Source organism: Crinia signifera, chromosome 4, assembly GCF_055691185.1.
Source record: "Crinia signifera chromosome 4, ASM5569118v1, whole genome shotgun sequence".
Lineage (NCBI taxonomy): Eukaryota > Metazoa > Chordata > Amphibia > Anura > Myobatrachidae > Crinia > Crinia signifera.
In genome coordinates, this window is record NC_139220.1 from 237,051,361 (window position 1) to 237,186,680 (window position 135,320).

General features: G+C 43.3%; 3 protein-coding genes and 1 long non-coding RNA gene across 4 annotated transcripts; all 4 read left to right on the forward strand.

Annotated features, from left to right (window-relative positions):
* Positions 1-20,120: 20,120 nt before the first annotated feature.
* Positions 20,121-54,913, forward strand: LOC146072553 (uncharacterized). The gene is made up of 3 exons (XR_014473181.1): positions 20,121-20,150; positions 31,785-31,895; positions 53,599-54,913. It is a non-coding gene; the product is annotated as an uncharacterized LOC146072553 (long non-coding RNA).
* On the forward strand, positions 45,561-46,550 carry LOC146072551 (olfactory receptor 2C3-like). The gene has a single exon (XM_083179770.1). The coding sequence runs from the start codon at positions 45,561-45,563 to the stop codon at positions 46,494-46,496; it is 936 nt and encodes a 311-aa protein (XP_083035896.1). The 3' UTR covers positions 46,497-46,550.
* Positions 54,914-68,114: 13,201 nt separating the features above from the next.
* On the forward strand, positions 68,115-69,041 carry LOC146073041 (olfactory receptor 2C3-like). The gene has a single exon (XM_083180217.1). The coding sequence runs from the start codon at positions 68,115-68,117 to the stop codon at positions 69,039-69,041; it is 927 nt and encodes a 308-aa protein (XP_083036343.1).
* A 27,079-nt stretch (positions 69,042-96,120) lies between these two features.
* Positions 96,121-97,062, forward strand: LOC146073042 (olfactory receptor 2B8-like). Its single transcript, XM_083180218.1, has one exon. The coding sequence runs from the start codon at positions 96,121-96,123 to the stop codon at positions 97,060-97,062; it is 942 nt and encodes a 313-aa protein (XP_083036344.1).
* The last annotated feature ends 38,258 nt before the right edge of the window (positions 97,063-135,320 follow it).

A 135,320-nucleotide genomic window follows, 5' to 3' on the forward strand; every position in this document is an offset into this window, starting at 1 on the left:
GAGGGGGTGAGAGGGTGGAGAGAGGGGGGTGAGAGGGTGGAGAGAGAGGGGGGAAAGGGTGGCGTTATGGACAGAGAGTAGGGGTAGTGTGAGAGCGGGGTAGAGGGCTGAGAGAGAGGAGTAAGTGTGAGAGAGAGGGGGAGTGAGTGTGAGAGAGGGTGGTGGGAGGAGAGATTAGAGAGAGTAAAGAGGGATGAAAGAGAAAGGATGAGAGGGGGAGAGAGAGAGAGAGAGGGCTGAGAAAGAGGGGGTGGGTGTGAGAGAGGGAGAAGAGAGAGAGGCGAGAGAAAGGGGGAGAGAGTGTGAGAGCAGGAAGCAAGAGAGGGGTGAGAAAATTTGTAAGAGAGGGAGAGTGAGTGAGAGGGGGAGAAGAGATAATTGGGTGAGAGGGAGAGAAGAGAGGAATGAGAGAGAGGGGGACTGAGTGTGATAAAGAGGGAGAGGAGACAGAGAGAGTGAGATGTTGAGGGGAAAATTAGTGTAAAGGCCCATACACGTTGGGCGACTTTGAGCTGAAAGTCGCTCAAAACAGCCTGATTGAGCGGCTTTCCCCTTAAATCTGCCCAGGGTGTATGGCCCGGCGATGAGCGGTGATCATCGCTGGGAAAGCCGCTCATCTGCTGGTAATACCAGCAGATGAGCGGCGTTGAGGAAGGCTTTGCATAGCACTGCACTATGCAAAGCCGTCCTCCCCCCTCCATCGGCGCCGGGCAGGGGGAACGCTGCTCAGTGTGTATGCACTGAACGGCTTTCCCCGCAGCAGTAATTGACATCATCGCTGTCCATACACGCTGGGCATAGTTGCCCAGTGTGTATGGACCTTAAGAAAGAGAGAGAAGGTGGGTGTGAATGTGAGAAAGAGGGAGAGAACAAGAGGGGGGTTAGATAGAGAAAGAGAGGGGGTAGAGTGGGTGTGAGGAAAAACTATATGAGGGAGAGAGTCAGTGTTAGAAAGTGGGAAAGAAGAGAGAGAGCATTGGTACAAGTGTGCAGGGAGCAGCATACAGATCCACATTACCTTCTCTGTGTGTGTCCTGGCTTCCTCCAAGAGATGACATGCGGGTCGGCTGGATCCTGTGAGTGGTGATATGCGGGTCGGCTGTTTAATAAAATAAAATAAAAATGAACAACACAGACATTTTCTCAAGCGCTCGCAAATCTAAATCAGTCTCTGATTTGTGGCGCCCCTGTACGGAAAAAGGGTGGGCAAACCCCCCGCGTCACAGGCAAATTACCATGGGAACTCGCAGCATTTTCATGAGACCACTCATGAAATGCTGGGCGTTCCCATGGGCGCAACCTGTGCCTACTGCCTCATGCCCCCCACCCGCACAGCTCTGTGCAAACGTGCCGGTGACTGTGTAAGTCGCCGTATCAGTTCGCACAGATGGCATGCACATGTGGATAAGGGAATATACGTGATTTCGCAACAGGGAGTATGAATTAGAATGACCTCCATACTGTCATACACATGCATACCTACAATTATACATATACAGTCACACACCTATACACATGCATATATACCGTCACACATACTGTATATACACATGCTGTCATACACATGCATACCTACACTTATACATATACAGTCACACACCTATACACATGCATATATACAGTCACACATACTGTATATACACATGCTGTCATACACATGCATACCTACAATTATACATATACAGTCACACACCTATACACATGCATATATACAGTCACACATACTGTATATACACATGCTGTCATACACATGCATACCTACAATTATACATATACAGTCACACACCTATACACATGCATATATACAGTCACACATACTGTATATACACATGCTGTCATACACATGCATACCTACAATTATACATATACAGTCACACACCTATACACATGCATATATACAGTCACACATACTGTATATACACATGCTGTCATACACATGCATACCTACAATTATACATATACAGTCACACACCTATACACATGCATATATACAGTCACACATACTGTATATACACATGCTGTCATACACATGCATACCTACAATTATACATATACAGTCACACACCTATACACATGCATATATACAGTCACACATACTGTATATACACATGCTGTCATACACATGCATACCTACAATTATACATATACAGTCACACACCTATACACATGCATATATACAGTCACACATACTGTATATACACATGCTGTCATACACATGCATACCTACAATTATACATATACAGTCACACACCTATACACATGCATATATACAGTCACACATACTGTATATACACATACTGTCATACACATGCATACCTACAATTATACATATACAGTCACACACCTATACACATGCATATATACAGTCACACATACTGTATATACACATACTGTCATACACATGCATACCTACAATTATACATATACAGTCACACACCTATACACATGCATATATACAGTCACACATACTGTATATACACATACTGTCATACACATGCATACCTACAATTATACATATACAGTCACACACCTATACACATGCATATATACAGTCACACATACTGTATATACACATACTGTCATACACATGCATACCTACAATTATACATATACAGTCACACACCTATACACATGCATATATACAGTCACACATACTGTATATACACATACTGTCATACACATGCATACCTACAATTATACATATACAGTCACACACCTATACACATGCATATATACAGTCACACATACTGTATATACACATACTGTCATACACATGCATACCTACAATTATACATATACAGTCACACACCTATACACATGCATATATACAGTCACACATACTGTATATACACATACTGTCATACACATGCATACCTACAATTATACATATACAGTCACACACCTATACACATGCATATATACAGTCACACATACTGTATATACACATACTGTCATACACATGCATACCTACAATTATACATATACAGTCACACACCTATACACATGCATATATACAGTCACACATACTGTATATACACATACTGTCATACACATGCATACCTACAATTATACATATACAGTCACACACCTATACACATGCATATATACAGTCACACATACTGTATATACACATACTGTCATACACATGCATACCTACAATTATACATATACAGTCACACACCTATACACATGCATATATACAGTCACACATACTGTATATACACATACTGTCATACACATGCATACCTACAATTATACATATACAGTCACACACCTATACACATGCATATATACAGTCACACATACTGTATATACACATACTGTCATACACATGCATACCTACAATTATACATATACAGTCACACACCTATACACCAGGGTTGCCGACTTTGACATTCTCCTCTCCGGGAGAAGCCCGGAGAGGAGAGTTTCAGCAGCCGCTCAGGGGGCGGGGCTTACGAGTGACATCACTAAGCCCCGCCCCATACTGGTAAAAGCAGCTAATTCAGGGATCTCCATGGAGGGGGCGGGGCTAAAATGACGCGATTATGCCGTTTTAGCTCCGCCCCCTCCTCTGAGACCCGAGGATTGCGGCATTTTAATGCCGCGATCCGGGGGTCAGCGGGGGTCCCCCCTGAATCCGGGAGGGTTGCCCACCCTTCCGGGGGCCGGGAGGGGGTACCCGATTTTCGGGAGACTCCCGGAAATTCCGGGAGGGTCGGCAACCCTGCTATACACATGCATATATACAGTCACACATACTGTATATACACATACTGTCATACACATGCATACCTACAATTATACATATACAGTCACACACCTATACACATGCATATATACAGTCACACATACTGTATATACACATACTGTCATACACATGCATACCTACAATTATACATATACAGTCACACACCTATACACATGCATATATACAGTCACACATACTGTATATACACATGCTGTCATACACATGCATACCTACAATTATACATATACAGTCACACACCTATACACATGCATATATACAGTCACACATACTGTATATACACATGCTGTCATACACATGCATACCTACAATTATACATATACAGTCACACACCTATACACATGCATATATACAGTCACACATACTGTATATACACATGCTGTCATACACATGCATACCTACAATCAGTGCTATTTTTCAGCAGGAACCAGCAGGAACTCAGTTCCTGAACCTCTAATTGAATATGACATCATCAGGAACTGAAAATGTACTTTTCATAAGATAAGTTTTATTTTAAAGTCACCTGCGAGTGCCTTTGTTTCTAAATACATTATATACATCTATCTCTCCCTCCCTCTCTCTATTATATATGTTTTTTTTATTTAATTGATCCATCCCCAGACCTGGAGTTCCTGAACCTATTTTTCCAGAAAAATAGTACTGCCTACAATTATACATATACAGTCACACACATACAGTCACACATACTGTATATACACATACTGTATATACACATGCATACCTACAATTATACATATACAGTCACACACCTACACACATGCATATATACAGTCACACATACTGTATATACACATGCATACCTACAATTATACATATACAGTCACACACATACACACATGCATATATAGTTATACAGTCACACATACTGTATATACACATACTGTCATACACATGCATACCTACAATTATACATATACAGTCACACACCTATACACATGCATATATACAGTCACACATACTGTATATACACATACTGTCATACACATGCACAGGGCCGCCAAGAGAAATCCTGGGCCCTGGTACAACAACTTCCTGGGGCCCCCATGGACAGAGCTCCCCGCACACTCTGTGGACCTTGTTACCTGCTTCCAAGTTGGATATAGGGAAAAAAATTAACACTGTAATGCCTATTACACATGTCACACCCAACCATTACATATTATGCCACATGCCATAATGCTCATTACATGTTATGCCACACACAGTAGTGGCCAGTACACATTATGCCATACACCGAAATACCTATTACATATTTTGCCACATGCCATAATGCCCATTACATATTATTCCACACACCATATCGCTCATTGTATATTATACCACACACTGTAATGTCTATTACATATAATACCACACATATTATGCCACATACTGTAAGTTCCACTTACCTAAATGTTCATTGCTATGGGCTTCATGCTTGATGCCAGGGGTTAAAATGCTCTACCAGGGGTTACCATGCTTGGTGCCTTCGGTTTACATGCTCTGCCCGGAGTTACTTCCTCTGTCAGGGGTTAACATTCTCTGCCAGGGGTTAACATGCTCTTTGCCATGGGATTTACCTGCTCTGCCAGGGGTTACGGGCTCTGCCAGGGGTTAACATGCTCGTTGTCATGGATTTACATGCTCTGCCAGGGGTTACATGCTCTGCCAGGGTTTGAAACGCTCTGCTAGGGGTTAACATTCTCTGCCAGGGGTTAACATGCTCTTTGCCATGGGATTAACTTGCTCTGCCAGGGGTTAACATGCTCGTTGCCATGGGTTTACATGCTCTGCCAAAGGTTTCATGCTTTGCCAGGCGTTAACACGCTCGTTGTCATGGAGTTACAGTACATGCTCTGCCAGGGGTTACATGCTGACTTCCAGAGTTGGAGCTAAGCCCCAGCAGCATGCAGGGAGGCAGCAGACACGAAGCAACCAGCCACCCACCTTCCACCTTGGAACACAGTGACCTGGACATGTTGGGGGACCAGGTCTGGGATTGCTGGGCTGGAGACATGGCAGTGGCACCTGCTGCTGCTGGTGGCAGCTGCAATGGGAATGTGGGGACCGGGGCAGGCCGGATTCTGCAGAGTGGGTGGTACTCCCGTGGGAGGTGGCCTCTCTCTCTGACCCAGCTCCTCCCGGCACCCAGGGACTACCTACCCTAAGTATCCTCCTGTCGCTGAGCCACTGTAAACTCCCAAGTCACATGGCGGGCTCTCAGCAGGCCCTGTAGTCAGAGAACGGAAGGACTTCTCTGATGCTTCTGCCCCCACACCGGCCCACGTCTGCCCACATCCGCACTCCCAATGCTGCTGGGAAAAATCTGACTCCGGCGCACTCAGACCTGGCGCACTCTCCACCAAATTGTTAAAAAAACTGTGTGTTCAGACCGGGGCCCCCTGAAAGGCCCGGGCCCGGGTAAACTGTACCTGCCCCCCCCCCCCCCTCTCGGCACCCCTGCACATGCATACCTACAATTATACATATACAGTCACACACCTATACACATGCATATATACAGTCACACATACTGTATATACACATACTGTCGTACACATGCATACCTACACTTATACATATACAGTCACACACCTATACACATGCATATATACAGTCACACACCTATACACATGCATATATACAGTCACACACCTATACACATGCATATATACAGTCACACATACTGTATATACACATACTGTCATACACATGCATACCTACAATTTTGTATACAGTCACACACCTATACACATGCATATATACAGTCACACATACTGTATATACACATACTGTCGTACACATGCATACCTACACTTATACATATACAGTCACACACCTATACACATGCATATATACAGTCACACACCTATACACATGCATATATACAGTCACACACCTATACACATGCATATATACAGTCACACATACTGTATATACACATACTGTCATACACATGCATACCTACAATTATGTATACAGTCACACACCTACTGTATTTAGTCACACCCATGCACACATTCATAGAGTTTAATAATTACACACACATAAATAAATACAGTATATAAGTTACACACATAGATAAATACATGCAGTGCAGTATATGTCACACACACACACACACACACACACACAAATACATGCAGTATATAATAGCTGTACACAAACACACACTTACCATGCTGCTAGCATACCTCCCAACTTTTGAAGTTGGGAGGTCGGGACGTTCGCGCGGCGAAAAGGGGGCGTGACCTCGAGAAAAGGGGGCGTGGCCTCACGGGGTGACGCGAACTCCGGCCACGCCCCTGTTTTCGACGCTCGTCTGCGCTGAATAGATGCTGTGCGCATGCGCACAGCGTCTATTCTCGGCAAGCTGGGGGGGCTCCCAACTGTCCCCCCCACCGCGGGACAATGGCGGCCCCGGGCGGGACGCGGGAACGTCCCCGAATATCGGGACGTTCCCGCGGATATCGTGACAGTTGGGAGGTATGTGCTAGAGGGCCTGGCACTAGTCTGTACAGTGCAGTGCACTAGTGCCGTGTAGCCCCGCCCCCTTTTCGGACTGCTTCTCTGAGCAACTAGGTCCCTCTCTGGCTGCAGAAACTGAAAGTAAACTAAATGTCCCAGCAGCCCTGAGCTTCCTGCAGCAAGGGCTGCTAGGAACTGTAGTTTATTTTCATGTTACTGATGCCGGCTCCTCTGTGCACTCCTAGCTCCCTTGCCTCCGGGAGTTACACTGCGCCCACTCATCCAATAGCTGGCTCTCACTGTATACAGGAGGCTGCAGGCAAGTGACAAGTGAGGCAGGCGGGGGTGGGGATATGTTAATGTCAGTCTCAGTGAGACTCTGACATGATGCCGCTCTCATGGCCGCTGGTGCCTCCCGGCAGCTTTAGCAAAGCAGGGAGAGAGACAGCGCCTTTTCAGCATGGCGCCTCCCTGCTTTGCAGGAGCTGCTGAGCGGGCAGCGCCGGCCCTGACCACACATAAAGCATTCCAGGGCTTATGGCTCGATTTCTTAAGCCCTTTTAATAGTGCAGTGCAAATCTCTTGATTTGATAAACCCGGCTGCTCCGTTTATATCTGACGTTCTACACTCGAGATCCCTGGAGACACCAGTGGTCTTACAACAGCATATACCGCTGGATATTTCTGAGAGTCATACACGGACTGTGAGTCGGCTGCTATTGCCTGTGTGTTACTCGCTAAGTCCCTCAGTCCATATCTACATATCCCCTGCTTCCTTCACTAAGCTGTATCAGCTCCGGAATCCGACAGACAGCGGGCCGGCTTGTGCCGCCGATAGGACCCGCACTGTCTGTCTGACCGTGTGTATGCTATATCTGCCTCTGCCAGTTAGTTATACATTTTATATGCACAATACACATTACATTGGATGACTGCTCTGAATATCTGATAATATCACACTACATTCATATTTGTATATGAGCAGCGGTCATTGAACCCACCAATAACCGTTTCACCCTAAGCTTCATCTGGGCATCAACCTGACTACCCTCAGGAGGGGTTTTAAATCCCCCGCCCTGTCTATTCATTGGCTGTTCCTATTTGTGACGCATTAGCTCAGATCATCCTTTGCTGTATTACCATAATGTCATTTTTGTTTTGTTTATTTTCCTTCTTCTCTGTACTATATGTTTTTTTTTTATGTATTGCAGCATGATGGTTATGTTTTCTCCAATGTTTATATTATCCTATCTTGATAAATATACTTGTGTTTTTAGAATATTAATTGCTGGCCCTATCCTCTTTGCCTTATTTTGTACTCTTTTCTGTTTTGAATAGTGTAAGTATGTTTGTGATTGTATATTAATATAATTATCCTCTGATATTCCTAATTTCAATAATACCTTTATTAAATATTTTTTGAATTTTTGAAAGAGTAGTACGTTTATTCTTATCTCAATTAACGGTTTATATTCAATTTATTTCCTATATCTATATGTGCACCATGTCTTGATACATGTACATTGTCTACTATGTGAGAATATATGCAATATACACATCTCTTCCTATATCTGTGTTATTTTGTGCCTTAGATATTTGTATTAAATTTATATCCAATTAATACATCTTATTGTGACTTTTCATCTCTCATGTGTAATTATTTGTGATCTACAAGTGAAAAGTTGTCAGTTAATCAGTGTTAAGATATGCCTTTAGTGATATATGTGAAAAATAATTAAAATTAAATTAAATTAAAATAAAATTGATCAAACGTGTATTGGTACATTGTAAACATTACTATAGCAGTCCATCATGGACAGAGACAACCTAAACCGTGATACCTACAGTACTCCAGTGATGTAAATAAGATAGAGCTAATATATTTAGCTTCTTCAGTGTTCTAGAAAGTTGTGAAATGTGTTATGTGGATGATTCTATTATATTTACATGAAAAAACATATTTATTGAGCAAATGACAGAATTTTTATAAAAGATTATTTACCAAGAATTTATTTTCTATTTCCTCTGGTATCTCTAAATTCTGTTTTGGAGGACCATGAGAATTTTTTTTCCTCTACTTTTTATTTAATGCACCAGATATTTTCAAGATGTTATATTATTAATTTTATAAAATATATTTATTGAGGTATATTAAGTTCTTATGATGTTATAAATTGTGTATTAAAGTAACTGTGTAGGACATATTTTGATGTTCCTTATAGAGAAACATGTAGGTTTATACGTAGATATAAAATAAATATTTTCCGCTTTGAATGTGGAACACTTTTTAGATCTTTGATCTTCTAATAATTCTTTCCTGTCTTTTGTTCTCGACAACACCCGTGCTTGGTTAACCAATGTTGGGGGAAAACCTCTATCAATAAATGCTGTTTCCATCAAGGCTGCCTGGGTATCGAATGTGGACTGTTCCGAACAGTTCCTCCTGAGCCTGAGGAACTGTCCTTTTGGCACATTTTTTACCAAGGGCCGATGATGGGAACTTGAAAAGTGTAAATGGTTATTTATACTAATTTCTTTAATGAAATTGTGTGTTGTTCCATTTAATTAATAATTTTATATTTTTTATAGACATCATATATTAAGCAATCATTCACTTATTAATATATTCAAATTTTTCTCCCATGAACATAAAGTGTGGAACTTTTTAACTAATTGTTGAACTGTGATCTGGAAAGCAGTGTCCATTGGCCGTTTGTATAACATAATTATTAGAAGTAAAAATAGAAATACAACATCACAATTAAATACTATTAATATTAAAATTAGTTCTCTGACATTATTGTTAAGTTACTTAAAGCTATTAGCAAGCGGCCGATGTCTGCTGTAACCATGACTAATTTGTTTTCATTCATTGTATTAGGAACTGACTGCGGTTGCAGGAAGCTATGCGTTCCGGGACCTAACAGCCACTGCGTTCCAAAAACCGGAAGTTCATCATTTGACACTCCGGATCCCGAAAGTATAGCGGAAATAAGCGATTTTGTAAGTAAAATCTTCTCTTTCCTCTACTCGTTTTCAACATTGTTTGAAAGTGTTTACATTAGGTTTGTCTTCTGTTCATAACAATACGTTTATTACCTATATTTGTATTGAATACATTTTAATTATTGGGATTGCCTGACCGGCTGTAGAAAGTTTCTAATTAAGTAAGGGTATATAAACCCCAAACAAGCAAGCAGCATCACCTTGAAAAAACAACTTCCACTGCACACCATTGCAAAGGACACCCTCTTATTGGGAAGCTCCACAAGGTCCTTGCAACTCCTCCAGCTGCATCATTTACAGCACCAACATAACCACAGAATAGTGAGGACAACGGACCCAAGCCTGGAAAGAATCCCTATTATACAAGTGGTGAGACTTTATGCCTACAAAGCCTAAAGCGGTGCCATGTTTTGTGATTGGTACTGTAGACCTTTCCACCATAGCTCCATCCTCTACCATTGGGAGGGGGGGGTGAGGCCCAGGACACAGATGAATGCATCCATACTTGGACACTAAGGGGGATATTCAATCACCGGCGAGCGTCTCCCATCGGGGAGATGCCCGCCAGGCCCTATTCAATAATGTCTTCCCCGACAGCATTAAGCAGGGTATCTCGGCAGAACGAGGCCGATATCACAAGATGTCGGGCTCGTTCTGCCGAGAATGGCCGGAAAGTGACGAGCTGCCAGCTGCAGCTCGCCTCTTCCCGGCCGCAACTCGCGGCCACGCCCCCTTCTCGCTCCCCGGCAGGCGGGACATTGAATCCCGCCTGCATGTTCTTGGTCTAGCTGACCGAGAACGGGACTGGTGGACGGCGTTCGAGCAAGCTTAACCGCCATGACATCCAGATTGAATACCCCCTAAGGGGGGAATATGGGAATATTCAATACAGGCAAGGTGAAAAATCAAGAGGGGTGTGGGTAAGCGCTTGTCTATACACTGGATGAAATCCTCCATCAAAATTTAAATACAAGACTATAGATATATCTATATATATATATATATATATATATATATAGATATAGATATAGATAGATATATATATATATATATCTTCCCACAATAGTGCTATCCGACGCCCTATATAGTAAAATGGGAATTTCTGTCTCTCTTTACTTTATAGTTGATACACAAAAGATTTCTTAAACATGAAATATTTATTAAAACAATATTTAAAACAATTTTTCCATTTCAGATTCTTGTCAGATTATGGATGAAACATAAACCCAACGCGTTTCGTCTCATTGTGAGACTTCATCAGGGGTACAACATGTTTTAAACAAATCTATAAAAGTAAGAATAAAATATAATAATAAGTAATTACAAATGGAGACACTTTAAACATAGATGTGTAAAATACATGAGAGACATATGTACAATTCACACTATAAATTAGATTGAAGAAGGATAAGGAACAAACAAGTAATGTAGTTGAGAAAACTATAAGGGGGATCAAAATTTAAATACAAGACTCTATATATATATATATATATATATATATATATATATATATATATATATATATATAGAGAGCGTGGTGGGTGCGGCGGCACTCAAATAAACTGACACAAAACGACCTGGATAACCCAACGTTTCAAGACCTGGTGGTCTCTTTATCAAGGAGTGAAGACAGTGCATATACAAAAACAATTTACCTTTATGCAGGTCTGAGCCGTCCACGCGCCTCCCCGGCGTCCCTCCGGCGCAGCATCATGACGTCACCGCCCCCTCAGGCGCCGTTGAAGCCGTGCTGCACCGGAGGGACGCCGGGGAGGCGCGTGGACGGCTCAGACCTGCATAAAGGTAAATTGTTTTTGTATATGCACTGTCTTCACTCCTTGATAAAGAGACCACCAGGTCTTGAAACGTTGGGTTATCCAGGTCGTTTTGTGTCAGTTTATTTGAGTGCCGCCGCACCCACCACGCTCTCTATCGATACCCCCAGGGGATCTCCAGCGGGGGGCACCAGCCATACACGCATAGACCCAGGAGGAGTGCCGCAGCCATCCAATTGTTGTATATACCACGGGGACCATCCATCCCTGCTGTTCCTGTCGGCACCCCACATTGTCATCACGCAGCAAGAAGTTGCTGCATACATTTGTTTTGCTATCAAGTCTGAGGAGTCCATTTCTGCACATCACTATTTAGTGACACCTGCACATATTGGTGTAATACACCTGCACGGCACCACGCATGGAGTCCCACAGCACGGATGCTCCTTCATTTTCTGCTACTATAGCAGCTACAGCACAGTCACGTGTGGAGCTCACTCATGGAGCCATCTTCAGCTTCTCTGATACAGATTACGACAATTTGTTATTCAAAGCGGATGCGGGGGCTAGCCAGATTGCACCTGAGAATATTCAGTTATATCATGATTTGCTGAATTTGAAGAGAAAGGAGACAGATTTGTTTTATCATGGCCTAACCCTATCCGACTACATCCGGGAAAGAAAAATCCCCCGGGGGTTTCGAATTAAAAATGTTCCCACCCTGGGCAGGTATAATATACCCTTTTGCAAAACTTGGACTTCAATTTTAAACAAGTGCTCATTCGACCTTATGTTACTTGTGATCGAAGAAGTGTCCAGAGAACTTTTGGTTACAAAAGGGAAAATTGAGGTATTCGAAACTTCCCATACAGCAACCCTTACCAGTGATGCCCAGACCAATTGGATGGAGAAATTAACTGGTCAGATGGAGAAATACAAAAAAGAACTTATGGCGTATAAAAAAAACAAGAAAGATAGAGTCAACACTGACTATGATAAGCATCTTGTTTACCCCTGGCTCACAGGTGGGGACACTCCAGGACGACCTTACAGAAAGAAACGATTTAATCGATTTCAGCACACTATACGTGAAACTGATTCTTCACAAGAAGGAGGGTCATCCGCAAGCGATTATGACAATTCAAAAAACTTGCAAGGCCGCATCCCGGCTGGGGTGCGTACAAGGAATCAAATCGCACGCGGAAGCGATGCTATACCAGGCGGGGAGGCCAAAATAAAAGGCTCCAAAAAATCAGCCAAATCGCAGTCCAAGAAGAAATAATTAGTCCAATCTTCAATCTGTCATCACGGGATCTCACCTCTCAGGAGATCCAGGTACTAAGGAAAGGGTTAAACTTCATTCCAACTAATAAAGCGGATCCCTTCCAAGTGAAGATTGAACAATATAAGTTGAACCGCCAACTTAAATTAAAAGAATATTTTCAGGACAAGCCAGATGTGGTAGCACCACCTGTAATGCTTCCCTCAGCCATTCGCAAGAAATCTAAGTTCGACCCCCTGTCGTCCAATGCGTCTATAAAGACCTTCAATCGCATGATTGAACATGATACTACGTCCATCTTGACATCTGTACAACCGTCCAGCTCTAACTTCTCCGGATCCGATTGGAGAGCATTAAAGTCACTCAGCTCTGATGTGTCGATTACCATCCGTCCGGCGGATAAGGGAGGAGGACTGGTAATACAAAATTCCACGGACTACCTACGCGAAATTTCGCGACAATTGTCAGACACCAGTGTGTACCTTCCTCTACAGAGGGATCCCTCTCTGGAATATAAACGGGAACTCGACAACATTCTCTCTGCAGCATTAAAGGACTCTCTCATTGATACAGCAACCCAGGAAGCACTCATGACTCCCTATCCCATCACCCCATTGCTTTATACCATTCCAAAATTGCATAAAAATGCAACCGACCCTCCGGGCAGACCCATCATCTCTGCCCGGGGGTCGTTATACCAACCTGTGTCGATTTACTTGGACAGTTTCTTACAGCCCTGTGTTCAGGGTATGCCAACCTACCTGAAGGACACTAATTCACTTTTACTTAAGTTGCAGGCGTTGGGTAATGTGCCGCTGGATTGTCTGTTGTGCACGGTCGACGTCGCGAGTCTCTACACATGCATTCCGCATGAGGGGGGGCTCGCGGCGGTCCGTACCTTGATAACAGACAATCCCCTGTATAAGGGTCCAGAGGTGCCATTGTTTATACAGCTTCTCAGTCTCACGCTTAAACGTAATTTCTTCATGTCCAATAATCGGTACTTTCTCCAACAATGCGGCTGTGCGATGGGGTCCTCAGTGGCCCCGTCGCTAGCCAACAGCTACATGTTCATGGTGGAGCAGGAGCTGTTTATCAACGCGCCCGGTATCAGCAGTCATCTGGTGTTATACACCAGATATATAGATGACCTGCTGATACTGTGGTCGGGACCTCAATCCCTGTTGGAAAATGTACTTGACACGCACAATCAATCAACATCACCTGTAAAATTGACCTACAGTATTAGCAAGGAATGTATCCATTTTTTGGATGTAAACATCAAAATATCAGAAGGGGTGATCTCCACGTCACTTTTTTGCAAGCCGACCGACCGTAATAACTTATTACTGTACTCCAGTCATCATCCAGTCCCACTAAAGGCAGGTCTCCCGTACTCGCAAATGTTGCGGGTACGCAGGATTGTGAGTGACCCTGAGGAATTGGAATCCTCATTATCTCAGATGATTAAAAAATTCATGGAACGGGGTTACCCCTTATCTGAGCTTATAAAATCTAAACAAAGGGTTCTGTCACTCACCAGAGAACAGTCATTGACTCCTCCTAAAAAAGCCAAAGAGGAGAAGGTCATTTGGGTGAATGCGTTCCACCCTAAAAGTGGAGCCATCAACAAGATGGCCAAATCCCACTGGCCAATCATTAATACTGATGCCACACTCCGGTCCTTGCAGCATAAAAAACTTATGTGCGCCTATACTAGAGGCAAAAATCTTAAAGATTACCTAGTAAAAAATGACATTGTGGATAGTGCGAGCCCTCTGAGCACCCCCACATTTTTGGGTACACCCAAAATGGGGTGCTTCAAGTGCAGTGGTTGCATTACATGTAATTACATGGTTACCGGGGATACCTTTAACCATCCTTACTCCGGCAAACCTTACAAAATTAAACAAAGAGTCACATGTTCTTCTTGCTACATAGTATATCTGATCTGTTGCCCTTGCAGCAGATACTATGTAGGCAAAACCATACGTGCCTTCAAAGAGAGAGCAGCTGCTCACAGATCAGCAATTAAACATGCTCTGATCTCAGGGTCCAGTGACCAACCTGTGTCACGGCACTTTGCACAGGCCAAGCATCCCTTATCATCACTGCGTTACAGAATTATCGAACAAATCCCCATACCCAAAAGAGGGGGAGATAGGGGTCTTATGCTCTGTAGAGCAGAAAGTCGCTGGATATACCGACTTGACACGTTGGCCCCTAGGGGTCTTAACGAGCATGCCGGTCTATCCTATTTTTTGTAACAATTAAACATTTTACTTCTGATGTTACATTTTTAAAAAAAGTGAACCATCATAAAATGTTGCAATGTATCATACAGGATTCCTGAAGGGTCTCTTATGATTGTAGCACCCCTGACGTAGTGCAGCTAAAATATTATGTACTATACGTGAGACCAATGAGCTGTCATAGGTACAGCATTATTAGAATCTCTGCTGTGTTCATGCGTTTTTTGCACTATCATCACTATCACCATTTTATGTATTTTATATGTTTGACTATGTTAGTCATCTTACATGGCACTATGTGCCTCTTCATCACCATTTTTAATGTATTTTAATGTGTTTTCATTATGTGTTTTCACTTCAGGGTATGGGCAGTTCTGGACGCACTCCACGGCTTCAACGGCGCCTGAGGGGGCGGTGACGTCATGATGCTGCGCCGGAGGGACGCCGGGGAGGCGCGTGGACGGCTCAGACCTGCATAAAGGTAAATTGTTTTTGTATATGCACTGTCTTCACTCCTTGATAAAGAGACCACCAGGTCTTGAAACGTTGGGTTATCCAGGTCGTTTTGTGTCAGTTTATTTGAGTGCCGCCGCACCCACCACGCTCTCTATCGATACCCCCAGGGGATCTCCAGCGGGGGGCACCAGCCATACACGCATAGACCCAGGAGGAGTGCCGCAGCCATCCAATTGTTGTATATATATATATATATATATATATATATGTAGCGTGGTGGTCCGGCACAGCCAACTCGAAACAGCGTACTTGGTGGGTGCCCGCAGTCAGCTTTCTCCAAGCAAATATACACGTCCAAACAACTAAAGCACTCCAGCCTCTTTGAAAAAAATGCCAAAACTTTTATTATAGCATAGCAACGTTTCAATACAATATCTGTATTTTCCTCAGGCATATACCTTTCTCAGGGATTTTAGTTTATAATGTACATACATATATATATAATGTACATACATATAGCTTATGTTCAAAAACAATCCAAAGGATCTCAAGCCAGAGCAGCAGTCAAAATGTGGATAGTCAACCATACAATCAAAACGTTAAAAGAGAAAAGAAAAAAGACTGCGCTTGGATTGAGATTCCTCTCTTGGGACAGAACAGACCTATTTGAATTTCCTAGGCCAACCAGTAGGAGTCACTGTTTCTCAATTAATGATTCTATTAATTAAGCATTCCAAACAGTTAATACACAATAGACATGATAAAATAAATAATAAATGTAATCCTAACTAATAAAAAATGAATAAAGCGTTCCCTGCTTGTGGCAGGTGGCTAACGTTAGCATCCATCCCATCTTTGGCGAATAGCTGTGGAAATAAAAGTCAGTTTTCACTGACATTTATTTCCGAAGGGGAGAGAAATTGAATGATTTCTCTACCCTATGGCTGCATGCGAGTGGATGTATTCTCGGACTTATCCCCTCACATGTTATCAAGGGGATGCGGGTGGTGCTGGCAGGGGGGGGGAGGGTTAGAATTAGAGATGAGAGCCGGGGCCGAAGATTTGGATTTGGATTCGTCGCCGGGATTGGGATTTGGATTTGGCTTTGTTGAGCGGCAGTGAAAAGATTTCGATTTGGATTTTTTTCAAAAGTAGTCAAAAACCACCCAAATCACGTAATGTTTGCATTTTTTTTGTCCCTAGAGTAATATTAACCTCAATAACATTAATTGCCAGCCCTTTCCAGACAATTATGACCACCTTACAGCTCACAATGTTGTTTTCATTCAATTTAGGCCAAAGTCTGCAGCAAGATGGCTGGTTATTAATATTTTATACTAGGCATCAGAGCCTCGGCACAAACAGATGGTAGTTTGCTACATATGTGCCTCACAGCAGTGGGATTAATGAATAGTGATGCAAGATGGAATTGTCACTGGGCCCACCCACCCACCCTTAGCTTGTAAAAAAAGGACATGCACATTGCACACTTGAACTGTGGACTGCTTTTCACCCCAACTAGATGTTTTTGGAAAATGCTGTTTTTTATGGGCAGATTCTTGTGAAATTGAAGGAGGAGACGTCACTTCAGCTGCCAACTTGCTCACCAGGAGCTCTTTTCATGTCATAAGATCTGTGTCCGTTGGAAAGAAAAACACAGCAAAGGACTTGAACCTCGGAACAAGCACGGTTGTCAAAACGTAGTGTTCTGACCTCAACATATTGGCTACCCATGTATCATGTCGAAGACAAAAAAAGGGCTTGTTCTACAAGTCCAGCATATTTTGCAAATGGGCCTTGTTTGATCTAATCCTTCAATTTCACAAGTTGATTCTCCAAAAGCCTAATTAAGGGAACCACCTGGCTCAAACTAGCAGTCTCGGCACTCACTTCACAGGTGGCTACTTCAAAGGGTTTCAGCACCTTGCACAGCACAGAAATTAGTTTCCAATGTGCTGGGCTAAGGTACATCCCCTCTCCTCTCCTAGTCATGGCTTGTTGTATAGCTGTGAATGGCTTTCTGCTGTTCTTCCATCTACTGAAGCATATGCAGGATGGAGTTGGAACCACCTTGTTGGAACCTCCTGCTTCAGCTGATGGAAGGGCAGATTAAATTCCTCTTGCAGCTGCTGCTATCTCCGGCACGCTGTTGCGGAATGCCGGAAATGCCGGAAATGCCCACAAACTTTTTGTGCAACCCACTCAGCGGTATGCCTCTTAGTAAAGCTGGTGATACATAGAGTAGCCTGCCTAGAATGAATGAGCTGGTGATGCTAGCTACTGCTGCTGGAGGGTATTCAACAACCCAGTGGGCTGTCACAATCATGTAATCATTAGACCAATGACCGTCTACTGCCACTTGTCCACGTATCCGTGGTTAAGTGGACACTGGTTCCAATCCCACTTTTCAGGTCATGGATTACTTTAGACTTAATGTCATGGTAAAGCTCAGGAATGGCTTTCCTGATGAAATGGAACCGAGATGGAATCTGGTACCTGGGATACGCAGCCTCTATTAATTGTGCGAAACCCAGAGAATTGATGGCAGATATTGGACGCAAATCCAATACTATCATGGCAGTCATGGCTTCAGTGATCTGCTGTGCCACTGGGTGAGAACTGACATACTTGTTTTTCCTCACCAAGCACTGATGAACAGTCAGTTGTTTTTTCAAAGTAGTATAATGGGGTTTCTGGGGACACTTCTGGGATGAAGAACTACCCCCAGCAGCAGCAGTAACAGAAGACCTTGCGATCAAGGATTCTTCTGCAGAATCCTGGAAAGGGAAGGATTCTTCTAGCACAATAGTAGTATCAGAAGAACCATCCCTGGTCATTATTGAGGATACCGAGGTTGAGGGTGTTGATACTTCCCATGAGCTCACTGCAGATGACATAATAGGGTAAATGTTCTGAGATGCTTAATGTCCTTACCTAGACACATAAGATGTGCATTTGTTGGTCCTATGACCAGGCATGACAATGGCAGTCTTATCATGCCGAACAAATGGTTCCACTTGTGCCTCACTTACACACACAACATCCTCATCTTCTATAATATCCAATTCCTCAGTAGTGCCATCATCTGCTACACAAGTCAAACCCTCATCCTCTTGCTGTAACTCGACGGGAGTGGAAGAGGGAGAGGAAGGCGGCTTCTCTGAGAGATTGGGCTCACACGTAGGATTCAAGGACTCTCTTGGACTCCCCTCGTGCTTTGTGACATTTCTGTTCCTAGACGCATAGTTTGTTTTGCAGACTTAGTGGTTTGGCCCGTTTTCTCACTTAGGAAAGCAAAATGACAAGGTATTTCATTGTCAGACACATGAGATGCCTCACTGACAGCTGCAGATTCCCAAGTCTGACTCAGAAATAGAGGGCAAGCCTGGAGTCTTTCCTTGCCACTGCGTAATGTGAATTTTCTTTTTATTCCTGTTGGAGGTTTTTTTTTGTTCAAAACTTTTTGGGGGTAACTCTCCTTGCCCGAATTGAGGCTGAGCATTAGCAACGACATTAGTACTAGTACATATTAAGTCGTCATCACCATGAATGATGGCAGCAACTGGTGTGGGAGTATTTGGTCCAAACTGTTTGTTCTCCATTTTTATATTAAATTTAAATAAGAGCAAAATATTTATTTTCTTGTTTTTGAGAACAGCTTGTATGACGCTGCATGAAGGCCAAACAATTACACACACACCTTCTGACAGTATAATATGGGTGCAGTACACACAATGAATGAATCATTTGTTTTTTTGTTTGCTATGTACGGTGCTGCGGACACTTTGTTCCGCCTTATAAATAAACGTACTACTACTAAAGAAGAAAAATTGATTTGGATTTTTTAACTATAATTAATAAAATTTGGTTGTAATGCACAGCTTGTATAATGCTGTGTGAAGGCCGAACAATCACACATGCACCTTCTGATGGTATATTATGGGTGCAGAACACACAAACAATGAATAAAGAAGAGAAAAGTTGATTTGGATTTTTTTATTTTAATTATTTTTAATGTGCAGCTTGTACAACGCTGCGTGGATGCAGAACAATCACACACAGAACTTGTGTATACTATTGGGGTGCAGTATACACCAAAAAAATAAGGAGCAGCAAATTTGGCCCTGACGAGACTGAGTAAGGTAACAAATAACTCTTTTGTTTCTGTATTATTTTTCTTTTATGTTAACTTTTTGTTGCATTGTTTTATTCTTTTTAAATTTAATGGGGCTTTTTAGTGGGATAGATGATGATTATTGTGGTGCAAATTCAATTAGTTATATGGTGACTCATTTCTGCTTTAACCACCTTGTTGCTTACGTGATTGTAATTGAATCAACCTGTGGCTAATTGAATCTGCACCTTATTTTCAAACATGTACTGTGGTGTGTCCTTAATGGCATATACTACTTGTTATTTGGCATGGGTTATATTCAGGATTTCTTTTTTTTTGTTTCTGATGGTGGCAGTCATTTACAGTCCAGATGTATTATTTAATAAACATTGTTGTTCATGCATGTTATTGTTACTTTAAAATGTATATTTTATAAGTTAAATTTGAATTTAAAAATGTTATTTGTTTACTGCTTTTTTATGTTAGGGTGACTTGTTTTCATTGTGCTTTTTTTGTGTCTTATTTCTGTGCTCCATGAATCATTATTAGAAAATCTAAATTATTTTTAAAGTTGACGAGTTTTTTTAAAACTTTTTAATATTATTAAACATTATTTGAAATAATAGAAAAGGATTTCAACTTTGTTTTTAAAATTCAGACAGCAAAATTTCCATCATAAAAATAGTTATGATGTATTATTATTATTATTATTATTATTATTATAATTTTATTTATATGGCGCCACAAGTGTTTCGCAGCGCCGTACAAAGGAACAATACAGGGAGACAAAGCTTGGCATAACATTGAATAAATAACAAGAATACAGTACAAATAAAGAGCGCACAGTTCAATAAACATTACAGCTTGGATATAAGTAGTGAGGACTCGATCAACATACAACTAGAGGCTAGAAGCCAATGATGGAGATGAGTATGCGGACAAAGATGGTCACTGAGTGTTGGAGTATAGAAGAGCTGTGAGTGACATGTGAAGAGAAGAGGGCTTTGACAACAGGAGGGAAGAGGGCCCTACTCGGAGGAGCTTACAATCTAGTAGGAGGGGGAGACTGACAGATTACAAGAGGTGCAAGCAAGTGGGTGGTGGTTAGATAGCAGGATGTAAACAGGCAAGGGGTCGGAGAACCATCTGGTTTATGCAGTGGAAGGGTATGCTTTGATGAATAGGTGAGTTTTCAGTGCCCGTTTGAAGCTTTGCAAGGTCGGGGAGAGTCTAATGGAGCGAGGGAGTGCGTTCCACTGAAGGGGTGCAGCACGGGCAAAGTCCTGTACTCTAGCATGGGAAGCAGTGATCCGGGTGGAGGAGAGACGACAGTCGTCAGCCGACCGTAGAGGGCGGGAGGGTGTATGAATGGAGATGAGGTTAGAGATATATGGAGCAATGGAATTAGAGATGTCCCTGTATGTGAGTGTGAGGTGTTTGAAGAGGATTCTGTAGGGGAATGGAAGCCAGTGCAGATTTTGTTGAAGGGGAGTGGCAGAATTAGAGCGGCGGGAGAGGAAGATAAGCCTGGCTGCAGCATTGAGGACAGATTGGAGAGGAGCCAGTTGGGATTGAGCGAGGCCGGTGAGGAGAACATTGCAGTAGTCGAGCCGTGAGATGACCAGTGAGTGGATGATCAGCTTAGTTGCACTCTGTGAGAGAAAGGGCCTGATGCGAGCAATGTTGCGTAACTGGAACCGGCAAGAATGGGCCAGGGCTTGGATGTGGGGTGCAAAGGAGAGGGAGGAGTCAAGAGTGACACCCAGGCAGCGGAGTTGGGGAACAGGGGAGATGATGGTGTTGTTAACAGTGATAGAGATATTAGTAGGGGGCATAGCTCTGGGTGGGGGAAAGATAATGAGTTCGGTTTTGTCCATATTCAGCTTCAGAAATCGCTCAGACATCCAGGTGGAGATGGCAGAGAGGCAGTTGGAAACCTGAGAGAAAACAGTGGGGGATAGATCAGGAGAGGAGAGGTAGATTTGGGTGTCATCCGCATAGAGGTGATATTGGAGACCAAAGGAGTTAATGAGTGCACCCAGAGAGGAGGTGTACAGAGAGAACAGAAGGGGGCCAAGGACGGAACCCTGAGGGACCCCGACAGGAAGGATAGAAGGTGGTGAGGTAGAGCCAGAGGCAGAGACTGAGAAGGAACGGTTGGAGAGGTAAGAGGAAAACCAGTTGAAGACTGTGCCAGAGAGGCCAATGTTTTGGAGTGTGTGGAGGAGGAGAGGGTGATCCACAGTGTCAAAGGCAGCAGATAGGTCCAAAAGGATAAGCAGGGAGAAGTGACCCTTGGATTTGGCTGACAGCAGGTCATTGGTGACTTTCACTAGGGCAGTCTCAGTGGAATGAAGTGGGCGAAAGCCAGATTGAAGGGGATCAATATTAATATTAATTTAATTGTGTTTAATACTGTTGATACTGTTCAAATATGTGCAAATCGGTACACTCATGTGCAAACTGCCTCTGTCACTTACAAACTTGTTAGTGACAGAGTTGGCAATCTTCACTGTTTTATGTTATACTTTCAGGCACAATGGGGGAAATTTACTAAGCTAAATAAGGCAAAAAAAATCGTATTTGTATAGTAAAATACGATTTTTTAAGTGTATTCATATTTTTGGTATTTACTATGCCAAAAATGCAGCAATTCGTATTCGTATTTATGGCACATTCATATTTGTATTTACAAATACAAATGTATGCTCCGTCAGCAGGGCCGGATTAAAGGGGGGGAAGGGGTCTGTTCCCCTGGGCCTCCCTCTAGCTAGGGGCCCCCTGTGGTTGGCATGTATTTAATTTTTTTTTTTTAGATAAAGGTTTTGTGCATGGGAGTGGGGTAGTGCTGCAGCTTCACCTACCTGCCAATGGGACAATGATTAATAGTGCTGAGCATCGGGTGCCAAGACACACTGACTGCCAAGGCACACTGAGTGTGCAGTGCATTACTGGAAGTTGGCTAATTCCCATGACACTTTGCACAAGAGGGCAGAGGCTGAGAGGTTTGTGCTGAGCTCTGATTTGTGGAGCTCTTTACATGCTTCTCAGGCCCATGGAGAACAGCAGCAGCAGCCTAGTCATGGAAGAGTTTTTAATCAGAGGCAGCAATGAGCCTGTGAGGTCTCCTACAAGGTGCAGAGGGACAAACACAGGCTTTTCATGTGGTATGTATGTATGAATATATATATATATCCCCTGCAGTTACCCATTGACCAAGTCTATGGACCGGTCCCAAGAATACCGGGGATAAAAAAAACTGTGCATCCCCCATATTTTGAAACCAGCACCGGGCTAGCTCACGGTGTCATGTCACAGCCGGGGGACACTTTTTACATAAGGTCCCCTGGCCGTATCATGCTCTCTGTGGCTGGTCAGCCTTGGATGGGGTACCTGGGGGAGGGGTCCCCCCAGGCTTCATTTGTCCAGGGATGAAGCCCGGGGCTGTCACCGGCATCCGTGGGCTGTGGACGCCAGCCTGATAGGGTTAAATCAGCCATACAAAACATGCTTTATACAGGTGAACCACAAATCCCAGCATGTGGGGCATTAATGGGCTCCCTTGGACTTGTAGTCCACCTGTAAAAAGAATGTTAAAAAAACACACATTCATTTTACACCAATATACTTACAACGCCAGGCTCCAGCGCTGACTCCGTCTTCTCCACTGCAGGCTCACGCCGCACCGACAGCAGGGTGAGCCGGCTTCCTTCGCCACTGGAGGTTTTCCAAGAGACATCTCCAGTCCATTGTCCAGGCCACCTACTAGAGAGGATCCATTCTACACAGCAACCAGGAGTTCTAAATCTCCCCAGCCTATTGGGGCACACCACCATTCACCCCGACCTTTGGGAGCACATTCTGTCCCAATCCATTGGACAGACCATTGTCTCACTGCCATCCATCCAACAGTGGGAAGCACCCCTTGGAAACACCTCCAGTGGCCACGGAATACAAACTATCCCTTTCCAGATCATGCACTAGAGAGGAGCCATCTTACATCTGACGGGTGCTCCACCATCGGGGCTCACCATTGTCTCCCCGACATTTGCTCATCCTAAACGGCAGGAGGACTACATATAATCAACGTCCCAAACCATTGTTCATGGAGAGTTAACTATACCAAAACAACAAACTGTGTGTTAATCAAAAATTGTTCTTTCCAAGATATAAGAACAGGCCCAGCAGGCAGAGTGTTTTAACAATTTGTTTCTTTTTATGTGCATTTTTCATGTATTCCCTTTTAATTTTTTTTTTTAAAAGAATACTGTATATACAGCTTATTTAATAAGAAAATATTAAGACCATTTGTAAAGATCATCCAATCTTCCAAACCTATTTTTAATTAATCGATTCTAGCACTGCCACAGAACTCATGTTCTAACCCTTTTCTTTGTACAATACCAATATAGTATATTGTCAGACTCCCCTAGGATATATTAAATAAATTATTTGTTTATTTAGTAAATTAGGTCTAATTAAGATGTTTTTCCATCATTATTTATGTTTTTTATACAGAGACTTAAGTGAATAGAAAACAGCACATGTAGCAGGTACTGTAGATTCCTTTGGGACCTTAGAAAGATGACAAATAGGTGGGTTATAATGATATTCTGTCCATCAGCACCTTGTGGAGGGGAGCAGGTGCAGACATCACGCTGCTAAACTCTGCAGTGTAATGGTAATGTACTGTACATTCTAGATTCATTTCATGTAGCAGACACAGGTACAGTATACTGTATATAATAGAGTTCAAATTTGCAGCAGGAGCAGCAGGCGGGAACCAGAGGTTTGCTTTGTAAAGGATTGCTTCTCTGAAAAAAAAATGTTTGGGATCACTTGCCATCCCACATCTACCACAAACTCAGACCCTACACATAGGCTCTATAGTATTGTTTTGATTTGAACATAGCTGATATAACCATAGTATCTATCAGCATCTTGCAGGTATTAAGCATTAGAAAGTCATATACTGTAGATCAAAAAGTATATCACAATCCTTAGATTATTTGCAACCATTTTTATTGCATTTAATTGTATTACTCATAATCTGCACTGATACGCATTTGCCAACTCACCCTGATATAGATAGATAGATAGATAGATAGATATCACATACTCAGTTCTACCACCAGTTCCTTCACTCTTATTTACATCATTTGACGTTCACTCTATTAGGGTTTTTTCCCCTTTCTCTCTGCGTGTTGCTGCTATCTATCGCCCACCTGGGCTTCCCAAAACTCAATTTCTAGAAGATCTCTCTGCCTGACTCCCACATTTCTTATCCTCTGACATCTTCACTGTCATCCTGGGTGACTTTAATATTCACAGTCCACCACCTTTGCATGCTTCCAAACTCCCCTCTCTAACCTCTCTCAGCCTCTCCCAGTGGTCCGACGGCTCTACTCACGAGGAAGGCCACTGCCTTGACCTTGTTTTCACCAGGCTGTGCTCAGTCTCTGGTTTTACTAACACATTTCCTTCCCTCTCTCTGATCACAATCTCATTACCCTCTCGCTCTCCTCCATTACCCCAAGCTCACTGACACTGAAATCATGCATGTCTACCCTAACCCACAGAAATACTAATGCTATAAATTTTTCACAACTTTCCACCTCCCTGCAACAACAGCTCTCACTAATTTATACATTTATCTATCCTGACTCTGCTGTTTCCCACCTCTACCAGACTCTTGAAACAGCCCTTGATGAAGTGGCTCCAGCTACCCATTACACCCCACGTAGGCTTAGATGCCAACCGTGGCACTCCAAAACAACAAGCCAACTATGAAATCAGTCACGTAAAGTAGAACGCCATTGGCGTAAATCTCGTAGTAGGACTGATTTCCTCACATATAAGACTAGTTACCACTCCTACTGCAATGCTTTGGACACTGCCAAACAAACATACCAATCTCTCATCCCTTCTCATGCTACCAACCCTGAGCGACTTTTTAACACATTTAAGTCGCTTCTGTACCCTCCCCCTCCTCCCCCACCAGTTACCATCAGTGCACAAGAACTTGCCTAAGGACAAGATTGATAACATCCGAGATGAAATATTATGCTCCACAACCTCTAACCCTCTTTCTTCCCCACCTGAACCCTCCGGCACTTTCTCTTCATTTGAGCTCACAAATGAAAAGGAAGTATCCACACCCTTCTTATCCTTCTACTCTACTACCTCGCCTCTTGATCCTATACCTGCACAAGTCATTAAAAATCTATCTCCTGTGCTTATTCCAACCTTAACTAAAATCTGCAATCTCTCTTGCTACTGGTACTTTTCCTTCTCTGCTCAAACATGCAGTGATTACTCCCATTCTGAAAAAACACAATTCTGACCCTAACTCTCTCTCTAACTATCGTCCTATCTCTCGGCTCCCATGCCTCTCCAAGCTACTGGAGAGACTTGTCTACTCTCGCCTCACAAACTTTCTTAACTCGCACACCCTATTAGACCCGCTTCAGTCAGGCTTTCGCTCTCAACACTCCACTGAGACAGCACTGACTAAAGTGGTGAATGATCTGGTAACTGCTAAGTCTAAAGGCCATTACTCACTACTTATTCTTCTAGATCTTTCTGCTGCGTTTGACACTGTGGATCACACTCTTCTCTTACGAACACTACACTCCCTAGGTCTTAATAATACAGCCCTTTCCTGGTTCACATCTTACCTATCTGAACACTATTTCAGTGTTCGCTTGTCTGACTCTATTTCCTCTTCACTACCTCTGTCCGTCGGAGTTCCGCAAGGCTCAGTCTTAGGTCCTCTGCTTTTCTCAATCTATACTTCCTCTCTTGGCAAACTAATCAGCTCTTTCGGATTTCAGTATCACTTATATGCGGATGATCAAATCTATCTATCAACCCCAGAGGTGTCACCAGTGGTTTTGGGCCGAGTCTCTGAATGTCTCTCTGCCATCTCATCTTGGATGTCTTCTCGCGAATTCAAACTCAATGTTTCCAAAACAGAATTACTTATATTCCCGCCAACTAAAAACAGTTACCATCATGACATATCCATCGTTGTTGACAACTCAACAATCTACCCTACCCCACAAGCTCGTTGCTTAGGGGTCATCCTCGACTCTGAACTGTCCTTTCTTCCCCACATTCAATTTGTCTCTAAATCATGTTACATGTATCTAAAAAACATATCCAAAATATGACCCTATCTCACACAAGACACTAATAAATCTCTTATCCATGCACTCATTATATCCCACATTGATTATTGAAATAGTCTCCTAACTGGTCTTCCCAAGAACAGACTCTCACCACTGCAATCCATTTTAAATGCTGCTGCTAGGATGATCTTCCTTGCAAGACGCTCATCGTCTGCCGATCCGCTCTGCCAGTCCCTTCATTGGTTGCCTGTATCTTACCGTATTCAATATAAAACACTTCTACTTGCATATAAAGCTATTAATCATACTGCACCAGCATATATCTCTTTAATTATCACAAAATATCTCCAATCTCGACCACTCCGCTCTGCACAAGATCTGTGTCTCTCTTCTGCACGGATCACTAGCTCCCATTCACTTTTACAGGACTTTCATCGGGCTGCTCCCATCCTATGGAATGCCCTTCCACGCACAATAAGACTCTCCACCAGTCTCCAAACTTTCAAGTGTTCCCTGAAAACTCACCTCTTCAGGCAAGACTATGATATTTAAGTTCTACACGCATAACCCTCTGAGGCACTTATGTATTATATAGCTTCCCTTCTGGACTTGTAACTTGGTGGGACTGCTATGCTATTACTGGTGCCTGTCCTTGTGTTTCCCTCCTATGTCTCTATAGATTGTAAGCTTGCAGCAGGGCCCTCTAACCTCCAAGTCTGTCTGTTGTTACCCAGTTTGTTTTATCACTGTCTACCATTGTAAAGCACAGCGGAATCTGCTGCGCTATATAAGAAACTGTAAATAAATAAAAAATAATAGATAGATAGATAGATAGATAGATAGATAGATTAGATTATCAGTGCCATGTCTCTGTATTGGTTACAAGGCACAATGATCCCTCTCATTACATTAGATCTTAAATAAGCTTTCTCGTGGACACTTATATGGAACTATTTTATACACAATACATGAGCTATCACTAAAAAGTGGTATCCAGATGATTAGCCGACAGTATCTACAGTAGGTTGACAGTCAATAGGTTGAGAAAATATGGTCGACATAGTTAAGAGGTTGACATGGTAAATGGGCGACACATGGAAATGTCGGCAAGAGTGTTTTTAAATGTTTTTTTGTTTTTGTACTTTACCAGTTTCCATCGATGCAGTTTCCGATTGGGACCTTGGAAAAATGGCAAGCAAAGCATGCCAAGCGGGGGATGTGGTACATTAAATTTGGGTCCATGTGCTGAAATCTACAGATTGAAACAGAAAAAAAAAAGAAAAAACTCTTCTGTTCCATATGTCGAACATTTCCACATTGAACTTATATATATATATCAACCTTGTGCCTGTTGACCTTAAGGTGTGGTCTAATAACTGTCGACAATGGGATCCACACCCATATAAAGTATCATTGCCTTTTAATCAATAGGAAGAACTTTCTAACTGGTTTGGGGCTTATTGACATTTGGATTTGACACAGTGCATGTAGGTGTTGCTTTCACAAACTCCATGAAATAATAGGTGTGTATGTACTAACAATGGGGACAAGAGTGTCCTTTTATAGTTAATCTGTTCCTCATTCTGAAGTGCAAGTATGCTTTTGTGTGGCTTTTTTCACAGGTCCAGGTTGACTTTGCCATATCCCAAATTCCAAAATTCCACATTTTTTAAGCGTGACTGAGATACAGTAGTGACAGTTTTGCTTTCTGGTTCAGTGCACACAAACTCTGTTTCATGCACAAAATTATTCAAAAATATTGTATGAAATGACTTGCAGGCTTTGTGTATAATGTGATTACACAACATCCCTGTATGTTTCCTTATGGTACCGAAATGTTCCAAACTACGTAAAAACCCTATATGCAAAATACTTCTGGTCCTACGCACTTTAGATATGGGAGAATCAACTTGTAGAAACGGATATAAGTCATTAGGACCCATATTAGTTCGACATGCATTGGGTCAACCACTGAAGGTCAACATGGCTTAGGTCGACACAGGAAATAAGTTGACATGGCTAAGGTCTCCAGGATTGGAAGATCGACACTCACCCTTCTTTCTGACACATGCCTCGCTGCATTTGGCACACTATGCTATTCTACTGTACCCAGGGCTATTTTTCAGCAGGCTCCAGCAGGAACTGAGGCCCTTATTCTAGTTCACTCTTTCTGACAAAATATTTCTTAGATGGACAAAACCATGTGCACTGCAGGTGAGGCAGGTGTAAAACCCCACCCAAATATAATTATCTCTGCACAAGTAACACCTGCCTCACCTGCAGTGCACATGGTTTTGTCCATCTAAGAAATATTTTGTCAGAAAGAGTGAACTAGAATAAGGGCCTCAGTTCCTGCTGGAGCCTGCAGAAAAATAGCCCTGACTGTACCTCCACACCCTAGTGGATGGTAGGGCATGAAATACCGCCTGTCGGCACATGTCGGCTAAAAGAAAAAAGTGAAAAACTCCTGTCGACCTTTTGACTGTTGACCTAGCTATTATCGACCTAAAGCTTGTGTTGACCTTCCAACCCTGTCTACCTTAGCCAGGTTGACCTGTTTCATGTGTGGAACTAGCCATGTCGACCCAATGCATGTCAGCCTAACATGGGTCATCCTTATGACCGTATACCATATAAACAGCTTGTAATATATGGCTAAAACACTCAGCTTAAAAATAATATAACATTTCTTTCTGTAATACTCTATATATTTTACTATTTTCTTTCACTTTTAGAAAAATCTTAACAGTTTATCAATTCCAACGTTTTACTTAGATTGTACATATACAGTTTTATGCAAATTGACCACTTTAACAAATATAATAAGTCAATGGGCCATTGGATTCTAAAAGTTGAACTTTATAATGTGATCAATAAATGACATCATACAAAGGTAATATTTTACTTTTTAATTTATTGTTATAATTTATATATGTAAATATTATAAAATTTCCTGCTGACTACATTTTAATGTATAATGTCTTACTTCCCTATGTTGGGCCTATTACAGAGGTCATACCTGCAATTGAGTTTCTTTCTTATAATTCTGCCTAACTATATGAAAACTGAATATGAGTAAATTGCGGTGCATATAGCCACAGTATGGCCCTCATTCTGGTTCACTTGCAAAGGCAAATTCCTTCTCAAATGGTAAAACCATGTGCACTGCAGGGGGGCAGATGTAACATGTGCAGAGATAATTAGATATGGGTGAGTTATTTTGTTTCTGTGCAGGGTAAATACTGGCTGCATTATTTTTGCACTGCAATATACATCTCATTTAGAAGTAAAACTCCGCCCAAATCTAATTCTCTCTGCAAATGTTACATCTGCATGTCTGTATGACATCAGCCGCCCACCCCCGACACACCTCCTCCTGCCCACAATTCCATGGGGTCACCCAACTCCGCTGCCCCATGCCCCTGGCCCACAACGGGCCGTGCAAACAAATTGGCGACTATGACAGTCGCCAAAGTCCGTTCGCCCATGCACATAAATCATTATGCGCAGATAAAAAAAACATTGGTCGCCCGTGCGGACCGAATTAACCAAAATTACCCCATAGTACATATATATGAAACATTGCGGCACAACAATGTCAGACAGGGTGGCAGATTAATAAACTACACAACCCATAGAAAGATTTTTCTCCAAAAGAAGTATCCCCGGCACAGTACTGGGAAATAGAGGTGGAGTATTTAGTACCAACAGGTAAAGCATGGATCTATTGAAATTGATTTATTCAAATTATTAATTATTTTAGAAATATAAATATATATATAAATAGAAATATAAATAAATTTGACTGAGAAGTGAAAATACTATAAAACATTAATGTTAATTCCCAAGGATACCTGATAAGGATTATATGGAAGCCAGGAAAATGAATAGTTGTGCTTTAGAGATGCAAACTCATATTTAACCTTAAACACTAATACCTTTTAGGAGGCTGACCTGCAGGCCAACACCCCATACCCCTGTCCCTAGTTTGATAACACACCCCTGTAGTATATTTATGAGGTGCACCAATGAGTCTGAGTATGAGGGATATCACCTTGGTTATTTCCTAAATCTAGTCCACAAGCTTTAAGCTTATACATGGTCTACAATAATTTTTGTTGATTATTTCTTATTTCATATTACTGAATAATTATATATATGTGTGTGTGTGTGTGTGTGTGTGTGTGTGTGTGTGTGTGTGTGTGTGTTTGTGTGTGTGTGTGTGTGGTGTCCATTTGTGTGTCTCTGAAACACTGCCATCTGTTGGCAGCGAGTGAAACAACATCTTTTTCTCTCACACACATGCACAAACACAGAGGCAATCATAAGGTAGCAGACTAGCTTTCGAAGCATTTACTTATTCAGAGACATTTACTATTTATTCGGCTTACTAGTACTAAATATGCTCCATAATTATGTTAAGGTTTTTTAGAGTGGCACCACAGTATTATTGGTTATTTAATTATTACGTGTTGCACATTAGTAATGAATTAGAGCAATAACCAATAAAAATGTTTGTCTATGCAAAACAGACCATCACCAAAGGCCCAAAAAGATACAGTCTATGATGAAAAGCGGTGCTGCACAGTGGAATTCTCCTTGGCCATCCCACCCTCGCTAATGTTTTATATTCACAATAACAGGTACAGTATAACAAACCGAGCACCTCAGCGATAGGGATTGACAGATTTCGGACTGAAGTGTCCCTGACACTGTAAACATGACATTTTGCCTCATTTTGGGAACAGAGTGTTGTAGAAAGACCTGATCCAGGGCTCATGAACACTTGGATCCCCTTAGTTCAATGGTATTCGGATTCCGAAAAATCAAAACCCGCAAAAGTCTAAAGGCTCCCATACATAGTTACATAATTACATAGTAGGTAAGGCTGAAAAAAGACTTGCGTCCATCTAGTTCAACCTGGTATAGATATCCATTGCTGATTTGGTAGGTTCTGATATTTTACAGACAAGTTATATTTCTTATTTGTACCCATGGATGTTTTTCTCCAGTAAATGTTTGTCCAACTTTGCCTTGAACGCATTTAATGAGCCAGCCGTTACCACCTCTCTGGGAAGAGAGTTCCAGAGTTTGACTGTTCTGACCGTAAAGTTATTCTTTCTACTAGCTGAATTAAATCTTTTTTCTTCTAATCTATACTCATGCCCTCGTGTCCTAGATTCCTTTCTAGTACAAAAGAGGGTGTGTGACAGTTCCTTATATTGGCCTTTGATATACTTGTACATGTTGAGCATGTCCCCCCTTAAACTTCTCTTTTCTAATGTAAATAGTCCCAAATTGCTTAACCCCTTCCTGACAGAGCCAGTTTTTGCGTTCCTGACAGAGCCCTTTTTTTCAAATCTGACATGTATCACTTAAGTGGGGATAACTTTTTTTTGCTTTTACTTATCCCAGTGATTTTGAGATTGTTTTTTCGTGACACATTGTACTTCAAATTAGTGGTAAATTTGGGTCGATACAGTCTGTGTTTTTTTGTGAAAAATACCAAAATGTCGTAAAAAAATGGAAAATTTAGCAATTTGCAAAATGTTAAATTTTCTGCTTGTGAGACAAATAATCATACCACTCAAAATAGTTAATAACTAACATAGACCATATGTCTACTTTATGTTTCCATCATTATTTCAACTTCCTTTTAATTTTTTTGGACACTAGGAGGCTTACAATATGAATAGCAAATTCTCAAATTTTCAAGAAAATTTCAAACACTGATTTTTTTAGGGACCAGTTCAGTTCTGATGTGACTTTGTGGGACTTGTATGTGAGACACCCCCATAAATGATACCATTTCAAAAACTGCACCCCTCACAGTATTCAAAACAGCATTTTGGAAGTTTGTTAACCCTTTAGGTGTTTCACAGGAATTAAAACAAAGTGTAGGTGAAATTTCAAAATTTCATTTTTTTTGCAGATTTGCAATTTTAATAAATTTTTCTAAGGAACACAGTACATTTTACTAGAGAAATGTGACTAAAAATTGATTCCCCCAATTCTTTTGTTTTCATAAATATCCTATATGTGGCCCTAGTGTGCACATTGACCAAACCACAGGCTTCATAATAGAAGGAGCACCTACTTGATTTTGGAGCCTCCTTTTTATGAGATTATTTTTTAGGCACCATGTAGGTTTCTAGGCACCATAAGATGCTAAAATTTAGGAACCCCCCCACAAGTGACCCCATTTTGCAAACTACACCCCTCAGGGAATTCATCTAGGGGTATAGTGTACATTTCAAACCCCCAGGGGTTTCACCAATTTTGATACAACTGGGCAGTGAAAATGAAAAATTACATTTTTTTACACAAAAATGCAGTTCTGGCTCAAAATTTTTCATTTTCAGAAGGTATGAAGGAGAAAAAGCACCCCAAAATCTGTGCCCCAATTTCTCCCGAGTACGGCAATGCCTCACATGTGACCAAAAAATACCATTTGGGTGCATGGCAGGACTCAGAAGGGAAGGAGTGATTTTTGGTGGTGGAATGTTGGTGGGTGCTATGTCGCATTAGCAAGACCCCCAAAGCACCAATACAGTGGAACCCCCCCACAAGTGACCTCATTTTGCAAACTACACCCCTCAGGGAATTCATCTAGGGGTATAGTGTACATTTCAAACCCCCAGGGGTTTCACCAATTTTGATACAACTGGGCAGTGAAAATGAAAAATTACATTTTTTTACACAAAAATGCAGTTCTGGCTCAAAATTTTTCATTTTCAGAAGGTATGAAGGAGAAAAAGCACCCCAAAATCTGTGCCCCAATTTCTCCCGAGTACGGCAATGCCTCACATGTGACCAAAAAATACCATTTGGGTGCATGGCAGGACTCAGAAGGGAAGGAGTGATTTTTGGATTTTGCAGCTCAGATTCTGGTGGAATTTTGGTGGGTGCTATGTCGCATTAGCAAGACCCCCCAAGCACCATTACAGTGGAACCCCCCCACAAGTGACCCCATTTTGCAAACTACACCCCTCAGGGAATTCATCTAGGGGTATAGTGTACATTTCAAACCCCCAGGGGTTTCACCAATTTTGATACAACTGGGCTGTGCAAATGCAAAATTACATTTTTTACACAAAAATGCAGTTCTGGCTCAAAATTTTTCATTTTCACAAGGAATGAAGGAGACAAAGCACCCCAAAATCTGTGCCCCAATTTCTCCCGAGTACGGCAATGCCTCACATGTGACCAAAAAATACCATTTGGGTGCATGGCAGGACTCAGAAAGGAAGGAGTGATTTTTGGATTTTGCAGCTCAGATTCTGGTGGAATGTTGGTGGGTGCTATGTTGCATTAGCAAGACCCCCCAAGCACCAATACAGTGGAACCCCCCCACAAGTGACCCCATTTTGCAAACTACACCCCTCAGGGAATTCATCTAGGGGTATAGTGTACATTTCAAACCCCCAGGGGTTTCACCAATTTTGATACAACTGGGCAGTGAAAATGAAAAATTACATTTTTTTACACAAAAATGCAGTTCTGGCTCAAAATTTTTCATTTTCATAAGGTATGAAGGAGAAAAAGCACCCCAAAATCTGTGCCCCAATTTCTCCCGAGTACGGCAATGCCTCACATGTGACCAAAAAATACCATTTGGGTGCATGGCAGGACTCAGAAAGGAAGGAGTGATTTTTGGATTTTGCAGCTCAGATTCTGGTGGAATGTTGGTGGGTGCTATGTTGCATTAGCAAGACCCCCCAAGCACCAATACAGTGGAACCCCCCCTCAAGTGACCCCATTTTGCAAACTACACCCCTCAGGGAATTCATCTAGGGGTATAGTGTACATTTCAAACCCCCAGGGGTTTCACCAATTTTGATACAACTGGGCAGTGAAAATGAAAAATTACATTTTTTTACACAAAAATGCAGTTCTGGCTCAAAATTTTTCATTTTCATAAGGTATGAAGGAGAAAAAGCACCCCAAAATCTGTGCCCCAATTTCTCCCGAGTATGGCAATGCCTCATATGTGACCAAAAAATACCAGTTGGGTGCATGGCAGGACTCAGAAGGGAAGGAGTGATTTTTGGTGGTGGAATGTTGGTGGGTGCTATGTCGCATTAGCAAGACCCCCAAAGCACCAATACAGTGGAACCCCCCCACAAGTGACCCCATTTTGCAAACTACACCCCTCAGGGAATTCATCTAGGGGTATAGTGTACATTTCAAACCCCCAGGGGTTTCACCAATTTTGATACAACTGGGCAGTGAAAATGAAAAATTACATTTTTTTACACAAAAATGCAGTTCTGGCTCAAAATTTTTCATTTTCAGAAGGTATGAAGGAGAAAAAGCACCCCAAAATCTGTGCCCCAATTTCTCCCGAGTACGGCAATGCCTCATGTGTGACCAAAAAGTGGCAGGACTCAGAAGGGAAGGAGTGATATTTGGATTTTGCAGCACAAATTCTGGTGGAATGTTGGTGGGTGCTATGTCGCATTAGCAAGACCCCCCAAGCACCAATACAGTGGAACCCCCCCACAAGTGACCCCATTTTGCAAACTACACCCCTCAGGGAATTCATCTAGGGGTATAGTGTACATTTCAAACCCCCAGGGGTTTCACCAATTGTGGTACAACTGGGCAGTGAAAATGAAAAATTACATTTTTTTACACAAAAATGCAGTTCTGGCTCAAAATTTTTCATTTTCAGAAGGTATGAAGGAGAAAAAGCACCCCAAAATCTGTGCCCCAATTTCTCCCGAGTATGGCAATGCCTCATATGTGACCAAAAAATACCAGTTGGGTGCATGGCAGGACTCAGAAGGGAAGGAGTGATTTTTGGATTTTGCAGCTCAGATTCTGGTGGAATGTTGGTGGGTGCTATGTGGCATTAGAAAGACCCCCGAAGCACGGTGAAATGATGAACCTAATAATCCATAGATGTGTGGTATATTTTAAAACACTCCTTTATACATAGGCCGGGTTTGTCGGGGCAAGTTTCACAGTGGAAAATAGTTTCCTTTCTTATTCCCTTTTTATAGCAAACTTTGCACCTTTTTTGTGTCCTGCCCTTTCTTGCAGTGGAGGGGATTTCGTTCGGAAAATGCTGCCCTGGTACAATACGGGGGCCAGTACTAGAAGTACTGGGGCCCTCTGCCTGCTGGTTCCCAAATACTAGGCCCTTTATGACTTCCTCTTGAAAGTGCATAAATGTCCCCCTCTGGCCGGTAGAACGGAATAGCACGTAAGCGTTATACAGTGCCATCTGGATGATATACACGGCCAGCTTCTTGTACCAGATTTTTGTTTTCCGCAGGGCACTGTACGGCTTCAGTACCTGATCTGAAAGATCCACTCCGCCCATGTACCTATTGTAATCCAGGATACAATTAGGTTTTGAGGTGTGGGTACTGGTACCTCGTACAGGGACGGAGGTGGTACTGTCTCCGTGAATTGTTGTCAGTATAAGGACATCCCTCTTGTCCTTATATTTGACCAACAACATATTTTCGGTGCATATTCCCCTGCTTTCACCCCTTCTCATTACTTGGGCAATGTGCGTTTTTGGGAGGCCTCTTTGGTTCTTGCGCACAGTACCGCAAGCTGCTGTACCTCTTGAACCAAGGGCCTTAAACAGGGGGATGCTGGTGTAAAAGTTATCCACATAGAGGTGATAACCTTTATCCAGGAAGGGGTGCACTAAATCCCAGACAATTTTTCCACTAACACCTACGAGGGAGGGGGGGCATTCTGGCGGTTCAATTCTTGAATCCTTCCCTTCATATACCCTAAATCTGTGAGTGTACCCTGAGGTGCTTTCACACAGCTTATACATTTTTATGCCATACCTTGCCCTCTTACTGGGAAGGTACTGGCGGAATTTAACCCTTCCTTTAAAATGTATAAGGGACTCGTCTATGCAAATGAATTTATCTGGGATGTACATCTCTTCAAATTTGGCACTGAAATGATCAATGACCGGCCTGACTTTGAATAGCCGGTCAAAGGTGGGATCATCTCTGGGTGGGCACTGTGCATTATCGTTGTAATGCAAAAATTTAAGGATCGTCTCAAATCGAGCCCGGGGCATGGCCATACGGTAAAATGGGGTGCTGTACAGAACATCTGTACTCCAATATTGCCTAATTTCTGGCTTTTTTACTATGCCCATATGAAACACCAGACCCCAAAACATCATCATCTCTACTGCATCTACAGGGGTCCACCTAGCAAATGATGACGTGGGGTTTTGAGCAATAAACTGCTGGGCATATAAATTAGTTTGGTCCACCATTAAATTTATAAAATCATCAGAGAAAAATAATTTGAAAAAGTCAATTTCTCTGAGACCTGTGGAATCAAATTGGATTCCTGGCATGGCCAAAAACTCAGGAACCTGGGGCTCAAAATTGTCTGGTGGTGGGGTCCATACGAGATCAATTATTGGGGGGGGGGTCTCAGCTGCTCTACGGGGGCGTCTTTGAGGGGGTCCCTCATCACCAGAGGAGGAAGAGGAGCTTAAGGCGAATCCTTCAAATTCCCCGCTTGCATCACTGGCTGTGTCAGAGTCAGAAGCAAGCATGGCATATGCCTCCTCCGCTGAATACATTCTTCTGGATGACTGGGATGACATTTGGGATGACATTTGGGATGACATTTGGGATGACATTTGGGATGACATTTTTATTTTTGTGTTTCTGGTAGTGAAATGTTTCAACACGTGTATAGTGTAGGGGGGGTACAAACTTTATTTCAATGTAGTATGTAGTGTGTAGTGTGTATGTAGTGCAGAAAAAAAAAAAAAAGGTCCTGCGCCAAAAATTGAGCACAGATGTTGGTCAGTAACGTCCGTCACTGAACAGCGCTCAAAGGCAACAGGAATTTGATCAAAAAAATTTGATCAAAAAAAATTAAAAAAAGACCCCACAGCACCCTCAAAAAAAAAAAAGGTGATCAGTGATGCGACACTGATTACCAGTGAGGGGCAGCAGGTGCACAACCTTTGGTGCAACTGACAGTGCAACTGGCAGGTATATATAAAAAAAAAAACCTGCACCCCCAAAAAGTTGCTGATCAGCACAGATATACTGATCAGCACAAAAGGGGGGGGTAGCAGACACAAAATATAGCACTCTCTATCACTCTCTGTCACTATCTCTCTCTATCTATCTCTCTCTATCTATCTCTCTCTATCTATCTCTCTCTATCTATCTCTCTCTATCTATCTCTCTCTATCTATCTCTCACTATCTATCACTCTATGACACTGCAGCAGCAGCACTGACAGTTATATATATAAAAAAAAAACCTGCAGCCCCAAAAAGGGGGGGTAGCAGACACAAAATATAGCACTCTCTATCACTATCTCTCTATCTCTCACTATCTCTCACTATCTATCACTCCATGACACTGCAGCAGCAGCACTGACAGTTATATATATAAAAAAAAACCTGCAGCCCCAAAAAGGGGGGGTAGCAGACACAAAATATAGCACTCTCTATCACTATCTCTCTATCTCTCTATCTCTCACTATCTATCACTATCTATCACTCTATGACACTGCAGCAGCAGCACTGACAGTTATATATATAAAAAAAAACCTGCAGCCCCAAAAAGGGGGGGTAGCAGACACAAAATATAGCACTCTCTATCACTATCTCTCACTATCTATCACTATCTATCACTCTATGACACTGCAGCAGCAGCACTGACAGTTATATATATATAAAAAAAAACACCCTGCACCCCCAAAAAGGGGGGGTAGCAGACACAAAATATAGCACTCTCTGTCACTATCTCTCTATCTCTCTCTATCTCTCTCTATCTCTCTCTATCTCTCTCTCTATCTCTCTCTATCTCTCTATCACACTGCAGCAGCAGCAGGAAGTCACAAGAAGTCAGATCCAGGAAGCATCCAGCACGCTACAAGCAGTGATCAGGTGATCAGGTAAGGTATTTGCAAGGATCAGGTAAGTATTTGCAAGGATCAGGTCAGTATCACGGCAGATAGGCACGGTGACCGCTCTGCACGCAATTCCAGACCGGAATGGCGTCTGCAGCGCAGTCACCGTTAGTTTAAATGTCGCGCCTTGGCTGTGATTGGTCCGTGGGTCCCACGGACCAATCACAGCCTTGGGGGCAGGTGGGGTGAGGTGTCGTCGTCACCGATGACCCCCTCATGTCCCCTGACGCCCGGCGGTGATTGACACCTGTGTTACCGAGCGTCTGATTCGCTGGTAACACAGGAAACCGCTGTGAATGGCTGTTCACACTGAACAGCCAATCACAGCGATCGCCGACGGGGGGGCGGCATCGCAGCCCCCCCTGGGCACGCAGGGACATGTCTGCTGTCAGGGACAGCAGACATCGTCCCTCTGTCACTGCGTCTCTAGACGCAGTGACAGTTTGAAGCCATGACGTATATATACATCATGTGTCGGGAAGTACTTCCCGGCCATGACGTATATATACTGTACGTCAAATGTCGGGAAGGGGTTAATCTCTCCCCATAGCTTAAATTCTCCATTCCCCTAATAAGCTTTGTTGCTCGCCTTTGGACTTTTTCTAATTCTATGATGTCCTTTTTATAGTGTGGGGCCCAGAACTGAACTCCGTACTCGAGGTGAGGTCTCACCAATGCTTTATACAGTGGCATAATTACCCTTGAGTCCCTAGTTTCCATTCCCCTCTTAATACATGCCAGAATTTTGTTGGCCTTTTTTGTAGCTACATTACAATGGGCACTACATCCCAGTTTGCTGTCTATTTGGACTCCTAGATCCTATTCAAGTATGGAATTACCCAGTTCCTCTCCGCTAAGGTTGTAACTTGCACACTGGTTGTGTCTCCCAAGGTGCATAACCTTACATTTATCTACATTGAACCTCATCTTCCATTTTTTTGCCCACTCATCTAGAATTGCAAGATCATTTTGAAGCATGGTGACATCTTCTGATGATTTGATGACTTTGCTAAGTTTTGTATCGTCCGCAAAGATGGATACATTGCTGAGTAACCCTATCCCAATATTGTTAATAAAAATGTTAAACAAAATGGGCCCCAAAACCGAACCCTGGGGCACTCCACTTAGTACCGGTATCATATCTGATACGGCACCATTCACAACCACTCTTTGTCCTCTATTACATAGCCAATTCCCTACCCATCTGCAGATATTTTCACCCAATCCTAGGTTCTCCATTTTATTAATCAATCTCTTGTGTGGGACAGTATCAAATGCTTTAGCGAAATCTAGGAAAATCACATCTACAGCATTTCCATTATCGAGGTTTTTGCTAACCTCTTCATAGAACCCTAGTAGATTAGTTTGGCATGAACGATTTTTTACGAACCCATGTTGGTTAGTACTGAGTAGACGTGATGGTCTAAATATTCCTAGATACCATCCCTTAAAAATCCTTCAAATAGTTTACCCACAATTGATGTTAAACTAACGGGTCTTTAATTAGCGGGATCTTCCTTTTTTCCTTTTTTGAATATTGGCACTACCTCTGCTATTCTCCAATCTTTTGGTACTATACCTGACGACAGTGACTTGCTAAAGATATAATGTAGGGGGGTAGCTAGTTCATCCCTTAATTCCATTAATACCCTCGGATGAATCCCATCTGGCCCTGGTGATTTATTTGTTTTGAGTTTGCTTAGCCTCAGTATTATTTCCTTCGGCGTGAAATCCACAATGAGATCTGGCTTATTTGTCCCGTTTGTGGTAAATGTTCGTTCCACAGTCTGCTCTCCCTTAGTAAATACTGATGAGAAGAACTCATTTAACAGTTTTGCTTTTCCCTTGTCCTCAGTAACACTTTTTCCACTAGTATCAGTTAGTGGGCCTATGTTTTCCTTAATTAAACATTTACTATTTATGTATTTAAAAAACTTCTTTGGGTTGGTTTTGCTTTCAGTGGCTATGCACTCTTCATATAATATTTTAGCTGCTTTGATTACCCCTTTACAAGTTTTGTTTGATTCTTTGTATTTTGCGAACGCCTCCTCATTCAAGTTATTTTTATAGAATTTAAAGGCTCTGGTTTTATTGTTGATAGCTGACCTTACTTCTTTGTCCAACCATGGTGGCTTTTTTTTGTTGAATTTACCTTTAGTTACTTTAGGAATGTATTCAATAGTTAGTGAATCAAGCACCTTTTTTAGAGTATCCCACATTTCCTCTGCATTTTTTCCCTCCATAACCGTTTCCCACCCAATTCCTGTTAGGGCTTCCCTGAATAATTCAAAGTTCACTTTTCTGAAGTTTAGTATTTTTGCAGATCCTTTTTGATGTAATTTACTGAAGTTGATTTCCAGTGAAACCATATTGTGATCACTGTTCCCTAATTGTTCAATTACTTTTGTGTTTGAAACTAAGTCTGTGTTATTTGTTAATACTAAGTCCAAGAGTGCCTCATCACGAGTTGGAGTTTCTACCGTTTGCGTAATAAACTGGTCTTTAAGTAAGCTTAAGAACCCATTGCTTCTTGCTGATTTACCTGTTTCGTTTTCCCAATCAATGCCGGGTAAATTAAAATCCCCCATAATTAATACCTGACCCTGATTTGATGCTTGTTTGATTTGGTTTAAAAGAAGAGACTCTTCCCTTTCATTTATATTTGGTGGTCTATAGCATACCCCTATTATAAAAAAAAATTTTGTTTTTTATTATTGTCGGTTATCTCTGCCCACACTGTCTCCGAGTTGTCTTCTTCCAGGTCTGTGCTCATATTTTTCTCACATGATGTTAAGTTATTATTTACATATAGGCACACCCCCCCCGTCCCTTCTATTTTCCCTTTCTTTCCTGTAGAGTGTATATCCCTCCATGTTTAATGCCCAGTCATGCGACTCTTTACACCATGTTTCTGTACTACCAATGATGTCATAGTCCCTACTGATCACCGTTTCTAGCTCCCCGATTTTACTCACTAAGCTTCTTGCATTAGCCAGTAAGCATTTTTATTTATGTTTATTTTTAGATATGGCTCTAATATTGTAATTAGTTTCACCCCAGGACCCATTTGAATTCTTTACTAGCTTCCTCTTTCCCCTCTCCCCTTCAATAGACTCTCTACATGCCTTCCCACCATGCACACTGCCTGCCCTCTTTATAGTTCTGGGAATTCTTCCTCTGTCCTTCCCTCCTTCCCGTATACTAAGATCATCTGTACCTAAGAACTGTAATGGGGTAACGTGACTGTTACAACATAACATTTTATTACATGACATTCCTGATGCACCCTGAGAGTTACCCCCGATTATACCCTTGTTATGTCCCAGGACTTTGTCTATGTCTCCGTCCCCCCCCCATCTCCTTCCCCCATATGATTCCTGATCCCAGTCCGGCTTCTCTCCCTGATGGTCCCATAATGTCTTGCTGCCCCCACCCCCCTGTCGCCTAGTTTAAAAGGCGATCATGTCCGATTTTGGCCGATTGCGACCAATTAGCCCGTTAAATCGGACCAAATCGCCTCTTCCTGACATGCCGTCGGGTCCGATGCGCGGTCCCGTGCGCATCGGACCCCACCAGGTGGTAGGACTGGCAGGCCGTCTGACCATCCGTTCCTCCAGGCGGCGAGGCGGGCGGGAAGCAGGGATGCATGCGATCCATCACAACAAATCGCATGTGTCCCTGCCGCCGGGAAGGTCCCGGCAGATCGCACTCTGTCGGGTGTCCGTACACTGCTGCGAGACTTCGCAGGTAGTATGGGCACCTTTAGTTCTGACTTTTTACAACAGTGCAGAAATTAACATTAGACTCAACAACCAATCTAACTGATTTTAGAATATATATATTTTTTTATATACTCTTGCATTTATCTATCTCCTACAGTAAATCTCACTGTCTGTATAAAAAAAAAAACACACACACACTCTCTCCTGTACTCACAGGAGCTCTCCTGTTGGTTAGTTGTGGAACAAATATGGTAAAGCTCCAGAGTCAAATGTTTTAAACTCTGTAGAAATTCTTTCAATCAACAGTTTTTCCACTGCTAAAATTGGTTTCTAATTTGTATGTATGAGATTTGCAGTAACAGTATAACATTTATAGGAGTTAATCCAATTAGGAGAGAGTTCGGTCCTGCAAGCCATTCTCATTGGTGAACTCACAAAGAGAAATGCACTTGCAATCCAGTTCCAAATTCGCATGGCTTTTCAGAGGAAATTATCATTCAAATAACACCTCAAAACATGCTTGGTTAAGTTATGCTTATTTAATTAAGTATTTCTTTCAATGAAAAATACTTTTGGTCAACGTGTTTAGATTTTAAAGTTGCTTTAAATTACTGCAAAGTAACCTTTTTCTCTACTTTAATTGCATTTTTTAAAATTCCTTTGTAATTAAACTAAATATGTTTGTTTTATATATGTTTTTACTTTTAAAAAGAAAATGCACAAATTAGAAATTTGACGCATTATTAAGAGTGTCCATACTTTCCAATTACACACTAACAGCCTTCTACAGTGCATCCAGAAAGTATTCATACTGTAGTGCTTCACTTTTTCCACATTTAGTTATGTTACAGCCTTAGTTCAAAATGGAATAAATAATTTTTTTCCCAAAAATGACAACGTGAAAAAAAAAATTTGGGGAGATTTTTTGCAAGTGTTTTCTTTTTAAAAATCTCCAAAAATCTTTGGTTGTAATTGCTGCCAAAGGTGCATCAATTACAGCCTCAAGTATTTTTCAATATGATGCCTTAAGTCTGGCACACCTATCATTGGGCAGTTTCACCCATTGCTCTCTACAGCACCTCTCGTGCTCCATCAGGTTGGATGGGAAGCGTCGGTGCACAGCCATTTTCAGATCTCTTCAGAGATGTTCAATCTGATTCAAGCCTGGGCTTTGGCTGGGCCACTCAGAGACATTCACAGTCATGAAGCCACTCCTTTGATATCTTGGCTGTGTGCTTAGGGTCGTAGTCCTGCTGAAAGATGAACCTTCACCCCAGACTGAAGTAAAGTGTCCTCTGGAAATGGTTTTCATCCAGGATGTCTATGTACATTTCTGCATTAATCTTTTGCTGTATCCTGACTAGTCTCCCAGATCCTTCTGCTGAAAAACATCCTTACAGCAAGATGCTGCCACCACCATGCTTCACTATAGGGATGGTATTGGCCCTGTTCCTGGTTTCCTCAAAACATGACGCCTTGCATTCACACCAAAGAGTTTAATCTTTGTCTCATCAGACCAGAGAATTTTTTTTCTCATGGTATGAGAGTCTTTCAGGTGCATTATGGCAAACTCCTGGTGGGCTGCCATGTGCTTTTAACTAAGGAGTGACTTCCTTCTGGGCATTCTACCATACAGGCCTGATTGGTGGATTGCTGCAGAGATGGTTGTCCTTCCGGAAGGTTCTCCTCTCTCCACAGAGGAATGCTGTAGATCTGACAGAGTGACCATCAGGTTCTTGGTCACCTTCCTGTTTATGACCCTTCTCCCCTGATCGCTCAGTTTAGATGGCCAGCCAGCTCTAGGGAAAGGTATTTCAAAACTTCTTCCATTTACAAATGATGTAGGCCACTGTGCTCACTGGGACCTTCAAAGCAGCAGATATTATTCTGTACTCTTCCCCAGATTTGTGCCTCAAGATAATCTTGTTTTGGATTTCTACAGGCAATTCCTTTGATTTCATGCTTGCTTTATGCTCTTGCATGCACTGTCAAGTGTGGGACCTAATATAGACAGGTGTGTGTCGTTACAAATCATGTCCAATCAACTGAATTTACCACAGGTGGACTCCAATTAAGCTGTAGGAACATCTCAAGGATGATCAGCGGAATCAGGATGCACCTGAGCTCAATTGTGAACTTCATGCAAAGACTGTTAATCCTTACAGTATGTATATGTGATTTCTTAGTTTTTTATTTTTAATAAATTTGCAAGAATCTCCCAAAAACTTTGCACGTTGTCATTATAGGGTAAATGTGTGAATTTATTCCATTTTGGAATAAGGCTGTAACAAAATGTGGAAAAAGTGAAGAGCTATAAATACTTTCAGGTGCACAATATATAATTCTGCTTGCAAAGTCCCTTTTTGGGGGTCCGGGTAGGTCTTCTCACTTTCCATGGACTTCTCCAAGGTTACACCCTCACCGTGAGTCTGCGAATTTGCATTTCTAACTGGATCTCACATTTCTTGAGTATGCGCTTTCAAGAGTCTGCAAATATCATGAAGCAAACTTACATTCACGGACTTGTACCTAACTAGATTCCAATGAGCTCTAGAGAGATGAAATTGTGAATGTAAAAGCTATCCTCTTTGCAGCTGTGCATGTCACAGTCATTTACTTACACCAATGTACTTTGCTTGCAGATTCATGCTATTGGCAGAAATGGTCACTGGGAACCACACCTCAGTGAAGGAGTTTATTCTGCTGGGGCTGACCAGCCAGGAGAACCTGCAGGTTCCTCTATTTGTTATTCTGCTAACATTCTACATTACATCACTGATTGGTAACATCCTCATAATATGGATAAGCCTTGTAAGCATTCAGCTACACACACCTATGTATTTCTTCTTGAGAAACCTATCCTTCGTAGATATCTGGTACACATCCAGCATCGTTCCCAACATGCTCAAAAACTACTTATCATTGAACAAGAGCATTTCATTTAATGCGTGTGCCACCCAGATGTTTATACATCTCTCACTGGGAGGGACTGAGTGCTATCTCCTGTTATCAATGGCCTATGACCGGTATGCGGCTATATGCAGACCCTTGCACTATACCACCATTATGCATCCCGTCTTGTGCATTAAGTTGGCAACTGGGTCTTGGTTTGGAGGCATAATAAACTCAGCAATCCATACATGTTATGCATTACATTTGCCTTACTGTGGTCCTAATATAATGAATCACTTTTTCTGTGAGGTGCCTTCTGTATTGGAGCTGGCCTGTGCTGATGCCTCTGCCAATAAGATTGTTATCTTGGTATGTGCCATCTTTGTTGTCATGGGACCATTTGTACTCATCATCGTCACTTATGGCTACATCATCTCCAGCATTATAAAGATCAGTACATCGGAGGGACAGAGAAAGGCCTTCTCCACTTGTGCCTCACACATCATTGTGGTGTCACTGTTTTATGGCACCATTCTATTTATGTACATGAGGCCAGGGTCAGTCCATGTATACAACCAAGACAAGATAGCTACTTTGTTCTATAGTGTTATAACCCCAATGCTGAATCCTCTGATCTACACTTTGAGAAACAAGGATGTGAAAGGATCATTGACTGATATTATAAGAACAAAGATTCTATTGTAAAGACTATAACATGGACCAAAGTCATATCATGGTTTACATAGTCTTCCATCACACGTCTCCTGCTATAATGTATAATGTAATGTAACAGTGATCTAAAAGTCTCTACACAAATAAGAATATAACTATATGGGACTTCCGTTTCTGGCATGGAGGGATGAGTAGCATTACAGTAGGACAACATTAAGAGGACAACATTAAGAAACCCACGCTTCCTTTATTCATCATAATAATTACAGTGGCGAGAAAATGTATCCTAATTCATGAAACCAAAGCTCCGCAACTATTAATGGTCAAACAAAAACTTCTACAAATACTGTATTTCGAAAGGAAATATGCAAGGTTGAACTTAGTCATTGGAGCTCAAAAATGTTATCAAAATCCTCCACTAAAACGCATATTCTCTCAGTATTTGAAAATGTGCAATTACTGGGTTCTTCTTGACTACATGGATGTAGTAGGATGGATTACCAATGGCAGATATGTAGAGATTTGAATATATATTAAATTTACACCCACGTTTAGATAAAAATAAAATTACTATGAGTTACATCTTATATGGAAAAGGAAATATTATCCCACCACTGATGCCCCCCCCCCCCCCAACCCGTCTTCTCCCCCCTCTGTCTATCGTTTAATTAATATTAGTTGTGTTTTTAGCATAAAAGCCTTGACATTGCATTATGTGCAAATTATTATATTATTCTACAGTCACGTCACGATTATAGTAAGCGACTAACTAGATGTGACATAATGCTTTATATTTGATGCTACACTGAAATGCTCTACAATTTGTTCAGGTTGCAGATTGTGACTTATGTATATTTCACAAATAAACTTTTCAATAAAAAGTATTTAAAAAAAAAAGAATATAACTATATGAACAGCACGTAGAGTACACACAGTGATGCCAGGCATTATATGATCCTAAGAACTAATGATAGCATTTAGGCCCTTATTCTGATCGGATCGGTACGGCCCGCGTGCGGCCGTACCGCCGATGTTTTTACTCTGCACATGCGCAGAGGTCAATCTGCGCATGTGCAGCCCCCTTCGCCGCAGACGGATTTCGTCCGCCGCAAAGGGGGCGTATAGGGGCGTGAGAGGCATCATGCCCTCATTTCCCTATGTGTACGCCCCGCGTTTCATGGGCGTTCCCATGCAAACGCGGGGCGTACGCATGGTAATGAGGCCATGACGCAACTCATGGGGGCGGAAAGCTGACGTCGCCGGATGTCAGCTTTCAGCCCCCATACAAGCTACCACACGGACGATTGTCCGTGTGGTCTCAGCTTGCGGGAGCTGCCGCGGCGTGCGGACCTGCCTTCGATGGTCGACGACCATCGAATGCAGGGGGCAGCTCCCACCATGGTGGAGGCGTAGCCTCCACCATTTTTATGCGGATCGCCAGCCGTCCGTGTACGGACGGCCGTGGCGATCCGTAGGGTGGGCGGGGATTCGTCTGGTGCGGTCGCAGCCGCATATGCGGCTCGACCGCACCAACCAGAATAAGGGCCTTAGTTCCTCTCATAACCCTGCTGTTTTCATCTCAAAAATATCTTCAGGATCAGACCTTTTCTCACCCAGAATGCTACATTATTCAGTCTCTGGTCATCTTCAGACTAGACTAGTGCAATCTCTTCTTTTCTCTCCACTCCAATCTACCTGGCTCATCTTCCTCATCAAACATACTACAGGTTGAGTATCCAGTATCCGGATATCCGTTATCTGAATTATTACGAAAAACGTGTTGAAGGACTTTTTAATAAAATACGTTTGGACAAATGCTTCCTTTGCTTTACTAGATTCAGAGATGTAATCAATCTTCAAAGATGTATATCTATATTGGCGCCATACCACTATTGTTGTGTGTGTCTATATATATATATATATTGCACTTGCTCGCTGGACCTCAGAGAGCACACACACTCAGGATAACATTTGGAAATATCTCCTAATTCCGCCTGTTTTTGCTGAGTTCATTTACTAAGAAGTTGGTTGGAAATCAACAAAGTGCCTATTTGGGACTATAAATATTTCTAAGTACTGGAACAGCCATACAATATATTGATTCCTCAATATATAGGTGCAGCAGCACCCAAAGACGGTTTTCGTCCTATTATTATAAACTAAGGTATACAATATTATTAGAGGATTAAGTCTAGTCGCTTCCTTGACCAGTAGAAACAACCATTTCTCAGAGCCTAATTGGGCGTTAAATGTTTAGAAGAGAAAAAAAACCTGATGAAGTCTCCAAGTGAGACGAAACGCGTTGGGTTCTGTTTTTAAAGCTCTGTGAAAATAAAAAGAAAATTATTCCACAAGAAACAAGAAGCTACAAGTGTTCTCTGTTCTTAAATTCATTTATTGGTTTTATTCATTTATTATTGTTTATGACATCACACAGTATAGGGCGCTGAAGACACTATTGTTGGTGTTTATGTGTAATGTTAGTTCCTACTAGTGGGGAACTAAGTGTCTACAGCGACCATTTATTTTATTAGCGCATACTGGAGATTCTGTTTTGCATATATATATATATATATATATATATATATATATATATATATATATATATATATATATAAATCATATCCCCTCTTAGTCGCCTCTATCTAATGTAAACATATCTAACTTTGCTAATTTTTCCTCATAACCCTTTATTAATTCGGTTGCTCTGTTCTGAACCTTTTCTAGTTCTCTGATGTCATTTTTATTGAGTGGTTCCCAGAACTGTACAGTGTATATAGTGGCATTATTATACTGACTTCCCTTGCCTCTAGGCCCCTTTTTATGCACACTAATAACATTTTGGCCTTTGCCACTGTTCCTTGACATTGAGCACTACAGTTAAGTCCATTTAAATAATAGGTTGCTCCCCCGTTTCTGGTCCCAAAATGCATAAACTTACATTTATCAATATTAAACCTCATTTTCCATTTTGCTCTCCAACCCTCCAGTTAATTAAGTCGCTCTGTAGAGAGGCCACATCCTGGTCTGATCTAATCACCTTACACGGTTTAGTATAATCCACAACAATGGCCAATTTCCTAGGCCATTATTAAACATATTAAGAAGGAGTTGCCCCAGCATCGAATCATGTGGTACACCACTTAAAACTTTAGACCATTTAAAAAAATATTCCATTAACTGCAACTCTGTTGCCTATTCTCCAGCCATTTTTTAACCCAAAATCATATTTTGCTTCCTATACACAGCTCCCATATTTTGCAGATCAACCTCATGTGAGGCGCTGTAAAATGTAAATAGACCACATCCACTGCATTTCCCTGGTCTAAGTTCCCATTCACTTCATCATAAAAGCTAATTAAATTAGTTTGACATGACCTTCCCTCACAAATCCGTGCTGGTTCCTAATGATAATCTTATTTAACTCAAAGTAATCTAGAATGCTATCCCTACTAATACCCTCCAATTAAAGTCAGATCTATTCCAACATGCATTTGTCGGAATAGATCCAACAATACCTATTCAATTGTGCAGCCAAATCCGGCTATCAGATTTGAGCCAAATGTCAGATTTGGCTGTTGCTGCTCACCCGGTCCTGGCAATGGGACTTGGTGGGAAGCAGCAGTGGGAGGATGGTGTCTGATGAGCAGCAGCACCCCTGCTGCTTCTGCTGATGCTGCTCACCCAGGGCCTTATTCTGGTTGGTGCGGTCCATTCCGAATTCTTTCGGACGGCGATTTGTAGCTACCTGCGCATGCATAAGCAACGCAATGCGCATGTGCAACGCAGTGTCTTTGCACTCGTTCTCACCAATACCATCTACAAATGTGCACCGAACTCCCTCAGGAAATATGGGCGCAATATGGGCGTCATGTGGGCGTACACAAGGGCGCATTTTCAAAGTGGGCAAAACTGGGCGTAAATCTGGGCGTACACGTAGGAGTGCATGAACAGTGGTAGGCGTGCATTCGGACCGGACACCCAGTGCAAGCGAACCAACACGGCAGAAATCTTTGGTGTCCATATGCAAGTTTCAGTTCTCGGAAGGCAATGGTTCATGCGCTAGGCATTCGGATCGCCCAGTTAGTACGCCCGCACCTTAAACACTCGCAGCTGACCACAATACAATCCACTCCTCTAGTCATTAGTGATTAATTACACTCTTTTCACAGGTTCAATTGGAAGCATTGCTGTGTAAATCACAATTTGACATTTTAGAATGATTGCATTTGCCTTGCAATTAAAAAATATTATGCATACATAAAACCCAGGTAAAGGGGTAACAATGAAGTATTTCAACTTAACATGATGATTTAGGAAGTAATTGATTTAATGACAAATAAATATATATGTTATGAGGTACCCTAATTGGATAAATGTGTCATGTTGCTGAAGCATGACTTCCGAATAGATTACTGAGGTTTGCGCAAATACACCAACTCGGTGCGTACGGTCAGATTCCCGTCCGTTTGGATGCAGTAAGACCGTGCAGATTCTTTGAGTTCCCACCGCACACGCACGTTTGGATGCAGTCTGAAGACACTCCCTCTTCTTAGAGAGTCCGTCCGAACGAATGCGGATGAGCTGTGGGTGTGTATTCTTAGAATGTCCGCCGTGCGTGGCGTTCGGTCATTTCCGAAAGAACGCGCATCCCAAAGAACTAACCAGAATAAGGCCCCCAGTGCCATCCTCCTGGTGGTTCTTTTGCTACTGCTCATCCGGTCCCGGCACCACCACTGCTGCTGCTCACCTGGCTCTGTCAGTACACAGATTGGCAGCTATTCTGACCTGTCACAAAACAATAAAAAAAATTGAATTGGTCAAATCATGGATTCGACTTAAAAAAGTCAGAGACCTATTACTGAATGAGCAGAGCTCCATCTGTATGTATGTTTTATTACCTTTAAATAAAGAATTCTAATGTATTTGATAACATTACTTTATCCATAAATCATACTTGTCTATTACAGTGACTTACATTGTTTAATTCTCATTGTGTTGTTTTTATTTGAGTGTGATGGAAAATTAATGAGGTGCAGATTCAAAAAGCCATCGGTCAATTTATGTAGTCTTTTTCCCTAAATTAGATTTGATTAAAGACCCCCAATCAAATTGCCCAGGAAAATAACCAAGCCCCACTGGTCCTGCTGCACTTACCTGGCCCCTGATGACATGATTAGCTTTGAATCACATCATTGTTGCCATGTCCCCCACCCTTAACAATGACAGTAATCAAGACATGGCCACAATGGTGCAAACCTAGTGTCCACGCCCCGACACACCATCCTTTATGGAGGATGCCTGCACCGACCTGGCTGCTCACTCTGGAAAGAGGGCAACCAGAATGTCAGTACATATTTACTACTTGCTATTTACCAAATTATTATATTCTGGGTTAATAATTGTTATTGTTTTTCTGATGATGGCAGTCTTTTACATTTCAAATGTATTAGTTAATAAACATTGTTTTATGTTCTTTTTGCTATAAAATAGATATTTTGGAAACTTATATGTTAGTTGGGCGCCCACTAAAGTAAGTATGCTCATACCCCCCACTATCCATGTCAGCATGGAGTTGATTTTATAAAGTGTGGCGAGCGCAGCGAGCCACCGAACCCGAAGAGGGGACGCGTAAAACTAAGCAAATAGCTAAGTAGGCGCCCAACTAACATATAAGTACCATATTTTGTGTTTGTATTTACTGTTTAATTCATGGTAGTACTTTTTTCACTTTTAAATACTAATAAAATAAGGTACTTCTGTAATAGCACGGAGCCCGGCTACGCTACATTTTCAGCGTAGGCTAAGCTACACTGGCCCCGCGAAAACTACGCTGATTCTGACAGGGCCGCTATGCTAACTACGCAATGGGTGCCGTGCTATTACACAAGTACCTAAAATAATATTATTAAAAACAATAGAAAAGTATGTTAACATTTTTTAGTATACAAACATCAAACTTTACTGTTTAAAACAAACTGCTATAATGTATCAATTTAAATATGATTGAAACTTTTCAAGTATGTGTAAAGCAGCACAATCACATGTAAACTGTCATGACTCACGTACAAACTTGTCTGCTTAATTTTAGGCCACCTTTAAGGCTGTGTACACACAGGGGCGATTTTGTCTAATATCGTGGGCAATATGGTCGCTGAGCGACCATATTGCCCGTGATGGGAGTGTGCACCAGCGATATATATCGCTGGGTGCGCGCTCCCGTTTTCTCCCCCGTAGTGATCGCTGGTCGCAGGATCATACTCCTGCGACCAGCTGATTTCCACTGCCGGGCTCCCCTGCCATTTCTTTTGCATCAGCGACCATCTCTGGTCGCTGATGCAAACGGGACACTGAGCGATATATCGCTCATCGCGAGCGATATATCCCGCCGTGTGTACGGGGCTTTAGGTATTATTTTATGCTGTACATCCAAAAACCATAGCATAGCTCCCAACATTCTACCTGCTGCAGGTGGGACCCCTGTGTAGCGAAGCTGTGCCGGTACCAAAAAGGCAGCGTGGCCTTGTCAAAATGGGGTGTGGCTTCACAGGAATGATGCTCAGCGTGTCATCATTATAGGGGCATGGCCATTGCTCTGAGAGCTGTGGCCATGCCCCCTGTCACCCTGCCTCTGTGAATAGATACATGTGTAGACTTTTGTATTTGCTTTTGTAATTGTAGCACTTTCTCACCAGTGTGTAATGTAGGTTTCTGTCATACCTGCATCTGCTTCCTTTTCAAATACTTCAGACTAGTATCTCTTACCCCGGGGATTCTGGGAGTTAAAAAAAAAAAAAACTGAAAAAAAGGCTTCAAAATCAGGGTTAATCCAACTGACATCAGCATTGTTGGAGTATTCCGTGTCAAAGTATCTTTTAGCAAAGTTCACTCCAAGGAGTAGGCAGTAAATAAGACGATACCTGAGGGTGGTACATAAGCAGCCCAAATACCAGGTGGGAGTGGTGTAACAGAAAAGGCAGACAGTAAAAAAGAGGATAGAGGTTGTTATTCGTGTTTTTTATGTATACAAAATTTTCAATACATCTGATTGATTGATATGGGCAACATCCCATCTTCAAAAGAACTCCCATCTTAGTAAATGTACTCCTAATTAATTTTTCACTCTCTTGAACAGTGCAGGACATTAGTTCTGATGATACTGGTCGCAGGATGGCAAAAGTTAACCAAGTGTGGAGATGCAAGCCTCTTGGACTTTACGTTCTTCACGCACTTACCAAAATCAGAAGGAAGTTAAACTCTGTCTCTACAACACACGGATTGCAGCCATAATTGTGCAATGAAAGTGACAAGTGATGTTTGTGTGTAGCATGCAGTGAGGTGAATATACTGGTATTGTCACATATTTGCTCTCCTTTTGTGTTTTATGTGCCTAGGCCAGGGCTTCTCAATTACAATCCTCAGGTAATCCTAACATATTTTCTGGATTTCTGTTTGTGAAAGCAGGTATGATAATTATTTCTGACCCGATACATGGATTAAAATATCCATGTATGCTTACAGTTATCCTGAAAACATGACCTGTTAGCATATTTTAATATTTGAGTTGAAAAATCCCCATTATATTTATTTAAATCATGTTGAAGAGTACGGATTACCTCAGTATCCTCATACTCCCTAATATGGCTGGTCATTGCGGCTGGCCACTACGGCTGGCGATGCTTGACAGAGTTTGGAATAGCAGTAGGTGTGACTTGCTCTGGAGCCACCATTGGACCTCACTATTATGTCGTGCTAGAATGTCATTATTTGCTTATTCAAATACATTGTAAACATATAGAAAAGCATACATGCACAGACTAAAATGTTCTGTAAAATGTAAATACTTTTCCTCACCCTGTGAACCTAGGGCCAAGTTCCACCATCAAAATATGTCCAATTGTGTGCCGAAATGTACAGTAGAATAGTTAAAAAGTTTGGTTCAATCTTGTTAATCTCTACTTTTCTATATCTGATAAAATTGTATCTTAATTACAGACAAAGTTGTTGAAGACTAATCTAAAAAGTAAAACTGTTCTATCTGCACTTTGGGACAAAATCCCTTAAGAAAGATAAATGTGTTTGTCGCTGAGAAAAAAATGTCACTGGGGACCATGAAAGTCGTACAAATTGTAGCTTTATACACAGAAGATGTTCTTTGCGTGCTCACCTGTATATGTAATCAGCCTCCAATACAGCCACCGGAACATATATATAAACATGAAAGAGAGAGATTATTAGAGCTTGGAAAATCTAGGAAGAAAAAAAGGAATGGAATTCTAAATAAATCTGTTTTCTACATTATGTATCAACTGTATTGTACATGATAGCATTATCCCAGGTAATTCACACATTTTATTGTATATTTTAATGCATCTAACTGTTGATTTAGGGTATACTGTGTGTGCGTTTCAAATTGCAGTGCATAATAAAACCAGTCCTTTATCTACGAACTCAAGTTGATAGAAAATGCATAGTAATTCACTAGCACCAACATGACTTATTTACATTTTACTGTTATTATTATCTCTGTGACACAATGCAAAATTATGTACTTTAGTATTCTAACATCAATTCAGAAATATCATTCTAGATTACTAATGATATATGGGAGCACTACAGTAAGTCAGACTCAGTATGTAATACATTCCCAGCCTACTGAGCCTAGATTACTAATGACATATGGGAGTACTACAGTAAATCAGGCTCAGTATGTAATACATTCCCAGCCTACTGAGCCTAGATTACTAATGACATATGGGAGTACTACAGTAAATCAGGCTCAGTATGTAGTACATTCCCAGCCTACTGAGCCTGGATTACTAATGATATATGGGAGCACTACAGTAAATCAGACTCAGTATGTAATACATTCCCAGCCTACTGAGCTAGATTACTAATGACATATGGGAGTACTACAGTTAATCAGGCTCAGTATGTAGTACATTCCCAGCCTACTGAGCCTGGATTACTAATGATATATGGGAGCACTACAGTAAATCAGACTCAGTATGTAACACGTTCCCAACCTACTGAGTCTGGATTACTAATGATACATGGGAGCACCACAGTAAATCAGGCTCAGTATGTAGTACATTCCCAGCCTACTGAGCCTGGATTACTAATGATATATCGGAGCACTACAGTAAGTCAGGCTCAGTATGTAATACATTCCCAGCCTACTGAGCTAGATTACTAATGCTATATGGGAGCACTACAGTAAATCAGGCTCAGTATGTAATACATTCCCAGCCTACTGAGCCTGGATTACTAATGATATATGGGAGCACTACTGTAAATCAGGCTCAGTATGTACTACATTCCCAGCCTTCTGAGCCCGGATTACTAATGATATATGAGAGTACTACAGTAAGTCAGACTCAGTATGTAATAAATTCCCAGCCTACTGATCCTGGATTACTAATTATATATGGGAGCACTACAGTACATCAGGCTCAGTATGTGACACATTTCCAGCCTACTGAGCCTGGATTACTAATTATATATGGGAGCACTACAGTAAATCAGGCTCAGTATGTAATACATTCCCAGCCCACTGAGCCTGGATTACTTATGATATATGGGAGCACTACAGTAAATTAGGCTCAGTATGTGACACATTCCCAGCCTACTGAGCCTGGATTACTAATGATATTTGGGAACACTACAGTAAATCAGGCTCAGTATGTAATACATTCCCAGCCGACTGAGCCTGGATTAATAATGATATATGGGATCACTACAGTAACTCAGGCTCAGTATGTAGTACATTCCCATCCTACTGAGCCTGGATTACTAATGATATATGGGAGCACTACAGTACATCAGGCTCAGTATGTGACACATTTCCAGCCTACTGAGCCTGGATTACTAATTATATATGGGAGCACTACAGTAAATCAGGCTCAGTATGTAATACATTCCCAGCCCACTGAGCCTGGATTACTAATGATATATGGGAGCACTACAGTAAATCAGGCTCAGTATGTGACACATTCCCAGCCTACTGAGCCTGGATTACTAATGATATTTGGGAACACTACAGTAAATCAGGCTCAGTATGTAATACATTCCCAGCCGACTGAGCCTGGATTAATAATGATATATGGGATCACTACAGTAACTCAGGCTCAGTATGTAGTACATTCCCATCCTACTGAGCCTGGATTACTAATGATATATGGGAGCACTACAGTAAATCAGGCTCAGTATGTAATACATTCCCAGCCTACTGAGCCTGGATTACTAATGATATATGGGATCACTACGGTAACTCAGGCATAGTATGTAATACATTCCCAGCCTACTGAGCTAGATTACTAATGATATATGGGAGCACTACAGTAAATCAGGCTCAATATGTAATACATTCCCATCCTACTGAGCTACTGTAGATTACTAATGATATATGGGAGCACTACAGTAAATCAGGCTCAGTATGTAATACATTCCCAGCCAACTGAACTAGATTACTAATGATATATGGATGCACTACAGTAAGTCAGGCTCAGTATGTAATACATTCCCAGCCTACTGAGCTAGATTACTATTGATATATGGGAGCACTATAGTAAGTCAGACTCAGTATGTAACACATTCCCAGCCTACTGAGCTAGATTACTAATGATATATGGGAGCACTACAGTAAGTCAGGCTCAGTATGTAATACATTCCCAGCCTACTGAGCCTGGATTACTAATGACATATGGGAGTACTATGGTTAGTCAGTATCAGTATGTAATACATTCCCAGCCTACTGAGCCTAGATTACTAATGATATATGGGAGCACTACAGTAAATCAGACTCAGTATGTAACACATTCCCAGCCTACTGAGCCTGGATTACTAATGACAGAGCCAGATTAAGGTCTAAATGGGCCTGGAGCTGAAAATTATCAAGGGCCTATTATTCGCAATAATAGGGGTTGTGGCCAGCACCTAATAATGTGGGGGCGTGAACAGTGTTCTGGTTGGGTGGTCTGCTCATGGGTGTGTCTCTATTTGTGTAAATACTTTCAACTAATTATATATGCCTGGAAAAGGATATATGGGTGGGTGCCCTCCAAAGGGTCACCGCAGGACGCTGATGTCCTAAGATACTTGCGGGGTAAGGCGGCACTCCAGTCATAAAAAAAATACTGAAAGCCAAAACTTGGTAGACAACATTTCAGCGCCTTTTATGTGGTCACGTAAGTTTACCACAACATATACCCCTTATACAAATCATGCAACACAATAGTAACCCCTTATACTGTACTTGCCTTTTACACATTATGCCACACGGAATGAGCCAAAATTCACACTATGGCACACGGATTGAGACAAAATTCACATTATGCCACACAGATTAAGGCAAAAATTCACATTTTGCCACATGTATTGAGCCAAAATACAAACTATACCAAACAGATTGAGCAATAATGCACAATATGCTTCATAAACAGGGGCATTGTGCGCGTCCCAATCCTCTGTAGGCGAGGCAGCGGCATCCTGCCCGTCTCCGCTTCAGGGAGATAGTCAGAGTGGGGGGGTCGGGGCGGCGAGGGGGACAGGCTACGGTGTCAGGGGAGGTGGTGGGGACCCGGGGGAAGCTTTGTTGCCATGGGACGTGGGAGCATCATGTGCGCGTGCGCCCCCGTGGCGGAAGCAGGCAGCTGGCGGGGCTGGCAAAAGTATCGCCAGCCCCTGCAAAGTTTAAGGCAGCTCCATCTGTACATGCTCATTGCCAGGGGTTCTATGCTCATTGCCAGGGGTTCTATGCTCATTGCCAGGGGTTCCATGCTTATTGCCATGTGGGATTACATGCTCATTGCCAAGGGGGGAATACATACTCGCGATAACTGGAGGACAGCCGCCACCGGGCAGAAATGACAGCCATTGACAGCCAGGCAGAGAGCAGGGGGCTGTATTCAGAGCACAGCAGGTCCCGGCTATTTGAAATAATGCCCCTTTCACACCAGAAAATGCAGGGACTGGCCCCTTTTACATCAGCCTAGTCCCTGCATATTCTGGTGTGAGAGGGAGAACAACCAGCGCAGTGGCAAACGCAGGATTTTCAGAAGGGGGTTTCCAGAGGGGCGGAGCAAAGCACGGAGATGGACACTTAGGTGACCCAGTCAGTTAAAGTATTATAGATAAACCAAATGTATATAAATAATAATAATAATAATAATAATAATAAAATATATATACATATATACATACACATACAGGGGCATAAACAGCAGTGTAGACCCCCTGGGCATAGCAATGTATTGGGGCCCCTACCGATCCTCCAGCGGTAGGGGTGGGGGAAGTTTTGATGTCCTGCAGGTGGTATGGGGTATTATATCAACCGCTCAGCATGTAGGGCCTGGATCAGTAATTTCCAATAATTACCCCTATACTGCACAGATGGTGGGAGATGAGGTGGGGGAAGGGGGCATTGGGCTGAATGAAGGGGCCCTGATACATAACTTGCAGGGTGGTAGAGGATGTTTAATTTGCAGAGGAGGGGTGTATAGTGGAGTGGGCTTATTATTCATAATTTTCTGGTGGGAGGACAGCTAGCTTGACCGCAGATATCTCCAGTTCCCGGAAAAAAAAATTCTTAGATTTTAATGGAATTAAAAACTAGAAAATCCCACCTACCAAATGGTATTGGGGACTAGGGGATCAGAGTTCACGAGGCAGAGCAATCTGCCAATGAGAATATAAAACTACATACCAGGTGTGTGGAGCTGGAGCAGTAACCAGCTGCTGGAAGGCTGATATCTGTGGTTCTGGGAACAGTAGAGACAAGCTACTAGTGTCCATCAAGGGGGAGAGTCCCAGCTTTTGGAATGTACCCTCAGAAAAACAAAGTCAGACAGAACCTGAAATATCTTACTGGGAAGATCAATTAACAGGCTTGGATGGGGACCACTGCTTTGAAGTCAGATATCTCCGGTTCCCAAGGGCTGATTTTTAAATTTCTTGTACCTATGGAAAGAGGGGACCCTCAGCTTTCAGCCTAGGGCCCTTAGACTACTGCAGCTATATCTTCAGAACCAACCCATTTACATGAGACCAGTATCATATTGAAGAACTTTTAAGTGGGCTTCGACTGATTTTGGTCCCGTGAAACTGGGCCGTTTGGTTCCAGAGAAATCTGTCCTCAAACAACATGAACAGCCATGAAATGACATTTCAGAAATTAAATTGGTTTACCCGCAATATCTCTAGAACCAATGAACCCATATGGACCAGCCTGGTATCAGATTGAAGGCCCAGTGATTAGGATTTGACTGAGATCAACCTCGAACTTCCATAATGCTGGAGGGGGAACTTGCAGCTGTTGGAACTAGGTGGGGGGTCCCATGTTATTGGGGAAAATGTTCCAGATTTTCCTGGCGGTATCTCTGGTTCCCTGGGGGCTAGCGAAGCGGGGCTGGGCTCATTGGAAAGCCCTGGCCCTCAACTACAAAATGAGCCTATTTCTACAGTGGACCTGGAGCTATAGCTCCATCAGGCCCATTGTTAATCCGGCCCTGACTAATGATATATGGGAGCACTACAGTAAGTCAGGCTCAGTATGTAACACATTCCCAGCCTACTGAGCCTGGATTACTAATGATATATTGGAGCACTACAGTAAATCAGGCTCAGTATGTAATACATTCCCAGCCTACTGAGCTAGAATACTAATGATATATGGGAGCACTACAGTAAGTCAGGCTCAGTATGTAATACATTCCCAGCCTACTGAGCCTGGATTACTAATGACATATGGGAGTACTATGGTTAGTCAGTATCAGTATGTAATACATTCCCAGCCTACTGAGCCTAGATTACTAATGATATATGGGAGCACTACAGTAAATCAGACTCAGTATGTAACACATTCCCAGCCTACTGAGCCTGGATTACTAATGACAGAGCCAGATTAAGGTCTAAATGGGCCTGGAGCTGAAAATTATCAAGGGCCTATTATTCGCAATAATAGGGGTTGTGGCCAGCACCTAATAATGTGGGGGCGTGAACAGTGTTCTGGTTGGGTGGTCTGCTCATGGGTGTGTCTCTATTTGTGTAAATACTTTCAACTAATTATATATGCCTGGAAAAGGATATATGGGTGGGTGCCCTCCAAAGGGTCACCGCAGGACGCTGATGTCCTAAGATACTTGCGGGGTAAGGCGGCACTCCAGTCATAAAAAAAATACTGAAAGCCAAAACTTGGTAGACAACATTTCAGCGCCTTTTATGTGGTCACGTAAGTTTACCACAACATATACCCCTTATACAAATCATGCAACACAATAGTAACCCCTTATACTGTACTTGCCTTTTACACATTATGCCACACGGAATGAGCCAAAATTCACACTATGGCACACGGATTGAGACAAAATTCACATTATGCCACACAGATTAAGGCAAAAATTCACATTTTGCCACATGTATTGAGCCAAAATACAAACTATACCAAACAGATTGAGCAATAATGCACAATATGCTTCATAAACAGGGGCATTGTGCGCGTCCCAATCCTCTGTAGGCGAGGCAGCGGCATCCTGCCCGTCTCCGCTTCAGGGAGATAGTCAGAGTGGGGGGGTCGGGGCGGCGAGGGGGACAGGCTACGGTGTCAGGGGAGGTGGTGGGGACCCGGGGGAAGCTTTGTTGCCATGGGACGTGGGAGCATCATGTGCGCGTGCGCCCCCGTGGCGGAAGCAGGCAGCTGGCGGGGCTGGCAAAAGTATCGCCAGCCCCTGCAAAGTTTAAGGCAGCTCCATCTGTACATGCTCATTGCCAGGGGTTCTATGCTCATTGCCAGGGGTTCTATGCTCATTGCCAGGGGTTCCATGCTTATTGCCATGTGGGATTACATGCTCATTGCCAAGGGGGGAATACATACTCGCGATAACTGGAGGACAGCCGCCACCGGGCAGAAATGACAGCCATTGACAGCCAGGCAGAGAGCAGGGGGCTGTATTCAGAGCACAGCAGGTCCCGGCTATTTGAAATAATGCCCCTTTCACACCAGAAAATGCAGGGACTGGCCCCTTTTACATCAGCCTAGTCCCTGCATATTCTGGTGTGAGAGGGAGAACAACCAGCGCAGTGGCAAACGCAGGATTTTCAGAAGGGGGTTTCCAGAGGGGCGGAGCAAAGCACGGAGATGGACACTTAGGTGACCCAGTCAGTTAAAGTATTATAGATAAACCAAATGTATATAAATAATAATAATAATAATAATAATAATAATAAAATATATATACATATATACATACACATACAGGGGCATAAACAGCAGTGTAGACCCCCTGGGCATAGCAATGTATTGGGGCCCCTACCGATCCTCCAGCGGTAGGGGTGGGGGAAGTTTTGATGTCCTGCAGGTGGTATGGGGTATTATATCAACCGCTCAGCATGTAGGGCCTGGATCAGTAATTTCCAATAATTACCCCTATACTGCACAGATGGTGGGAGATGAGGTGGGGGAAGGGGGCATTGGGCTGAATGAAGGGGCCCTGATACATAACTTGCAGGGTGGTAGAGGATGTTTAATTTGCAGAGGAGGGGTGTATAGTGGAGTGGGCTTATTATTCATAATTTTCTGGTGGGAGGACAGCTAGCTTGACCGCAGATATCTCCAGTTCCCGGAAAAAAAAATTCTTAGATTTTAATGGAATTAAAAACTAGAAAATCCCACCTACCAAATGGTATTGGGGACTAGGGGATCAGAGTTCACGAGGCAGAGCAATCTGCCAATGAGAATATAAAACTACATACCAGGTGTGTGGAGCTGGAGCAGTAACCAGCTGCTGGAAGGCTGATATCTGTGGTTCTGGGAACAGTAGAGACAAGCTACTAGTGTCCATCAAGGGGGAGAGTCCCAGCTTTTGGAATGTACCCTCAGAAAAACAAAGTCAGACAGAACCTGAAATATCTTACTGGGAAGATCAATTAACAGGCTTGGATGGGGACCACTGCTTTGAAGTCAGATATCTCCGGTTCCCAAGGGCTGATTTTTAAATTTCTTGTACCTATGGAAAGAGGGGACCCTCAGCTTTCAGCCTAGGGCCCTTAGACTACTGCAGCTATATCTTCAGAACCAACCCATTTACATGAGACCAGTATCATATTGAAGAACTTTTAAGTGGGCTTCGACTGATTTTGGTCCCGTGAAACTGGGCCGTTTGGTTCCAGAGAAATCTGTCCTCAAACAACATGAACAGCCATGAAATGACATTTCAGAAATTAAATTGGTTTACCCGCAATATCTCTAGAACCAATGAACCCATATGGACCAGCCTGGTATCAGATTGAAGGCCCAGTGATTAGGATTTGACTGAGATCAACCTCGAACTTCCATAATGCTGGAGGGGGAACTTGCAGCTGTTGGAACTAGGTGGGGGGTCCCATGTTATTGGGGAAAATGTTCCAGATTTTCCTGGCGGTATCTCTGGTTCCCTGGGGGCTAGCGAAGCGGGGCTGGGCTCATTGGAAAGCCCTGGCCCTCAACTACAAAATGAGCCTATTTCTACAGTGGACCTGGAGCTATAGCTCCATCAGGCCCATTGTTAATCCGGCCCTGACTAATGATATATGGGAGCACTACAGTAAGTCAGGCTCAGTATGTAACACATTCCCAGCCTACTGAGCCTGGATTACTAATGATATATTGGAGCACTACAGTAAATCAGGCTCAGTATGTAATACATTCCCAGCCTACTGAGCTAGAATACTAATGATATATGGGAGCACTACAGTAAGTCAGGCTCAGTTGTGTACTACTTTCCCAGCCTTCTGAGCCTGGATTACTAATGATATATGAGAGCACTACAGTAAGTCAGGCTCAGTATGTAATACATTCCCAGCCTACTGATCCTGGATTACTAATGACATATGGGAGAACTACAGTAAATCAGGCTCAGTATGTAGTACATTCTTAACCTACTGAGCCTAGATTACTAATTTTATATGGGAGTATGACGGCAAATCATACTCTGTATGTGACACATTCCCAGCCTACTGAGCCTGGATTACTAATGATACAGTATATGGGAGCCCTACAGTACATCAGGCTCAGTATGTGACACATTTCCAGCCGACTGAGCCTGGATTAATAATGATATAGGGGAGCACTACAGTAAGTCAGGCTCAGTATGTAATACATTCCCAGCCCACTGAGCCTGGATTACTAATGATATATGGGAGCACTACAGTAAATCAGGCTCAGTATGTAATACATTCCCAGCCTACTGAGCCTGGATTACTAATGATATATGGGATCACTAAAGTAACTCAGGCTCAGTATGTAATACAATCCCAGCCTACTGAGCTAGATCACTAATGATATATGGGAGCACTACAGTAAATCAGGCTCACTATGTAATACATTCCCATCCTACTGAGCTACTGCAGATTACTAATGATATATGGGATCACTACAGTAAATCAGGCTCAGTATGTGACACATTCCCAGCCAACTGAGCCTGGATTACTAATGACATATGGGAGCACTACAGTCAATCAGGCTCAGTATGTGTCACATTCCCAGGCTACTGAGCCTGAATTACTAATGATATATGGGAGCACTACAGTAAATCAGGCTCAGTATGTAATACATTCCCAGCCTACTGAGCTAGATTACTATTGATATATGGGAGCACTATAGTAAATCAGACTCAGTATGTAATACATTCCCAGCCTACTGAGCTAGATTACTAATGATATATGGGAGCACTACAGTAAGTCAGGCTCAGTATGTAATACATTCCCAGCCTACTGAGCTACTGTACATTACTAATGATATATGGGAGCACTACTGTAAGTCAGGCTCAGTGTGTAATACATTCCCAGCCTACTGAGCTAGATTACTAATGATATATGGGAGCACTACAGTAAATCAGTGTCATTATCATTAAACTGTTTGCAAAAGTTATGACTAACACATTGTCTAAAATTACACTAAAATGAAAACTAAGATCTACTGACTAAATTTAGACTAGAAAGAAGCAATAAGGAGACTACTATGCGATTATGTAAGCAAGTAAATCTAAAGTGTAAATCCTTGCCAAAATGAAGACTGCCATGGAAGTGATTGTATTAAATTTAGCAAGAAATTATGTTTATTTGCCACTAACTACTGTACCTGTACTGGGATATGTTACAGCAATGTGTATTGTATAGTCCACCGGTAAAATAGATTTTGCACTTATGTAATATCTGGGCTCCCGTTTTTCTCATGAGACCGTGTCCGCTCGCCACGCTTTGGGCACGGTGGCCCGCTGCGCTCGCCACACTATAAAAAATCAACTCCATGCGTAGTTGGATAGTAGGGGTATGAAAAAATGGGGTGCATTTAACATGGGAGCCCAGATAATACATAAGTACCTAGATTTCTTATTATAGAATAATTAAGCAGCAATGCTTCTCTATGGTTTGTGCTATTGCTAAGATCAGGCATTTGTTATTACTTTTTTGTTTCACCAGCTGACTATGGCGTGCTAATTTCAATTTTCTGCTACCCCTGTCCACCTCCATGATCTCCTGATCACTCACTGTAACATGATTTTCTCATGCTCCAACCTCCGCCTAAAGTATTACAGCAGCAGAACAGAAAGCTACTTGTTCCGGACTTGAAAGAGGGAGAAAGCAGATGAATAGTTCTGTATTCTCTGCTATACTGTACATGTTTTATGCAGTGCAACAGGGAAATGTATTATATACATCTGTATTAAAGAAAGGAACACTGGGGTAGAAAATTCCCTTTATCCTGCACACACGCACCTTCTCCCCTCTGCGGTGCATGCGCTGTGGGGAACACAATGTTTCAGGCAACATTTTCCACTGTGTAATGCTGTGTACACACGGGGGAGATATATTGCTCAGCCATATATTGCTGAGCAATATATGGCTGAGCAATATATTGCTCAGTTTCTCCTGTTCATCAGCGACCAGAGATGGTCGCTGATGAAAAAGAAACTGCCCGGGGGAGCCCGGCAGTGGTAATCAGCTGGTCGCAGGAGCATGTTCCTGCGACCAGCGATCACCACAGGGGCAAAAACGGGAGCGCGCACCCGGCGATATATCGCCGGTGCACACTCCCATTGCGGGCAATATGGTCGCTCAGCGACCATATTTCCCGCGATTTTGGACAAAATCGCCCCCGTGTGTACGCACCTTAAGTCATGCTGCTGCCTCCTCCTGCCACATTTGTATTTGAAGGTTATAGTGCTACCTCCCCCTCAGGTACATGTAGAGCACCGGTCCCCACAACAGTAACGCTCAGGTCTCCCGGCTCCCCGATCATTCCATTCCCGGGCTGTCATCTGCTCCTTTACAAGCACAGACCGTGGCTGGCTTCCCCTCTGCTCCCCATCCTTTCTCCTGTGAGTGTGATCCGCTGCAGGGGTGAGCAGGCACCTGGAGTTTTAATGCTTATCCTCTGCGGAGGAGGAGAGGGGCTGGGGGGTGATCTATGATTTCATCACAAAAAAACAGAAAAATATCTAAATATTTAATATTGGTCTTTCAAATAGAGCAAAATATGTAAATTCGCCAAGTAAATATGGTGAAATAAAAATTACAATTGATCCCTGCGGCAGCTCTTAGTACATCAGAGCCTGCAATGTGTTCAGTCAGATCAATGGGACCGAAATACTACGACGTACATAGGGGAGAATTCAATTAGGTGCAAGTTTGCAAATGATGCTAAACTTGCAAACTTTGCCTATAAATTTCCATACTTCGCCTTAATTTGAGCACCCGTGAAATGACATTTCTCACTACTCTTGCAAATTTGAACTGAAGAAATAGCTCTTACTTTCCCATTACTATTGAGCCAGTCATCTCATTCGGTTCACAGTTCCATGCCCTGCTATTTGGTTTGACCACAGCTCCTTCCATTTTCAAGAATAGCAGGGTGGGTGGCCGCTGTTGAAAGGCGGTGTTCCAGTAATACTTTTTTCAACAATCTGCTTGGGTTGACAGATTTGACACTCCAGTTCTGGGTCCTTTGTTCTAGCAATCTCGGCTGTGTTCATGGTGGGGGGAGTGCAATGGAAGGATTCCTAAGAGGAATCGCCTTTCTCACAGTGTAGTGGTCATTCTATACAGAGGGCTTGCAACAATTGGTTCAGAAGTGGCTTCTACGAGAGTTCAATCTCATACTCTCCTATCTCCAATTGATCCAGAGGCCCAGTGGCCTTCGTGATAGATGCTGCATCAATTACATAGAACCTTTGATTGGCATATCTCTTTCCCATGAATTTAAGGGATACCTGATTGTGTTTACTAATGCGTTTCTCAATCTTAGGCAATGGCCATTTTATCACATCTTTCTGATGAAACGGGCAGTTCATGAGGCTGAGAAACACGTTAAAGCTTAGCACGAGCTGCATCCACCTTCTTGTGGACGTATCATGGTCTGGCATCTCCAATTACTTGGCTTGGAGATTCCACTAAACATGTCTGCCAGGCAGGTCCCTGATCCCTGTCCGCATGTCTGCTAATTTTTTCTTGATTTCCTGTTTTTTCCTCTAGCGGACTTTGGGGTGTCCAGTGTCCCATAACTTGGATGAAGGAGAAAGGGGGATTTTTGGTACTTGCCATTGAATAATTTTTGGCTGGAGGTCACTGTGTCCCCTCCCTCATGCTCAGACATGCATTGATGTGTCTTAACCATTGGTTTATCTACTGTTCTGCTTGGGTGTTGTTCTCCCATCTTCATTGGGTTCCTGCTACTTCTTGGCATTGCTCTTTTTAAGTTTTACTGGCATGCTGGAGGTTAAAGAGCTTATTTTTAAAGCTGGAGTTTGATTCTACAACTCATGGTCCAGTGTTGCCCAGCCAGATTCAATGGTAAGTACTGAAAAATCCCTTTTTAAAATCGTGAATAATATTGCAAAATCAATGACCCACAGAAGAAGAGGAAGGTTTACTCGATAAAAGGTGCAAATGTTACACGTGTACAAAGACACCAATAAGATCCCTTCCACCTGACATAAAATGTCCTCCTCTTAAATGTTCCATTTACTTACTATTGTAAAATCATTTAAATAAATAACAAAGCTACTCAATGAAGTCTTATCCCAATAGGAAATGACATGGATTGTTTTGGAGCAGAGCATTTTGTAGTGGCATCATATCTGACAGTCTCCACACAATGGAGCTGGTGGGCCCAAGTAAAATCACCAGTTTCTAGTGGATAGATAGGATCTTTTCTGATTGGTTCAGCTTCTAAAATAAGACTGCTTTTATTTTGTGTACATGATTTACACACTTATATTTAATACATAGCATAGAATGTGAATTGATAGTATATAAACTTAATTGACATCCCCACTGTTCAGCCCCTGAAATGACACTGTTCCCCTTTTGCACATAGTGGGGCAGATGTATTAAGCCTGGCGAAGAGATAAACTGGAGATAAAGTGGAAGGAGATAATGCACCAGCCAATCCACTCCCAACTGTCATATTTCAAACACAGCTGATTGGCTGGTGCATTATCTCCTTTCACTTTATCTCCAGTTTATCTCTTCGATAGGCTTAATACATCTGGCCCAATGTACCTTAGCATTGTTTAAGTGAAGGCGTAGTAGGAGAATTGGTCGTACTGTATATAGACTTAATTATCATGACAATCTCACTGTATGCTACATCTTTATCCTCAGGCAGTTGCTATTGGTATGACCACGTGGAATTACACCAGGGTAGAGGAATTCATCCTTCTTGGTCTGACCAGCCAGCCCAACATGCAGATTGTCTTATTTGCAATATTTTTCGTTTGTTACTTCATATCAATTTTTGGTAACATAATCATTATTATTATCAGCAGGGCAAGCCCCCGGCTGCACACTCCTATGTATTTTTTTGTGAGTAATTTATCTTTTTTGGATATTTGGCACACATCAAGCTTTCTCCCTAAGATGCTCGTAAATTTCCTGTCAATAAGAAAAAGCATATCTTTTAATGGCTGTGTCAGCCAGATGTTTATCCATCTCTCTTTAGGAGGCACAGAGTGCTATCTCTTGTTAGCAATGGCCTATGACCGGTATGCGGCTATATGCCGCCCACTACACTACACCACTGTTATGAATCCCATCTTGTGCATTAAAATGGCAACTGGCTCTTGGATAGGAGGCATAATAAACTCGTTAATACACACAGTCTTGGCACTACAGTTGCCCTTTTGTGGACCCAATGTAATAAATCATTTTTTCTGTGAGGTCCCTTCTGTGCTGGAGTTGGCCTGTGCGGATGTATCTCTTAATAAGACTGTCATTTTCTTCTGTGCTTTCTTAGTGGTCATGGGGCCATTTTTCCTTATCCTCATTACCTATGGCTACATCATCTCCAACATATTAAAGATACGTACATCTGTGGGACGCAGAAAGGCCTTTTCTACTTGTGCTTCACACATCATTGTGGTGTCACTGTTTTATGGCACCATTATATTTATGTATATGAGGCCAGGGTCATTCCATATACATAAACAAGACAAAATGGCCTCTTTATTCTACAGTGTGGTTACGCCAATGCTGAATCCTCTGATCTACACTTTGAGAAACAAAGATGTGAAAGCAGCATTCATGGATATTGCAAGAAAAAAATGATACGACAGAGACAGTACATGAGGGGTAATTTCTTTGTGATTGGTTTTTAAACAAAATTCTCCAACAGTGGGGGAGATTCTCTAAGAATCTCCGCCCCCCATCGCATATTTAATTATCGCATATGTTGTAACATATGCGATAATTAAGGCAAAGGACAGCTCTTGCGTTAAGAGCTGTCCTTTGCGGTGAGAGTCACCGGGTCCCAGCAGGTCCCGGCGGCTCTCCCCTCCCTCACACATCCGGCACTGCTGCTGCGCCGGGCTCTCCTCCTCCCTGCACCCGGAAGAGGATCAGTGCAGGGAGGAGGTCACAGGTCCGGGCAGCACAGCTCTGTGCTGCCCGGACACGGGGGAGGGGGCGATGCGGGGCGGCGGAGGGTTGCGGTAGAAGCCCATTGGCTTCTATGGGGCATCGCCAGATTTTTTTTACAGCATCCCAAAATGCGGTAAAAACCCGATAAACGGGGTTTTTACCGCATTTTTCGCTTAGAGAATCTCCCCCAATGTCTGTGTTTTACCTTTTATAGTCTAGGTTATGCCTGGTCAACTTTTAGCTCTCCAGCTGTTGTAAAAATGCAAGTCCCAGCATGCCTTGCCACGGTTTTGCTATTAGGGAATACTAAAATGGTGGCAAGGCATGCTGGGATATGTAGTTTTGTAACAGCTGGAGAGCCACAGGTTGGCCAGGACCGGTCTAGATGTTATTACAAGATATAGTATAAAAACTTAAGCTAGGTTCACTCAAGCAGATCCTGTAATTCAATGCACCTGAAAGGAGACCTAATGGTACTTATATGTTAGTTGGGCGCCCACTATAGTAAGTACACTCATACCACCACTATCCATGTCGGCATGGAGTTGACTTTATATAGTGTGGCGAGCGCAGCGAGCCACCGTGCCCGAAGCACAGCGAGCCGCACGAGGGGACGCGTAAAACTAAGCAAACTAAACATTATTGTTGTGCCTAGGGGCGCCCTCATCCCTAAATCCGCCCCTGCATGCAAGTGGTATGCAATTATATAATTTAGAAAAATAAACATAACAGTTTCAAAGTTGTAAAAAGACCAGATATGTAACAATATATTTGGTACTTGTTTCCTAGCACGACCACAATCGCGGGCATCGGGTGTCATTTTTAGTGGTGTACGACGCAACCGACGCGATGCCCCCGATTTTCCCATTGAAATGCATTGAAAACAGTCAAAATCTCATCGGTCGCGTCGTATGCGGCTAAAAAAGGCTTAAATGGTCCAGACGCGATGCCCCCGATTTCCCCATAGGAAACAATGTTAAATGGCTCAATGTACCCGCGATGCCCCCGATTTCCCATAGGAAACAATGTTAAATGCCTCAATTTCACCAAATCATCATAGGGAACAATGGGAAATGGGCCAGAAAGGCCCCAAAACACCCCAGAACAGTGAAATGTCCCCCCAAAAGTAGTTTACGCCGCCCCACGATCAACGCGAACCCGAAGCGTGGCGAGGGGCGGCGGTACGCGTCCTCCGACCTTTTCATACCCCCACTATCCACGTCGGCGTGGAGTTGAGAATAGAATAGTGTGGCGAGCGTAGCGAGCCACCGAGCCCGAAGCGTGGCGAGCGCAGCGAGCCCCGCGAGGGGACGCGGATACCTTCACAGGTAAACGTGTCCCTTCGCGGGCTTCACAGGTATCCGCGTCCCCTCGCGGGGCTCGCTGCGCTCGCCTCGCTGCGCTCGCCACACTATTCTATTCTCAACTCCACGCCGACGTGGATAGTGGGGGTATGAAAAGGTCGGAGGACGCGTACCGCCGCCCCTCGCGGGCTCGCTGCGCTTGCCACGCTTCGGGATCGCGTTGATCGTGGGGTGGCGTAAAATACTTTTGGGGGGACATTTCACTGTTCAGGGGTGTTTTGGGGGGTTTCTGGCCCATTTACCATTGTTCCCTATGATGTTTTGGGTAAATTGACCAATTTAACATTGTTTCCTATGGGAAATCGGGGGCATCGCGGCTAAATTGAGGCATTTAACATTGTTCCCTATGGGGAAATCGCGGGCATCGCGTCGCGGCCATCGCACCCGATTTTTTAGTGCATGCGATGGCCGCGATGCCCCCGATTTTTCCTCACGATGCCCACGATCACGATCTTTGTGGCCGTGCTAGGAAACAAGTACCATATATTTATATATAGTTTATCAATATTTATTGTACACTTTTATTAAACTTGGTTTACAATATAATTATATACTGTAAGAATTATGTAATATATTACTGTAATAAATATGTAATAACTGTAATTCAGAAAAAAGTCACAAGGTGGCAGCATACAGATAAAGACTTGGCTATGTCATACTTTATAAATATTATTATTATTATTGTTATTATTATTGTTATTTATTTATATGGTGTTACAAGGGATCTGCATTGCCCAATTACAGAGTACTTTAGCGAATAAGCAAAACAGGAGCCAGTGACTTACAGGTGAATACAACAGAGGACAAGTACAGATACAGAAACATAGCTGCATCAGCAAAACCACAGGACTTGGTGGCATCAAAGATGGTTTAAGTAAGAGAAGGAAAAGCACACAAGAGAAAAGGGTCCTGCTTGTGAGTGCTTACATTCTAATGCATGCAAAATGTATTTATTTAACACTTATTTATATAGCGCGCACATATTCCGCAGAACTTTACAGAGAATATTTGAACATTCACATCAGTCCCTGCCCCAGTGGAGCTTACAGTCTATATTCCCTACCACATGTACACGCACACACAGACATTCTAGGGTTAATATTGTTGGGAGGAAATTAGCCGGTACTCTTTACCTAGTACGGCGCCCGTCGCGGGCATCGCGGGTACATTTATGTATGGCCGCGACGCGACCGACGCGATGCCCGCGATTTCCCATTGAAACCAATGTAAAACATGAAAATCGTGTCGGTCGCGTCGCGGCCGGCCATAAACGTACCCGCGATGCCCGCGACGCGATGCTCCCGATTTCCCATAGGAAGCAATGTTAAAAGCCGCGATGGACCCGATTTTAGTGTTAAATGCCTCAATCCACCCGATTTGGCCATAGGAATCAATGTTAAATGGGCCACAGAGCCCATTAACCCTTAAATGTCCCCCCAAATTTTTAACGCCACCCCACGATCCACGCCAACCCGAAGCGTGGCGAGCGCAGCGAGCCCGCGAGGGGCGGCGGTACGCGTCCTCCGACCTTTTCATGCCCTACTATCCACGTCGGCGTGGTGTGAGAATATAATAGTGTGGCGAGCGCAGCGAGCCACCGAGCCCGAAGCGTGGCGAGCGCAGCGAGCCCCGCGAGGGGACGCGGATACCTTCACAGTTATACGCGTCCCCTCGCGGGCTTCACAGGTGTCCGTGGCGACCCGGACACCTGTGAAGCCCGCGAGGGGACGCGTCTACCTGTGAAGGTATCCGCGTCCCCTCGCGGGGCTCGCTGCGCTCGCCACGCTTCGGGCTCGGTGGCTCGCTGCGCTCGCCACACTATTCTATTCTCACACCACGCCGACGTGGATAGTAGGGCATGAAAAGGTCGGAGGACGCGTACCGCCGACCCTCGCGGGCTCGCTGCGCTCGCCACGCTTCGGGTTGGCGTGGATCGTGGGGTGGCGTCAAAAATTGGGGGGGACATTTAAGGGTTAATTGGGCCTAATTCAGGGTTAATATGGCCAAATCGGGTCAATTGAGCCATTTAACAGTGAAATCGCGGTCAATCAGCCTTTTTAACATTGTTCCCTATGGGAAAATCGCGGTGATCGCGGTCATCGCGACCATCCAATTTTACCCGCGATGCCCGCGATGACCGCGATCACCGCGATTTTTACCCGCGATGACCACGATTTTGATCGTTGGCGCCCTTCTAGGTAAAAAGTACCAATTAGCCTACCAGTATATATTTGGATTGTGGGAGGAAACCAGAGTGCCCTAAGGAAACCCACGCAAGCACGGGGAGAATATACAAATGCAGTGCTTGTCAGTGGCGTAACAATGCTGCCGCAGAACCTGCTTTGGCTTGGGGGAGCCTGCACCAGCGGGGTCTGCGGGAAGCGCAGGTGGTGTGAGTGAGCTGGAGTCCCGTTGCCGCCGCCAGGTAGGTTACTAGCGCAACTGGAGGCTCGCCCACTCCACCCACCCACTCCTAGTCCTTATCCACCAAGAACTGACAATTACTTTTCATTGTTTTAAATTATGTTTTAATTAATGAACTGACAATGACTTTTCATTGTTTTAAATTATGTTTTAATAAATATATTCTATTCTACAATAAAATTGTGTGAAATTGTTCCACTAAAAATTGTACTCACTATATTGGTGGTGGTACATCTGGAGAATGCTCTATCTTTACATTTTTTTTCTACCCTTTCCTCCACTAACAGGGTTAGTTCTATAGGTTTTATTGAGCTGCTGCTGTCCTGTCTAGTACAAACAAAGGTCTTTTTCTTTATATTTATACATACATTCAAATATAAACGGTTCATAAACTTTCTGGTATCATTCTAGTTTGTTAAGTGACATATGATTGGTTTTCAGAATCATTGCACTTTACCTGAACAAGATACTAATAGGTGACAGAGACATGCAAAAAATATGGAGAAAGAAGTAGTGTCGGACTGGGGCAGGGGCGGGCTGGGCCGGGGGGCAGAGTGCCATATGCCCCCCGGGCCGCTTACCCACCCACTGGCTGCGGGCCGTGCTGCGGCTGGATCAGCTTCTCCAGCCCTCCTGCACTGGCCGCGGCTTACAGAACACGGCCGCGGCTACAGGAAAATGGCCGCCGGCCCCCTGCACTGAGGACATGTTCTCAGTGCAGGAGGCCGGCGGCCATTTTCCTGTAGCCGCGGCCGTGTTCTGGAAGCCGCGGCCAGCGCAGGAGGGCTGGAGAAGCTGATCCAGCCGCAGCACGGCCCGCAGCTAGCGAGTGGGTAAGCGCTCTCCCCCCCCCCCTCCCTCACCCCAGCATATGTGTTTCTGTCACTGTGGGGGCATATCTGGCACTGTGTGGGGGCATATCTGGCACTGTGGGGGCATATATGTATTTGGCACTGTGGGGGCATATGTGTATCTGGCACAGTGGGGCATATGTGTATTTGGCACTGTGGGGGCATATGTGTATCTGGCACTGTGGGGGCATATGTGTATTTGGCACTGTGGGGGCATATGTGTATCTGGCACTGTGGGGCATATGTGTATTTGGCACTGTGGGGGCATATCTGGCACTGTGGGGGCATATGTGTATCTGGCACTGTGGGGGCATATGTGTATCTGGCACTGTGGGGACATATGTGTATCTGGCACTGTGGGGGCATATGTGTCTGGCACTGTGGGGGCATATGTGTATTTGGCACTGTGGGGGCATATGTGTCTCTGGCACTGTGGGGGCATATGTGTCTCTGGCACTGTGGGGGCATATCTGGCACTGTGGGGGCATATGTGTCTTTGGCACTGTGGGGGAATATGTGTCTCTGGCACTGAGGGGGCATATGTGTCTCTGGCACTGTGGGGGCATATGTGTCTCTGGCACTGTGGGGGCATATCTGGCACTGTGGGGGCATATGTGTCTTTGGCACTGTGGGGGAATATGTGTCTCTGGCACTGTGGGGGCATATGTGTCTCTGGCACTGTGGGGGCATATGTGTCTCTGGCACTCTGGGGGCATATCTGGCACTGTGGAGGAATATGCGTATTTGGCACTGTGGCAGAATATCTGGCACTGTGGCGGCATTTGTGTCTGGCACTGTGGGGGCATATGTGTATTTGGTACTGTGGCGGAATATCTTGCACTGTGGGGGCATATCTGGCACTGTGGACATCACATTGTGCGGTGTAATGGGCATCATGGTATGGGGCGTAATGGACATTACGGTGTGGGGAGCATTGGGTAATTGCCATCACAGTATGGGGTGTAATGGGCATCAAGGTGTGCAGCATAATGTGTAATTAGCATCACAGTGTGCGGTGTATTGAGTAATTAGCATCGCAGTGTTGGGCGTAATGTGTAACTGGCATCATGGTGTTCAGCATAATGTGTAATTGGCATTACGGCATGTGGCTTTATGTGTAATGGGTATTACAAGGTTCGCTAAAATGTGCAATCTGCAGGTACACAATACAATCATGGTACAGGCAACGCCCCTTATGATAGGCCACGCCCCTAATTTTTCGGCGCGCCTACGGCGCGCAAAAGCATTCCTTCCGACGGTGACTTGGCTGATTATGGGCCAGTGCTCTGGACTTGCCCCCTAGGCTAAAAGTTGCCAGCCAGCCCCTGGACTGGGGTATGATTTATATTTTTGTCACAATAAAGTAGCTTCTGCCATCTTACATCGACTGCACTGAACTTTTAATATAGTGTCATGTCAATGGCGTAACAATGGCATGTAACCGCTGGCAATGAGTATGACACCCCTAGCAATTCGAATGAACAGTAACCCCTGGCAACAAGCATAAAACCCCTTGCAATGAGCATGTAATTCCTGTCAATGAGCATGAAATGCCTGGTAACGAGAATTTAGGGTAAAAAAAATGATAAATGTATGGGGGGGGGGGGATTTATAGTTACGCCACTGTGTCATGTGCCTATTTCTCACCAGGAGCAACATACAAATCCCTGGTATTATATTTTAAGATGTATCTAGTTTAAAAGGGGCAATTTTGTGGACTGTGCCTCTTTTCCACTGAGCCTGTAAATTGTCAAAGATACAGAACTTACAGTATGTAAGGGGCATAGGCATGCGCACAGGGGGGTGCCGTGGGTGCACAGGCACCTCCTAATGACCGGCGCTCCCCCGCACGATTGCTCCTTTAGAATGGCAGCAGCAGTGATGATGCGGCTGGCTGGTGAGCTGAGCAGTGCGGCCACGTAGTGCCCACTGCTGCCCACCCACCTGTGTTCAGCAGCCTCCTTCATGTCCCGCAGCCTCCTTCATGTCAACAGCAGCGGGACACCAATCAACAGGGGACGTGTGTGGACATGTGCATCCTTTGCTTCCTGGTGACAGACTCGGCCACCTGGAGGTGTGCGGGACACTGCTGGAGCTGCTGGAGGGTGAGTGTGCCAGGGATGGCTACCAGGGAGCCGGAGTGTTTGCTGAAGCTGGGGGGGGGGGTTTGAACAGGGAGACTCACCCAGATAAAGCTGGCCCTAGGCATAGACAAATGCCTAGGGGCATGCATTCAATGCCTAGGGCCTGTTCAGATCAGGGTTGGATTGTGCCACCAGCAAATATCTTCCTCAGATAATCCCTTTCATGTCCCGCTCAAATGATCCCCATCTGATACATAGTTCTGCAGCTATGATTGTGTCTGAGACTGCTTCTCTTGGCGCAGTGCGTCTCCCCAGGGCTATGACCATGTAAACTCCTGATAGGCAATGAGCATGTAATCCCCTGCTGGGCAACGAGCAAATTATCCCCCTGGGAAATGAGCAGGTAATCCCCCCTGGGCAACGAGCACGTAATCCCCCTTGGGCAACAATCATGAAATCCCACATGGCAACGTGCATGAATCCCCTGGTATCAAGCATGTATCTCCTAGCAACGAGCATATAGGTAAGCATTACTTATGTGGCATAATATGTAATATGCATCATGGTGTGTGGCATAATGTGTAAAGGGCTTCACATGTGTCAGTGTGTAATGGGCATCCCAGTGTGTGGCATAATGTGTAATGGGCATCAGGGTGTGTGGCATAATGTGTAATGGGCATCAAGGTGTCAGGAGTAAGGTGTATCACAGTGTGAGGCGCAATGTGTATTACGGTGTGTGCCATAACGTGTAATGGGCATTATGGCATGTGGTATACTATGTGACGTGTAATACAGTGTCAATTTTTGGTTCCTTCTGCTTGGCGGTGATGGACACGCCAAGTAGGAGGTGATGCAAATGCCCAGTAGGCATGATGGCCACACCCCTCCAATGGTGCACTACCTAAGAAAATGAGCTGCGCACGCCTATGGTAAGGGGTCTATTCATGAAGCAGTGATAAGAGTGGAGATGCGTGCCAGTGGAGATGTGTGCCAGTGGAGAAGTTGCCCGTGGAGAAGTTGCCCATGGAGAAGTTGCCCGTGGCAACTAATCAGCTTTGAAGTAACATTAATCAAGTGCATTCTATAAAATTATACATACTGTAGCAGCTCTCAGGAGAAGTGAATGAGAGAATGGAGAGGAGTCCTCCTGCTAAAAATATTGAGTGAGGATTGTGGTACAGCATAAGCAGTTGTATATTTATCTAAAAAAAAATACTTGCGCTATACTGTATATTTAATTTTATTATCAATACAAATTTTAATTTGATTATTAATAACATTAATCATAATATATTATGTTATTAATGAATAAAGTTTTGAACATAATTTAGAATATATATTTTTTTTCAGACAGGGCCTCTTAATGGGTGGGGATTGCTTGAATAAATGTAATGAGCTGGTTTAGAAGTTGTATATTATATTTTTTAAGACAAAATATTTACTTAATATGAAATTAAATATGTGATATGTAACAAAAATAGTTTGTAGTAAATGTGTATGTTTAAGAATTATGGTGTGTACACACGGGGGCGATATGCCGTGCTATGCGAGTCCCGATGCAATCAGATCGTATCAGGACTCGCATCGCACGGCATGCATGGAGGGGCACAATTTAGACTATATAGTGCAGATCTGCACTATATAGTCTTGGCTGCCCTCTCTATGGGCCTTATTCTAGTTCACTCTTTCTGACAAAATCCTTCTTAGATGGACAAAACCATGTGCACTGCAGGGGGGGGGCAGATGTTACTTGTGCAGAGAGAATTAGATTTGGGTGGGGTTTTACTTCAAAGTGAGATTTATATTGCAGTGTAAAAATAAAGCAGCCAGTATTTACCCTGCACAGAAACAAAATAACTCGCCCAAATCTAATTCTCTCTGCACATTTTACATCTGCCCCCCCCCCCCCCCCTGCAGTGCACATGGTTTTGTCCATCTAAGGGTGTTTTCAGAAAGAGTGAACTAGAATAAGGCCCTATTTCACTGCCGATTTGCGTTCACACGGGAGCGCGCATCGGCAGCGCATCGGGCTCGCAATCCCTAAAAAAGCATGCGATCTGCATGCGATATGGCTTCCAATGTTCACTATATCGGCAACATCGGAAGCCATATCTTACCATGTGTACACACTATTAGATGAATAGATTACATTACCTTTGGTATAAATCAGTGGTTCCCAACCCTGGTCCTCAAGTACCCCCAACAGTGCACGTTTTCCAGGTCTCCACTCGGAATCAGAAGTGACATAATTAGCTCCACCTGTGGATCTTTCAAAATGTGTTTGCGCATGCACGCGTCCGGAAAGCTGGGGGCAGGGCCTGCTGGGGATACGTCACAGCCGGCCACGGTTCACCACGGGGTTGTGGGTAGCGGAGGCCATGCTGATTTCAGAGAGGCAGCGTCAGCTGTAGCAGTGAATGAGTGTATTGGTGAGCCATGACCTAAGGAAGATAGTTGAGAGGCGCTCCTACTGTATATTGCCATACAGTATATAATACAGTAGATCATCACTGGGATAACCTCACCTTCGGTACACTTCTAGAGGTCTTATCTGAAGAATGATATAAATGAAATATTAGAAGAAATCGGATAACATAGCAACAAAGAATTTGACAGCTATAAGAACCGCTTAGCACACCTAGTCTGTCCATAGACACACCATAGGCGTGCGCACGGGGGGTGCCGGGGGTGCACAGGCACCTTCTAATGACTGCTAGCACCCCCCACACAATTGCACACAAAATGTGGCTTCCAGCCCCGCAACAGCAGCACCCGGGTACTGGCCGGCAGCGGTCAGGACTTCTTTACCTTCCTGAAGCCGCAGGCAGCAGACCGGATTGTGACTGTCTGTCACTGCGGACCTGACTTCTTTGAATATATCAGCCCCCGCCTCTATAGACGTCACGGCACACGGCGCAACGCGGTGACACCAACCACAGCGGGCACACTTGTCCTCCCACCTGCACTACCTCCAGTGCTAAGTAAGCGGGGAAGCACACGCCACACTCCCGTCGTCAGTACACCGGGCAGGAGCCAGCCTGAGCCACAACAAGTGCTCCTCCTAGGAGGAAGCAAGATACAAAGATCAAAGTCATGCTTCCCTTGGTGAGAATAAAAAAAAGTAAATAAATGTGATAAATGTGACATACTGATTTAACTGTGGTGGGAAGGAGCTGCTGCAGCAGTCACTGAGTGTGTGCTGCACGCATCTATAAGGGAAGAGAGGACCAAGGGGGAATGTATCTTAACAAAGGTATTGCTTGATGCATTAAAGGCTAAGCCTTGGCAAAAAGTATGTAAGTCCCCTTGGCAATGAGCATGTAAGTCTCCTTGGCAAAGAACATGCAAGTCCCCCTGGCAATGAGCATGCAACCCATCCCCCTGTCAACAAGAATGTAACTCCTCCCTGGTAAAGAAAATATAACTCCCCGATCTTGGTAACGAGCATGTGTCTCCCCTAGCAATGAGCATGTAACTCCCCCTAGCAATGAGCATGTAACTTCCCCCCTGGCAATGAGCATTACGTCAGTGTCTGCTTCAACTGTCTTTTATTTTCCATGCACTTGTCCTAATTTGCATTTGTACTGTAAATCATTATTTTCCTGTTTCTTTTTTTTTTCTCATCTATGTATTGTAAGGTGCTTTGAAACCCTTGTGGCACTATACAAATAAACAATAATAAAAATGTAGGTAAGCTTCACTTATGTGGCATAATATGTAATAGGCATTGTGGTTTGTAGTATAATGTGTAATAGGCAATACTTTGTGTGGTAAAGTTTGTAATGGCCATTACTGTGGGTGGCATTATGTGTAATGGAAATTACGGTGTATGGCGTTATGTGTAATGGGCATTACAGTGTGTCCCATTATGTTGAATGGGCATTATGGTAGGTGGAATTATGTTTAATGGGCATTATGGTGTGTGGCGTTATGTGTAATGGTTATTACAGTGTATGGCATTATGCGTAATGGACATTGCAGTGTCGATTTTTGCCCATTAGGCGGTGATGGACATGCCCATTAGGTGGTGATGGACACGCCCCTAAAATGGTGCACCCCCTAATAAAATGGGCTGCGCACGCCTATGAGACACACACATGGGTAAACTTTTATTAGGAGACAATTAACCTACCAGTATATTTTTGAAATATGCGAGGAAACCAGCGTGCCCAGAGATAGCACAAACAAGAATGGGGAGAAGATATAAACGCCACACTTTTATGGCCACGGGTGAAATCGATCACACTGTCTCAGTGCTGTAAGGCAGTAATGCTAACCAGTACACCATCCATACTGCCCTATGGGTTTTCTAAATGGTGTATGACCTACCTGGATTATAAAACCTACAGGAAATGTTGCAAGTGATGAACATGTGCATCTTTTAGAGTACAGAGGTGATAGAAATGTTCAGTTATGTTCAGGAAAGAAGTGCATGGTCTAGCACTGGAGCTAAATGACTGCACCTTGCATCAATTCCTACATACTATGATGTACATAGCTCTCATTTCAGGTTATTTACCCCACCTGATGTAAAATTGTAACGAAAATAGTTGTTGACAAATGCACAGACAGGACTTCGTATTTTACTATTTTAATTTTAATTGGCTCCTCAGACTCACAGAGGTTGGATACTGCAAGAGGTATGGGGATTGGATTCCGCACAAGGTTTACACTCAATGCATGGGGCAAGTCAAGATAGACTTTCCAAAGTGTGGGGGGTTGTGGCCTGAGTAAACTTATACCATCTAATTTCAGTTGTAATCCAGTATATGGAAAAAGTAGTCAGGAGGTGGTGGTGCTCCCCTGTCTGATATGGACAGAAGAATCGAGTAAGAGAAAAGAGGAAGAAGAGAAGAGAGATTGGGTACTAACATGAACTTGCTCCCAGGCCCAGCAAACAGCCTGAGGATGTCCACTCTGAAGCACTCACAGAGACTGGCAACCAAAAAGATGCAACTTTACTGGAGCTGGACATACTGAATCTGCCATTGCCTACCTCATCCAGCAGACTCACCATATAGATGAGTGGTGCCACCTTAACTCTAGACAAATAAGAGTCCCTTCACTTTATAATACAAGCCCACATTTTCATGCTATTAGATTTAATATAAAAACTCTATAGTCTACACCTATCACCCACTGGTGAATCAGTAAAAGGTTACATCTGACTATACTAAAAGGTCAATAGTGCCTCATTTAACCAGCTCATTGCATGGGAGCCAAGGCTGTTATCTTCCTTTACTTAGGTTTAGCTATCGAAGACACTCAAATCATGCAAAGTCTGTAATCTACTCAACCTCTAGAAGCTGGATTTACTAAAAGGTGACTTCTGTTCGCAGATTTAAGCCCGATATAGAAAAAGACTACTAATATCACATGCAAAACCAGCTTTGTTTTGAATTTAATGTTATTGTCATTTTAATTTTAAGTTGCCACTCAGCAAATCTATCCCTAGATCTCTATTCATTTTGGCAGCTTCAAAGTCAAAGCAACTTTTTGTTCCTCCCATCGAGAAGTTGCCGTAAAGAACCAACTTTCTATATTACTATTAAAGTGATTATTTTAATTGGACCCTGGAGATAAGGTTGGTAGTAGCATTGTTTTTTTAATACTTGAAACTATAGTTAAAGTTTTTAAGCAGCTGTGTTCACATCCAGGTTTGTATCACGTTGTACAGTAACTATTTATTTATTAATATTTAATTATTTAATTATTCAATTATTTATTTATATGAATTAGAGCATTTACATTCATACTTTTTTATTTATTTTTGTCTGTTATATTCTAAGTAGATTTGTGTTCATAGTATAAACTGCTTTAAAATAGGATTAAACCATTAACAAATAATAATAAAACAATTTTATCTAAATACTGTACAACACTTTAGTAACAAACTCGTTACACAAAGTTTCTAGTCTGATTTATGGTATAATATAAGCCATAAAGTAAATACTGTATACATTATAAGGGAAATAGGGAAGGAAAACAAAAGTGCATAGCTGTCTATTACATTTTTCACCTATGGAATAATAAACATATTTATTGTGCAAGGGCTAATTGGAACTGATTTTGTTACATGTTCATATTATTATACACCCACACATCCATAGGAAAGCATTTCCCGTTGTTAGGTGATTTTGAATATGGTGTCTTTAAATTCATTTCAAGTATTGAAAAAAATCTTGATAGCCGTATTGACCTGACATTATGGGAAAAACGTACTAAGTTGGGAGTTCTATTTCAGATGGTAAACCAATCAGAATCTACTTCACATTTATGTAGCACCTAATAGAATATAATAGATAGAATCTGATTGGTTTCCCATAGCAACATCCCATCTGAAATAGAACTCCTTTACAGAGAGAATATATGAACATTCACATCAGTCCCTGTTCCAATGGAGCTTACAATCTATATTCCCTACCACATGCACACTCACACACAGTCATTCTATGGTTAATTTGTTTTGGAAGCCAATTAACCTACCAGTATATTTTTGGATTGTGGGAAGAACCGGAGTACCCGGAGGAAATCCGTGCAAACACGGGGAGAATATACAAACTACGCACAGTTAGAGCCATGGTGGGATTCGAACCCATGACCTCAGCGCTGTGGGGCAGTAATGCTAACCATTACACCATCCGCACCACCAAATTGATATAAAAGTTGAGTTTAGAAGACAAGATTCAGGATTATAAAGTTCCCTTAGAGTCATACTCTAATATTTCACTAACGGTAAATATTAGATTTTGTCAGTTAGGGAGTCATCTCCAGCAATCTCCTGAAATTACGGTAATGCCCCTTGCACCATATTAAGCCTCACAGAAATGCCCCCTGGACCATATTTAGTTATCCACAGTAATGCTACTGACACCTAAGTTATTATGCCCCACCCAGTACTGCCCAGGTCACCTTATTATGCCCCACAGTTATAACCCTGATGCATAAATATGCCCACACATTCATGCTGCACAGTAAGGCGACCTACATTTAAACTTCTTGTGCATTTTCAAGGTTTTTGAAGCCTCGGGCCTCCTGTTTGGCATCTGAGATCACCTAGGTCACTGCAGCATCTCTTTGGTCTGTTCAGCAGTCGAGACACTTCCAGATAGATACCTGACTTCTTGCCTCTTGTACAGTAAATGTCCCTCTAAAAATGGCCACTGCTTCCGTTAGCATCCTTCAGAACTATATCCTCTTAGGCAGTGGCCAATATGGGACATTTTCAACAGTTCACCATTGTTAGTAGCCTCCGCCGAGCATGTTGACCAATGCGCATGCCAGATGGTGTGCGCAGGGGATGCATTCCCAGCTATCCTGGCCGCGGCCTCTGGCTATTGCCAGGCAATGAGTCCTCACGTCACAATGGCCACAGTGTATTATGGTCGGCCACAGGGCATGATGGTCTCATCCATCTCCTAGCAGTAAGGAAGCCAGCAGGAAGTGAGGCAGTGTTCAGCGGCAATTATTATTTCTCGACTGCTTATTTGTACTAGGGAGCTGTGAGTTCAGTTCACAACAGTCTAGTGGTTATGTTTATTCTGTTAATTATAGACAATTGTATATCTTGTTACCTAGAGTGGGTTATCCTTTCTGATTCCAGTAGTGGCCATTGATTTTACCACCTTCTGCTGTTTTACCTACATACTGTATTATTAGTACAACTCTGTTATACAGTCAGTTATTGGATCTTTGCCAGCCAGTCAGTACTACTAATATCATGTACAACCGCTTCTGGCACCTGATTGACATCTTGCCTGATTCTGTGCACTACTACAGGGGGCCGAGAGGCAGGGGGGGCGGGTACATTTTACCTGGGCCCGGGCCTGCCAGGGGGGCCCGGGTCCCGACACAGACAAAAAAACAAACACGTTTTTTTTTTTTTTTTAAGGGGGCGTGGTCACAGGTCCGCGATTAGGCCACGCCCCCGAATTAAGCCCGGTCAGCGATGGCTGTCCTGCTCCTCCTCCAAGTTCCTGTTTCAAAAGGTAATGCCGCCCGCAATGCATGGCTATGGACAGGGGGAACAGACAAAAAGCGTGTGTGTGTGTGTGTGTGTGTGTGTGTAACAGGCTTTGTATGTATGTATATGTGTGTGTAACAGGGTGTGTGTGTGTGTGTGTGTGTGTAACAGGCTATGTATGTATGTATGTATGTCGATATGTGTGTAACAGGCTATGTGTGTGTGTGTAACAGGCTTTGTATATATGTGTGTGTGTGTGTGTGTGTGTGTGTGTGTGTGTGTGTGTAACAGGCTATGTTCTGTATGTGTGAAGGAACAGGCTGTGTATGTATATATGTGTGTGTGTGTGTGTGTGTGTGTGTGTAACAGGCTGTGTGTGTGTGTGTGTAACAGGCTATGTATGTATATGTGTGTGTGTGTGTGTGTGTAACAGGCTATGTACTGTATGTGTGAAGAAACAGGCTATGTGTGTGTAACAGGCTATGTATGTATATATGTGTGTGTGTGTGTGTGTGACAGGCTATGTACTGTATGTGTGAAGGAACAGGCTATGTGTGTGTGTAACAGGCTATGGCCCTCAATCAGGTTGGTTCGCTCCCCCGCACGGTCACACAGGGGAGCGATGTTGTGCATGTGCAGCCACTTTGTGTGAGCGAGCAAACCAATTATTTGCCGCCCCGATCGCATGCAGCAGTGTGGACGGAAGCGTGGGGTGGTGGATATGGGTTGCACCCATGGGAACTCCCATGACGTGGGTGCCGGGGGAGGGCAGCTGATGTCACCGGATGTCAGCTGCCCGCCCTCTTCTCGTACAGGAGCGCCACAGATCTAAGACAGCAGAGACTGACTTAGATCTGCGAGCGCTTGAGAAATCATTTGATGGTCAGCGACCGCACTGCCCTGCACACAAGCTGCAAATCGATGATGTAAAACATCCGTTCGCATGCGTGAAATCTGAGGTATTTAGATGAACCGCAAAGCTGCAAATTTTGTAGCTTTGTGGTCAATCAGAATGACCTCCAATGTGTGTGAAGGGAACATGCTACATGGGGCCCATTTATGACGGATCATATATGGAATGCAATCTGGGTGGGACCATACTGCGCAGGATCACATGAGATTAAAGAGGTTGGTACTTCTTTACTTTCACGGCGCCAGCATGGCGCCGCGCGTCAGAGTCCCCTTGCGGGGCTCGCTTCGCTCGCCCACGCTGCGGGCTCGGCGGCTCGCTACGCTCGCCACGCTATTTAAAATCAACTCCATGCCAACATGGATAGTGGAGGTATGAACTATCCATGTTGGCATGGCGTTAAGTTCCTTTATTTTACATAGTTTGTGGCGAGCGTAACAGCCGGAAGTAGCACGGCGCCATGCTGGCGCCGTGAAAGTAAAGAAGTACCAAGAGGTTTAATGGACACAATCCCCCTCTCCCTCCAGGTGCACATACCGCTGGCCATCACAATGCAGCTGCTCTTGGTGCCGGATCTGTAGCTTTGGGGGACACAGCAGATACCGGCAGCTCAGCTCGGCGATACTGCAAGTAGTGGCATCTGCTGCTTTTTGCCAGAACTGTTGCCGCTTTCCCTGCTGCGTGTGTGAGCTTGGGATCCTTATACTCCAGAGGCGGCGCTTCAAATTGGGATGATCGTGCCAGTCACAGATCTTGGGGAGAGGAGCCGTGGGCTGGCCACCCCTGCTGTATGGCATAGGGGTCTGGGCAGCGCAGGGGGGCAGAGGGTCCCTGTGACGGATGGGCAGACAGCAGTGGGGTCCTTGCGGAGGATGGGAGCTATTACCTAGTTCCCATCCTCCGCAGGGACCCTGCCGCTATCTGCCCATCCGTGGCCACGACCCCTTACTCCCATGGGCGCAACCCATATCCACCACCCCACGCTTCTGTCCACACTGCTGCATACGAACGGGGCGGCAAGTAATCGATTTGAATTTTGTGTAGCATAATGTGTAAGGGGCAAGTATAAGGGGTCTACTATTGTGTTGCATAAAGGGTATATGGTGTGGTACACACCCCTATATCCTTTAATGGCCACACCTCTTTTCTGTTGCTCGCCACTCCAGGGGGGCCCCGTGACGCTGTTGTACCGGGGCCCAGGATTTCTCTTGGCAGCCCTGCACTACTACTCTAAAACCATCTAGCAAAAGTGTCTGCTTATTTTGTGAATTTGTGCTGTCCAAAGGCTAAGTCAAGGCAGCATCTTTAGTACCGGTGTGCTGTCTGCACTAAAGGGAAAAGTGGCTGTTATTAGTGAAGACACTCCATTAGATTGGCTCTAAAGGTTCACAATGAATAGTGCATGAATTCCCTGACATCCATGCTGACGACTAGAACATATGGAATACTGTGCTGTGCAAACAAGGCCGTCGGGCCTGTACGCAGTGTAGGTAAGGAACGCATTCCCTTGCTTTTTACATGACTAATTATGTCATTTATGACATACGGGGAGACATTTAATAGGATGGTTCTGAAATCGCACCTTATCGCATTTTATAAACTTGCCAATTTAAAAAAAGAAAACGACTACTTAATGGGATGCGAATTAGCGGCTGAAAAATGTGATGTGGTGCGAATTTTAGTCATGAAAATGTTTGAATTAATGCACATGTGCGATTTGTGTAAAAAAAAAAAAAAGGCGTGGGGACCCCCGCCTGAGCATAACCAGCCACGGGCTCAAAGAACCGGTCCTGGTTATAAAAATTCAGGGGTCAAAAAACACAGGGGATCCCCTGGTTCCCAAAATACGGGGGACAAAATGAGTAGGGGTCCCCCCTATTTTGAAAACCATCAACGGGCCCAAACAGCAAACAGGGTAATGACACACAAACTTTTTATGCAAGCTCCCCTGGCCAAAGTCAGTCCAGACAGGGACCCCCCCAATAAAGGGGCCCCCCTCAAAAGTTACCCCTGCCCAGGCTGAAGCCTGGGGCTGTCAGCCCGGTGCCCATTGGGCGGTGGGCACCGGGATGATAAATGGTTATGATAGATAAAACTATTGTGTAATGTTGTGGAACTACAAGTCCCAGCAAGCCTGCACCGCATGCAGGGACTTGGAGAACCACAAGTCCCAGCATGTGGGGCATTAAAGGGCCCGCTTGGTCTTGTAGTTCCACAACATAACAAACAGTAAAAGAAAACACACATACAGTATAACTTTATTACACACTACATTCAATCACATAAATTACCTATGGATTCCACCGAAGGCCTGTCCTCTTGTCCATGTAGAATCCAAATGAGTACCTGTTGAGGGAAATAATACTCACCACACGCCTCCCAGATCGATGGATGCCTGCTCCACCTAGCAGTACCCCTGTGAGAGAAGCCCGAATGATTGTTTACATTCGCGGCTCCTACCACCTGCCGAGGGTTAGTACCGCCCACCAGCCAATAAGGGCAGTTCTAAGCCCTGGCATCTAACCAAAAGATGCAACTTATACATTATACCACACAACGCACCATTTTCGCTCACTGTGGGGGCATGGCTAGTGCTGTGTAAGCTGCTGGCCATGTCCCCAGCCCCTCTGTCTGCCTGAATAGCCACTGTGCACATGCGCACAGTGTCTAACCTGCAGGCAGGGGTAACTCCCATCTGCCCCGCCACCGACAGACACTTCCATCCTCCGGCGGGACACAGGTTCGTCCCAAAGAAATGGGATGGTCCTGCGAAAATCGAGACAGTTGGGAGGTATGCCTTATGCCACACAATGCAATGCCCGACACATTATGCCACACATCGCAATGCCCCTGACACAATATGTTGCACACAATGTCCCACAGTAAGGCTTCTAATAAAATGTAAATTACCTGCTCATTGCCAGGGTTGCAACGCTCGTTGCCAGGGGTCAATGCTCATTGCCAAGGGTTAATGCTCATTGCCAGGGGTTAATGCTCATTGCCAAGGGGTCAATACTTGCCACTTGCCTGCCGCCGTCTTCTTCCCACACACCCCTCTACCTTTGGAGGAGTCAGACGCTAGAGATCATAATTGACTTCTAATGTCTGACAGGGAGCACAGCACCACAGCATTACCCAGAAGTGCTGCGAGTCCATAGTGCTGTGCTCCCTGTCAGATGATAGAGGTCAAATATGATCTCAAGCGTCTGTCTTCTCCGAGGCAGCGGTGTGCGAGGTAAGGAGGCAGAGGAGTGCAGGGAAGGTGGCAGGTTGGTGGGCGGAGAGCACTGGTCTAATGGGTGTTCCGGTGCACCCCCAGACCACCCCTTAGATTTGCCTATGACTGTACACCTTTTCAACCGATTCCTAATCATTAGAGTAGTTTCACATGTTAACAATTCTATAATACGGCAGACAATTCTGCTGTGTGGTGTAGCCGGATTAGATCTGGGAAGAAAAATGTGCTAAATGTTATGGCCAAACTTGTAAAAAACATATTTTACACAACAATTTGACTTGTCTTCCTCATCTCTACTTAGATTATTTAAAACATTTTAACTTACTTACAAAGTTTTTGTGAACTAATTTAAAAAGTATGTGTATTTTGAAACATATTCCCTTATGTGAGATAAGTTTAGCTATACAGTACTTTGAAGGAAAAAAAAATAGTCACCGGGGAGCATGAAGGACATACATATGCTTGATAGATCAACACTGTTTCTTTCCTGCTCACCTTAGCATGATCTGCATTTGTGATCAGAATCTGTAACAGCCACCTTGACATACATTGATACATGAAAACATGAAAAGGAGTTTATACTGTAGGAACTCAGGGAATCTAGGGGGAAAAAAGCAATGGAATTCTAATTAAATCTATTTTTCCGCAAAAGAACTATCCCAGGTAAAGCTCACATTGTATCATGTATTTTATTGCAGCTAACTTCAGCTGGACAGGTACTGTACCATATAATAATAATAATAATAATAATAATAGTAATACAAATAATAGTAGTAGTAGTATTAGTAATGACTCATAACGGGCCAGATGTATCAAGCTTCAAAAAGTGATAAAATGGTGAGTGATAAACAGCCAGCCAATCAGCTCCTACCTGTCATTTTTCAAACCCAGCTTGTAACATGACAGGTAGGAGCTGATTGGCTGTCTGTTTATCACTCTCCATTTTATCACTTTTTGAAGCTTGATACATCTGGCTCAACAAGAGGTTATTCAATGTATAGAGCTACCAGATGTATTAGGCCAGTGAAGGCTAGCCTTAAAACTTCAGCTGTTGTTGAACTACACATCCCAGCATGCCCTGCTACAGTCTTTCTATTTGGCAATGCTAAAACTGATGCAGGGCATGCTGGGATGTGTAGTTCAACAACAGCTGGAGAGTCAGGGTTACCCGTCACTGTATTAGGCTATCGACTTACATATTGAGTTATTTGGGATTTAATCCTGTTAAATTAGTTCTTTTAGTTGTTGCTGTATGGCAGAAAGCAAATGAATGCAGTTTACTCTACTAAAATGATTCAGAAATACAGTGATTATGGGGGAAATTTACTAATATGATTTCTTAGAAAAAAATCGTATTTTCCTAGGAAAATACAAATTTTTGGGGCTTATTCGTATTTTTGCCATTTACTATGCCAAAAATACAAATATTCATGTTCATATTGATGGGACATTCGTATTTGTATTTACAAATACGAATGTCTACACCATCAATAGGATACGACAGGAATCACCATTCAAAAGAATGGTGGTTCCTGATTTACTAAGCAGCCATATTGAAAATACAGCTGCTAATTGGTGTGAAACTGGCACGAATATACAGCAGGAAAATACACTTTATTTTCCTGTCGTATTTAGCAGAAGCCTGCACGGATCAGTCAGATCCGTGCAGGCTTTAGTGATTAAAAAATTGTAAAATAAATACATTTTTAAAAAAAACAGCTTGGGGTCCCCCCCACAGCCATAACCAGCACCAGGCTGAAAGAGCCGGGTCCGGTAATTAAAAATCAGGGAACCCGACAAATAGGGGTTCCCCGATTTTTAACAACCAGCCCCAGGCTCCAGGTCCGTGGCTGGTTCCCAAAATATGGGGGACAAAATGAGTAGGGGTCCCCCGTATTTTAAGAACCAGCCCCAGGCCAAACCAGCCAGCAGGGTAATGCCACAGCCGGGTGGAGACTTTTTATACAAGTCCCCCCGGCCAAAGCATTAACCCCCTGACCGGTCAGCCTGGCCAAGGGCCCTGGGGGAGTGGGGTACCCCCCAATAAAGGGGTCCCCCCCCCTCCAGGACTTACCTAAACAGGCTGAAGCCTGGTGCTGTCCCCGGTTGCCCTGTGCGGTGGCCACCGGGCTGATTGAGTGTAAAAAAAATAGATTTAAAAACGATTGTTTTAAACTGTGGAACTATGAGTCCCAGCAAGCCTCCCCCGCAAGCTGGGACTTGGAGAACCACAAGTCCCAGCCTGCGGGGCATTAAAGGGCCCGCTGGCACTTTTAGTTCCACAGTAAAAAAATTGTTAAAAAAACACACACTGACAACACAGAAAAATAAAACTTTAATACACACATTACAGATCTTACCTACAGATTACACACATACTGATACTTACCTATCTTGAGCCCGTAGGTAGGTCCTGGGGTCCGGGGCTCCAGGGCTGCTGAGTCGGGGGTCCGGGGCTCCAGAGTCCAGGGCTCCAGGGTCCGATGAAATCCATAGGGGGAACCTGTGGAAGGAAATCCTACTAACCAGGTCCTGTGGCGAAGATCCCGGCATCTTCTGTGTCTCCGCCGTAGTCCACCGCATCAGCCGCCGGTACCCGCTCATGGACTGAGAGGCGCAGAGATCTTTCATCTTCCGCACCTCTCCTCTGAATGATTCTATTGGCCGCCTAGCGGCCAATCAGGAGCCAACTTTCTCGTGGACTACACCTCAATATAATGAATTTTATTCAAGGTTCTAAATCTATAAAATCAATAAATGATGCATTCTATACATTAAACACTATGGGATATATTTACTACGCAGGCCGAACTAACCTGTTTTTGCATTTACTATTATTGCCCTGTTAAATCCATTGGGTAGCAAATATTTCCATGTTATAAAAACGTATGCTTTAAAAGTGGCAATCTACCGCTCTTTGAACATCGGCCGCAGTACTCAAATATGCAGTAATTAAAGCTGTAACAGTACATAACTAACTTCACTACTGACTATTTTCATCCAAATCTGCTTACTGATTAACATGGTTATTGCAGTTAGTGTGCAACTGAACTGCCATTACCAAAGCGATGTTTACTACTAATCATATACTATTTACTACTAATCACTGTACTACTAATGCTTGCAAATGATTATATTCCAGGAGATTCATTTACAAATTGTTTTCATTTTACAAGTTGTGATGTTTTGCAGACATTTGCCATTTGCCATTTGCTAACTGCACTGGGATAGGAAAAGATGAAGTTGATGCTAACCGTAGTGTTCAATAGTAAAAAATACAGTAAAAAAATACATTCCTAATATAGCACAATGAGGCTGCAATGCCTCCTCTGGGGTATGTAATAAGTTATGGCATGACTTAGATTTCCTATATTCTGTTCAGATGATTAGGGTCAGCTATCCCTTTCCATTAACATGATCATCTAATTAACATGATTTATAAATCTACCAGGCTTCTCCTAGTATTTCAACAGTGGAACAAGAAGCGACAAGGCCACTAACAAGATCATTTGTCTTTTGACTTGTTCCAGATGGGAATATAAGAGAATTCATGAGAATGATTCAGTATTTTCTGCCTATACAGAAAAATGGGTGACACAAACCTGTAATATCAGTATACGGGATACGGTCACTAGGTCGAAATTAGGTCTACGTGCATTAAGGTTGACATGACTGAATGTTGACAAGCATTCGGTCGACATAGGGAAGGTCGAAAGTCAAAAGATCGACATAGGGTTTTTCACTTTTTTTTCTTGAGCCGACATATGACGACAGGTGGTATTTCATGCCGTACCATCCACTAGGGAGTGGTGGGAGAATAAAATAGTGGGCCGAACGTAGCTTGCCCAAAGCATCGTTTTAGTGTCCAAGTTGACTGTGTTGAAATTCGGGACAATAAAAAGTGAAAAAACCCAGGTCGACCTTCCCCAAGTCGACCTAATGCTTGTGTTGACCTAATGACCTGTCGACCTAACCCATGTTGACTTTCAGTTATGTCAACATTCCTGCATGTTGACTTTCAGTCATGTCGATCTTAATGCATGTCGACATAGTGGTGTCGACCTAATTGCTGTCTATCCACTGCTGTACAGGAAAATTGCTAGAGGTGACACTAGAGGTCTCAATAAAGAAAATATGGAGATCGACAAGTTGAATTTTGTACTGGAGGGGATTGAACTAATTTTGAGGAACAATTTATTTTGGTTCAAAGACACCTTCTTTCTACAAATAGAGGGAACTGCGATGGGCACCAGGTTCGCCCCAAGTTATGCAAACTTATTCATGTCCCAATGGGAAGAATCATCTGTATACGAGGGGCATGAATATGGGGCGAACCTGGTGCTATGGACTAGATATATCGATGATATATTATTTATATGGAAAGGAGAGGAAGTCCTCTTAGAATCATTCTGTACACATTTGAATAACAATGATCAAAATATTGTACTTACATTCGAAAAAAGCAAGCAATCTGTGAACTTCCTGGACTTATCAATTTTTATTGATGATGGTAAGATTTGCACCAAAACATACTGCAAACCCACCGATTGTAACTCCTACATACAAGCTGACAGCAACCACCACCCAAATTGGCTCAAGTCAATTCCCTCAGGCCAATTCCATCGGGCCCGTAGGAACTGTACTAGAGTTGAGGATTATAAAGAACAGGGAGCTATCCTCACTAAACAATTTGTGGGGAAGGGATACAATAGAAAGGTAATAGAAAAAACCTGCAACAAGTTTGAAGAGAAGAACCGAGAAGAGTTATTAAAAATTGATCAATCGGAACCAGAGAAAAAGGGAGATTTTGGAATACCATTCATCACTCAATTTAATGGACAACATCGGGACATAGAGAAAATAATAAAAAGACATTGGAATGTACTGTTAAAGGATCCCAGCATGAAAAAATATCTGAAACCTGAACCAAAATTTATATACAGGAAAGCCAGAAATGTGAGGAATATGGTGGTGAAAACTATAATTAACAGACCAACGAAGCAAGAAGTTAAATCGACTGGTTTTTACAGATGTGGCTCGTGTATGATGTGTAGGAACTGTAAAAGCAGAAATATGGTCATCAAATAATATGTATCAATACATAAAGGCACTACTCATCAAATAAAGGACTTCATTACGTGTGATAGTAAAAATGTTTTTTATCTCCTAACCTGTTCCTGCTCAAAACAATACATAGGTAAAACAAGTAGAAAACTAAAGGAACGAATGGGTGAGCACCTTCGAAATATCCGTAAAGGAGTTTTGTCCAATAATGTATCTGCCCACTTTAAAGATCAACATTAATGTAGGACTGATCAATTAATATCTTTTTGTGGTATAAGAAAAATTGTTGGGAGCTGGAGAAAAGACATTCTGGAAGAATCTCTAGCTAAAACAGAAATGCGCTCCATTTTTAATTTAGGGATTCCGCACCCAGACGGACTGAATATGGACTTTGAAACTAAGTGGTTTCTCTAAATAAACTCCCCGATAAATCTGCTTTTTATTATATTATATTATTATATTGTATTTTATAGGGTTTCATGATCAATTGTGCACTTTAGATTAACATTATAAGGTTTTTTAATAACTCCCTGATAATTCTGTTTTCTACTATAATATTGTGTGTTATAATATGTGTATCATAATGTTTTATCAGGTCTTTTAATCATCTGTGCACTTTAGGACCAATATTATAAGGTTTTTTAGGTGGATTACATTTCTTAATATTGATACGAGTAATGGATTAGTGACACCTCCGGGATGCGGTTCACTGCATCAACGTGCCGGAGATAAGGAGAGCGGGTCCTTCCGCCTCCATGCATTCCACTTAACCAGGTGGAACGCATCCATCGGCACATGCGTTCCGTCCCATTTGGGAGGAAACGGCGTGTATTAGCCGGTGACCGCTGGCGTCATCGCGCATTCAGGATGACTCATATGCGTGTCACGGCCGTATTTCCGGGGGAGGCGTGCGTTCCACCCCGTATTATGCGGCGATTTTAAATTAAAATACCTATACTGCATTTAAGGGACATATTAGTTTTTATTACCACATGGAAGGAGGCCGTTTATTTAGCAGGCCACCTATATCACATATGTAGTTACTATGTTTTTAATACACTTCCGGTTTTCTGACCCCAAACCCTCCCATGGGAAGGGGAGGAGTATTATGAAGGGTATAAATACCCTGCTGCTGACTCAGACTCTCACATCCTGAGGAAGACCTGGCAAGGTTGAAACACGTTGGTGGAGAGTTTGGGACCTATCTGGAGACCTGTACTACTGCATGCTCTTTGCTTCCAATTCAGGGGTATCAGTCCGGACCTGATCCCCTGAACAAAGTTAAGTTCTTGTTTCCATCTTTACTGTGCAGTTCTGTACTGGCCCATTGTACCCCATATTTTAAGTGTCTTTTTAAAATAAATTTGTTTTCCGTATTATATTGTTTTTTTTTTTTTTTCACTTTTCTTTTGGAATATACATATATATTGATATAACAAAGAAATCTGAACCAGAAGGAGGTTACGTTTAAAGAAACCGAGATAGGATTGAAGCTACGCCGTGTTGTGTAAGTGGGGTACGTCCCCTGCCTTATCTTCTTGAGACACACTGGGTGAAGGTTTATCCAATTCTCTGGGAAAGGAAATACCGACAGGAGAGGCCTTGTCTACAGACAAAAAAGAAACCTTTATGTGAGGAGCACATCTTTGTTTTGGTGTGAGTAGAGTACGCTACCCTCCTAGATTTATAGGAATCCACTTCTATTTAGGGTGGTGGTCATAAAAAACTAATGATCTTATAAGAACGTACTACACTATATCCCATTTCTGCTTCTCTTTCATACTCCCACTTCGGAGAAAAAAGAAAATAGAAAATAAAGAAAGAAGAAAGAAATCCCCCATTTTCTTTGAACAAGATCAAGTTATCCGTTAAGGACTATTTGAGATACCTCCCAATAGGTTGTGAGCGCGGTGTGCGACAGGGGAAACCATTTTTTGTATTAACCATGAAATATTGCCTGTAGGCACGTCAGCTCAAAAAAAAGTGAACCCACGTTTGACTGTCGACCTAATGCCCCTGTCTACCTAACCCATGTCAACCTTCAGTCATGTCGACCTTCCTGCATATCGACCTCCATGTATGTCGACCTAATGCTTGTAGATCTAGTGACCGTATCCCCCCACAAATAACAGACACTTCAACATAATTCCTTCCACTGTACACAACAATGAACTCTGCTAATGTTACCACAACAGAAAACAAAGTACAATGAGCAAAACAATCTCATGTACTCTACCGAACATACATGTATGTGCATGCAGTCTAGAAATTCATAATAGAATAGAATAGAATCAACTTTATTGGCCATCTATGCTTGCACACACTAGGAATTTTTTGTGGACTACAGTGCAGCATTAAGCAGAGATGAAGGGGGGGGGGGGAGAAATTACATACTTTACATTAAGACATTGCATGTGGGGGACACTTACCCGCTGAGCTGCACAGCGCCTAGGCAGCCATCAGCAGTGCCATTGGACGTTGGAGCAGCAGCCAGGTAGGTAACAGTATAGGCAAAGACAGTACAATTATAGCGGACAGTACAGTTATCACACTGGAGACACGGGGTTACATATGGCTGAGTGCACAGTTCCTAGGCAGCCATTTGCAGTCAGTCACTGCCTTGTAGCCACCCCCATCATGCCTTAGACTGAGACCTCAAGTTTTGCATATCTGCGAACATTGCTGTATAAGGCCCATTGTCCTGAAAAGTGATTCCGCCTTTGAATGAGACTGCCCCCATTTAGCAAACAACTTTAGCATAGTTTAAGTGAAGGCGTAGTAGGAGAATTGGTCATACTGTATATAGAATTAATTAACATGACAATCTCACTGTAGGCTACATCTTTATCCCCAGGCAGTTGCTATTGGTATGACCACGTGGAATTACACCAGGGTAGAGGAATTCATCCTCCTTGGTCTGACCAGCCAACCCAACATGCAGATTGTCTTATTTGTGATATTTTTCATTTGTTACGTCATATCACTTTTCGGTAACATAATCATTATTATTATCAGCAGGGCAAGCCCCCGGCTGCACACTCCTATGTATTTTTTCGTGAGTAACTTATCTTTTTTGGATGTTTGGTACACCTCAAGTATCATTCCTAAAATGCTCATAAATTTCCTGTCAATAAGAAAAAGCATATCTTTTTATGGCTGTGTCACCCAGATGTTTATCCATCTCTTCCTAGGAGGCACAGAGTGCTATCTTTTGTTAGCAATGGCCTATGACCGGTATGCGGCTATATGCCGCCCACTACACTACACCGCTGTTATGAATCCCCTCTTGTGCATTAAAATGGCAACTGGCTCTTGGATAGGAGGCATAATAAACTCGTTAATACACACAGTCTTGGCACTAGAGTTGCCCTTTTGTGGACCCAATGTAATAAATCACTTTTTCTGTGAGGTCCCTTCTGTGCTGGAGTTGGCCTGTGCGGATGTATCTCTTAATAAGACTGTCATTTTCTTCTGTGCTATCTTAGTTGTCATGGGACCATTTGTACTCATCATCGTCACTTATGGCTACATCATCTCCAACATTATAAAGATACGTACATCTGTGGGACGCAGAAAGGCCTTTTCTACTTGTGCTTCACACATCATTGTGGTGTCACTGTTTTATGGCACCATTATATTTATGTATATGAGGCCAGGGTCAGTACATGTATCCAACCAAGACAAAATGGCCACTTTGTTCTACAGTGTAGTTACGCCAATGCTGAATCCTCTGATCTACACTTTGAGAAACAAAGATGTGAAAGCAGCACTGGTGGATATTGCAAAAATAAAGAAATTCATCAGTACATAGGCTGTGATTGCACACCGTTTTTTGTGTTTAGATCAGATGTGCCCGAATCCACCATGTGTGTTACTTTACATGGAAAAGGTAGGTTATGTAGTAGCTATTTCAACTCAGGAAACATTTATAGGGTGGGTTTTACTAGAGTGAAAATGTACCAGGCCAAACTTTGTGAAGAATGGGGGCCAGATGTATCAAGCTTCAAAAGTGATAAATTAGAGAGTGATAAAAGATCAGCCAATCAGCTGCTACCTCTCATTTTTTCAAACCCAGCCTGTAACATGGTAGGTAGGAGCTGATTGGCTAGTTGTTTATCACTCTCCATTTTATCACTTTTTGAAGCTTGATACATCTGGCCCTATGTACACATTTTCCAATAGAAGCCTACAGGCTACTTTTCACTTTCTTCCCTGTGCTGGATCCAACCGGATTCTTTCCAGCATCCTCAATGGTGCACACATCAACAGGCACAAGCACAGAAGGACTCCTTTCTCATAAAACCAGAAGTTCTTGTAATGTATAGTGTGAGCTTTCCTTTATTATGGGGATGTATCAATCAGTGTAAAGAGTTGAGAAGTGGACCAATGGAGAAGTTTTAGCAGCCAATCAGCACCTACTTCACATTTTATACTTATTTGATTGGTTGCTACGGGCTACTTCTCCACTGGTCAATATCAGCTTTCTTTTCATTGCTTGATACATTAACACCTTTGGGCCCCAAATGAGGCCAATTGTCACAATATTGTCACCCATACAACAATTTTTTGTGATTTTTGATCTTTGCATTTTTTTTCTGTAAAGATCCTCAAGTACAAAAATGCATAAGAAACCCAGAAAAATTGCAATTGTTTCATAATAAAATACCTCATGTTTACATAATCATACATGATTGTAGTAAAGTATATAACTTTATAAATATATATATAACTTTGCAATAAAAAATAGACCGCAGTTTCAAAAGTTTGTTAGATGACCTGAAGTATGCAAATATAGGCAGATTATTTAATAACATTTGTTGAACACTTTAATTAAACATGCTTATTTAGAATGCAATGTAAGAATTGTGTAAAATACAGTCAGTCACTGTTATAGAAAACTGTCATACAATGAAAAAAACACAAGGTGGCAGCATCAAAATTATGCATTTAAAGTTATATAAAAAGGTCAGTTTATAATTGTATACATTTAAGTTATTATACCATATATTATATTGACAACAACTTTATCATCTTAGGACTGGAGCTGTCCAGGGTCTTTCAATAATGGAGGGTTTATATACTTGATATGGAATCACTAGACTCATCCACACAGCACATCTTTACTTAAATAACTTGTCAAATAAAATTGATCAATAATACAAGTAAATACTGTATTAACAATTTACACCTTCACTGATAGATGACACTCTAATACTGCTTTCACATTGCAGAAATGGGTAATGACACAATATTCTTAAATGGGACTTTAAAACGGGTCTGAGCCTTGAGACCTTTCACATTGCAGGTGAAAACCGTTTTAAAAATCATTTAATACCATTCAAACATTCAACCTGTTTAACCCCCAAGGGACACGTTTCAAGCCATTGAAATAGAGCTGTTCAAACTGCCAAAAAAACGGCTTTAAAACGTGTAGGACTCTGCTTTTTAACCGTGTTGAAATACCGGTTAACTTTAACCGGTAAATAAACTCTGGCACTTTCACATTGCAGCCTTAAATGTTTTAAAATGGAAAAACGGCAATATACTGTTTTAAAAGTGCGATGTGAAAGGGGTATGAATGTATTTATTTAATTCCGTTAAGTTAAAAAAAATTGATAAATATGATCCCAAGAAAGGCTGCATAAATGGTTTGTTGGTTTTAAGCATAAATTATACCAAAACAATCATATTATTTACAGATTATGGCATCATGTGGTTAATGGGTACATTTTTGATTATTTGTTGTGTTCACTTAACAGGTAAAGTGAAGATCATACGGTATCAGTATACACTGGCATATATCCAAAAGCTTGGTGCTTCAGTTAGCCAAGAGTTCTGGGTTTGTAGTTTATTTAGTGCCAATGACAATTGTAAGTATGCTCAGGCCAGGGAAACATTAACTATATACAAGAGATGTGGTGAGCGCTAGGTGAACAATTATAAAATATAAAGAAAGGGACTGGACTTAACTTTTTAGTATAATAAAGTAAAAGTAGACCACACACCAGATACATGGCCCAGATCATTTACAATGGGTTCACGCCCAAGTTGAGGGCTACAACTGAGGACAAGTAGTACTCCCTGGAGGGGGAATGGATCATAGGCTCAACAGTAATTAGGTCAAAAGTGTCATGTTTGACCACAAAAGGTCAACAGGCACAGACAGTTTTTTTTTTTTTATTAATTTGTAGATTTGAGCACTATAACCCCCGAAGTCCATGTGGATGGTTAAGTATGAGAAAGTTCAAATAAAAATAAAAGGTACTTGTTTCCTAGCAGGGCGCCCAGTACTCTATTTGCTTACAGGGCTATTCTCCGTACTAAAATCGCATTGCATGGGCCATTTTAGTGCCATGCGATGCGATGCTTGTATGTAATTTATTCACTGCTCTGTTGGCCCCAGGGGATCGCATCGCACCTCCCGCAAAATCGGGAGGTGCGATGCCATGCCATTATATATACACTTGTATGACATACAATGAGGTTTTAGTCACCACCCACTATCCACGCCACCCTGAAGTGTGGCGAGCAGCGGCGGAACGCGTCCCCCCAACCTTTTCATACCCCCACTATCCTTGTTGGCGTGGAGTTGATTCTATATAGTGTGGCGAGCGCAGCGAGCCCCGCGAGGGGACGCGGATTACTTTATTCCGCATCTGCTCGCCACGCTTCGGGCTCGGTGGCTCGCTGCACTCGCCACACTATATAAAATCAACTCCACGCTGACGTGTATAGTGGGGTATGAAAAGGTCGGGAGGACGCGTTCCTCTGCACTCACCACGCTTCGGGGTGGCCTAGATGGTGGTGGGGGGGGGGTGACGAAAACCTCATTGTATGTCATACAAGTGTATAGCTAATCGCATGGCATCGCACCCGATTTTGAGGGAGGTGCGATGCGATCCCCTGGGCCAACAGAGCAGTGAATAAATTACATAAAAAGATCGCATCGCATGGCACTAAAATGGCCCATGCGATGCAATGCAATGCAATTTCACTACGGTAGCGTACATAGTAAAACTGGGCGCCCTGCTAGTAAACAAGAACCAAATAATAAAATCATGAAAAAAGTATGCTGCTCATTTAATTCATTGAACATTACCATGTCAATATTTTGCTTGTTTAGATCGGTTGTCCATATTATTATTTATTTATTAACAGGTTCTTATATAGCGCACACATATTCCGCAGCGCTTTACAGAGCATAGTTATAAGCAAAAACACATACCGAATTACAGTACAAGACAGTTTAGGACAAGTACATGGTAAATATAGATAGTTGCATCAGGGGACAGGACACTGAAGCAATTATCAGGGTGGCAGAGGTTTATATATTCTAAGAAAGGCACATGAGGAGAGAGGGCCCTGCCCGTGAGAGCTTACATTCTAAAGGGGAGGGTTAGACAGACAGGGGTAACACAGAAGGGGGAGAAGTGAGCATAAACAGGTTAGGATGAGAGATGGCCAGGTTTTATGCAGGAGGGTCGGAAGAGGTCAGCTTAGTGTTTGATATTTTAAGTCTAAAAAAGCACTGGGTCATTAAAGATTAGATAGCAGAGAGACAGTTGGAGATATGAATGAGGATAGAGGGAGAGAGATCAGGAAATGAGCGGTAGATTTCAGTATTATCAGCATAGAGGTGAGAGTGGAAGTCGAGTGAGCAAATAAGCTCACCCAGAGTGGATGTATAGAGATAGAGAAGAAGAGGAAGAGCAGGAGAGGTGAAGACATATTGACCAATAGTGGTTGACCTGTTGCATGTTGACCAAATGTCCGGAACCCGACTAGGCGTGGGTGAAGAAGACCAAAGCAAAGGTTATCCTATTGTATCAATTAAGGGAAAATGCTATGTTAACCATTTCCATTTCATCCAATCCAATATTATCAGTAACACAATCATTACAATGTCTACAGTCAGGGCCGCCAACAGGGGGGTGCTGTGGGTAAAGCTGTCCCAGGCCCCGGCAGCTCATTTTGCCCACTGCAAACCCCCCCCCCCCCCAGACTGCCTCCGCTGTGCTGCTTGCTCCTTCAATGCAGGATGCTGATGGGCAATTAAAATGCTGCACCGGCTTTTGAGCCAATCATAGCTTGTGTACCGGCTGGCGGTACATGAGCACTGATTGGCTCACCAGCTGGTGCTGCTTTTTAATTGCCCATCGGCGTCCTGCATTGAAGAAGCCTGTGCTTTGGGACCTGCAGCAGGAGTCGAGCATAAGTGAAGAGAGGGAGGGGAGATGGAGATGGGGGGCCCTGAGGGAAAATCAGTCCCAGGCTAGTTCCTAGTGGCAGTCCTGTCTACAGTAGTTCATGTTCTTGGTGTTAGTAAGAAAATCTTTAAACTTTGCAATGTCAATGTTAGATTGGTTGTCATGCTCTGTAAATTAGCACAATGCAATCTATTTACTCAACAATTCATTTATAGTGCTTTCGTCTGCAATCTGGCATCAACTAAATGTTGGTTCCCATATCTAAATGTCACCTGAATATTGTTGCAGTGTACTAAAAAAATCATCAGAATAAGTCATGAATGGGGAACGGGGATCATAATTCTGAAACAATATACACACACAAACCCAGGGTCATCTTTCCAACTGGGCTGGCAGTGCTAATACTATGGGTCCCACAAGCATAGTGGGCCCAGAGCAGCCTATTACAGGGCAAATAAAAGAATAAAAAACTAAATGTTGCTTACGGCACTGGCCAGCATCCCTCCTCCCCCTGTCCTCCTCCAGTGGTCGTACTGGCCAGTATCCCTCCTCCCTCTGTCCTCCTCCAGTGGTCGTACTGGCCAGCATCCCTCCTCCCTCTGTCCTCCTCCAGTGGTCATACTGGCCAGTATCCCTCTTCCCTCTGTCCTCCTCCAGTGGTCATACTGGCCAGCATCCCTCCTCCCTCTGTCCTCCTCCAGTGGTCATACTGGCCAGTATCCCTCTTCCCTCTGTCCTCCTCCAGTGGTCATACTGGCCAGCATCCCTCCTCCCTCTGTCCTCCTCCAGTGGTCATACTGGCCAGCATCCCTCCTCCCTCTGTCGTTCTCCAGTGGTCATACTGGCCAGCATCCCTCCTCCCACTGTCTTCCTCCAGTGGTCGACCTGGATGTTGGGCATGGCATAATCACGCCACTGTCCTGTGCTGCATCAGGTGACAGTGTACCTGAATGCTCGTGAGTCTGTCCTTGACCCACCGGCCACTCTCACACCATAGCCGGAGCCCTGCCAAACTACTGTGGGCTCCAGTACACACACAACATGGGCCTGATTCAGAATAGTTTGTTCGCTAGGAAACATACATTCACTGCCTAGTGAGTACCTTAATGCCACCCCCCCCCCCCCCCCGGTGCCCGAATCCCTTCACTAGCATGTGAGGGGATGTGTTCGTCAACACATGTGGCCACTAGCAGAAGTGGTCGTTCACCATCGAATGATTTCACCTGCCTTTGGTAATAAAAGTCAGTCTAAACTGACTTTTTTCCCACTGCTACCTGCTGAAAAGGGGGCAGGCGTTGACATCATGTGCGCCAGCAGAACACCCAGCGTTTTCATGGGGACGCCCATAAATCTCTGGGCATTCCCATGCAGCCACCCACTGCCCACCCCCGGCCCTCTCTTAGGGGCCTTATTCTGATCGGTGCGGCCAAACGTGCGTACGTTCCAAAACAACGTACGCTATCCGTACGCGGCCGTTGGGGTTAAGTCCACCCACAACTCAGCCGCATACGTACGGCCAGAAACAACGTCAAAGGGGAGTGGCGTACAATTGAGCGTACGCCAACGTACACGGACGGGCCAGCCCTTACACTCCGACAACTGGCGTACAACTGAGCGTACGCCGCCGTTTACGGACGTCTCTCGCCCGTCTTCCCGCCGACTTCTTGCGGAGATCTGAGCGTACGCCAGCTTGCACGGACGGTTCCCTATTGTTTTCAATGGAAAACTCAGCTTATGTCACCGCTCGTGAGAGTGAGCGTACGTCCGTGTACGCTGGCATACCCTTCACATATATGGACCTGCAAATCTTGCCTTTCAACTAGAATTCTGACAATTAATTAATTATTCTATTTGTTATTCAATTATTGTTTTCTATTAACTCAATTGTCTACCTTAATAAAGACCCTAATAAAACAACATTTTAACCCTCATTACATGTATATTTGTTATGTTCTAATGTGGCATTTTAATCACTATCTATGTGTTTCCCTATATTGCTGTTACTTTTAAATCAAGTTATGTTGGTGTTTCTGTATATGTACTAAATTATGTCCATAATTAGTTTGTCCAAAATGTGTAACATAAAGGAAAGGGGGAACCACTAAATTAGTGGAATATTAGGCGCTAATTGGTAACAATTGTACAAATGATAAATAATTGACCTATAATAGTTTGAAGTCTAGTTGTTCTGTATTTTAGCTTGCAGTTCTCCCATGTGTACCAGTGTGGATACACCCAATCTGTTTATCACCCGACTTTTTAGGGTACAGGTTCTAGACAGATATATAAAGATAATTACAAGAACGAGAAATGGAGTATCTGCGCTGTTTTTTATTATTTATTTAATAATTTGCACCATGGATGAAATCACTTCACATACACAATCTTTATCTGTTTATGAATATTTATTTTCATTTATTTGTATAAAAAAGATTTTATCATATAAAATACATTACAATTTTTATAGGCGGCCACCTACAGATATAGAAGAAGGTATTATAGCGATTGCATAAATATTGTTTGTCATGCAATCGGTATATACACGTAAATGTTTATATAAAAAACTTGATTTCACATATAAAATTAATCACATTTAAAGGGAAAAAATATATATATATAATAAAAATATATTTTCAAAAGAATAAAAAATATATATAACAGTAAGCTTTGTGACTTATAGCCCCAGGATGGCGAAAATTGTATAGCCAGTCCAGGTATCTAGAATTCTGGACTGATATTATATATTTTGAAGAAAGACTGAACTGAGCGAGTCACATTCCATATAGAACTTTTTTGTCCTTGGTTAAAGAAACAGTCTTTTTCCAATTAAAGATGAATTAATACGTAGGTTAATTTGTATGCATACACTTGTAACTTTAGATGACTTGGCGATATAAGCCTTTTGGACAAAAGTAAAGTGCACAGCAGTGCGTCTCTCACCTGCACAAGTTGTGCGTGGATACTTGTCCCAGCAGCGGGATAACTCGCTGCATATACCGCGCTCAGATGTCTGCACGGGCTGTGTAGATAATTGTCCCAGCAGCGGGACGTCTCGCTGCACACACTGCGCTTCGGTGTCTGCGCTAGTTGTGGAGTGTCCCTCCGGTGAGCGGGGTGGTCGGGGAGGACGCCGCGTGGATGTTGTTAGCTGGCGTCTCACTCACCCGTAGTTGGAATCCAACAGCGGGCGCTGCTCTCACCTGCGCCGCTGTATCACCTGTTTCTCACCGGAGTTCTCCTAGCAGCTTGATGGACGTAATGACGTAGGGCTTGGTTTGTATTTTCTCCCAATAAACTTGTGCTGGTAATGGTAAATGCAGGAGATTTTTCCAAATCCAAGCGAATGATATTCTTCTCAATTGAAGGCTGTATGCTGGGTGAACCTCTAACGCGTTTCGCCCTATCAGAGGGCTTTACATACCCTTCACATATATGGACCTGCAAATCTTGCCTTTCAACTAGAATTCTGACAATTAATTAATTATTCTATTTGTTATTCAATTATTGTTTTCTATTAACTCAATTGTCTACCTTAATAAAGACCCTAATAAAACAACATTTTAACCCTCATTACATGTATATTTGTTATGTTCTAATGTGGCATTTTAATCACTATCTATGTGTTTCCCTATATTGCTGTTACTTTTAAATCAAGTTATGTTGGTGTTTCTGTATATGTACTAAATTATGTCCATAATTAGTTTGTCCAAAATGTGTAACATGTATACCTACCCTGATGTTATGTGTGATGTTTTAATCTAACAACATTAAACATTCATGCATTTTCACTATGTGTTATTTTACTCAAAAACACACACATTCACACATCAATCATTACCCCTCACCTCAAATTACAAATATAACTTACATTACACATCTGTATGTACCTACCCTTACAAGCCCTCTAACATATTTATTATTAAAAACACAGGCAATTTATAACAGAATATAAACTTTTATTTATAATAAACATAATAAGGGGGGGGGGGGATAAAAATAAATTAAATGCGGGCCTCCAGTAGGCCAAAAAGAATTTGAAAATATAGGAGGGTCAGGAAGATCTCCCGAATAAGGGCTGCCACCTCCTCCTGCTGCTGTTCAGTGTCTGTAGTGAAGGGATAAAAAAAAAAATTAATATATAACATACACAAATGTTTGTTGTATTTGTACATAATAAAAAGTTGTGAGTTATGTGTGAAGGCCACATACATTTTTAAACTACATTGAAGATGGGTCTGCTGTAAACACAGTACTAAAAAATAATATGTTAACACACACATACTGTACATAGTAAATAACATTAATTAAATTACTCCTTCTTGGATGAATGTATGCTGTATCCCAATTGGTACTTTGGTTTTGGGGGACTCTCCTCTAACCTCACAATTAGGCTGTGCTATTTAAGGGTTATGACATTGTTGCGGCTTAAGCACTCCTTACTATTTTAAATTTAGGACATTGCTGTACAAATTATAGGCCTAAAGCTATGTTTGTAAAGCATGCATCCGCATGGCCTCACACACTATGAACAAAACAATCTATAAATTAATGTTGCACATCATGCTGGGAAGTGGAGTTACCCAACACCTGGAGCCACATAACTACAACACCACTAATGTCGGATATCTCATTGGATGTACTGTTATGTCAATTATTCAAGGGGTGAGGCATGGGCACACTCCAAAAAACCACCAAGGGGACCCTTGTTCCTGGAGAAGGACAGGCCACACCTCATGGTCGCCCTGCAGTGATATGTTGCAACTAATGTTGATGTTGGATACACATATGTGGTTGTTGTGATTGTTTATGTGTAGAAATGTGTAGGTAAACATTAGACACATTATTTACTTACGGCTACTTGAGCCATCCTGGTCGCCGCTGGTTGGGTGTGCGGTGGTTGGGGGGTCAGGAGCAAGGGGGATGGGATTGGACTTTGGATGCTGGTAGTGGGTGTGAGTGGGGATTGGAGAGGTTTGGGGGTGGGTGGTGGAGAGGTGTAGGGGGGTTGGAAATGGGGTGGGGAGGGGGTGGGGGTTGAGGAGGGGGTGGGGGTTGGGGAGGGGGTGGGGGTGGGGGTTGGGGAGGGGGTGGGGGTTGGGGAGGGGTGGGGGTTGAGGAGGGGGTGGGGGTTGAGGAGGGGGTGGGGGTTGGGGAGGGGGTGGGGTGGGGGTTGGGGAGGGGGTGGGGGTTGGGGAGGGGGTGGGGGTTGGGGAAGGGGATGGGGACATTTGGTGGGCCCCAGCTTGACCCATTGTCTCCTCTTCTTCCTCCTCCTCTTCCTCCTCCTCTTCCTCCTCCTCTTCCTCCTCCTCCTCTTCCTCCTCCTCCTCTTCCTCCTCCTCCTCTTCCGGCTGCTCCTGGGCTGCCTGGTCACGGGCTGCCTGCTCCCGGGCTTCTATGCGGGCTCTTGCCCGTGCTGAAATGTTCATGTTGATGGCATAGAAATCGAAGATTGGGTTTCATAAAAAAGGGGGAAAGAAAAATTCACATTAGTCATGCTCATAACCTTCCACATTATCATTGCTGTTATATTTCAGACATTTATCATGCAAACTAATTGATATGCTACACCCAAAAACTGAGCAACTACTTAACCCCCCCCCTATACACCCCCTATACACCCCCTATACACCCATATACACCCCCTATACACCCCCTATACACCCATATACACCCCATATACACCCCATATACACCCCCTATACACCCCCTATACACCCATATACACCCCATATACACCCCCTATACACCCATATACACCCCATATACACCCCCTTTACACCCCCATACTCAGGAACATATTTATAAAAAGTACAGAAAACATTGCAAAAAAACGCAGTCATACTAGTAAATAAAAACTTACATCGGGCAATATGGCGGCGAAGTGAGCATAGCAACACTGGCTGCCGCCGGTGCAGGTCAGACCAGCGCCGCTCAAGTTGGCCCAGGTTTCTGTTGACGCCGGTCCGGGCGAAAATTAGCCGGCGGGCAGCATTATATGCCCGCCGCTTGTCAAGATTTGACACATAAGGGCCCCTGGGCCCCAGGCGGCGGTCCATGACCTCAACCAAGGCCAATAGCTCCTGGGTAGAAAACGCCCTAGCCCTGGTTGAAGTCATAGTGGCAATGGCGCAGTTATTAATTGCAGGTACATATATAACTTTTGGTGCTTGCTGATTGGTGTAAAAAATTGTTTGTTTAGTATTAACTTTATTAATCCTTCTTACATGAACAAACTGGATGCGAATAGAAACTTACGCGGACCGTTCCGATATACACACACCATAACCAACAGCATGCATTCAATGTATAGAGAGGAACTGTATATACAGTGTGCGAAAAAGAATACACGCAAGCGTCTACTAATAAATAGGGGCTGCTAAAAGGGGCCCAATGCAACATGTTGGTGTATGACAATTTCAGACTCATTACATATGTAAGGAAAGCATTATAACGTGATGTTTTGAAATGTGACTCACAAAGCATACACGAACTCAAACAGATACCAGCTGACAACACTCATCATTGGAATGACAGGTGCACACATTTCACGATGTAGCACACAATGCTCCACAACCTGTGTATGTGCATATACAGGTGATTGATCAGGTGCGTGGAGACCTGCGTAATTTAAGCGGCAATTATCGGCGGGAAATATCGGCGTAAATTAGCAAGTACATTGCGGGGAAAAATATACGCCCCCTTGTTCATGGCGGGAGATTAACATATAAATATTCAGTCAGATGCAGGCCAGAATTGCTGCAAACATGTCTAACTCAGACGATTCCGCAGCTGAGGACGCTCTGCAGAGAGCACAAGCAGAATCCCTGCTTGAAGCGTTACAGAAGAGGGAACAGGAGCGGAGAAGGAGGGCTCAAGAGAGAGGTAGCCTGCCAGACCAAGCGGGCCCCTCACTAACAGGCCCTGTTCAACCTCCACCAGCTCCACAAGGGCCAAGCAACCAGCCAGAACAAGAGGTTGCATCTCTCCAAACAGGTGTGACCCAGCAGGTGCATGGTGAGAGAACTGGGGCCACCAGAAAACGAGCTGCAACATCTAGGGTGAGGACTGAGCAGGATACCACCTCCAAAAAGAGAAACCCTGCATTTGTAGAGGCAGAATTAAGAATTTTAGTGCCCAGAGCACGTGAATGGATAGAATTGCCAATCAGGAAGCCGGGTGCCAGTGCAAGGAGAAACCTTTGGGACAAGATAACAGAGGAAGTGAACCAGGTGTCACCAGTGGTCAGAGATTGGCTATCGGTGAAGAAAAGGCAAGTGTGTTTGTCCCCCTGATAATGTCATATGTGTGTACATATGTTACATGTATGTTTTGAGAATAATAGAAAGGTGTGTTTGTAGATAGTGCTACACTTCAATGTCACATGTGAACACAACCATGTCTAATAACCCACATTGATATATGAAACATGCACCATTGGTGTGATGTGAGGTTATGGGCACAGTTCTGCTCATGTGAAGTATGTGAAGTATGTGATGGGACAAGAGAAAGTGTGTTTTGGAAAGAGTTGTTGTAAAGGTGGCCATACACGTTAAAATTATTGTATACAATATTGTATACAATATCGCATCTCATAGCATATCGGTTTAGCGATGAGTACAAAAAGTATGTGCAGCACATACTTTTTGTACTAGATCTCATCTAATCTGATCTCATCGCAAAACCGATATGCTATGAGATGCAATATTGTATACAATAATTGTAACGTGTATGGCCACCTTTACATGTTCCATATGATGCAACTGAAACAAGAATGAGCAAACTGTGCACATGTAGCTGGTGAGAAACTACACATCCCAGTATGCCATCCCATAGTTAAATGACTCCATAATAACCACACTGTCAAGCTATGGTGGAATGTGTAGTTTCACAACAGGTGGAGGTGCCTAATTTGGCCAGGGATGATGTCATTTCTGCATAGTGATCTATGTATGTGCATTTAGTGGCCTAATGAATGAGATGAGACACTGAAATGCCTCCTAATGGAGACATTAATGTGTGTGTGGGACACATATGGATAAAAAACATAAGATCACCCACACTAGGAAATGTAACGTAGTCATGATGTTCACTAGCACAGTGGTGCACATATCTCATGGTGATATTTGTATTTTTAAACTTGTAGGTGGACCGACTTCAAAAGTACACTGAAGAGGAAGATGACTGACCGGTACAACCACAGCATGTCCACCGGAAGAGGTCCTATGCCCGATACTTTGGAGTATACCCCCCTGGAGCAGGACGCCTTGGACGTCATTGATGTGGCCGAGGTCAGGGGGATCTCCAATATGGACAGTGAGCTCCCGGCGGAGGTCTTTGATGCTGCTTTTGATGGTAAGTCACAGTAATGCATTGTATTTTGAAAGAGATTTTTTAGTGCGTATGTGATGGTGACATTGTTTTCAATTATTATCCTAGCAGAAGCAGAAACCCAGGATGTACCGGCAGCATCTTCCTCTGCAGAGCCACAGGTGGAGCAAGTGGTCCAGCCTCCACCAAGAAGACACCCCCAGCCCCAGCCACAGGAGACATGGGATGAGAGCATGATGGTGACGCTGGAGAGGATCGAGCAGCAAGGGGTGGATGCTGCGCTCCGTCAGCAGCAGATTGGGGAATTTTTGGAGGATTGGAAGGCCACAAACAGGCAGCAGTGTGAGGCCTTCAACCGCATTAATGACACTCTGGCGGCTGGCATGCAAAACATTGGCCAACACCTCAGCCGCCTGAATGACATTCTTGCGGAGCTGCTGCCCACCGCCAGGTCCCTAAGGGACAATCCCCCATATGCTGGCCCACCCCAAGCTGCTCCCCAACCTTCCACCTCTGCTGACCCTCCTGTGTCCACTAGGGGAAGACGCCGCAAGCCATCTGACCCAAAGGCCCCTGTCCCCAAGGCCCCATCTAAAAGGGGGAGAAAAGGGCCCAAATAATGAGACCTGGTTCACTTCCTCTGTGGTTGGACCCCAAATGTTTAAATTGCACTGGACATCCACTTCCTGAGTTGGCCATCTATCCATTTTCGTGCCATGGGCATTAAAGTTCTTATTTTGACCTCTACAAATGCAGGATAAATTTTTGGTGGTGTGTATCTTGCTTAGTATTCACCCTGGTTGTTGCAGTACGTATTCTGGTGTCCCCATTTCTTTCACCATTGCATTTGCAGGGTAACACATGTTTGGAGATATGCAACCTCTTGTTCTGGCTTTTTTTTTATTTTTGTGTCTATTTTATTTGTTTATTTGATTTATGACATGAAAGTGTCTACTAAGCTGTGATGCTGAACAGCAAATAAATTTATTTTACCAATTAAAACAAAATTGTTGTATGTGTAATTTCTTGTGTGAAACAAATACTAGATTTATGTGTACTTACTGACCAGGGTATTTTTGAACATTTGTTGAAGTGTGGTCGAAGTTTCCCATGTGTAACCCTCTCCATGGTCATTCCCATGTTCCTATCCAACTTTTCCCTGCTAATTAGTTTGTGTCAGCACATGTGCAGAGCAACTTAATAGGTGAGAAAGCAGTTTGTGTGCAGGTGAGGTAGCTCCTACAGTAGTAGGTAAAAGCAGGTCCAGAACAATGCTTTCCTCATGGAGTGGGTGAGGCAGACAAACAAGGGTCAAAAGGTACATTTGTGTAGGAATGCATATGTGTCCTCCCTAAAAAAAGATGTGTGAATCGGCCAAACATGATAAAATTGCTTGTGAAGAAACATGTATAAGTTTTTAAATATATATGATTTTACAGTGTCATAAGCAGATGTAGGAATCCTTTGTTAGAGAGATGTGAGTGCAATAATGTGATTGGTGGCATCTTACATCCAGAGTGTAGTCAAATCCAATTCATAGCAGATCAGATAGTGGTACAGTTCTGTATTTTGGGTACTATACAAAGATTGTGTGCAAAATAGTGGGCATGGGCTTAAAACATTGCTGAAACATCCTTTGTAGGTGTTAGATGTGGTTTATGTTATTGTATCATAAATACAAAACCTATGTTTGTATTAGAGTGAACACGTTGACACATGTCGACTTGTGTAGATTGAGTGTGCTACTGTGTAAAGTCTATGAAAGCACGTAGTGAATGTGTGTAACTGTTTAGCAAATAGCTACCTTAGCATATATAAGCAGGTCTTAAAAAGATTCTTACCTTAAATTAAACAAACCTTTAAATGTAGAGAAGTATAGAAAGATAAGCTTCCAATGTGTTTGAGTGCTGTGTGTGGCTTGCAGGTAGTGAAATCATGGTTTGGACTTAATAGACTGCAGCATTGCTTATTACATTCAGGTGTATGTGTTTGAGTAGTAATCAGCGTAAATTAGCAAACCCAGGCGCACGCTGGCATGCGGTATCTGTAGGGGTGGTTTGAGATGGCGGTTGGCGGCCGCCTGTTTTGTGTCCGAAATGAACGGTGCCTTAGTCGATCGTGCGGTAGTAGCACCGCTCATTTTTGGTGCACACCCTCCCCCCCCCCCCCCCCCCATCATCAGGAAGGGGCCGAATTCGGACTAGGCTGAATGGGTCTGAATCTCCCCAATTTATATATATATATATATTTTTTAGGAGGAAGGGTGTAAGAGATGAACTTACCCTCTGCTTCCTACCATCTATTATGCCAGGTAAGGTATCGCTAAAAACATTACTGAAATAAGGGATATTTCCACTTAATGACAGTGTAGCAATTAGCCTTTGCTTTCCTCAATGCTGGATATACACATTAAAAAGTGGGGTATATTGCGCTCTACCTGGTATATGTGCGTGGTGCTGCTTGTCCTGGGGGTTGTCCAGAACCCCTATGGTAATAGCTTAACAGGATGATGGATAGCGCACTCTGTGTTTGTTCGCAGTGTTGGTCAGTTTAGGGGGGGGGGGATAGGGAAAGGAATGGGGGGTTGGGGTGGGTGGGTGGGAAAAGGGTGGGGAGGGAGTGAGATGGTTAACCGAGTTGTCTGGGTATTTAAATAATGGTCAGAATGTGGTTAGTGATTAAACTCATGATTTATTAAATAAAAGTACAAAATGTTAGGCTTGGTGCTCCACTGGAGCTGGTTGGTGACAGTGTCAAGAATTCAGTTCGGTAAGTATTTATGGGAACACCTAACTGTTCCTATAGGGAGCCCTTGTGGGGATTGGGATGCCAACGGGTTCCCTTATACCATATGTCCTAACAGGACCTATGCCTCCTAATAGGGGTACAGTTTAGGTGTGGATATTGTGCTGCATCTGCGTGCTGCGATAGTCTCGTTTGGCCGATTTGCATATAACTCCTATAACTGTAGTGCTTCTTACCCCGTTCCTGGTGGATGTGCTGCGCCCTCCAGAGGCTCTCTTGGCGTCCAGATGGCTCCTGCCTGTACCGGGATCGGTGTAGCGTCTGTTGCGGGCGATGGTGTGTCCCCGCTGACAGCGTGTGCTCTAAATTGCCGGTATGTCGGACCCGGCGTACCTCAGCGCACCGCTTGTGACGTCAGTGCGCTCGACTCACTTGGAGGAGACTAGTGAAAGTTTGCAGTGCCTTGTGGGTGCTGTAGTTTACCGTGACCAACGCGTTTCGGCTACAAAAGCCTTTATCAAGGATGTTGTATTGGAGTGTGGGTGATCTTATATAGGGGATGGGGTGTGTCTGACCTCGTTAATTAGTAGGAGTATCACCTGTTGTGTTTTAAACTCCTTCTTCTATGGTCTTAGTGCAGTACTTGGATTGTTCTTATGAGTATATTCAGATTATTTGTTAAATTTGATACAATTTATTTAAATGCGGGAGGTTAATTCAGTTTGTAGAATTGATAGATTGGTTGATCGTTTGCGATATATTTTGGTATCTGGAGGTGAGTGATTCAGGTCCTGTCAGTGCATGGTTAATAATGGGTGGGGGCTGTTGATTTATCAACTGGGTTGCTGTCTGTGGTAGTTGTCTGTCCTCTTGGGGGAGAGGAGGGGAAGGGCTAGGGAAGAGGGAGATATTGGGAAGATTGGGGGGTGGTTGGGAAAGTGGGAGGGTTGGGGAAGAAGTGTCATGTGTTTTTTATATAGTTGTCGATTATGTGATGCTGTTGATATTGAAGTCTATGTTATGTCCTTTCGGTTGCATTGTTTGTAGGGTGTATATCCATTTCATCTCTTCCTTGTTGATTTTTCTGTTGAAGTCACCCCCTCATCAATTGGGGGTCACTTGTGTGATGCCCATGTAGGTCATGAGTGATGGGTCCATGTTGTATTTCTCTTTGAAGTGTTGTTCTACCTACATATTGTGTGCCACAGGGGCACGCAATCAGATATATGATCCCCTTGATATGGCAAGTTATCTCTTCCTTGACTTTATAAGTTTGGCCTGTGGTGTATGAGATAAAGCTGTTTTTGGTTTTATTCCCCCTGTTTGTGACTCTACAGTCCATACATGTACCACAGTGGTGGAACCCTGGGTTTTGTGTGTTGCCATCTATTTTTCTCTGTGCTGGGGGGATGTGGTTGCATACTAATTGTTTTTTTATATCTGGGGCCTTCCTGTAAACTACTTTCGGTTGTGGTGGTAGAATGTCTGCCAAGGTGTCATCTTCCAGGAGGATGTGCCAAAGTTTTTTGGCTATATGCTTTATCTGATTTGCTGAGTTATTGTATTGTGTCACAAAGTATGGTCTGTCAGTGTTTCCTTTGGTGTTTCTCTCTGTCTTTTTGTGTGTGAGTAGTGTGTCTCTCTCTGTTTGTTGTATTCTGTCATATGCGTCGTCAACTATTTTGGTGTTGTAGTTCTTTTCTTTAAAGTTTTGTTTGAGGTCTTGTCTTTGAATTTGGTATTCTTTTATTGTGGTGCAGTTCCTTCTAATTCTGGTGAATTGGCCTAATGGGATACTCTTAATCTAGTTTGGGTGGTGACTACTGGTTGATAAGATGTAACTGTTTATATCGACAGGTTTGTGGAATGTGCGGGTGGCGAGTTAGTTATTGTGGTACTTATGTAGTATCTGGGCTGCCGATTTTTTGATTGTATGCCTTAAGTTAAGGCATACAATCAGATGCGATGCGATGCGATATCGCATCGCATCGCATCGCATCGCATCCGATATCGGATGCGATGACCCGATTTTTCCATAGGAATCAATGTTAAAATGATTCCTATGGAAAAATGGGTCCTTTTCATACCCCTACTATCCAAGTGGGCATGGAGTTGGATATAAACCTGTGGCGAGCGTAGCGAGCCACCGAGCCCGAAGCGTGGCGAGCGAAGCGAGCCCCGCGAGGGGACGGTATTCGTCCCCTCGCGGGGCTCGCTTCGCTCGCCACGCTTTGGGCTCGGTGGCTCGCTACGCTCGCCACAGGTTTATATCCAACTCCATGCCCACTTGGATAGTAGGGGTATGAAAAGGACCCATTTTTCCCATTGAATTCCATGTTAAAATGGACTCAGTCCATTTTAACATTGATTCCTATGGAAAAATCGGGTCATCGCATCGCATCGCATCGCATCGAATCGCATGGTCGCATGCGATGCGATGCGATCTCCCGATCCGACCCGATTTAGAAATCGGCAGCCCAGATACTACATAAGTACCGTTATTGTCTATGTAGATTTCTAAATCTAAAAATTCTACTTTTTCTTTTTTTTTTTTACGCAATCAATTTTTATTAAGAAAAGACAAAGGGTCATACAAACAGTCTTCAGTATGTAACAGAAATTTTCAATCGGGTACAGTGTGAAACAGCAGAATGTTCCCATGTGGAATTCAATTATAGTGCACAATCGTTTACATTCCCAAAATGCCGTACCATAAATCATTCCGAGCAGAGACCTTATGGCCAACCAGTCCACTGAAGACTGAGTAAATATTATAACATACAATGAACAAAGAAAGAATAGAATATTTATAAAGTGAAAGGGACAGAGTAAAGATGAGAGAGGGGGACAGTGAGAGGATATTGGGGTGGGTGTGTGGGGTCCGTCTCGGGTTCACATTGGGGCCGAGGCTTGCTCTGTTGAAATTATATTGGAGTACTCTGGGGATTCTTTGAAGGTAAGCCAGCTCATCCATGTGGCGGCGAAGGTCTGTGTATTATCTCTCAGGAAGGAGGTCAGGTCCTCCATGGCCATATATAGATCAACTCTGCGGAGCCCAAAAAAAAATTCTACTTTTTCTGTGCTGTAATTAGTGGTAAAATTGAGATTGCAGTTGTTGGAATTGATGTGTGTTAGGAATTGTGTCAATGTTGATTCAGATCCTTCCCAAATGAATAGGACATCGTCTATATATCTCCGCCAGAGGACAAGGTTCGCTCCAAAGCCATGCCCCTCCCATATGTTCTCTCTCTCCCAGTTGCTCATGAAGAGGTTGGCATAGCTTGGGGTGAACCTTGTCCCCATGGCGGTGCCTGTTGTCTGTAGATAGAAAAGATCTTGAAACCAGGTGTAGTTGTGTTCCAAGATGTACTGAATTGAATTTAGAATGAAGGTGGCCTGTGTTGGATGCATGTCCGGATCTGTCTCTAGGTAGTGTTTGATACTGTCTAAGCCTTGTTGGTGATTGATGACTGTGTACAGTGACGTGACATCACTGGTGCCTCTCAGCATCCCCTCTTTCCATTGAATGCCTTGTAGTGTCTGTAATGTGTGTGTGGTGTCTCTTAGAAAAGATTTTTGTATGGTGATGTATTTTTGCAGAAACTGATCTATGTAGCGTGATAAATTGGATGAGATTGAGTCTATACCGGAAATGATAGGTCTTCCTGGTGGGTTTGTTGGGTTTTTGTGTACTTTTGGTAACTGGTAGAAAACTGGTATTACAGGGTTTTTTGGAGATATGTATTCGTGTTCTTGTTTGTTGAGGATGCCCAAGTCTAAACCTTTGTCAAGATGTTCTTGTAATGGTTCTTTGAAGTGCTTGGTAGAGACTCCTTTCAGAATTTGATATGTGGTGGTGTCCCCAAGTAATCTCAGACTTTCTGCGATGTATTTGTGTTTGTCTAGGACCACCAACCCACCCACTTTATCTGCTGGTTTGATTATAATGCTGTTGTTATCTCTGATTTTTATGAGTGAATCTATTTCTGCTTTTGTCATGTTGTGTTTCTTATTGTTGTGTTTATTGTCTATTTTCTCCATGTCTTTGATTACTAAGTCCTCAAATGTATTGATGAAATGTCCTCTGCTGTATGTGGGATTGAATGTGGAAGGTTTCTTTAGGTCAGTGTGTTTGAAATTATCCGTGGTTTGTTTTGGGAGGTATTGTATTTTGATATACACATTACACTCTCACAGCCAATCATGCGTACGTAACTTAATATGGCAATGATTATGGACGGTAACGATAGGGTCATCCAACAATCATCCATATTGTAACTGAAAGGATCAAACATGTTTGTAAAATGGAACACCAATGATGTGATCTAAAGAAATGTAACTAAGGTTGAATGCTATGCTATGTGAGAGATTTACCAAAGCTTGGAGAGAGATGAATGGAACAATAGAGTACTAAACAGTAGAAGCTCATGGCGGGTTCTTTATCTCTCTCCACTTTATCTCTCGCCAAACTTTGGTAAATCACCGCCTATAAGTTTAAAAATGTGTTGTTACTAATGGTTGCCAATGTCCAAGCTAAAATTTAATGATCATCTACTCACAACTCTGCAGTTAGCACTCCTACTCCATTAGTTTTACTGGGGAAAAATAGATTGTTGGAAATATAAAGTTATCCGATATCTACATTCCCTTGATCTCAGCTGCACTTTGTGGCTCATTCGTTTCTATAACTGACTGCTAGAATATTATGCCAGATTGAAGCAGAAGTTAGGTCTTAAACAGCCTCGTACTAATGCACCTATTAATCTATCTAGAACTCCATGGATAAAACATAATCCACTGGCCACTGACCACCACCCAACTATTAGCCACTGTAAGATTTTTTGGGAAACCATCAAAGAATAGACTCCAGATAACTGATCTGCCTTCTTATCGTGCAATGTTACACTCTGTAATTAAACTACTCTCTACATACAGTGGGGGGAATTTACTAAGAATACAAATACGATTTTTCGTATTCATATTCTTAATACGAATGAATATGAATGCATATTCTAGCCATTTGCAAATTCGTATTCCAGAGGGGAATTTACAAAGCAGTCAAATACGACTGCTTTGTATTTTCTGATGGCGTATTAATTCATATTAACAGCCGCTAGTACGAATTCGTATAGGCAGCCTGCACGGATCAGTCAGATCCGTGCAGGCTGCAGTGTGTAAATAAAAAAATAAAATAATGGCGTGGTCAACCTGGGCAGGGGTCCTGGGGCAATGAAGGGGTCCCCCCCCACTCCAGAATTTACCTGCCCAGGTTGAAGCCTGGGGCTGTCCCTGATGCCCCTGGGTTGTGGGCAACAGGCTGATTAAAGTGTAAAAAAATAAATGAAATTATTGTATATTGCTGTGGAACTATGAGTCCAAGCAAGCCTCCCCCGCATGCAGGGACATGGAGAACCACAAGTCCCAGCATGTAGTTCAACAGCAATTCAAAAAGTTAAATAAAAAGCCTTCTCCATCTGGAACCCCTCCTTTCTAACAACAATGCTGTTGAGTTTGAGCACCAAAGGGTGATTTTCCTGGACTCCAGAGGGATAAGTATTCAAGCAATACATCAGTGCCCTTGATTCCTACCTTCCTATGTGCACCTATCATCTTTCCTTTCCCATATATCCTCTGCCTCCCATTCTCATGTGTTCAATTGAACCCCTCTCTTTATCTGCAACTCAGCCACCATCCCTACTGTGCTCCCCCCCTCCTCCAATGCAGGTGGCTGTTGATCAGAAGTAGCATAAGGATTACTTTATTACAAAAGGGAGCCAAGCAGTGCTGATTTTAGTGAAGCAAGTTAAAGAAAAAATGTCTGTCCGGGCATAGAGGCGACTGGAGGTTCAAGTGCGAAAAGCAGATGTGAACCCAATGGAACCCCGTGGGTGAGAAATTATCATTGCAGGACTTTGGGTGAGACCAACACGATGACAACAATCTGGTACCTGCCTTTGAGACTGTAAAAGTGTTTAATGGTAGGGTGTTTGCTGCTTGACCACCAGGGGGTGTGCCATACTTTGTGTCAAAAATTTAATTGCTATATCATGTAACCACTTTACAGGGGAAAGAGATGAGCAGTTGGTATTAGAAGCTGCACATACTGTATGCATTTGTGGTGTGGACATTTAGGGGAAAAGGAAACCCTCCAACGCATACAGTTAAGGTTCTTTTGACCAGACATCTATGGAATGCCCAATGTGCCAGAAGACATTCCCTTGGCCACAGTTTAGGGCTTCACTGCTACCCCTCCCTATCATTTCTGTACCTTTTGAGCAAATTGGTATGGATCGGAGAGGGCCATCTGCTCAAGGGCACAATACATACTAGTGGTTGTGGATTATGCCCCAGATACACAAAAGCCATACCACCTGTATACCCTAACCCTGTATACCCAACTAGGATTATTATTTATTTATTACCAGTTATTTATATAGCGCACACATATTCTGCAGCGCTATACAGAGAATATTATCTATATTCCCTACCACATGTACATGCACACACATACATTTTAGGGATAATTTTTGTTGGGACCCAATTGACCTAGCAGTATATTTTTGGATTGTGGTAGGAAACCAGAGTACCTGGAGGAAACCCACGCAAGCACAGGGAAAATATACAAACTGCGCACAGTTAGGGCCATGGTGGGAATCAAACCCATGACCTCAGTCCTGTGAGGCAGTAATGCTAACCATTACACCTGTAGAAAAATGGTGATGGGGATCACTTTGGTGCTTCACTTGGGGCAGCTGCCTTACTATACTCTAGGTACAATCCATAAACTCATAAAAATAGAATAAAAAAAGAAGGATAGGTATAGTGTGGTGGCGCTTTGAAAGGCAAAGCACCACCACACTATATCTATCCTTTTTAATTCTAACCATTACACCATCCATTCTAACCATTACACCATCCATGCTGCCCTACCGGAGGAGGTCTTAATGGAACAATATACCGCTTTTGTTTCCAGACTTATGGAGGATTTGTGCCGGTTGTTGAAGGTAGACAGGATTACCACCTTAGTGTACTGTGATGAGCGGTGAGCGCTAATGCACGTTCCCTCATCTTCGCCGGCGGCCACCGCTCATGTGCTGGTATTTCTGGCAGATGAGTGATGTAGTGGATGGCTACGTCATCCGCCCCCCCCCCCCCCCTTAGATGGCGAAAATTGCTCAGTGTATGCACTGAAGGATTTTCCGCTCAGTGATTTTCCCCATCATCTCTGTCCATATATGCTGGGCAAAATTGGCCAGTGTGTATGGACCTTTAAACAGATGATAAAGAGGGCAGTGTCCCAAGACAAAACAAGACTGGGATTTGCTCCTACCTTATTTGATGTTCACAGTCAGAGAGGTACCCCAATCCTCTACAGGGTTAAGTCCCTTTGAGCTCATCTATGGGAGGCAGCCCAGAGGGATTCTGGATCTATTAAAAGATGGGTGGGAAGAATTACCTTGTCAGAACCCTAACATCATTCAGTTTGTGTCCCAATTGTACGGCGGTCACAGGCAGATTGCGCCACTACTGCATGAACACATGGAAAGGGCTCAACAACGTCAGAAACAAAGTTATGACAGCACCGCAGTCAACTGGTCCTTTAAACTGGGAGACAAGGTGCTAATGTCCACTACAGAAAGTAAGATGTATGCTCAATGGCAAGGCCCTTATGAGATCATAGAGGAAGTTGGACTGGTCAATTACAAGGTTCGACAGGAGGGTAGAAAGAGGGAGGTATACATCTACCATATAAACCTTTTAAAACCTTGGAAGGGGAGTGCCAGTCAGCCCTCTTTAGTAGCAAAAGAGGTTCCAGAATGCCTGGTACCCATTGAAGTCACACTTCGTCCTTAACAGAAAAAGGAAGTGGTGGTATTGGTGGCACAGTACCAAGAGGAGTTTCCTGTCATTCCGGGAAAAGACAAAGATCATTCAACATGATGTTATGACTCCACCCGGGGTGGTCATTAAACAAAGATCGTATCGTATACCCGAGGCAAAGCGGATAGCAGTAAAGCAAGAGGTGGGTCATACAGGAATCAACCAGTAAGTGGAATAATCCCATTGTCTTAATACCCAAGCCTTAGGGTTTTTAAGTTTCTGCAATGACTTCCTCAGCCTAGTAAGGTAGAAGCAGGCCAAACAACTTAGGACATTTCTTGGTCTGGTGGTATACTACTGCAGGTTCATATGAGATTTTGCCATTAGAGCAGCTGCACTAACCAAATGTCTTTAAAAAACAGTCCCTGGACAAGAAAATGGTGTCTAGACCAGTGGAAACTGCTTGTCAGGATTTAAGGTGAGCTTTGTGTACAGAGCATGTCTTGCAAGCTCCTTAGTTAAAGAGAAAAAAAAGATTTATGTTACAGATGGATGCCTCTGGGACAAGATTAAGGGAAGTCATTTCCCAAGACGTAGATGGAGAGGAGAAGCCAATCCTCTACCTTAGCTATAAATTACTGCCCACAGAGCACTCAACTGTAGAGCAGAAGTGCTTAGCAAGTAAGTGGGAAGTCAAATCCTTACAATGGATGCATACGAAAACAACAAGGTGAATGCTCGTGTGACCCCCTTGGTTTTTGGCCTTACAGCCATTTAAGTTTGAGGTGTGACATCATCCGGGGAGACAGCACCTCAATGTGGATGCCCTTTCCAGGAGGTTTGTAGGTCCTGATCCTCCAAGCAACCCTATGGAAGAAGGCGAGGTGGGCAACCTCTAGAAAGTGGTGGAGGGCTGTGTACCCATGCGAATAACACAACTAGAGGTGGGCAAGGCAGAGATCTTGCTTGAAAATGTAGTACCTTCACAAGGGTGGTTGAAGCTAAGGGGGAAGAAGTGTGACAGATGCAACATATTTCCACATGAGGATAATGTGGAAATTCAGACCAAGCTTTAAAGCAGCTGCAATAGCAACAGTAAAATTAGATCCAATCCAGGTTTCCTAACTGATATGATCAGGGTCATGCTGAGTAGTAGCAGCAGCAGCAGCAGCAGCTGTGCACTCCTAATATAAGTGTTTCCAGGGTAAGCAGTCATGGTTCCTGATGGAGGAATAGTTGCCCAGGCGATAGGACCACTGGAACATATTGAGGAGTTTGTACTATGCTGTGATATCTCTATGCTGCACTGCTGTTAATATCCTTGCCTATGCGGTTTACCAGCTACAAAATAAAGACCAAGACTTCATCTTATCCGGTGTATGTGATCCTTGTCACAATACATACACACACACACACACACACACCATACAGCACTTACCAAGAGAGGAAGAGAGGAGGAAATCCATCAGTGCCGGAGGCCAAGTGCATGGATCTGCTGCTGCTGGGGCTGTACCGTGTGTAGTAGCTCCCTCTGCTGCTGTGCCTGTGTACTGTACTAAATGCAGAGAGCTCATCTGGCTCATACTGTAACTCTCTGTATGGTGCAGTGCAGGTAGCCAGTTTTGTGGCACAAGGCTGCCTGCTTGATGGCAGGCACAGGAGCCCCTAATAGATATGGAGCAGGGGTAACCAGCAGCGTAACTATAGCACCGCAGCCCCCGCCACCGCGGGGGGCGCAGTGCATGTGGGGGCGCCGGGGGCTGCGGTGCTATAATTAAACCCCCCCTCAATCCCCCGCAGACTTACCTATCGCGCTGGTCCCGGCGGCACCGTTCTTCTGCTGAGGACCACCACAAAATGGCCGTCCACATATAGCACACAGTTCTCTGAAACTGTCTGCTGTATGGGGGCGGCCATTTTCTGGTGGTCCTCAGCAGAAGAACGGAGCCGCCGGGATCAGCGCGATAGGTAAGGCTGTGGGGGATTGAGGGGGGGTTTTGCATGGGCGGCGGGGTAGGGGTGCTTGGCGGGGCGGCGCCCAAAACGTAGCTACGCCACTGGGGGTAACATTGTTTTTACTAACAGTTACAACACTGTCTATATTTTATTTGTTTTTGTAAGGCTTGAAAGTAGTTTTAGTGGAAAACTGTGTCCTGAGACCAAACTGGACTGGATTCAGCAATATAAGGCTCAGGCATCCAAGATATATTTTTTATACTGTACAAACGAGAGATTAGACACAGGAGTATGAAGTGATGGGTAAGACCAGAACAATTAATGCTGGCTTTTTACACAAGCCTGCACGCTCCTAATATATTTGAATTGTTCCAAATGAAATGTCATGGAGTTGACACGTGAAACAATACTGTGCCTTATGTTTCTACACTCAGTCGTATAAAGGGTGTAGTAAGTTAAGCTGAGATAACATCAGTCATGCTGTACCATAACAGTAGAGATAATGCTACAGTATGTCACAAATTATTCCCAAGCAAACAGGCTTCAGCTAGTCCAAGATTGCTTTTACTTGCTATACCAGATATGTGACAAGAAGCATGTTACTAAAGTACGAACTCTTATAACACATGACCAGGTTTTCATTGCAGAGTGTTTATTAACTTGTTGTATTTACAATACTGATTGATGACCTTTATTGTCCCTTTGTCCTCCCATCCCTTTCCCTTGTATCACCCCGTGACCATCCGCCTGCATTCAGCTGAAAATGTACCCTGTAATGTTTGCACCGGGACCCAGAGAATTGTTTGGTTGTGTATGTTCCTTTGAACAGGTCACATAGAGGTGCAGATAGCCGCACGTGCAACCTGCAAGACAAGTGACAGATAATACGTGGCGCAATGCTGCCTCGATTCACAATCCCCAGAAGTTACACCCTAACTTCACAAACCATACACTACAACAACATTAGGGAAATGGAAAAGTGGCGCAGTGAGATACTTGGTGTTCTTTTAGTGTTACAGGTTCCTCCTTGAATTTGATTGGAGTTATTCTTGCATAGGAGTGGATGACCGGATCAGCAAGTGTTCAGTAAAAAGAACATAGACAATAATTAGAATTTATATAAAGGATTTCACTTAATGTAGACCAAATATTGTGGTGGGAAGGATTTCTAGATTCCGTATGCGTACCAAGACTCACGTTATTGTATGATGGTGTTCCTCTCATAAAGGTATCTTTGGTACGTCCTTTGAAGGGCTTGCGGATTTTTCGATGGGAATCCTTCTTCCTCACCCGTGCTCAAATAGAAAGTAGAAGGTGTCTTAGATTCTGATATATTCTAAACAATTTATTTTAAACTGTTAGGTGAGTAGGTGGGGAGGCTGGGCAAAGATAATGAACCCTTGGCAGCGTACCTCACTTACGTGATTAAAGTGAGGGAGAACACATGTAAAGGTATCTTTACTTTTGAAGAAAAAAGGGCGTACCCCTATTCACGATGTGATTAGGTGGTTTCAAGCCTGTAAAGGTTTCTTTACGTGGGTTTTCTCCCTGGTGCAGTAAGTTATGTGGCTCTGTGAATCCAGTGTGCACTGGTTTTGAAGGATTAGACGTTTTCCCTCAAGTACTCGGAATAAAAAAAGAAAAGTGTCTAAGGTTCTAATAAACTTTAAGACATATATTCTGTGACATTAAGTGAGTAAGTGGGGAGGCTGAATGGAGATGGTAAGCTCTTGACAGCGTACCTCACAAACGTGTTGAAAGTGAGGGAGAACACATGTAAAGGTTTCTTTTACTGATTTAGAAAGAAGGGCGTACCCTTACTCACGGAGTGGTCAGGAGGCTTCAAACCTATAAAGGTTTCTTTACATGGGTCTCTCCCTGGTGCATTAGACTTTGTGACTTTGCAGATCCGGTGTGCATCAATTTAAACCAGAAGGTTCCCCGGTGTATTTTTCATAAAAATAAAGATTTTTCAAAAATGTGATTCGATATATAAGGGTCTCTGTAATTACTATTTATTGGGTCAGAACTGTAATGGCGTACCTTACTCACCCCTTACTCACGCATATAGCGGTTTCTTTTCCAAGGTGCTTGTAGTTGGAGTGTAGAAAGGCCAAAAATGGAGCCGGGAGGCCGATGTTTAAAAATTTCACAGTATATTTTTAATCCAAAAAAATTGTCCCATACAATGGATTTTGTGGGCCAAACCACATAAATCCGAAATCCAGTAACAAAGATCAATTTACAAAACAGAACCATAAAAAGTTAAAAAGCAGAATAAAATCCATACGTACATCCAAAAGGTTTCTATGTGGCTGTTCACTCTCCTCCGGCAGGATCTACGCGTTTCGGTCTCTGTGACCTTTATCAAGATATGCACGTGCAACCTGTTTGTGGGAAAGCTGATGGTGGCTGCATCTGTAGATAGCTCGCGTGGTCATTAGGAAGATCATGTGGTGGGTAAGTCAAGAATTTCAGCATTTAAGTGATGTAAAAAATAAATGATATCTGATGTGGTGCCCCTGATGGTACCCAAGTCTAAACACAATGCAATGTATCCAATATTTTTTATTTTGTGCAAGAAACAACGGGGGACATTTACTTAGATGTGAGTTCTATTTTACATGGGATCTTGCTATGGGCAACCAATCAGAATCGACTTCTTGTTTATTGAGAACCTACCTCTAATGGAGGTATTCATCCTGGGATTCCGACTGAACATCCTGACAGTCACAATCACAGGCAGTTTTCGCTTCTCTCGACGGCAACTCGACAGTTGGAATTCAACGTTCCGACCATCGAGTGTCGGAAAGTCTGCGGTTTGGCGAAAATGGCCGTAGATTGTCGGGAAATGGCCGACAATTCAACAATCCATGGCCCTTTCTGACAAAAGGGATCCGATTTAAAAAACAAACAAAAAAAACAGGGGTTGCCAGCTATTTCCACAGGTGGAAATAGCGGCTGGGATTGAATAACCCCCTATGTCGGTTTGTTACTACAGTTTGTTTTATCACTGTTTCCAATTGTAAAGCGCAACGGAATATGCTGAGCTATATAAGAAACTGTGAATAAATTAATACAATCTGACTGGTTGCCCATAGCAACATCCCATGTGAAATAAAACTCCCATCTTAGTAAATTTCCCCTAAAGTGTGTACATTAAACCATCAGGAGGTAAAGGTGTCACTATCTCAGTCACGGTGATAAAATCCATATTTCGGTATTTTGGATATGGAAGACTTTATTGTGGTCCTAGGTAATAATACATCCCCACAAAATATAACATAAATAAAATTCAATCAATACTTCCACAACAACAAAAACAAAAATTACAAAATAAATTAAGTGCCTAACATAGAATTTGACAGCAGATAAGAACCACTTGGCCCATCTTATTTGATCCTTTATTTCTTTGTAAGGATATCTATATGCCTATCCCAAGATTGTTTACATTTTTCTACTGTATTTGCCTCTTCCACCTCTGATGGGAGGCTAATCCACTTATCCACTACCCTTTCTGTGAAGTAATTCTTCCTCAGATTTCCCCTGAATCCTCCTTCTTATAGTTTCAGTGCATGTCCTCGTGTTCTGTTACTCCTCTTCCTGTGAAGAATGTCTCCCACCTGTATCTTGTTAAAGCCCTTGATATATTTGAAAGTTCCTATCATGTCCCCACTTTCTCTTCTATGCTTTAAAGCAGGGGTGTCTAAACTTTTTGCGACGAGGGCCAGATTTGAAGTGTAAATGTGTGGGGGCCGACCATTCAGCCTGACCTTCTTTGAATCATTAATCACATCAGAATGGTGCCCCACTCTGCCCTCATTCACTCTATGTACCCCAGCCTGCCCCTCCTTCACTGTATGTCCCCGTTCACTGTATGTTCCCCACTCTGCACCCATTCACTCTGTCCCCCAACCTTCCCCGCTTCTCTTAATGTCCATCAGTGCCTCCATTCATTGTATTTCCCCTAGCCTGACCCTCCTTCACTGTATGTCCCCCACTCTGCCCCCTCCCTTCTCTGTATGTTTCCCAGCCTCTTGTGTGAGCCAGAGGAAGGAGAGGCAAAGCAGGCACTGCAAGGACAGGAGATGCTTGGGCTCCCGTTGCTGCCCTCCTCCGCTCTGCATGTTACAGGAGCTAGCTTTCCCCTTGCTGCCCCGCTCCCCAAACACTGCTGTCACTGTGATTGTGGGGTAGGGTAATATACGATTGCAGCAGCAGGGGTAGGACGCCAAACACATGTCACTGTGGCGGCCGGCACCTCCTTACTGCAGCAGACAGCAAGATAAAGGCGCGCTCGCCGGGGCCCCACCTTTAGTGTCCTGTGCTGTGCTTCCCACATCTGATGCTCTGCCCGCTTCCAGCTGTAGGCCGCTTGAAATTACAGCACGGGCCGCAATTGGCCCCTGGGCCTGACTTTGGACATGCCTGCTCTAAAGTATACATATTAAGATCTTTTAGTCTTTCCTGGTACGTTTTGTGATGTAGGCCATGCACCATATTAGTTGCCCTTCTTTGTACAGTCTCTAATGCAGGCATGTCCAAACTGCGGCCCTCCAGCTGTTGTGAAACGACAAGTCCCATCAGTGGCGGAACTCCCGGAGGCAATGGAGTCATCTGCCGCCGGGCGCCAGGCTAAAGGGGGCTCTGGCTCCATTGCCTCCGATGTTCCGCCGCACTTATCTTCTATTCAGCAGCGGGCCTCCCCCGTACAGTGCCCTGGTGTGATGCGCAGTGATGCGGGCGTCCCCCCCCCACGTAACTTTGTGAGCCACGGCCGCTGCTCCTCCCTTTCACCTGGTTGCTGGCAGTGGCTGGGGCGGAAGTCTGCCCGAGATGAGGAAGCCAGGCCAGATAACAGAAGTGTCACTGTCAGTGACGTGACGAAGAGCAGAGACCAGAGTCGGGCGGGAGCCTGTGTGCGGATGCGTGACTGTCTGTCACTGAAGCTGACAGATGACAACAGTAAAAGCCGGGAGTTGGGTGGGAGACGCTGCAGCGTCAGCCTTTGAGGGGTGAGTCTATAAAAACCAGCACAGTATGTGCATCTTGTTGAAAAGAAAAGGATAATATTACATGTAATGGTAAATTAAAGAGAGGGATCAACATGCAATATGTACACACACATATATATATATATATATATATATATATATATACATACATATACATACACACACATATTGCATGATGATCCCTCTCTTTAATTGAGCATTACATGTAATATTATCCTTTTATGTTGCTAGCCCAGATGTTTAAGATAGCCCTAACTAGGTAGCTTATTATGAAATATTATTGATTATTGTTACTCACTTTTGCAGTGCCTATAAATTCAAGTTCTTTATTTATTTATTTATTTATTTATTAACAGTTTCTTATATAGCGCATACAGATTCCGCAGCGCTTTACAGAGTATAGTTGCTCATTCACATCAGTCCCTGCCCCAGTGGAGCTTACAATCTATATTCCCTACCACATGTACACGCACACACAGACATTCTAGGGTTAATTTTTTTGTTGGGAGCCAATTAGCCTACCAGTATATTTTTGGATTGTGGGAGGAAACCGGAGTACCCGGAGTAAACCCACGCAAACACGGGGAGAATATACAAACTCCACACAGTTAGAGCCATGGTGGGTATTGAACCCATGACCTCAGCGCTGTGAAGCAGTAATGCTAACCATTACACCATCCGTGCTGCCCCAAGTCTATAAAAGTTCTTTGATTGTTTACCATTGGTGCTTCTCACTTGTGTTCCCTCGTGCTCGGTAGCCACTATATATGTTGATTTATAGTATTTTTATGTTTTTATATTTTTAACAATAGATGCCTATTGGTGTGTTTTGTCTTTAGAATATGTTTCTTGCTTTTGACCAGCCTTTCCCGTATCCTGAACTGCACGCCGCATCCAGTGTATACATTTAGTCCCTTCTGCTGGCGTTTGTTATATTTTTGCATAGACACCAGTGTGTCTTTATCTTGACGCTGCGTTCTCTGCTTTGGTTTACCTAGCAACAACACTGTGATACCGTGATATTGAGCAAAGACGGTATCACGCACGCATGCGCTATGTTACTAGTGCTGCGGCTGCATACAATACACCGCTATCTCCCTCCTAACATAATTTTTACAATTGTCACCCTGTATTAGAAGAACCCATTACCTGTCTTACTGGAGACACCTTAATTATTGAGCTATTGGGGGGGGGGGGGGGCACCAATATTTACCTTGCCTCCGGGCAACTGGGACGAACTTACGCCACTGAGTCCCATCATGCCCTGACAAAGTTTTAGCATTCCCTAATAGCAATACTGTGGCAAGGCATGATGGGACCTGTAGTTTCACAACAGCTGGAGGACCATAGTTTGGACATGCCTGCTCTAATGTATTTATATCCTTCTGGGGTTATGGCCTCCAGAACTGAACATAGTACTCTAGATGAGTTTGTACCAATGACCTATACAGTGGCATTATTACTTCTTTCTTTCTGCTGCTGATTCCTCTCCCTATGTAACCAAGCATCTGACTTGCCTTCTTCATTGCTTTGTTACATTGCCTACCTGTCCCCTGAAATAGTGACACCTAGATCCCTCTCTTCCTCAGTAGTTTCCATTATAGTGCCATTTATACTATATTTAATCTTTGGATTTTTGAGACCCAAGTGCATGATTTTGCATTTTTTGGCATTAAACTGTAGTTGCCATGCTCTTGACCATTCCTCTAAGCCACCTAGATCATCCTTCATTTTTTTTACCCCTCCTGGTGTCTACTCTGTTGCATACATTTGTGTCATCTGCAAAAAGGCACATTTTACCCTCAATTCCACTTGCAATATCACCAATAAAGATAATATCACCAATAAAGATATTAAGTAGCACTGGTCCAAGTACAGTGTCAGTCCAGTCCCAGGACCAATAATTTATGACAGCCCAGGTAATTAGGTAGTGGTTGCCTAGAATACGGATTCTGAGAAACCTCAGATGGAATTTGGTATTAGTAATATGGAAATAGACTTTCTGAAAATCTATGGACACTAGAGGGTCACCTTAGGCTTATTCAAGGAAAAACTGTTTTTAACGTTTCCATCCTGACATGTCTTGCAAGCATTGCAATAGATTTTGCATGGGTTTTGTTAATGAATTTAGTTCTATGCACCTGTATAGGTTTCACAAGTAGACCATCACATGTTTTCCGTGGGTCATTGGAATTCCGCTCTATTGCCAACAGTAATTATCTCCAACACTCAATTGTACAAAATAGATTTGGTACAACTCTTGACAAAACCTTGAAGTCTTCCTCCTTCAGAAATTAAAGACTTGGCATAGTCCCTGAGAGGACTTTTAGTCTGGCCTTCTGTTATACTGGTGAAAGGACTGCCTTGAATGACCTGTCTGGTAGTGTCTACCATACTGGATTTCCATCCTGTAACTTCTTTCTTCTTTAAAGTGTTTTTCAGTATAGTCGGGAAACAGAAATCTATCTAATTAACCTTCCGCTAGGTTTGGCATAACACTTCTAATATATCATCATGGTACATTCAAAAGGTAAAAAAAAAAACTATTTTTTGGAGTGATTCCACAGCACTCGGACACATCCATAGGGCTATTTCACACGCTCCGGCTCCTGCCGGGCAACGAAACCCCGTACGGACAAAAGCCATGCCGTGCACAGTAGTTAATAATGGACACGATTGTGTATATTCACATGGGACGGCCATCCCCACCATTGCAAACTGCTGTGTGCGGCACGGCGTTTTGGCCGTGCGGGGTTTCGCCGCCCCGGCATGAGCCAGAGCGTGTGAAATAACCCATAAGGTCCTACTGGTTACTGCAACAGAAGCAACAGAGAAATGCAGTGACCGGATTGCATTTTCTCTAGGTCCTTTAAAAAATATTGCCTTTTTTTTTTTACAAACCCTAAAGGGCTCTTGAAACACATGCTACCACACCTGAAAATATTTGCAGTTGCAATGTGCAAAGCAAAATATATCTATGGGGTCTCTAAATAAGCCCCTATATTTCATGGTGGTCCTGGAGGTTAGGGCTGCTATGGCCATGTCTACCTAGGGGCAGAGCGCCATTTAATAAAATCTTCATCCTTGAAAGGATACATTTGCTCCAACATAGACTGTCCTTGTTGACATCTATCTATGTGCCGCCATTCTTTGATAATTGAGTAGTCCCTAACATGAATAAGAAACACTATACTTTTTTTATGTTCTTTAAACAACAGGCAGTGTTCGGGCCTCTATATAGGTTCTTCCTAATAAATCATGGATCATAAACATTATTTATCAACTTGTTCAATCATACCAGTGTTAATAGTTCTAGTTCCCCCCCCCCTCTTTCTCTCCCTCTTCTCCAGTATCAAATGAAATAATCTATGTGTCAAAATATGTTGACAAACAGAAGCACAGCTCAGTTTATTACCACATAATTCACCCTATGGATGACAGTTAAGGACAATTTACTTAATTTAATACATTTACTTCAAAAACGTTTGGATACCACTGTCCAAGACTGTTTACCATCTATGTCAGTGATGTCTAAACTTGACACTCCAGCTGTTGTTGAACTACACATCCCAGCATGCCCTGAATCAATTTTAGCATGGCCAAATAGTAAAACTGTAGCAAGGCATGCTGGGATGTGTAGTTCAACAAAAGCTGCTGTGTCAATGTTAGGGATCACTGACATAGATGGTAAACAGACTTAGGGGTTTATTCTGCTTGGTACGGTGGGACCGTATATGGGCGGATCAGGCTTTTTTTTCATCTGCGCATGCGTAGCTTTCGCAATGCGCATGTGCGGCGACCTCACACCACTCACGCACGGGTCTCTCCGTGCGAAAAAACCTGTCCGCAAGAGTACGGTCATTGTGGGCGGCATGTGGGCGTATTTATGGGAGAGGCCGGAATAATGAGGAAAACTGGGAGTAAACATGGGCGTACACAGGGGTGTGCACACAAAATGCACGGTGCCACAACCGCCTAGATCGGCGAACGCACCGTGCATTTTGGCCCAAAAACAGGCGGACGCCAAAGATAGCTCCAGACCACCCTTAGAGATACCGTATGAGAGCGGACGCCTGGGTCTGCTAATTAATGCTGATTACTACACCTGAATGTAATTAGCAATGCTGCATGCTATTAAGTGAAAACCATTATTTCACTACCTGCAAGCCACACACAGCCCTTAAACACATTGGAAGCTTATCTATCTACACTTCTCTACATGTAAAGGTTGGTTTAATTTTAGGTAATATTCATTCTAATACCTGGTTATATATGTCCAGATAGTTATTTTATAACCATCTACACCCATTCAGAAAGTGTTTTTGTATACTTTAAAAAGCAGGACACTCAATTCACAGGAGTCAACATGTGTCAACTTTTTCACTGTAACACAAACATACCAGTTTTTAATTATGGAAAAGACACATAAACCACGTCTAAGAGCAACAATTATGTTTTTGGACTCAATTTCTACTTGCAAAGTGGCTTACGCTCAGATATACGGAAGGTGTCGGTGGGAAAACGGATGAGATCCGTCTGTGCACTTTGGCGTACGCCAGGTATCGGTGGCTAAGAGGGAGATCTGTCCGTACACGGTGGCGTACGCTCAAGTGTACGCCACTCCTCCCCATTGTCAGTGTTTGTGACCGTCCGTGTGCGGCTGTTCTGTGGGCAGACTTACGCTCACCGCGAGCGTATGTAAAACATACGGTGTGACGGGCCGTACGTACGTTTCACCGACCTAACCAGAATAAGGCCCTTAATCTCTGGAGAAGCTGACAGAGACCTACTGTAAAGGTGCATAAAAATTGTGCAATTTGAGCTTCCGATTTTGACTATATACAGATGGAGTGCCTGTTAGCCAACCTGCAGGATCGCTAGATGTCCTGAGCTGGCGCAGGCTGGCGGAGAGGAACTCCATCTGACAGGGACATGCTTGCACAGCCCTGTTAACAAGGTGACGGGGAGCTGCTTCCCTGCCCATCTCCGCTTCAGGGAGATGGGCAGGGAGTGGGGGAAGGGAGCTGCTGGGAGTAGGCAGGGGGCTCCGGCAGAACGGGGCATGCAAGCATCTCGTGCAGTCCTTCTGTCAGAAGGTGGTGGCTGGCGCAGGGTGACGATTGATGATTCTATCACCAGGAGCAGCTCTATTGAGAGCTGCTCCATCTGTAGTCAAAAGCAAAAGAAAATTTAGCACAAATTGCACAGTGTTTTTTACAGCTTGCAACGCTAATGAAACCCCCCTCTGGGATTGGCATTGCAAGAAATTATAGACTGTGCAGGCAAGCCAATATTGCCTATATTGTATACAGTCTAGTGTTCTAGTATAGTCCAAATCAGCCATAGTCAAAAAAGTAAAAGTAAATATAGTCAGTATTGTATGGTTCTGGGCTGTGGGGAGTTAAAGGTAAATCATATAGTAAAAATCATACACAGCCATAATCTCACAGTGTATATGCTTTTCATACATTTCATAATTCTTGAAACTTGTATGACTGAGCAGGGACAGCTACATGCTGGGCACACAGCCAGCAGACACACTCTCATGGCTAGTATGACTGGGCAGGGGCAGCTACATGCTGGGCACACAGCCAGCAGACACACTCTCATGGCTAGTATGACTGGGCAGGGGCAGCTACATGCTGGGCACACTGACAGCCAGACACACTCTCATGGCCGGTATGACTGAGCCGGGGCAGCTAAATGCTGGGCACACAGACAGCCAGACACACTCTCATGGCTAGTATGACTGAGCCGGGGCAGCTACATGCTGGGCACACTGACAGCCAGACACACTCTCATGGCTAGTATGACTGGGCAGGGGCAGCTACATGCTGGGCACACTGACAGCCAGACACACTCTCATGGCCGGTATGACTGAGCCGGGGCAGCTAAATGCTGGGCACACAGACAGCCAGACACACTCTCATGGCTAGTATGACTGAGCCGGGGCAGCTACATGCTGGGCACACTGACAGCCAGACACACTCTCATGGCCGGTATGACTGAGCCGGGGCAGCTAAATGCTGGGCACACAGACAGCCAGACACACTCTCATGGCTAGTATGACTGAGCCGGGGCAGCTAAATGCTGGGCACACTGACAGCCAGACACACTCATGGCTAGTATGACCTCCTTCAAAGTGCTCTTCTTTTCCAATATTGGAGAAGCACTATTTAATAGGGATGCGGTAACTAGGTCTACACGCATTAGGTCAACACATGAAATTGGTAGACATGGTCATTAGATCAACATAAAAAAGGCGGACATGAGGTTTTCATTAAAAAAAAAAAGTTTTTTCATACGTTACTATTCAAGTGGGCATAGTGTGGGAATAGAATAGTGCGAATATATGGCGTCCATGTCGACTTGTCGAAAAAGACAAAAAAAAAACAAAAGATGAACTCGTGTCAACCTTTTCCATGTTGTTTAAATGCTTGTGTCGACCTAATGACCATGTCAACTTAAAACATGTCAACCTTTTTTATGCATAGACCTAGTGACTGTAGACTTATAGCGGTCAACCTATATACTGTCGACCCTACTATACATACCCATATAACAAGGACAGTGCAAGGATTCTCAGCACAAAACTTCAATCTGCTGCTCCACCCTCCCCCAACCCACAAACCAATACCCACTCCCCAGCCTTTCAGGTGAAAGTGTGTGGAGCCAGTGGAATACGCAGTCAATGGGCATATTGTGATGACTTTATTGGGTGGTTCTGTTCACTTGTGGGTGGCTGCCTCGCAGGTCAGTCACTAAAAAAGATCACTGTTGTGTCAGCATGGTGACCGCATCTAGTTCAGACCCAATAGCCTACCTCGGTAGGTATTAAAGTGAATCCTCTCTTGCCCTTCCTTTATTTCAACAAAAGGCCATGCACAGCCTCCAGCTCCGTCCTGCTTTATTGCCAGATGTCTGTTAGCACCTGCAGTGACTGCTGATGTCCGTGACACAATCCTGACTTAGGGCCCAATTCAGTAAAGATGGCATATTTCAAGCTGCTCGCTTAGGTCACCATATACAGCATAGCCAACCAACAGGTCTTACGCTTGGGGGATAAGAACTACAAAACAGGTGCGTGCGGAATCTTGGCATTTCCTAGATGGTGGCTTGACACTTATCATCCACAATCAAATACTTACTCTTTGATCTGGGAAACATAGCCAAAATCAAGCACTTAATTCAATTAAAAGATCTCACAAAAGTCATATTTGCATTTGTAACATTATGGCTAGACTACTGCAATGCCCTTTACCTTGGTCTCCCAGCAAAAAAATTGCAGCTGGCAGGCTATTATCCAAATAGCCCCATTCCAGCCACATAACACCCATATCTCTACACCCTTTACTGGCTGTCTGAAAGTGAGTAAACCAGTCTTGAAAATGATTTGCCATTTTTTCAAAGTCCTACATGACCAGGGTGTAAGGCGCTTGAAGTACAGTAATTCCGGATTCCTGCTCGAATACTGCGATCTGTAGATGAGGCACTAATATCAGTACCTAGAATCTCCCTGAATTAATCTGAAGCCCCCACTCTAGAAAAACACTCAAGCTGTACCTATTCACTCAATTATTTCATTAATATCCACTGCTGGTTTTGTATTCTCTAAATATAAAGCACTTTTGAGTCCTATTGGGAGAAAAGTGCTATATAAATAACATTATTATTTATTATAATAAACCAGGGGGGAAAAATTGCTGATTTTTGCCCAGAACTCCAAGACATGACATTAGAGATTATTTTGTCTGCTTTAATAAACCACTAAAATGTTATCAGACACAAGTTTAAAAAGTTATTGGTCATCGTAGATTCCACTGAAGACTGGACAATGTCCTCATATGATCAGATCCAGGATATAAAACAAAAACATCCTACTCTGCAAGCATTTCAGTTGTGACCTATCTAGCTGTGTGTAGGAATCCGCCCAGAGCATTCCTACAGCCAGCGTGCCAAGCTGTGAGTCATTTTTTTGGCTGGTTGGTTGAAGG

Coding starts and splice junctions, on each gene's coding strand:
- LOC146073041 (XM_083180217.1), top strand. CDS start 68,115: ATGACCACGTGGAATTACACCAGGGTAGAGGAATTCATCCTTCTTGGT.
- LOC146073042 (XM_083180218.1), top strand. CDS start 96,121: ATGACCACGTGGAATTACACCAGGGTAGAGGAATTCATCCTCCTTGGT.
- LOC146072551 (XM_083179770.1), top strand. CDS start 45,561: ATGGTCACTGGGAACCACACCTCAGTGAAGGAGTTTATTCTGCTGGGG.